The 138,456-nt window shown below is 41.7% G+C and overlaps 2 protein-coding genes across 2 annotated transcripts; both read right to left on the bottom strand.

Moving 5' to 3' along the window:
- Positions 1–4,895: 4,895 nt before the first annotated feature.
- creg2 (cellular repressor of E1A-stimulated genes 2) lies at positions 4,896–51,592 on the bottom strand. The gene is made up of 4 exons (XM_072577611.1): positions 51,049–51,592; positions 26,409–26,578; positions 11,514–11,627; positions 4,896–6,212 (listed from the first exon to the last, which is right to left on the bottom strand). The coding sequence occupies exons 1-4, from the start codon at positions 51,490–51,492 to the stop codon at positions 6,062–6,064; spliced, it is 879 nt and encodes a 292-aa protein (XP_072433712.1). The 5' UTR covers positions 51,493–51,592; the 3' UTR covers positions 4,896–6,061.
- A 19,509-nt stretch (positions 51,593–71,101) lies between these two features.
- On the bottom strand, positions 71,102–137,116 carry LOC140481695 (DNA-binding protein RFX8-like). Its single transcript, XM_072578270.1, has 10 exons — positions 137,003–137,116; positions 130,589–130,666; positions 122,955–123,065; positions 119,563–119,713; positions 107,762–107,820; positions 98,969–99,125; positions 88,260–88,354; positions 84,783–84,900; positions 79,515–79,792; positions 71,102–71,260 (listed from the first exon to the last, which is right to left on the bottom strand). The coding sequence occupies exons 1-10, from the start codon at positions 137,114–137,116 to the stop codon at positions 71,102–71,104; spliced, it is 1,320 nt and encodes a 439-aa protein (XP_072434371.1).
- Positions 137,117–138,456: the final 1,340 nt, after the last annotated feature.

Genomic DNA, 138,456 nt, shown 5'->3' with positions numbered 1-138,456 from the left:
CAGAAGCAATGGGTAAGAGTACCTACACTTATTTTACATCTGGGGCACATTGGAGATGCCCCTTTTTTAAACTTTGTCAGATGGTCTGGTGCCAAATGAGCCCTGTTCAGAACTATTAACTGCATAGCGCATGTCATAGAGTCATAGAGATGTACAGCATGGAAACAGACCCTTCAGTCCAACTTGTCCATGCCGACCAGATATCCCAACCCAATCTAGTCCCACCTGCCAGTACCTGGCCCATATCCCTCTAAACCTTTCACACATTCTCCCATATGTCCCCCCACGTTTCAGAAGGTACCTCCACTCCTCGCTCTTGCTCCCAAACCTCACATAACCAGTTAATATCCTGCCAGGCCCTACCACCCAGCAGGCGGTAGAGGGCACTAACTGAAAGGATGCTTGTGGAATGTAGCAACAACCTCTCTGTATCGGGCTTATAGGGCTTAGTGAGAAGCGTAGTCTTCTTCTGGATGAAATCCCTAAAAAACAGAAAAGATCTCTGCTGGGCAGCCCGTATTTGCAGCTCAAAAACATCAAAAACCTCTCCCTCAAACAAGTCTTCCAAACTGGAAACTCCTCTTGCTGCCCATAGTTTGAACCTTGAGTCCATCATCGCTGGTCGGAACCCTGGCATGCCAACTATAGGTGTAAGTGGTGAAGTCTTAGATAAACAACCCTCACTCTGACGCATCGCCCTCCATGCCTTGACTGTACTAATGACAATGGGGTTCCGGCAGTGGTCCAGAACTGTCCTCATCTTATCCATGAACAACAGGTTAATAAGAGGGCACTTTGCCTGGGAGGCCTCGATATCCAGCCATATTGAGCCTGGATAGTTACATCAATCACACACAAATGACAGCAGGGAACTCAACAGATACCTCCTGATGTCTTGGAAATCAACTCCTCTCCATCCTTGAGGCAACTGCGATTTAGTAAGTTTGATGAGAGGCCTCCCGCCACGCTAGACGAAGGAACTAAACCAACCCATAAGTTTCTACAACGTTGACCTGGGAAACATTATAGGGAGCATACGCAAGGGATAAAGCAAACAAGGAAGAACATTCATCTTAATAAAGGTTGTTCGGCCCAACCATGAAATTGGAAGAGCCTCCATATCTGGCGATTCCGCTGAATATTGTCAAGCAGGTGAGCAAAATTAGTCCGAAATAACCGATCAAACATGGGCGTAATAAAGATACCTAGATATCGGAAACCCGCCCATGACCACTTAAAGGGGAACCTAGGGCCACCTTCAACCTCTGGCACTTACTTGAGGTCCACCAAAGGCATAGCCTCCGACTTTGCAAAGTTAATCTTATATTTTGAAATAGCCCCAAATGAATTAATACATTGTATCAGATAAAGACATCATCCACATATAGTGTAATCTTGTGTACCATTGATCTCACTTCTGGAGGAGTTATACGGACATTCTCACAAATGACCTCTGCCAGTGGTTCTATCACCAATGTAAATAACGATCGTGAGAGGGGGCAGTCTTGACGACTACCTCGCCAATCCTAAAATTCCCAACCTTCACCCCATTGGTGATGACCATGGCCAGAGGGTGGTGATGTAAAACCTCCACCCACCTAGCAAAGACCCCACCCAATCCAATCTGTTCTAAGATATAAAAGAGATGTGGCCATTCCACCTCGTCAAATGCTTTCTCTGCATCTAAGGAAATCACCAACCCCTGGATCGATCATTGCGGACATGCTTAGATCGGATTCAGCAACCTTCTAATATTATTAGAAGACCTGCGGCCCTTATAAAACCTGTCTGGTTCTCTTTGACAATAAAGGGCAACACCTTCTCCAATCTCAATGCCAAAATCTTAAGACAGAATCTTAAAATCTGAATTTAATAGAGAGATGGACCTGTATGAGGCACAATCCTCAGGAACCTTCCCCTTCTTAAGAATAAGGAAAATATTAGCTTTTCTCAAACGTGGTAGTAGGTATTCATGCATATAGGAGTGATTGAACATTTCCAGCATCGGCCCTGACAGGATCCCTATAAACCCCTTGTAAAAGTCACCTGGGGGTCTATCAAGGCCAGATGCTTTCCCACTCTGAAGTTGCCTAGCCACCTCCTGTTTTCCTGAACTGTCACAGGGGCATTAAGGAGAGAGACCAGGCTTCCATTTTGGCCCACCTTTCCTCGCAATCTTCAGACCGATACAATTCAGAGTAAGAACCCCGAAAAACCTCATTAATCCTTTTGGCATCATATGTAAGGATCCTGGCGCTGTCTCTAACTGCAGTAATGGATTGGGGAGCACACTTTTTCCTAGTCAGATGCGCAAAATACTTCCTTGGCCTATCCTCAAACTCAAACAGCCTTTGTCTAGCAAAAGCAAGTTCTTTCTTTGCAGTTTGTGTAAGTATTGAATTCAAGGCAGCCCAAAGGGCTGTGATCTGCTTAATCTTGATCACCGATGGCCTCACAAAATGTACCACCTCGGCGGCTTTCAGCTGCATCTCAAGTAGATGCGGCTGTCCCCCCTTCTGTCGTTTCTGGCTGGCCGAATAGGAAATAACTAATCCCCTAGCAAAGGCCTTAGCAGTCTCCCATAGCATAGGCAGACTACTAGCCGTGCCTGAGTTGATAGTCAAGAACTCCTACTTTTAGTAGTAAAGGATGAAAAGAATACTCGATCATAACCCCCCGTTGTAACTTTAGGTGTTTCCCATTGTCAAGATGGGTTTCCTGCAACAGGGCAATATCCACCCTTTCCCTCTTAAGGATAGAAAGCACTTTTTTCCTTTTAACAGGTGAATGATTTCCCTTGATGTTCCAGGTGCACCAAAAGAACAAAAAAGGGGAAAATAACAATGGGCACCCACAAAATTTCCCATAATGGATCTAGTTATAAAAATATAATAGGAACGACACATTCCAAGATTTTTGTTTTTTTTTAAAATTATTCAGAAAAGAGAACAGAAAAGGGAAAAGGGAAAGAAGGAAAAGAAGATGAACATTACCCATATTCTTCAGACCAATCAAGCTATTTTAAATTGTCTACAAAGTTCTTGGCTTTATCCACCGAGTCAAATGTATAAACTGAGTCGTCATGGCTGAAATGTTCACTGAAACTTTTCAGTGTTCCAAATGCAGGGAAGTTGTTATTTGGAGCTTTTGATTCCAGGGCAATTTCCTTTCAGTCAGCTACATCTGAATCGATGCATGGTTCCAATGCACAACTCCAGTTCCACACTGCTGCAATATCCATCTGGGCATTGGAATATCTTAGCCAGCTTCAGACCTCCAAGTATTTAATTGGATACTGCATGTCAGATAAAGAATGTGGCAATTTAAAAGGTGGATTTAGTGAAGGAGCTGAGTGTTGTGAATATACATGTGAAAACTACTCACAGAAACAGAAATTGCTGGAGAACCTCAGCAGGTCTGGCAGCAGCTATGGAGAGAGTTAACACTTTGGGCCCAGCAACTCTCCTTCAGAACTTTGAAATCAAAATCTTGCAACACCAGAGCTAACAATCCAGGTTCACAAAAGAGAAGCTATTACAAATGATATTCTGGTTTTGAATTGAAAATGGAATGAGAATTATGAGAATGGAACCAGTTAAGAAAAGCTCCAGCCAAATAAACAAGTGAAACTGAGGAGGACTTTATGACCAACCATTCCGTTACTTTCCCAGTTGAATAGCCAACATTGACATACAACCTGTAAATGCCACCGACATCTTACAGTCAGCGCCCACAGTCATTCCATTCCCTCCACACAATTCATTTCTCACTCTCTGCTTTCACAAGAACACACAACTCCAGGGAGAGATGGAAAATTCATATAGTCCTTATTGTCAGCTGCAAAGAGGTCATGGAAATTGTCAGGGTGTTTGGTTTTTGATGATGGAGAGACAGTAATTTCCCAGACACCTGACCTGGGATCTTATTGACTCTCAATGTGGACTGGCGTTGGGTGGGCAGCGGGGGCAATTTGACAAGAAACAGCCAATGGACAGAAGTGGCTGCAGCATGAAACTTAAAGAGTAATGAATAGGCATCTTCAAATGGCAGGGGAGGGGGAGAGTTCTTCCTCCTTAGGCCACAGAGTACACCAAGGGAGATAACTAGGCTGTCACTTGGTGAAGGGTATATCACAACTAACTAGAATCAGGCACTGGAGATGGGACAGCAGTGAAGGCATCTTTCAACTACATGGCATCTTGACTAAGATTGCGTGAATTGTATACTCTTACGCAAAGCTGAATTAAACTGATTTTGATACGTAAGGAAGTCAAGGATTATGGTGGCTCAGACGAGAAAATGGAGTTCATGTCACAATCGGATCAGCCGTGATCTTGTGGACTGGTGGTGAAGGTTCAAGGGGCCAAATGGCCTACCCAGCTACCATTATGTTCTTACATGAGAGGTCTGACAATTAGATTAGAATAGATTCCCTACATTATAGAAACAGGCCCTTCTGTCCAACAAGTCCACACCAACCCTCCAAAGAGTAACCCACCCAGACCCATTCCCCTACTCTATATTTACCCCTGATTAATGCACCTTATACTATGTGCAATTTAGCATGGCTAATTCACCTTACCTGCACATCTTTGGATTGTGGGAGGAAGCCAGAGCACCTAGAGGAAACCCACGCAGACACAGGGAGAATATGCAAACTCCATATGGATGGGGATTCCCCAGGCAGGGATCAAACCCAGGTCCCTAGTGCTGTGAGGCAACAGTGCTAACCACTGAGCCACTGTGACAATTGCATATGGGAACACGGGCACATACATTGCTCCTGGCAACATTCAGACTATCTTGTACACGCATGCATGAAACCTTCTGGTACTCACATACCAGGTAATAATTTATGGAAGTGGAATCCCTTTCAATTGACAAATACTCCAGGCAGATCTTAAAATGCCTTTATTTGTCTATCACATGTTCATGAAGTCAAACTGTGCACCTTTATCACTTGACAGTTTTAGCAAGTTCATCCACAACAATTTTAGTATATTTTAATATTAGCCAGCAAAAGTAAAACATGTTATTACAAATTTTATTACAATTAACACATTTCACAAACTCTCCAATACAATAGCTGAAGAACAGCTGAATACAGCTTTTGCATGACAGAGAACAGATATGCTTTGATCATGTAGCTCACTATTATATTACCAACACTTTAATGTCAACGTTACATTTGATCACACCAACATGAATAAATTGCTGCTAACAACAAATGGGGTAAAAACAATGACCGCAGATGCTGGAAACCAGATTCTAGATTAGTGGTGCTGGAAGAGCACAGCAGTTCAGACAGCATCCAAGGAGCAGCGAAATCAACGTTTCGGGCAAAAGCCCTTCATCAGGAACAACAAATGCCTTGCCATGGACCTTTTCATATTCTGGCAATTACAAAAGATGATTTAGAAACAGTACATCTATACTAACTCAGAATAATACAAGTTACAACGGTGTGTAATTTCTGAAAGTCACATTTTGCACTGGGTAAAGCTCATGGTGGAATAACAACACTTGGAACCTTGCAGGCAAAAAGAATTCTGAACAAAGTGAGCAGAATTTTACTAAAAAAGCCTAGTTTCAAAGCACAATCTCATATTGTATATGAAATATTACAATACTGAGGGCTATTAACTGTGCTGAATACTTCAGATTTCGTGCCTGGAGTATGAGCACACTAATGTGGTAATGTGTGGCATGTGTAGGCAAAAAGTATTGGCAAGGAGAAGAGGCAAATTTGCCCATGCTGCATCAAACAATGTATCTTCCAACATGACTGGGTCAAAATCCTTGAGGCACGATAGCAACACTTTTCATGTATGAACCGCAACTGTTCAAGAAGAAGGCTCACCACCACCTTCTTGAGAACAGAGATTATCAATAAATGTTTGTGATGCATACATCCCTAGAATCAACAATAAAAAAATGTTCCTGCTGTACTCAGTCAATATACCTTTATAAGAAACAAACTTTTCCAACCTGAACACAAGAAAATTAATTCACCAGAACTGCAAACAATGCTTCCTTTTTGAAAAATAAATTATTTTAGAACCTATTCAGTGTTCATTGGGCTTGCTTTGAAATAATCTTCCAGTGGGATGATGGCAACCCCTCCAAACCAGTCCTGAAGCCACACATGTTGAATATTCATTTTCATAAAGAACCAGTTATGGTCTGGAGGCCATTTCTTCATTACAGGATGCCTGTTTGCACAAATTGTTAAATGAATTAGCAAATACTATATTCGTAACAGAGAACATCTCTTTTACATCTGCACTGTAAGCACAACTGTGCATTTATTCCTGATTATATTTATGTTTAAAGCACATTATAACTGTCATAGCAGTTTTGATAGCAAAGCTTTCCTCTGAGAATTCAATTGCAGATTATGAGATGAACCATTGAATTGAATGCAAGTTATAAACTAATATTTTTAATCTACCAAAAAACTGTCCACGCGTGTAAAATGGACAAAATGTAGAAAAACTATAACTCAAAACTTAAGAATAATACAATGCAAATGCTTGTACTTCTGCAGCACTCATTATGCACAAAGACTTAATTTTGGGTAGTGCTGAAAGAGCCAAAGACTTCAACAACTATTTTGTGCCAGCCTTCACAGTGGAGGATGCGTCTCACATGCCAAAACATGATGTTGGGTGGTGAGGACCTCCCATTCAATTGTAATCACTAAAAGAGTAGAGTTGAGCAAACTTGAGGGTCTAAAGGTAGATAGGTCCCCTGGTTCTGATGGAATGCATCTCAGAGTGCTGTAAGAAATGGCCGAAGTCATAGTAGATACTTAAATGGTAATTTGCCATAATTCAGTGGACTCTAGACAGGTCCCCGCCAACTGGAAGACACTAAATGTCATGCTGCTGTTTAAAAAGGGTGTAGGCAAAAGGCAGGTAATATAGGCCAGTTAGCTTAACATCTGTAGTTGGGAAAATGCTGGAGGCTACCATTGAAGAGGAAATAGTGAGACATCTGGGTGGAAAGGGTTCCACCAGGCAGACACAGCATGGATTCAGGAAGGGAAGGTCGCATTTGACAAACTTACTGGAATTCTTTGAAGATGTAATAAGCATGGTGGATGGAGGGGAGCAGGTGGATGTTGTACACTTGGATTTCCAGAAGATGTTCAATAAGGTGCCACATAAAAGACTCATCCATAAGGTAAGAATGCATGGAGTTGCGGGGAATGTACTAGCATGGATAGAGGACTGGTTAACCAATAGAAAGCAGAGAGTTGGGATAAATGTGTGTTTCTCTGGTTGGAGATCAGTGGTGAGCGGGGTACCACAGAGGTCAGTGTTGGGTCCGCAACTGTTCGTGAAAAAGGAGACCAAGTGTAAAGTAGTTTGCTGATGACACTAAATTGAGTGCAAAGGCAAACTACAGAAGATATGGTGGGTCTGCAGAGAGATTTAGATAGGTTAAGTGAGTGGGCAAGGGTCTGGCAGATGGAGTACAATGTTGGTAAATGTGAGGTTTTCCATTTTGGAAGTGAAAATAGTAGGTCAGAGCATTATTTAAATGGTGAAATATTGCAGCATGCTGTTGTGCAGAGGGACTTAGGAGTGCTCGTATATGAATCGCTGAAAGTTAATTAGCAGGTACAACAAGTAATCAGGAAGGCAAACGGAATATTGGCTTTCACTGCTAGAGGGATTGAAGTTAAGTGCAGGGAGGTTCTGCTGCAATTGTACAGGGTGAGGCTGCATCTGGGGTATTGTGCACAGATCTAGTCTCCTCACTTGAGGAAGGATATACTGATTTAAGAGGCAGTGCAGAGGAGGTTCACCAGATTGATTCTGGAGATGAGGGGGTTACACCAGGAGGAGAGTTTGAGCCGCCTGGACTGAACTTGCTAGAATTTAGAAGATTGAAAGAGGATCTTACAGAAACATATAAAATTACAAAAAGGTTAGATAAGGTAGAGGTAGGCAAGTTGTTTCCTAGACTAGGATTAGGGGACATGGCCTTATGTTTAGGGGGAGTAGATTTAGGACAGAGATGAGGAGGAACTGCTTTTCCCAAAGAATAACGATCTATGGAATTCTCTGCCCAAGGAAGCAGTTGAGGCAGCTTCATTAAATACATTCAAGACACAGTTGGATGGGTTTTTACATGGTAGGGGAATTAAGGATTATGGGGATATGGGTAGGAGGAGCTGAGACGATTGATGGATCAGCCATGATCTTAATGAATGACGGAGCAGACTCTACAGGCCAAATGGCCTACTCCTGGCTTCTATTACTATGAAACTATGAATAGTTCAGTGACAAAGTAGATATTAAGTTGTCATGTCGGACGAAGCAGAATCAGATAGAGCCAAAAGATTAGAAATCTCTGTTTTGCATGTTCTCAATCTTAGGAACCACAGAATACAAAAATCTATTCCTGCAATAATGACCAGACAATTCTTGATGAGGTGTTTTGAAAAACATAGGGTTGAATTTTTTTTTTGGTAAGTGTCAGGTTTGTCATTGGGATATTCTTACTGAATCTTACCCAACTAGATTCATTAACAACCCATCCACCCCAGTTTTAGTGCTTCTCTTGTCCGATTCTACCTCCATTCAACCACTCACCTTTCCCAGAAAAACTCGCCATTGGCAGGATATTCCGGAATGAAACAGTGCCATCATTAAAGGCTGCTGTCAGCCCAGAGGTATCCTAGACAGTTCCTGATATTTGCTCTAGACAAGGCAGAGAAGGGAAACATGGTGCCCTCCTTTTTGAGTGGGAACCTGGAGTCCTGCTGGATGGACTGGTACAGAAATGGAATCTCCTCTTTCCCCAGGACCAGCAGTGGAGGCTATGATACCCAGACCATGCCAGCCTGGTTCAAGGCTGCCACCTACTTCAGCACAGCCTGAACCATCTGGAGGAAGAGAGGAAGAAGGTCAATGATCTTCTCCACTCTGCCAGTGCAAGTGCCACCATCTTCCATCTGATTACTCATATTCAATCTATCTCTGCAACTATTCCCACCAAGGCTTATGTCCTACACTCTCACTATCGCCTTGCATCTTACCTTACTCACACTCATCCACCCCAACCTCTGACACCACTAACTCAGCATCATTCCCTCGGGACACCTCCCCACCTGCACCAATAAGTAGCATCTGTGCCCCACTTTTATCTCTCTTATAACCAACCTCTCTTTCATTCCAGGAGGAAAAGAGCCTACAGTAAGACACTAGACACTAGATTTGGCTCCTCATCCCTTAGAAAGAGAGGAACCTGACTGACCGCTCCAAGCAGAAAACCAACTGCACCAAGTCCCCAGACTGGTATCAGAAGCTGCTCTTGTGACACTGTACCAAGCCTTTGACTTGACTGGGTACTGACAACCATGACAAATCTCCTGGCTGTGTGTCTGAGCTAAAGATCACAGCAAATTAGTGGCGCAGTGAGTCTGGCTTCTATGCCTGAGGGGCAAGGTGCAAAAGGTCAGGCATTGGGTGCTGTGAGCATCCATGTAGGGTCAGAATGAATGAACACTAAAATAGAATGAACTGGATACACATTCATGAGTGCAAAGTGTCCTTCCAAATCACAATGATAGTTATAAGTACGCCTCAAGGTGCAGCACTGAAGTGTAGAAGTGTTCTATAAGCAAGTTAGAGACTTGCCATAAGGGTTCCTACAGGCTAGCATGCATCGCAAGCCAATGTCCATGGACGTAGTGTATGCGTGACTGGTGCTAATAGAGCATGCCTCAAGATATTGTCTCCAACATGGAGGCACTTTGAAGCAAGTGGCAAGCTAAAGTTGCCAGGTACTCCACCATGACTTGCATATTGCAAATTGCTGGCAGTCCGTTTGCATATGGCAGGTCTTATGATAGAAAGCTACATAACAGTAAGGCAGGATCTGCTAGTTAATAAGTTTGTTAGCAAATAAAAATTCCCCTAAATAGGCAACTTGCCACTGCCTACTCGAATCTTGTTTTGATGTAATGAACCTAGTTAAAAAATCCAACGAATGGTTCCTGACATTGAGATTGGCTTGACGGTAGGAGACAGGATGGTGGGGGAAGGTTGCTTTTCAGACTGGAGGCCTGTGACCACCAGTGTTCCGCAAGGATCGGTGCTGGTTCCACTGTTGCTTGTCATTAATATAAACAATTTGGATGAGAATTTAGGAGGCATGGTTAGTAAGTTTGCAAATGATACCAAAAGTGCTGGTATAGTGGACGGTGAAGATGGTTATCTAAGAGTACAATGGCATCTTGATTAGCTGGGCCAATGGGCCAAGAAGTGGCAGATAGAATTTAATTCAGATAAATGCAAGGTGTTACATTTTGGTCAGACAAAACAGAGCAGGACTTATACGGTTATTGACATGGCCCTGGGGAGTGTTTTCAAACAGAGAGAACTGGGGGTTCAGGTACATAGTTCCTTGAAAGTGGTGTCACAGGTAGACAGGGTGGCGAAGAAGGTATTTGGCAAGCTTGCCTTCATTGGTCACACCACTGAATACAGGAGTTGGGATGTCATATTGTGGCTGTACAGACTATTGGTGAGGCCACTTTTGGAGTACTGTATCCAGTTCTGGTATGGGAAGGATGTTATTAAAGTGGAAAGGGTGCAGAAAATATTTCCAAAGATGTTACCAGGACTGGAAGGTTTGAGTTAAAAGGAGAGGCTGGAGAGGCTGGGACTTTCTTTGCCCAGAGCATGAGAGGTTGTGGGGTGACTTTGTAGAGGTTTATAAAATCATGATAGGCATCGTTAAGGTGAATAGCCAGTGCCTTTTCTCTAGGATGGGGAGTCCAAAACTAGATGGCATAGGTTTAAGGTGCGAGGAGAAAGTTTTAAAAGAGACCTGAGGGGCAACGTTTTCATACAGAGGTGGTGCCAGAGCAAGTGGTAGGAGTGGGTACAATTACAACATTTAAAAGACATTTGGACAGGTACATGAACAGGAAAAGGTTTAGAGGGATATGAGCCAATGCAGGCAACTGGGACGAGTTTAGTTTGGGAAACTTGGTTGGCATGGACAAGTTGGTTTCCATGCTGTATAACTCTATAACTCTATGGTTTTCTAACACAATTCTGCCACATTCCTCATTATAGCCCTGTCATTCAGGTTCCTATAAAATTCCACCCATAGCTTTAAAACTCAACAAAGTCTTGCTGAATAATCAGTCTAATTGTTAATTATCCATTCCTTCACTTACAGAAATTCTACAAATGGGGAGAAACAATCAGATTGATTTATTTTTGTTCTTCTGAACCATGATAGTAGGTCCATTACTTACAGGCCACAAATTAGCTTAAGCAAAATCAATTATGTAAGCACTGCATCCCAGTAGTTTAAAAGCACATCACATTTCATTCCTCAATTATTGTGGAAGTGGTACATAATGCTACTACAGCATTCAGAACAAAAATAATGGTATTACCTAAACTCTGTACAGTCTTGGCATTTTCTTCCTGCACAAAGTGCTAACAAGCAAGATAACTGTATTCGGTAGGCTTAAAAAGACAAACCTTGAAAACATAGCTTGTCTTGCAAATTCAATTTCATCAGCAGGCACAGTCACCACTTGACCAGTAAGAGTCAGCCTGGCACACCTTGGGTCTTCAAGGTCAATGACATTTTGTCTGTACACAAATAAAACAGAACATAAATACTTAACAAATGAAACACGGTTTGAAATTGATTGCATTATAGAATATTGAGCCTTCAACTTGACTTTTTCTCCTCCCATCAATTCATCCATTGCCCAAATCTCCCTAAAGGCATACCCAGTTTGCTATTAACTGTTATTTTAGCATTACTTCCTTCAAAATTATCAGAATCAACCCAAAACTATAACCATAGTCTATTCCTGATCATTTAGTCATTCATTTTTACAAAACAAAACTGTTCAATAAGTAGAAATAAACAAGATAAATAACACAGCAAACTGTGATCCCTTTTCACTACTTTGAACTCGTTTTGATCAGTTAGCTGCTTCTCATGCTCCTTTAAATTCTACTCCCTCTTGCCCAATGATCTCTGCTGATTTCTGTTTGTTTCCTACATGTATTGACTCTACACGTCTTTCAGAATTCCCGTTTTGCTCTTAACTGAAATGCCTTAGGCACTCTCCTCAAACTCTGATTGCTGCTCATAATAATCCTCATCTTCCTTGAGCTGCGTCTTAGATGACTGAGACAAATTTACACTGGCCTTACTGTGCTCCAGCACAGAATCTATTCTCTCATTTCCATGTCACTCCAATAATATTTCATCTATGTGATGTATCTCCTCCTTCCTTGACCCCATTTTCACTTAATCTTTGCTCAGTCAGACTTTCTGGTTTTGTGAATTATTCCCTCTCCTTAGGCATTGTGCTCATTCCCTCCAAAACATTCCTCAAAAACTCCATCCTGAAACCTAATGTTAGCATTAACTGATGTCTCGTTTCCAACTTCCCTTGACTCCAAGCACTTTGAACGTGTTCCCAATGATCTCTCCTACCATCTCTGGTTCAAGTTTCTGCAATTCGACTTCTGCCCTCCTAAAGCAACAGACTGACCCAAGACAAAGTCACAGATGGTATTTTCTGTTGCTGGGCCCTGAGGTATGGTTCAAACACTATCATCCATCTATGTGCGCACTTCAACTTGGTTGAATATAATGCCTATCCCCAAAGTCTCCCATGTTCAGCTCATGTGGGATTTCATATTTACACAAACAATTATAGCCACAGCATTTCCATCAATGTCCTTTCTTCCCATTCTTGTGTCCCCTCCAAAATTAATTCCTACCTCACTTATTTACATAATTGTTGAAACTCAGCAGAAAAACATCTGAAGACATGCCATTAGCTTACACATGTATACCAATGACATTAATTTTTTTACATATGCAATGCCTTTCTGTTCTGTTAAACTGTTTATCAACATTTTATCTTGGACAAATCTCAAGGTCCTCCAGCTAAACACTAAGGCCACTACCTTTGGTCTCAAACACAAAGCTTCCTCACAAATGACTCCAAACCCCTCTAAGACTGTTCCTGGTTATCAACAACCTTGCTATTCTCTGTATCATACAGACCATATACCTGCAACTTCAGAACACTGTTAGCCTCCAACCCTACCTCAATCTAATTTCTATTGAAACATTTAGACTTGCCTTTGTCACATACAAATCAATAGATTTCTCATCCTCCACAAACTGTGTGCAAATCCTTTTAGTTTTTTGTTCCATATATCACCTACATATTACTTACTTTGATTTGTCCAACGTCTGAACCTTAAAAATTGTTCTTAATTCTCTACATGGCCCTGTCCCTCCCTGGACTAGGTTTCAAAGAGTTGCAGAAACAGTGTAGCTTCTCCAAAATGGTACTAGATCCAGAGGTTAGGTCTCCATTTCCAACAGATCCTCACTTGAATTCAGTGCTCAAATTCAATCATGTTCCATTCTGCTAGAGGGAGATCTATTTCCCACCATAGGTGATTTACAAGTTTGGAGAGTACATATGAATGTCTGCAGTGGGCAGATAAAATCTATAAAACTTGTCAAGTTGTCAATTAACTTTTTACAGCAGCTATTAAGGGATTGGCTGTCTTTGATGTGGAGCTATGAATACAAATGTCAGCTTGTGTGAGGGATGCAGTACTGAAAGGGATTTAAATGTACTGAAGGGGTTTTAAATTTTTTAGTGAGTCTGTAGTGGATAATCAGAACTTTATTTCATTTTCATATGATTTCTGAGGTCTGCAAATGCCAGATATTGGGTGAGGTGACATGATGAGTAAAATGGCACGGAGTACTGGGTGGGTGACGCATGTATTAGCCCTAAACCTCCTCTCCTCCAAGGAAAACAAACCCAATCTCTCCTCATATCTGAGAATTTTCATCTCAGGCAACATCCTGTGTCTTCTTAAAACCCAAGTGGTTTTGTTACTTTCTCATTTCTCTGTTGAGTGGCTTTGGGTAATTTTGTGTGCCAAAGATGCTAAATGCAGACTGTTGTTGATGATGCACTAACAACAAAGTGCATTTCTATAGTGCCTTTAAAGGAGTAGAACATCCCAAGTCACTTCCTATGTGTGTTAGCAAACAAAATTTGACAGAGACTGTAATGGCAAGTGACCAAAAGCTTAGATTAAGTGGTAGGCATTCACTACTCCTCCCTAATTGCTCTTAAGGAGGTGGTGGCAAGTTGCCTCTTGAACTGCTGCAGTCCATTTAGTGTAGGTACACCTACTATGCTGTTAGGATGGTATGTGGCTTGAAGGGCAACCTGCAGGTGTTTGTATTCCTATGTATCTGCTGCCCTTGTCCTTATAGTTGATAAAGGTCATGGGTTTGGAATGTGCTGTCAAAGGAGCCTTGGTGAATTGTTGCAACGCATCTTATAGATGGAACACATTGCTGCCACTGGTGGCAGAGGTAGTGAAAGTTGAAGGTATTAGATGTGGTGCCAATCAAGCAGGCTGCTCTATCCTGTGAGGTATCAAGTGTTGTTGGAGCTGTACTCATCCAGGCAGGTGGGGAGTATTTCCATCACAGTCCTGTCTCATGCCTTTGAGAAGGTGAACAGACTCTGGGGAGAAAGAAGATGATTTACTAACCACAGAATTCTAAGTCTCTAACTTGCTGTTGTAAAACATTATTTATATGGTTGGTGCAGATTAGTTTCTGGTCAATGGTAATCTCCAAGATGTTTATAGTGGGGAATTCAGTGTTGGTAATGCCATTGAACACTAAGAGGTGAGAGTTGAATTTTCTCTTGTTGGAGATAGTTGTTGCCTGGCACTTGTTGGTGGGAATGCTGCTTCTCATCCAAAGCCTGGATTTTGTCCAGATCTTTCTGTATTTGGACAAGGACTGCTTCATAATCTGAGGAGTCCTGAATGGTGCTGAACATTGTGCAATAGTTAGTGAACATCCCCACTTCTGACCTTATGATGGAAGGAAAGTCATTGATGAAGCAGCTAAAGTTGGTTGGACCTAGGACATTATCCTGAGGAACTCCTGCAGAGACGTCCTGGAGTTGAGTTAACAGCTTCCAACAACCACAGTCAAAATCCATTGTGCTAGGTTTAATTCCAACCAGATTCTGGATTAGTGGTGCTGGAAGAGCACAGCAGTTCAGGCAGCATCCAAGGAGCTTCGAAATCTACGTTTCGGGCAAAAGCCTTTCATCAGGAATAAAATTCCAACCAGAAGAGAGTTTTTTCCTGATTCCCACTTATTCCAGTTTTGCCAGGGTTCAGTGATTCTACACTCAGTCAAATGTAGTCCTGATGTCAAGTGCAATCACCCTCACATTCCCTCTTGAGTTTGTCCACGTTTGAACAATGTTGTTAAGAAGTCAAGAGCTGAGTGGGCCTAGTGGTACTAAAACTGGGTATCAGTTATTTGGTTACTGATGCTCATGTGACACTTGATAGCACTGTCAACAAAAATCTGCCACATTACTGATGACTGAGAGAAGACCAATGGAACAGTATTTAGCTGTCTGATACTTACCTTGCTTTTTGTAGACAAGACATAGCTGAACAATTTTCCACATTATCAAGTGGATGTCAGTGTTGTAGCTGGACTGGAACAGTTTGGCAAAGAGTTTTGCAAGTTTTGGAACACTGGAGTTCAATACTATTGCTGGAATGTCGTCAGGGCACACAGTTTTTGCTGTTTCCAGTGCCTTCAGTCATTTTTGATATTATCTGGAGTGAACTGAATAGGCTAAAAGCTAGCATCTGTGATGCTGGGGACTTCAGGTGGAGAATAACACCGATCACCCCAAGCGTTTCTAACTGAAGATGTGAAGGATTGTAGAGCTTAGGTCTGATCAGTAGTTGTGGGACCACTTAGCTCAGTCTGAGGAACGTTGCTTATGTTGGTTGGCATGGAAGCAATCCTATGTTGTAGCTTCACCAAGTCGACATATCGTTTCTAGGTATACCTGGTACTGCTCCTGGCATGACCTCCTGCATGTTTGATTGAACCAGGCTTAATCTGGCTTTCAGCACCTCATGGGTACATGGTTTTGAGTAGCTAGATCTGTTCAAAATCTATCCCATTCAGCACAGTGATAATGTCACACAACACAATGGAGGGTAACTACAGTGTGAAGGCGGGCTTTTGTCTCCAGGATGACTGTGCAGTGGTCACTCTTACCAGTATTATCAAGGATAGCTACCTCTTCTATAAATAAATTGGTGAGGACTAGGTCAATTATTTTTTACCTTGGCTAGTTACCTCACATCTGCCACAGCAGCTATGCCCTTTAGGATTTAGCCAGCTTACTAAGGAATGGCATTATGAGTCACTCAATATTGTACATAAAATTCACACCTACAGTGCATACTGCGCCCTTGCCACCCTCAGTGCTTCCCTGAAGTGGTATTCAATATGGAGAAGAACTGAGACATCAGCATGCTTTTTTTTGGGGGGGGGGGGCACGTTGAGGAGATAATAGGTGATGGTGATAATCAGCAGAAATCTTCCTTGTGCCCATGTTTGACTTGATAACATTAGGCTTCATGGATTTTGGAGGTATTGTTCATCCCTCCCAGAGCAACCCCCTCTTAATTGTATAGCACTGTGCTGTCATCTCTGGTGGGATAGGACAAACTCAGGGATGGTGAAAGTGCAGTATGGAACACTGACTACCAGGTATGATTTTGGGAGTATGACCAAGTCATGGGAGCGACAATTCTCTCAATTTCAGCAGATGTTACAAAGTAAAACTTTGTTAGGTCAACAGAGCTGTGTATGCTGTTGTCATTTCCAGGTGGTCTGTCTGATTTCATTATTTTATTCAGATACTGTAGTGGTTAGATACAACTAAGTAGCTCATTCGGCCATTTCAGGGGGTATTTTAGGATCGACCACACCACTGAAGTCTGAAGTCATATATAGGCCAGATTTCACTACCCTCCAGGGCTTGATCAGTTTTCACAGCAATTGACAATGATTTCATGGTCATGATCAGAGTAAGGGTTTTTCTGGTCACATCTCTATACCTGAGCCAGGCAGCCTAGGTTCAAGTCCCACTTGTTCCAGAGGTGGTGTGATAACTGGTTAGAAAATATCTCAGTAGCTTTTGTTCTAATTCCAGGTTTTTATTAATGAATTAATCTGTTGAGTCTCTGGATTACTGGGTCAGTGACAATAACACTGTGGCATCACCTCCACTGTGAAAATAAGGCTGAGAATTTTAATCAGGGGACAATGTAGGTCACTGAGCACTTCAGTGATGGATGAGCATGACTTGCTGTGAGTTAAAACACATTCACCAGAGTTTTGGTTGACCTACAGAGCGTTAAAGTGGAGGCCAGCCAGATATAGGCAAGAAAAGTCAAGTCCAGAGGCAACGGGACAAGCATGGCACTTCAGTACTTCCAATGTTTATGAATATTACCTCTGTTTTATTTTGTTGAGGAGATAATGTATGACCTAGTACCTGCCAGTTTGGTATATACTACTTTCATTCAAATGTAATTGGAGGCAATTAGACTTTCCTGAACTTTCTGTTCCCCATTCAGAGTTGATGAATGTCATTACATCAATAGTCACAAGGTAACATTCTGTATTGTTCTACTGTTGAAAACAGACTCAATTTGCTTAGTTACAGCTCTGAACTGGAATTTTAGATTTTCACACAAAACAGGCACACAGCCTGGTGGAATCCAGCAGCACCATCTCCAAGTGCTCCTTAAGGCCACTCACCATCCTGACATGTAAACATACCCAGTGTTGCTGGGTCAAAATCCCCAAACTCTCTCTGTGCCCACACCAAATGGACTGCAGTGGTTCAAGAAGACAGCACACCAATACATTCTCAAAGGAAACCAGGGAAGGGCATTAAATACTGGCCCAACTACTGACACCCACATCCCACAAATGAATAGCAAAAAACACTTTGCACTGCCAGTCCATAGTTGGCATGAGGTAGCCCAAAACGTCTGTGTGTTCAGGTCACATTTGAATGGTGTCAGTGAATTCTCACACCGAACAGGAATGACATCTGTTCCTAGGGGTCAAGCATGGGCTAATAGCTTTTCTGACAAAACTTCTGTCTCCCAAATATTTCTGACATTTAAAGACTCTGCACAGGCAACTGACTGCCTGGTACAAATTAGCAAATGCATATGGCACATATCACTTGCTTGCCTCTGCCATGAACACCCTCAGCATAATATAAACAAAGAGCTGCAGATGCTGGAAATTGGAAGCAAAAACAGAAATTGCTGGAAAATCTCAGCAAGCCTGTGTGGCCAAATGTCATCCGAACTCTGTTTCCACACTGTAGGGAATCTAATCTAAACTTCAAATACAAGTTCGCTGGCGACACCACCATTGTAGGCTGGATATCAAATAATGACAAGGCAGAATACAGGAAGGAGGCAGAATGCTTAGCGATATGGTGCAAAGATAACAATCTCTCCCTCAGTGTCAGCAAAACAAAAGAGCTGGTCACCAACTCCAAGAAGCGAGAAGGAAGGCACACCCCTATCTACATCAATAGAGCTGAGGTAGAGATGGTCGAGAGCATCAGGTTTCTCGGCATAACGATTACCAACAATCTGTCCTGGACCACCCACATTGATGCGATAATCAAGAAAGCACAACAGTACTTCTTCTTCCTCAGGAGGCTAACGGAATTCAGTATATCCATAAGGACCCTCACCAACTTCTTTGGATGCACTGTGGAAAGCATTCTATTTGGATGCTTGGTACGGCAACTACTCTGTTCAGGACCGTAAGAAACTACAGAAGGTTGTGAATACAGCTCAGACCATCACGCAAGCCATCCTTCCATCCATTGACTCCATTTACACTCTCATTGCCGCAGAAAGACAGCCAACATGATCAAAGGATCCTCCCACCCTGGTTATAATTTGTTCCAACCTCTTGCATCAGGTAGAAGATACAAAAGCTTAAACACATATTTCCAACAGGTTCAAAAACAGCTTTTTCCCTTCTGTCATTAGACTTCTGAATTTCAAATCTAACGTTGATCTTGCTTTTTGTACACCTTCTGTGCCGCCTTAACTTTGTATGCCTCACTCTGTTCAACCATCCTATAATCTATATGTCCTTGTGTTATGATCTGCCTGTACTGCACACAAAACAAAACTTTTCACTGTACTTAGGTACATGTGACAATAATAAATCAAACCAAATCTGTGAGAAGAAAGGAAAGGTCATGTTTTGAGTTCAATGCTACTACGACCCCCAGCCTATCTGGCCTGTCCATGTGTAAAAGCCCCCATGGACTGCCCACCAAAGCTCCAGATCAATAGACTCAACAACCAAGATCCATTCACCCCAGCTGCACAGCCAGGGATTACTGCACTCAGACATCGTGAGAGGGAAAGAAAGAAGAAAATCTATTGAGGGTACTTTGGTAGCACATGTGAAAAAGGACTGGATATGACTATTAGTTTCTGCATAAAGGTTCCTGGTGTTAATTGTCATGTGTTTATGATTCTCTCTGTGTAAATGTTGAATGCATCTTTACACCATCCAACAGCATTTCTTTCCTTGTTCAGCCTCCCAAATGTTTAGCTCCCTTGTGTAAACAAAGGTGTTGCTGTCAACGAGTTGTCCAGCAGTAGCTGTGCCAGGGAGGTGCAACATGTTGGAGAGGGTCACGGCTGGCAGTTGACCAGGGAGTGTGCAGCCTGTGTACCTGCACGCCATACTTGATATGGGCCTGCGACCAATATTCTTTTCCTTTCAAAACTCGGAGATTGGTGTTTGCTGCAGCCTCCCCCACCCTGCGCCTCGCTGATCGAATCATTTCCCCACCAACTCCGAGTGTATTCAATGCCATTTCCTTCCCTGTTGCACACTGTCAGTTTCCAGCATAATGGAAGGTGGCAGTGACTGCTCCTGTGCCATTGGCATCTAGCCTCAGCCTGACCATACAAGTGTGCACCCAAACCTCCACATTTCCCTCCTAGTAACCCATCATGTAAACCCCACAGGCCTTACACTTATCCAAGTCTCCACCCAATCTACCTACATGTGCCTACGCCAGCCTACCTTTCCCACTCAGCCCCTGGCATATGATGTGACTGTGCTTCCTGTATCCATTCACTCCCTACCACCCCTTTGAAACCAGGGTACTCCTGACCATTGATGACTACCCCCTGTTGCATTATCCTCTTCCCAGTCACATGCTTTACCATATCTTCCCCCACCTTCCAAATCCTGATATCTCCATTTCCAAATTGCTCCAAACCCTGGCCAGAGTGTTCAGTCCCACGTTCCAGACTGATCTCCTGACTCTGAATCCGCCCTCCCCCCTTCACGCTTTAGTTTCTGTGGATTGACCCTATGGACTGACTATGGTCCACACCCTTGAACAACATTAAAGATGAACAGGTTTACTTGGAAGTACTAGCTTTCAGAGTGCTGCTCCTTCATCAGGTTACTAGTGGGGCAGGATCATAAGACACAGAATGTATAGCAAAAGATCACAGCGTCATGCAATTAAAATGATATGTTGAACAAACCTAGACTGCTGTTAATCTTTCATCACTTGGAATGGGTTGCAGGTTTCGGTTCATTAATATGTAAATTCCAGAACTTCTTTTAAGTTACATTCTCGAGATAACTTAAGGCTTTATTAAAAAATGGTGACATCTCAGCTCAGACAATGTATTAAAGGTGTGAGGTTAGAGTCTGCCTGCATCTGGATTGAGTCAGACTGGTTCTATTTTCAAAGTAGGAATTTATAAAATGTTATACGGATTGACTGCCTGCATTGACTGCTTACAGGTTGTGTGCATTTTGAGCAAAAATAGAATGTATCTGCAAATACAATTCTGCAAATGCAAATTCACTCCATAGACTTATATGTCTGAGTGGGTGCATGTGAGGGGGAGACAGAGAGAGAGAGAGACAGAGTGTGTGTGTGCTTGGGAGTGTATGTTTGTGAGTGTGTGTGAGAGTGTGTGTGTTTGCATGTGTGCGTTTGCATGTGTCCGTGCTTAGTACAGTGCGTGCGATAGTGTGATGGAGTGTGTATGCATGGGTGTGAGTATGGGGAATGTGTGTGTCTGAGAGAGAACATGTGTATGACACTGTGATCTTTTGCTATAAATTCTGTGTCTTATGATACTGCCCCAATAGTTATCTGATGAAGGTGCAGTTCTCTGAAAGCTAGTGCTTCCAAATAAACCTGTTGGACTATAACCTGGTGTTGTGTGATTTTTAACTTTGTTCCATCCTAGTCCTGCACCGGCACCTCCACAACATGAAAGGCAGTTCTGGTACAACATGGAGGTTATTTGGAGTAAGTAGCAAGTTGATTCTGCCAGATGCTTGCTCTGGTTTCCTTGTTGAGTTTTTCCAACAGCGAGTTTGGTAAGCTGGGAGTTTGAATATGCATGAGGTGAATTGTGGCACGAAAAAGCCACTTTCAAGCATTAATCCCCATCAACTGGCATCTCACCACTGCCTGGCAAAACTTTGCCTCGCTGCTTGTGAAAAGCATAAAAGATGGAGTGCAATGATCTCAATGTCGACACACGCCTTGTCACATTTCTCATCTGATTCTAGCACATGTTTTGTCACAGCCCATGCCACTCCGACCCTGTAAGATTTATGGAATCTATATCAGTTTTGTCACTACTTACAAGTATAGGAAAGTTCAACACAGAAAGAGGCCATTCAGCCCAACGTGTCTCAGCTGAGCTGAATAAACTAGCTACCTCCCTATTCTAACCCTATTTATCAGTATCTGGTCCACAGCCTTACAGGTTACGAGATGTAGATCCAGGTTCACTGTAAATGATTGTTTCCGCCTTAACCACCAAATTGGGCAGCGAATTCCACACAATCATCTCTCTTTGGGTGCAAATGTTTTTCTCATATGCCCTATAATCCTGTATGCCAATCATTTTAACTTTGTTCCATCCTAGTCCTGCACCGGCACCTCCACAACATGAAAGGCAGTTCTGGTACAACATGGAGGTTATTTGGAGTAAGTAGCAAGTTGATTCTGCCAGATGCTTGCTCTGGTTTCCTTGTTGAGTTTTTCCAACAGCGAGTTTGGTAAGCTGGGAGTTTGAATATGCATGAGGTGAATTGTGGCACGAAAAAGCCACTTTCAAGCATTAATCCCCATCAACTGGCATCTCACCACTGCCTGGCAAAACTTTGCCTCGCTGCTTGTGAAAAGCATAAAAGATGGAGTGCAATGATCTCAATGTCGACACACGCCTTGTCACATTTCTCATCTGATTCTAGCACATGTTTTGTCACAGCCCATGCCACTCCGACCCTGTAAGATTTATGGAATCTATATCAGTTTTGTCACTACTTACAAGTATAGGAAAGTTCAACACAGAAAGAGGCCATTCAGCCCAACGTGTCTCAGCTGAGCTGAATAAACTAGCTACCTCCCTATTCTAACCCTATTTATCAGTATCTGGTCCACAGCCTTACAGGTTACGAGATGTAGATCCAGGTTCACTGTAAATGATTGTTTCCGCCTTAACCACCAAATTGGGCAGCGAATTCCACACAATCATCTCTCTTTGGGTGCAAATGTTTTTCTCATATGCCCTATAATCCTGTATGCCAATCATTTTAAAACTGGGCTCACTGTTGATTAATGTCTCGACTAAGGGAATTGGGTCTCCCCTGTGCACTCCAATGGACTGCAGCGGTTCAAGAAGGCAACATTAGCATCATCTTCTCAAGGGCAACCAAGGATGGATAACTAATGCTGAGCCAGTCATTGATACATATATTCCATGAATGTTTAAATATAACTATCCAAGACCGTCATTACTTGTACGCTTCAATTAAGTCTCCCCTCTTCCTCTGTTCTATGGAAAACAGCACTAGCCTGTCATATCTTTTCTCATAGCTGCGATTTTCAAGTCTTGGCAACATTCTTGCTAATCTCCTCTGTAATCTCTCTCCTTTTTATAGTGTGGTGACCAAAACTGTAGACATGATGCCAGCTGCAGCCTAACCAGTCTTTTATATAGTTACAGCATTATATCCTTGCTCTTATATTCATTACCTTGCTCAATGAAGGAAAGCATCCTACATCCCTTCTTTATCTACCTTTGCTGTCACGGTAAGCACCTTTGGACATGCATGTCAAGGTCTCTCACTTCCTTTACTCTTCTCAATACCATGCTGCTTATTGTGTATCCTGTTGTATTATCTATTTCTTTTGTGAAGATAGAGCTGAAGTAGTTATGCTCTCATGTTAATCCTAGGCCTGCTCAGTGCTCCAGCGAAGCCAAATGCAAACACCCAATTTTTCTGGAGAGTCTCTTTCTAGCCTTCGGGAGTCAACATTGAGTTTGGCTACTTTAGACAGTGATTTTGATTACATCCCACCCTCCCATGAGGGTTGGGTCGCAGTAGAACTGGCCTATTTCTTATTATTTAGACCTATCATTAACACCCGTTTTGCAACTGCATGTCTACTTTACTATCAATAGCACTTCCTTTGTCTTTTCCTCTGGGTATCCTCACCATCTCTTCCACTCACCACCTCCTTCTTTGTCAACAATATAAAAACCATCTTTTTCAAGCCTCCTTCAATTCAAATGAAGAGACATGTAAGGTTTGAAGAGTTAACTCATTCTATCTCCACGTATGTTGTCAGACCTGCTGAGTTCTTCCAGCATTTCAGATCTACAGCATCTGCATTGCTTTGGTTTTATCATTAACCATTAAGAATCATGTCTACGTCTGCCTCCTCACACAAGTTACTATGTGCATGGTTGTGGGCCCAACCCTTTCCTAGTCATCCTTTTGCTCTTAATGTACCAATATAATATCTCTGGATTTTCCACAGGTTTAGCTGCCCACCATTTAGTTGTTACCCTTTCCTTGCTTTTCTAATGTCCTTTTTCACTTCATCCCTATAATTTCTATTCTCCTGTAAACTTCCTCAAGTGTTTTTTGAGATTGTCACACGCCTTATTTTTTCTGCTTTATCTCACCCTCGGGAGCTCTAGATTTGGCAGTATCCCCTTTTTTTTAAACTGAGACATGTCTACACAGAGTCGAAAGAATCTTGCTTTTGAATATTCCCACTGCTTAGCTACCGACTTTCCTTAAAGTACCTGAAACCAGTCAACTTTTGCTAGACCATCTCTCAGCTCTATAAAGTTTGCCCTCCCTCAATTTAATACTTCCATTCCTTTTCATTGTCCCTTTCCACTATAATGTGAAATCTAACTGTTTTATGATCACCATCTCCAAAATAGTCATCCACTGCTACTTCATCCACTTGTGTAGCTTTATTGCCTTAGACTAACTCTAGAACTATGTCCTCTCTAGAACAGTAATACTTTGCCATCTTAGAGTGACCAGTAACAGAAAGAGGGGTAGACCATATAGTCCATTGGAAGAGTTCATTACAATCATGGCTGAACTTGGGCTTTATTTCACATTTCTGCTTGCTCCCTTTAACCCTCGATTTCCTGACAGACCAACAATCTGGCTATCCCAGTCTTAAATACAGTAACAATGGTGCATTCACAACCCTTTGGGAGCACAGAATTTCGAAGATTCATACTCTTTGAATGAAAAAGTTCTAATCATCTCTCTCCTAAATGATTAACAGTATGAAGTACTCCAGATAGGTCCAAATACCAAAACATGGAAACAGGCTATTCCTGATCTTCGTTATACTCCCTTTCTTTGTTTCCAGTTTCCATACTCATCAATTCTCCAAACTGAGCCGGATTTGCCTGCTGCGAGGCGACTTTCCAAAATATACAAATGTTTCTAAACATAATTATATTATTCTTTACAATTTGCTGCCCTTTTCCTCTTTTTTTCACTTCATTCTCAGGGTGTCAATGAGTCTGGCAGTTATTTTCCATCCTTCCTGTATTGTAGACAACACAAAGCTGAGTGGGATGGTCAGCTGTGAGGAGGATGCAAAGAGGCTTCAATGTAATTTGGACAAGTTGAGTGAGTGGGCAAATGCATGGTAGATGAAGTGTAATGTAGATAAATGCGAGGTTATCAACTTTGGTAGCCACAACAAGAAGGCATATTCTTATCTCAACGGTGACAGACTGGGAAAAGGAGACCTGGGTGACCATAAAAAACAGTCATTGCAAGTAAACATTCAGGTGCAGCAAAGAGTGAAGAAGGCAAATAGCAAATTGGCCTTCAAGTCGGGAAGTTTCAAAGGTAGAAGCAGGGACTTTTGTAGCAATTGTACAGAGCCTTGGTGAGATCACATGTGGAGTATTGTGTTGGTTTTGGGCTCCTTATTTGAGGAAGGATGTTCTGGCTATGGAAGAAGTGTGGTGAAGATTTATCAAACTGATTCCTGGGATTGCAAGACTAACATATGAAGAGACCAGTTAGGACTGTAATCAATATAGTCGACCATGTGGAACCTTGTCAAAAGCTTTACTAACGTCCATGTAGACAACGTCTACCTCAATCGTTTTGGTCACATCTAGTCAGAGGAAAGGACATTTGGAATTTTCTGAAGGGCACAGGTCATTGCAACAGACAAAAGTCTGACAGTTATGTTAATTAAGGAGGGTGGAGTCTCAAATAAAAACCGAAAATATTGGAAATTCTCAGCAGATCAGTTACGTGCACAGAAAGAGTTATCATTTCAGGTCAATTACTTTACATCAATGTTTCAAAGGTGGAAACTAAATGCTCAATCCATGAGATATTAACTTGCATGTATCAGAAGGTGTGGGGAGAAAATGTGAATGGGGTACTGAGTTGGATGATCAGCCATGGTGGAGCAGGCTTCAAGGCTGGGTGTCTATTTCTGCTCCTATTTTCCATAAGTGGTCTATGCAACTGAGGACAGTCAAGAGTCAACCACTGGTTTAGAAATTAGAAATGGACTGATTAGACAGGTTATGGATGTGAAATCTTCTTCCCCCGGAAAGACTCTGAAAATTAAACAATGAGATATGCATTGATTCTTGGTTGTTCACCTTGGCATTAGTCTTCAAGGAAGTTCAAGCGAGTTAGCTGACTCTGCTTTAGCTTCCCTGAATAAACATGACTGTCTAAACCTTGTAATTTATCATCTTCAAAGTACAGGAGTGTTTATCCCATTAGTTGAAAATGAGGGCTAATCTATTATAGACAGAAGGCGACAGAGTTTAATTCGCTTCCACGTATAATCAATCTTTCACAACTTCTACCTTATAATATGATTTCTTTCAGGAGGTTGAAAATTTTTGCATATAGTTTACTTTGAAACATAATCGATTAGCTTATGAAATGCAGCCATTCCTGCAATGACCTTGTCATTAATGCTCAAAATTTGATAGACTATTTTTCTACTATAATGTACACTGTAACTTTATAAATATTACAGGAGGAAAACAGATTAGTATCAAAGCAGAGAACTAGCTTAGGGGGTCAGTGTATGACACAGTGTACTGGCATTAAGAGAAGCATACCTGCAGTAATCGGTGTCAGCCTTTGACAATGTTAGAGAAGCACTAGGGTTGGTCATCAGATCTGCAACTGTGCTGAACATTGCAGAGACGTAGAAAAATGGAACACCAGTACTATTGTCCAGGAGGCCATCGCTGATTGAAAAGATGTTTCCAAATGGCATACCTTTGATCTAGAGACAAGTTTACATCCATGTTAAATTCATAGGTTAAAAAAGAACACTTTTATATGAAAAGTAGTGTTACCACATTTTTGGCACAAGAAGTGCCCCTTAACTAAAATAACAACAGAAATTGCTGGAGAAACTCAGCAAGTCTGGCAGCACCTGTCGAGAGAAAACAGAGTTTCTTTCCACAAATGCTGTCAGATCTACTTAGATTCTCCATCAATTTCTGTTTTGTTTCAGATTTCCAGCATCTGCAGTTCTTTGTTATGTGTTTCTTAACTGTTCATAACCATTATCAGCACCAATGACCAAAAACAACTTAGATTTCTGTAGAGGCTTTAATGCAGAAATAACTCCCAACACATTTCACAGAACAAGAAGGAAAGAAATGGAAGTCAATCGAGGATATATTAGGTAGCTTGATCAAAACATTATGCTTTGAAGCAGATCTTAATATAGGAGAGTGAAGCACAGAGCTAAAGGTGCTTCAGGAGAAAGTTCTAGGTCATGGGTATGGAACAACTGGCAATGATGGGATGAAAGGCAGAAATGCAAGGAGCCTGAAAAGGATAGTTGGAGAGGTATGTTTGAAAGTGAATTTCTGGTATCATTGGGAGTTATGTGAAAGGGCCTTTATATAGGATAGGACAAAGGTAGCAGAGTTTTAAAACAAATTAGAGTAGATGATAGATAATTCAGAAGCGAACTTCATTTAGTTAATCAAGTCTGAAGGGGGAGAAAGCTACTCAATGGGACAACAGACTTCACCATTGTGGAAGGAACTATACACAGCATTTTGTAACGTACCAATTACCATGATTTCCTACCTGAATATTCAATTCCAATGATCTATATCAGGCTTATCCAGATTAATTTAGTTTCTCATTTATGCAACAAAAATACATGACTATTGTGAGGCTAATTCTTCCTCGAGGATCCTCATCCATGAGTTGGTGTAAGCCACATCATTTCGTTCCTGGAGCATTTATATCTGATCTGTCAACTTTACTGAAACATTGTGTATGTTCACAGAATGTTTATTGTCTTAATTAAATGGCATTGCCACCAAATCAGCCAGAAGCCTAGCTAATGCAGGAGTGTGCTTGCTATAGCAAGGTTGCATTTTCTGCTGGCTTCTTCAGTTGCAGATGTGTTGGAAAATAAACCTTCGACAAAGGAAGACTGCAGAGTTGAGAAGCATGCTTGGGGTGTGTATGGAGTTGAGGGTGAAGAGTGGGGCCCATTCCCCTGCAGCGTTAGAAGCCTGAGCAAGTAGTTTTTTTCCACCAGTGATGAAGAGAACATTCAGATGCTGTTTGGTGTCACCCCCAGGGCCTTGACAGTAATTCAATGACGTCTTCATTTATCATTTTCTCTCTCTACACTCCAAAACAGGAGTACTTTGCCCACTTGCCTACCATTCTCAATAACTCCTTTACCTCTATCACATCTTTCAACACCCAACGCTCTAATTTTCACTACAAATGCACACACACCTCATCCTTACTCCTTTACCACCAGCCAGCAGCACCTTGTGGACTGTAATTTATGGGACAAAATGCCACAAAATAATGAGAAGAGCAAGACCAGGGGAAGAAGTCACAATTACACAATTTTCAGCAAACTGGAACAGCAGGTCATAGACATGAATGGATTAGTGGTGCTGGAAGAACACAGCAGTTCAGGCAGCATCCAACGAGCAGTGAAATCGACATTTCGGGCAAAAGCCCTTCATCAGGAATAAAGGGCTTTTGCCCGAAACGTCGATTTTGCTGCTCGTTGGATGCTGCCTGAACTGCTGTGCTCTTCCAGCACCACTAATCCAGTATTTGCTTTCCAGCATCTGCAGTCATTGTTTTTACCTCATAGACATGAATGGACCTGGAAGAGTGATGGGCATTGCCACTCTCAGGCCAAGGATGCACTTGAACAGATTCTCTGACAATATTTGTAACTCCTTCATTAAATACTGGAAAAGGCACATTCAGCTGAATAGAACATTATATCACTTTGTGATATACATCTTCCACAATTATAACTTTGCAAAACTATTCTCACTCTTCTCTGTTTCTCCTTCATCTCAGAATGCTCAACTGTCAAAGGCTTATGAAAAGGACATCACTCTCTAAAACCATTACCAATTAATGTTGTGCTGGAAGTGAGGTTAATGTGTTGCTTGGGGTAATGTATCAGGTGTTAGTGTGCAGGAGCAGTTACTGGTGACAGAGAAAAGCAAGGAGATGTCATAGAGTCATAGAGATATACAGCATGGAAACAGACCCTTTGGTCCAACCCATCCATGCCGACCAGATATCCCAACCTAATCTAGTCCCACCTGCCAGCACACATCTCATATCCCACTAAACCCTTCCTATTCATATTCCCATCCAGATGCCTTTTAAATGTTGCAATTGTAGCAGCCTCCACCACTTCCTCTGGCAAACCATTCCACACATGTACCACCATCTGCATCAAAAAGTTCCCTCTTAGGTCTCTTTTATGTATTTCCCCCTCACTCTAAACCTATGCCCTCTAGTTCTGGACTCGCCCACCCCAGGGAAAAGACTTTGTCTATTTATCCTATCCATGCCCCTCATGATTTTATAAACCTCTATAAGGTCACCCCTCAGCCTCTGACGATCCAGGGAAAACAGTTCCAGCCTATTCAGCCTCTCCCTATAGCTCAAATCCTCCAACCCTGGCAACATCCTTGTAAATCTTTTCTGTACCCTTTTGAGTTTCACAACATTCTTTCAACAGGAAGCAGAACAGTGTTGCACACAATATTCCAAAATTGGCCTAACCAATGTCCTGTACAATAGCAACATGACCTCCCAACTCCTGTACTCAATACTCTAACCAATGAAGGAAAGCGTACCAAATGCTTTCTTCACTTGATCCCATTGTAATCTGAAGTAACCTTCTTCGCTGTCCACTACACTTCTAATTTTGGTGTACTGCTGGAGGTCAAGGTTCCCATTCAATGCTGCTAAAGAGATGAGGACTTCACAGGCCTAGCAACAAGTAAAATATTGATTGCTCCATACAAGTGATTGAGTTAGTGCTTGGAAAGCTGAAGCAGACATCAGCGCCAAGGCTAAAAATATACAAGAATCCAATACTAACTTCAAGAGTGCCAGTAGCACAGCATCGTCATTCTGCAATGTACTTTGGAGAAGCATTCACTTCCAAGATATGTCAGCCAGCCCCTTTCAACAGGGACCCACATTTACACACCTTGCAACTGTGGAAGAAGCTCAAACAGCTGGCATGCAGATTCTGCAGTTACATATTGCTCCATCTTGGGCAGATTGGTACAGCAACTGGATAGAGGCTTTCAAGGAATTGCTAAACATCTGCATTCCATCCTCTCATACGCTGATAGAGGTGATTTGTTCCAGGCCCTTGGGAGTGGCAGTAGCACATGGAGTGGCATATATTGATCTCTCTCAGAATGCTAGCATACACGTTCCTTTCTCACCTCTCTGTCAATACCCATTATGGTGCCAGAATGCCAGCTGAACCAGACCGCGCCAATCAAATCCAATGTGTAGACTGAACCTCTCATGCTCAAGCTCCCAGGAGTCATAATATACAGTCACCACAAACACCTCCGTACAGCAATGTCAGCATTCCGTCCATTCTTTTGAGAGTGAGAGAGCGCCTTGTAGAGGCTGTAGTTACAGAAAGCTTCTGTTTCGAGAGACACCACAGTTTTAATACTTAGATGGCAAGAGAGCATAGGACAATACTCTTTTCGTATGTATTCCCTTTTCATTGCACCTATTTAGTCTGCACTGTTAAAATGTCTATGATACAGAAATTACTTAGATATTTTTACTTATTTATTCCAGAATATAGTAAAAAGTGAAAGAGTAACAAGAATTCTTAATATTGATGGGTGAATGTCATTTTTTCAAGCAAGCTTATTGATCAGGACAAAAAAGTACTAAGAAATCAATGGCTCTGTGATTTCCCTGGCTCCAAAATACAGATTGTTCCCTCTTCTTCTTCCAGTTCTCTCCAGTAAAAGCCTATGGCTTGTGACCCATACAGAACCGGTACAATAGCGGATGATAAAATCAAAGAGTTGCATACTACTATCAAAGGTGGGTGGGCCCCACCTGATGTATCGAAAGATGAAGTTCTCCAAAAGCTAAAAGACTACATAGAGCATCAATTTGACTTATCAAAAGCCTGCACCGAGGTCAGACAGAAGTACTGTACCTCCACGGGACAGTGGTCCCTGGACGACATTAAAAGGGTCTGGGGAGAAACAATTCAGATGAAGGAAAAAGAACGGACGAGGCAGTCTCTCAGGGACAGATCTGACAAGAAACAAAATCATGGTGCGTTCCCAATATGAGCCAGATTTGACCAGTACCAAAGAGCCAACTGGAAGCAGTTGGTGAGCAATTAAAAAGAGCAAAACTTGAGGTAGAAAGATTGGAAATTAAAAATGAAAAATTTTGAGTCTGAAATTAAGGAATACAAAATAAGAACGTGTAAAGAATCAGTAACACAACTAGCAGACAAAGGGAAATGCACTGGATCCTGGCCAGGGTATCCCTGCTTATATCAACTAGAAAGTGAACAGTGGAAAGCACAGAGATGTGAGGTGGGTTTAGAAACAGATTTGGAATCCTCCAGTGATTTTCATGAAGAAGATGATGTAAGGCACGAGTACACCCAACAGTTTTCTCAAAAAACCAGTCAACCCAGAGAACACTGAAAAATGATCTAAAGAGTTACCACTCCCCAAGAAAGAGGAATTAAGACATGGGAACAACTAGAACATTTTAGAGGCATTTACAGTCTTCACTCGCTAAGTGGAGTCCAAATTTGAACTGTAATGGTGCCTGGCAGTGCAGCGGGAAGATTGGCCAAGAAGGTGTGAGAAGCCCTCGAGAAAAGCGAACAACAGATTAGAAATTGGTTATGGGAATTCAGTCCTGTAAGAATGGACTGGGGAAGAATCGCAAGTTGTCAACAGAAAGGAATGGAAGACATATTGGAATATGACAAGTGGTTCAGAACAGTTTAGTTAGAACACTTTTAATTAGCAATGAGGGACCCGAGAAAATGGAGTAACCTTGGTTCCATGAAAGTCGCTTTTGTAGGGGTCCTGAAGCCAGAGTTATCAAAGATGCTGAAGATAAACCTACCGGATTGGGAAGGCAGAGAAATAATTTAAGCATATCTAGTAGACCGGTGCAATTATTTGGACAGGGATATGGGAGCTAAAGTTCGGACCATGCAGGTCACCGATGGGAAATTTGGAGAACCAAACAAACAACTATCAGGAAGACCTCCAGGGCAGTGCCACTATTGTGGAAAAGAGGGACATGTCTGTCTAAGCAAAGAGGCTGAGGATGTTGGAAGGACAAGCCGCAGAGAACAAGCCCCTCATCAGAAGACAGCTCTTTGGAGGAATTTAAACAGCTCTCCTCTGGATAACAAAAACAGTTGCTTAAGTTGACAATAAACTGGCTGAGTCCACCCTCACCGCACCACTCCTTGCACTGATACATCAATGAGGAGATGGAATATATATATTTATGAGGGTGGGCAATCAAGATGTAGAGTGTCTCCTGGATACAGGGATAGAATTGACTTGGCTGCCCGTGTTACAGATGTTCCTTGTCTTTGGATGGTAAATACAAAACGACTATGACGTTGGGGGGTTGGGGAATTGACCCAGAGGAGAACATGCCCAATGTCCATCAAGCTGGGTCCACGTGAGTCAACTACATCAGTCTGGGTGGGATCTCTTGGGAATGGACATCCTGACCCAGGTAAATTCCTTGTTGAATTTTGAGAACTCTTAGGTGACATGCCTTTTGAAAAAAGGAATTGAAAGAAAACCCAATCTGGGCAAAAGATAAAAATGATTGCAACCAGCATCATTTACCCCCATGCCCCCCCTGCATCAAACAATACCCCATTAGCCCAGCCCCACTGCAGGAATCTTGCCTGTTGTCCAATAACTAGAAGAACAAGGTGTACTAGTGAAAACACACTGCTCCTCCGACAGCCTTGTGTGACCAGTATGAAAACCTGATGCAACTTGGCATCAGACCATCGACTATAGAGAGGCCAACTAACGCATTGATCTGAAGGTCTCTTTGATTGCAGATCCTGCCACCATTTTTAATGTCCTCACACTGTAACACAAATACTTCCTGGTGATAGATATGGCCAACGGGTTTTGGTCAGTACCTTTGTGAAGTCCAACAGTGGTTCACCTTCATTGTCCAGCAACAACAGCACATCTGGACCTGGCGACAACACGGTTTCCATAGCAGCCTTACTATGTTCCACATGGCCCTGCAAAATCACTTGCAAGAATTACCCGCTATGGTCCTCTACAGTCATTCAGTACATGGATGATATTCTAGGAACTGCAGCTACGAAGCCTGCTGGACCACTTACACTCCTGAGGAAATAAAACCAACTTGAACAAGGCTCATGTGTTGCAGGAAGAGTTTGTGTATCTGGGACAAAGGATTCCAAAGGGAAAAGGAGAACTTGCCCAGGATAGAACCGCAACCATTCAGACAGCTAAGCAGCCCATGACTATCTAGGAGCTCAGGTCCTTTCGGGGATTTTTTTAATAGGAGCTGGATCGACTCCTACACAAAATTAGCACAGCCACTGAACAACAGAAGGAAACACTGGAAGCCAAGTGGGAAGGACCCTACCAAGTGTTGCTGACCACCCAAGTCGCAATGAAAATCCAAGCGAAGAAAGCTTGGATACACGTGTCACACGTTAAACGTACAACCAATGACTGAAGCTGAAATTTTATAAGAACTATAATGTTTGATCCAAAATGTCGAAGTTTATTGTATTACTGACAGTTTGTATTTTGTGTGTTTGCTTACTAGAGACAAAGGAAAATGGAATTACATGTAAACACCTCTTTATATACGTCTGACACTTATGCCAAACGAGCTAGTGTTTCCAGTTGTTGGGTGTGCTCCCACATACCCATCCACTTGAAAGGGGACATCCTCTTAAGTCCCATCCCTTTTAATATATCCGAAATGGCAGAACGGGGAATTCGCCAGAACATCTCCATGGAGGATCTGGCCAACTGACACAGCAGTCCTCAGCAGGACAGGAGTGCATTAAAAACACATGACTGACCCCCGAGAGCAGTGGGAGTCAGCAGGTTACACCCTGACTGCCCCTTTCAGAAATGGTATCAGCCTAATTACAACACCTCGCAATGACCTCCTTTCTTGACTCTTACTAACACCACTGAAATGGGGAGACCACCAGGAGGGATATGTTCATGTAAAATCTAGATGGGAGGGCAGGAGATGGGATACAGCAAATGTTCCCACTATTGGAATGTAACCCAGGGTGTTGGCTCCACCCTTCTGACATTCCAAACCCTCACCAGCAAAGGTACCTTCCAGCAAAGGTGGTATCCTAAGATAACAACTAGGTTTACCCCGTATAGCAGTACTTACGCCTGGTTACCCCCATCATGGATCGGTTGGTGTTATAAGAGTTAAGTTGTCTCCTCTGTCCATCACTCATTCTCCCTACCTGAGATACTTCATTGGCAAAGATTCAAAAGGGCCATTACAGAATCAGAGAAATTCTTTTCCATCCTGGTCTACTTGTATGGGACTGCTAAATTGGCAAGAGACTATATGAACATGGCAGCCACCTTGGAACAGGTGGCCAATGATACTGTAGAGGCCTTGGATGAAATAAGCCCTGAAATGGTAGCCATCCATAAAACAACGTTGCAGAGCAGAATGGCCCTCAGTTGGATACTAGCCAAAAAGGTAAACACTTGTGCTCTAATCAAGGCCAAATACTGCACGTATATCCCAGACGACTCCGAAGCAATCACCAATTTAGCAGCTCATACCCAAAAAGAGATGGACAAACTAAAACAATCCCCATCTCCTATCTTACTGAGCTGGCCAACTGGCTGGCTGGGTTCACTGAGAACATCACTGGTACAGGGTATAGCATTATTCGTTGTAATAATTATCATTTTATATTTTTTTTGTCAGTTAAATGTTGCTGTCAACAGGCAGCCACAACTGCTTCTCTGCAGGTGAGAATCTTTGGCATGTCTGGCAGCCCTTTTATGCATCACGCAGAATACGTCTAAGCCAACTTTCACTTGTGTGCTTTGTGATTCACTGAAGGGAAAATCCAACAGGGGCTCGTTAGGGCTGCCAGTGACCGAGCAGAACAAAATGGCCAACAGCTGGCGATGGCTAATGCAGCAGAATATGGCTGACAGTATTAGAGAGCTTGGGAAAATACTTGCTTAGTGTAGTTACATTTTTGCTATGAAAACCTGAAGCTGTAAATGATGTGTGTATTGCAATAAAAGTTGACTGAACCTACCATTGGACTCGGACTCTCATAGAAAACTATGAGCTCTTACATTGTCGAATTATGTTTCTTGCAGTCACTGTGTGGGCAACTTTAATCAATGTTGCACAGACTTGTTATTCTGAATAGAATACGTCACTGTGATAACTTATGTCAACAGCATTTTGCAAAAAGCTCCCAGGCCAATCAAGGCATTGGAATGCAACCCTCAAGGAGCCATTAGTATGTTCCTGATGATCCTGTAACTATTATCATACTTGTGTTGCTCAGGTATGATGATGTTATCAACCAGGTTAAGGTAGGGTTATCGCTCCCTTTTGGCAACCATCCTCTGATATTCCTGCTACCCTAGGATGGTGGAAGGCAATGATAAGTATATCAGGATGGCAGCTGTCAGTGAAACTAGTTCTTAGTTCATCTTCCTCAGGATTAGTGATAACTATACATATGCAGTTAATATTTTCCTGCATATAGGAAAACCCATCACTCTTGCAAATCTCAGATTTCTGTCATTCTGGTGTCAATTGAGGGAGTAAGGTACTGTTAAGAGTTGGCTGCTGACCTGTCTCATTCAGCTATATAATGCAGACGGGAGAGTCAGTCCCAAAGCAGCCGGGAGGAGCCTGAGGCAAGTGTGATGATGGTCTCCTGTGACTTTGCTAATGACTATATTTATTCTAGTTGTCTAAGGGCCTTCATGCCTACCAGGCACAAGTCAAGAGTATGACGATTTGCTCTGCATTTGCTGGAATTAATGCAATTCCAATAACAGTCAGGAAGTTCAAGGATAAAACAATTCACTTGATTGACGCACTGTATTGGGCTGCAACTTTCAATAAAGTCATTCCTTCTATCACATGTTCACCATGACTACAATTTGTACTGTCTACAAAACGAATTGCAGCAACTAGGCTTCTTTGACAGCATCTACCAAACGCACAGTTTCTCCCACCTAGAACAACACGGGATCCAAATGCCTAGGAAAACCACCACCTGGAGGTTTTCTTCTAAGTTACACTTCTCCCTTCAAAATATATTGCCATACATTTACTGTAGCGCCATCAAAATCCTAATGCTGTCAGTAACAGCACCACTGTTAAAGAGCATGGGTTACAGCAGTGCAGCAAGATGGCTCACCAATACTTCTCCAGGGACATTAAGAAATGGAAAACAAGTACTGACCTTGTAAACAATGCTCAGATCCTGAGAACAAGTGAAAAATAAACATGCAAGTGTTACAGAATGTCCATGAAGTTGCATCCTTGGAGATTTAATTTGTTCTGAGGGTGCACTGTTACAGCACATGCAGCCACCTCCAGGACAACTACTTGCACTCAGTGGATCCACTTATGTAGTTAGTAAGGTTTTCATCCAGTGGTTCATACTTCACAACTGACTACGAGCAGACGCTGGTGGCAGAGATGGCAGTGGTGCAACTGCATCAAAGGGGTGCAATCCTTTCCAAGCACTACTCAACTGAAAACAAATGCTTACCCCCTCGGGTTGTCACTGAGGAGAATGCTAAATGTGCATCTGCAACTTGGCTAAATACTCACCGAATGCTCTGTAGTCTTTCCACAGTAACACAAAGGATAAGGAATCCACCTCATTCACTTGTGATTGATGGGTGCAGGGAATTGTATGACATACCCTTGAGGAGCTTCAAATTTGGTTCTCTCAAGAACAGTTCTTCTCCATTGTTGTGTAGATACTGACTGATAATTAAAGAGGATGACATAGATACATACTGATAAATTATCACTATTGTCCACCAAGCGAAGAGGGATAACGGCAAGAGAAGGACATGAAGATGGGGACTCCACTCAAAGCACTCTCACACTTTTCACTAGTTGCCTGCAACTTCAGCCCTAGCTCCAGCTCCAACTAGTAGACAACATGTTGCTTCATCTCCGAAAATCATCATCTTCCCCTGGACAAGGACAAGTAGAGCTGCATTTGTTGGATCTTCAGGGACTCCCCAAAGGTCACAAGCCAAAGGTTTCTCAACAGTCAGGATAAAGACCTAAACAGGCTGCTTTCAATTCTGCTGAAGCTATATGAGATGTGACATGTAGAAGCAATTAAAGTGCAAGTTCAAGTGATTGTAATTAATAAGGAGATGAATACGCACAGTTGACAAAATATTGTCTTGTTTGATTTCATACGCAATGCACTAGAAGACCCTTCAAATGTCCCTAACAACAACTTTCGAGGGTAATGGTGACAATCATAGCCATTATCAATGCATATCCACCAGGTACAGTAGACAGGTCCTCTTCTTGGCAGCTGCAGCTGTCTGATCTACCTAATATGACAGTCAGCTTCCAGACACACTATTAGAACATAGAACATAGAAAAGTACAGCACAGAACAGGCCCTTGGCCCACGATGTTGTGCCGAGGTTTAATCCTAATGTAAAATACAGTGACTTAACCTACGCACCCCTCAACTCACTGCTTTCCAGGTGCATGTCCAGCAGTCGCTTAAATGACTCTGCTTCCACCACCACAGCTGGCAACGCATTCCATGCATTCACAACTCTCTGCATAAAGAACCTACCTCTGACTTCTCCTTTATACCTTCCTCTTAATATCTTCAAACTATGATTCCTCAAACCAGTCAATCCTGCCCTGGGGAAAAGTCTCTGGCTATTGACTCTATCTATCCCTCTCATTATTTTGTACACCTCGATCAGGTCTCCTCTATTCCTCCTTCTCTCCAGAAAGAAAAGTCCGAGTTTATTCAACCTTTCTTCATAAGGCAAGCCCTCCAGTCCAGGCAGCATCCTGGTAAACCTTCTTTGCACCCTCTCCAAAGCCTCTGTATCTTTCCTAAAGTAGGGCGACCAGAACTGGACACAATATTCCAACTGTGGTCTCACCAGGAACTTGTAGAGCTGTAGCAAATCTCGCGTCTCTTAACCTCGATTCCCTTGTTATTAAAAGCCAAAACACCATATTATCTCTTAACAACCCTATCCACTTGGCTGGCAACTTTGAGGGATCTATGTACTTGCACACCCAGATCCCTCTGTTCCTCCACACTGCCAAAAATCCTGTCTTTAATCCTATATTCAGCATTCAAGTTCGACCTTCCAAAATGCATCACTTTGCATTTACCCAGGTTGAACTCCATCTGCCATTTCTCAGCCCAGCTCCGCATCCTGTCTATGTCACGATGCAACCTGCAGTAGCCCTCTATACTATCGACGACAACTCCAACCTTTGTGTCATCTGCAAATTTACAAATCCACCCCTCAATCTCCTCATCCAAGTCATTTATAAAAACTACAAAGAGCAGAGGCCCAAGAACAAAGCCCTGCGGGACCCCACTCAACACTGACCTCCAGGCAGAATACTTTCCATCCACAAACACTCTTTGCCTTCTGTTAACCAGCCAATTCTGAGTCCAGATAGCCAAATCTCCCTGTATCCCATACTTCCTGACTTTATGAATGAGCCTACCATGGGGAACCCTACCAAAAGCCTCGCTGAAGTCCATATGTACCACATCCACTGCTCGACCGTCGTCGACCTGTCTCGACACCTCCTCAAAGAACTCAATAAGATTTGTGAGGCATGACTTGCCCCTCACAAAGCCATGCTGACTGCCTTTAATCACGCTATGCTTTGCCAAATAGTCATAAATCCTATCCCTCAGAATTCTTTCCAAAACTTTGCTGACCACAGACATAAGACTGACTGGTCTGTAATTGCCAGGGATTTCCCTATTGCCCTTCTTAAAAAGAGGAACAACATTCGCCACCTTCCAATCCTCCGGTACAAATCTTGTGGAGTGTGAGGAGGCAAAGATCCTCACCAGGGGCTTAGCAACCTCCTTTCTCGCTTCCCGGAGCAGCCTGGTCTGGCCCAGTGAACTTATCAATCTTAATGTTTTCCAAGATTTCCAGCACATCAACTTCATCAATCTTGATCTGGTCAAGACTGTATCCCAGCTCCTCTACGTTTTCATTCACAACAAGTTCCCTTTCCTTGGTGAAAACCGAAGCAAAAAACTCAGGGCTTCCCCTATCTGCTCAGACTCCACACACAAGTTCCCTCCACTATCCCTGATCGGCCCCACTTTCTCCCTGATCATTCCCTTACTCCTCACGTATGAGTAAAATGCCTTTGTATTCTTCCGAGAGACCAAACAAACTGAGTCTCGGTTTGTAAATGTGATTACTACCTCTTGTAACCTGTGTCCCTTCATCTTATGTAACTCTCTTGCATGTTGTGTAGGTAAGGGAAAATAAATGGGAGAACTTAAGAACCTGAATACAAGGAAAATTAAAGAAAAAATCTGCCTTTCTGAGACCAATTTGAAGACTAGGGAAATACACTCAAGTACAGTAAATTAAGTACAGGATCAGGCTCAGATGTAATGTCCCCAGAGTGGAAAATCTTGCCAATATGTCTAAGATCACAAGTGAACTGTTGAACCATAATTCGCCTCAGGAGAGAAGTGAAGGTGTAGAAATTGAGAGAAAAACATTGTGCCGGGTTTATTACAAGCGCTTAAAAGCAAGTCTAGTGTTACTCTACCAACTTTGACAGACAACATGGGTCATAAAATCAGTCACTAAAATAAACTGCAATTGTGCAGATTAATATAAATAACCCTGAAATATTTTGGTAACTGGACAGTTCCACTGAAATTGGGATCGACAGTAGGAATATAAGAAATACATTCACAGCTGATAACTGTTAAACATGATTTATGATGATAATCAGGGGAAAAACACTGGATTATGTACAGTCAACAACAGTCTATGAAAGAGCACAAGGATTTTTGAGTGGAAAATTATTTTAGTTGCATTCGTCAGGAGCCAATTCTTTTTTCTAACAATGATCAAACTCGTTACATGTGATATTCAGCAATTCTAAGTTAGTCACCATACAGTTCTGCATAACAATGACCTTTTAAGCCATTTTATCTTATGTTTTTGTGATAACTAGTTGTGCATCATGCTTTTGTATAATCAAATGTAATTGGATGTCTAATAATTGACTGCGATGATTATCTACATGGGTGATTAATTATTGTGTTCCTTCAAGTATGTACCCTTGGTTAGTATCCAAGTTTTGACAAAATGTTCAAGCTTACAGTGGTCATGGTGCTGTAAAGTATGTTTAATAAATTACTTGCAGAACATAAAAATGTGCACAAATAAGATACCACCAATCCATTAATCTTCAGTACAATAAATTGCATGATGCAAAGAGGAAATCATTTTTTATTCTAGAATATTCAATTAACTCATGTCACCAACCATTGAAAGCTATGAAATAGTAGGGTCAAGCTATTACTGGGACCTGGTTTTCAAACGGATATTAGTATGTGGGATTGAAGTTGGATGTAGTAATTTGCATAACTAATTACAATATTCCACAAAGCACTGTTCAACTGAAAAATAATCCAAAAAGTGATTGTTGGACTCTCCACAGAGTGCAAATTATTGAAGTAAATGTTCCCTCAGCACTGCATCCCACTGATACTTGAATCATGCTCCACAGAAGTGAGCTGTCCAAGGTTATAATTAACAGCATCAAGAGCTGAATAAACACTACAGCAAGAATTGAAATGTAACTGGATATACCAATGTTCTTATCCTTGCATAACACTATGACATAGTGTTAGTGTTGGTCAGCTCATAATCCAGAGGTTTAGGCTAATGGTCTGGGGATGTATGGTCAAATCCCACTAATGATGCAACTTGCATTTCATCAGTAAAGTTGGAACATAAAGCTAACCTCAGCTATAGTGACAATGACAATTATCATAAATTATCATAAAAACCAATCCAGTTCACTGATGTCTTGTAGAGGAGGAAATTTTCCATCCTTAGCTGGTCTGGCCTACATGTGATTCTCGATCCACAATAATGTGGTTGACTTCTCACTGCACTTGAAATGGCCAGCAAGCCACTCAGTTAATAGGCAAATAGGGATTGACAACAAATGCTGATTTTACCACTAATGCCCACATCTTGTGAAAGGATAAAGTAGGCAAATCTCACAAAGAATTCTGTTAAAATTATTGGAGCTGAAATCCATGGGGAGAAAGCACAGATAGCTAAGTATTACTGTTAATCAAAAAGTCATAATCAAAAATTCTTTCCACATGAAATATATTTAGAAAATGTTGATACTTGTTTGAAGTTACTCACTACATGACTATGGATTAACACCTGGTGTGTAAAAAAGTTGGAATCTGCACAGATCAGATCCATGATCTCTATTTTTACTAATTATCCGCTCTAATACTCCATGTTGTGAGCTCAAAGTTTGGAGTCAACACAAACTGAAAGAACTGTGGATGCTGTAAATCAGAAACAAAACTAGAAATTGCTGTGAAAGCTCAGCGTGTTTGGCAGCATCTGTGGAAAGAAATCAGAGTTAACGTTTCGGATCCAGTGACCCTTCCTCAGAACTGATATAAAACTCAGAAAATGTCAGTTTATATGCAGAAGGTAGGGTGGGGGCAGGGGGCAAGGAGTGAACGATAGGTGGAGATAGAGCCCAAAGACAGAGAACATTTGTACAAACAAAGGAGTGGACAATGATCTGGCTAGGAGCCTGAATAACTGTTAATGGGAATGTTAGTGGCTAATAATTGCTCCTCGGATGCTGCCTGACCTGCTGTGCTTTTCCAGCACCACACTCTCGACTCTGATTTCCAGCATCTGCAGTCCTCATTTTCTCCTAATAATGGGCTGTGAGCAACAACAGTCCATGTGATAACAAGGCCTGCTGTGTAGGGGTAGGTGTAAGGACATGGGAGTGCTCAAGGCCTAAAGTTATTGAACTCGATATTGAGTCCAAGAGGCCGCAGGGTCCCCAAGCAGAAAATGAGGTTGTGTTCTGCCAATTTGTGCTGAGCTTCGCTGGAGCACTGCAGCAAGCCTGAGACAGAGACGTTGGTCAGGAACAGGGTGACGTGTTGAAATGGCAGGCAACTGGAAGCTCAGGGTCTTTTTTTGTGGACAGAAAGCAGATGTTCTGCGAAACCCAATGTAGAAGAGACCACTTTGAGAGCAGCAAATGTGGTAGACGAGACTGCATGAATTGCATGTCCAACTGTGCTTCCCCCTCTTTGGGCTCTATCTCCAACTATCATTTACTCCTTATCCCCTCTCCCCACCCTCTATGCTGCTTATAAACTGACATTTTCTTCACTATCATCAGTTCTGAGAAAGAGTCACTCGATCTAAAAGTTTAATTCTGACTTCTCTTCACAGATGCTGTCAAACATGACAGTGAACTCTTCTTCTGTTGCCTTCGCCTCTGTACCAATTTCTTTGAACAAGAATCCTCTCCCCATCCCACAGACCCCTTTGCTCAGCTCCAACACTCTCCCTCTACCTGGACCTCTCCCTCTGGCCTTTAACCTGCACTTGACCTGTTCGCTGAGAACTGTTGACGTGAAATTGGTCACCTTAATTTCTCTGAACCCCGCCTTACCCATTCCAAACTGCCCTTCCACTTTGTGCCCTCAGATCCAACCCTGACTTTGTTATTAAGCCTACCTAAGGTTGGTGCTGTTATAGTCTGGCAGACCAACTTCAATATTGCTGAGTGCCAGCCCTCAGATACCTCCTCCTATCTCTCCCTGGATTATGACCCCCAATGGACCATTAGGCCATTGTGTCAAGTTCAGTCACCAATCTCACTTCATCTGGTAACCTCGCCACCACTACCTCCAAGCTGATAATCCCCCAACTCCGCACACTCGCTTCTACCTCCTTCCCAAAATCCGCAAACAGGACTCCCTGGGCAGACCCATTGTTTCTGTCTGCTCTTGCCCCACAGAACCTATCTCCTCCTATCTTGACTTGGTCTTTCTCCCCTGGTCCAGTCCCCCACCCCCACTTGCATTCATGATTCCTCTGACACTTGACGCCAGTTTCAGAATTTCCAGTTTGCGGGCTCCGGTTGCCTCCTCTTTACCATGGATGTGCAATCCCTTTACTACATATCTGTCCCTCACCTGGATGCACTCAGGGCTCTGGAACAAAGACCTGAACTGTCCCCACCCACCACCACCCTCCTGAACAACTTTTAACTTGCCTCATTTTCTTCATGAGGGAGGGTGGCCAGGGGTACCCACAAGGACCCTAGATACGGCCATCTCTTTGTGGGCTACATAGAACATTCCTTGTTCCAGTCCTATTCCAGCCCCTACCCACAACTCTTTCTCTGGTATATCAATGATATCATCAGTGTTGCTTCCCTTTCTTGTCCGGAATTGAAAAAAAATGATCAATTTTGATTTCCATTTCCAACCCGCTCTTACTTTCACCTGGTCCATCTCTGATTCCTCCCTTCCCTTCCTCGATATCTCTATTTCCATTTCTGGGGATAGGCTGGCCACCAATATCCATGACAAACCCACTCACTCTCAGTTGCCTTGATGACACATCCTCACACCCCGCTTCCAATAAAGACTCTACTCCATTCTCCCAGTTCCTCAGTTTCCATCGCCTCTGTTCTGATGATGCCTACTTCGACAAGGCAGCCTCCAAAATGCCCACCTTCTTCCTCAACCAAGTACCACTATTGACAGGGCCCTCAGTCAGGTCCAACCCATCTCCTGCACTTTGGCCCTCAACCCTTCACTTCCCTCCTGCAACAGCAATACGGACCCCCTTGTCTTCACCTAGCATCCCACCAGCATCCACACCCAGAGGATCATTAACCATCATTTTTGTCACCTCCAGCAAGATGCCACCACCAGACACATATTCCCCTCTCCTCCCTTGTCAGCCGTCCTCAGGGACTGTTCCGTCTGGGACACCCTGGTCCACTCTTCCTTCAATCCCAAACCCCTCCACAGCCCCATGGCACCTTCCCGTGCAACCACAGAAGACGTAATGCCTGTCTGTTTACTTTCGCCCTCCTCAGCATCCACGCGCCCAAACACAACTTCCAAGAGTTTTCCCAGTGATTTCTATTTTTATTCTGGACTAAGTACCCTTGCTTGCTCTTGTGCTCCTCCATGTGGCCAGATATGAAACATACTAAGAGGCCTGGCAGACCTTTATTTCAATCTAGCAGTTAGTAAAACATGGGGCGGCTCAAAGCAGGACAGTGTCTGAAAATAACATTTGAAACATTTGCCAGCTACAAATCGTATTAAAAGAAAAACAACTAGGATAAGTATCAATAAAAATTCAAATAAATACTCATTTCCAAAATATTATTAGATTTTCCTTTGCATTGGTTACAAACCTGTTATTCATTTTGATTTATTAAACATCAAATCTTCCATCAAACTGCAGCCAGTTATCTGGTTAACAATTCACTTCCTTTTAGAGAAATTACAATCAGAGTGCACTATCGTATATCCTACTCAATTTTTTTCTTGGACTTATAAGGAATGTTTGGTCAAATTCCGAACACAATGACCTAAATCCCCTGGTCTACAGGTAGTGAGACACCAGATGCATTTCCAGAGACATGAGATGGGATGCACAGCTGTCTCGACGGACCAATTTCACAGGAGTTGCCCAGGAAATGTAAATTCCAATTCGGGACCATGAGTTAGTGTGAGAGATTTGGGAGAGAACTGACCTACTTACCAGAATAGTTATCTGGGAAATGTTAGACACATTAAAAGCATGTCTAACACTTGAGGAACTATATAAGTGGAGAAAGTGAGGACTGCAGATGCTGGAGATCAGAGCTGAAAATGTGTTGCTGGAAAAGAGCAGCAGGTCAGGCAGCATCAAAGGAACAGGAGAATCGACGTTTCGGGGGCTGATACCCGAAACGTCGATTCTCCTGTTCCTTGGATGCTGCCTGACCTGCTGCTCTTTTTCAGCAACACATTTTCAGAACTATATAAGTGACCCACTAACCCTGAATCCCACTGATTATCCCACCAGCATTACTCCTGGCTATCCTGACTTTTCAAACATCCTATTGCTCCCTCACCTCCATCTTTCCTAAACCCTCTGGCCTCCTTCTAATCCATCTCTCCCTCTGCTTTCTGACTTCCACTGGCTTTCCCAGCTTTCTGTCAATCACCTGACTCTCCAACTACCCTTTCGGACCCTCATAACCCCACCTAATTCCCTACTAAATCCAGACCCCAAACTCCTGACTTCCCCCTCACCATCCTGAGGCTCTGGCCTTCTTCTGTTCTGACTCCCTGCAGTTCTCAGACCTCCCACTGCTTCTCCTGAGTCTCTGACATCCCTCCCATCCGGCCTACAACCTTCACTCTGCTCCAAAAAGAAATTCCCTAACCCAAGCTCCCCATCCTACCACTCCACTAGTTGGCACCCTAGTTCACTCACTTTTACTAGCCCATTGAAAAGCTGTTTGAGTGTCCCAAAGGGCTTCACTGTATTAATGAATGAATGAAGACTTCCCAATAAAGTCTCATTCCTCTTCCCCCGCTCCACATTTCTGAAGAGATCAAGTATTCAATCCTGGCCAGAAATGTGGAGCTCCATTCTTGGGGAAAATAATAGGAGCTCAATAGCAATTTGCCCTCGAATGCTACTCCTCAGAGGATCCCAAACCCCAGGCCCAAATACAGGAGAGGCCTCTTACTCAACTAAAGCTGATGTGCATCATGGTGCTGAGGAGGTGCCAATGGGGCTTAACCCAGAATTTACAAGGACGTTTAAACATCTGATCGGTGGCGTTTGCCAGATGCCCAGATTGCTCCATGATTCTGTTGGGATCAGAGAGCCAGAGTCATGGAGACTTAGATTATTTGCTTTGTGCTTACTTTGGCCTTTTCAAAGGTTTACTTCAGAGGGTTTCAGAAATGAAAAAAACTAACCTGATTCTAAATCAGTTGGAGTGTCAAGGCAGTACAGCATCTACAGCAATGTTAACTCTGTACCCGGTCTCCATATTCCCATCCTCCCTGGGGATAATGTTAACCCTGCACCCAGTCCCTGCAATCCCTCCCATCCTGGGATAATGTTGACCCTGTACCCAGTCCCTGCATTCTCACCCTTCTCCCAGGACATTGTTGACCCTGTACCCAGTCCCTGCATTCTCACCCCTCTCCCAGGATATTGTTGACCCTGTACCCAGTCCCTGCATTCTCACCCCTCTCCCAGGATATTGTTGATACTGTACCCAGTCCCTGCATTCTCACCCCTCTCCCAGGATATTGTTGACCCTGTACCCAGTCCCTGCATTCTCATCCCTCTCCCAGGATATTGTTGATACTGTACCCAGTCCCTGCATTCTCACCCCTCTCCCAGGATATTGTTGATACTGTACCCAGTCCCTGCATTCTCACCCCTCTCCCAGGATATTGTTGATACTGTACCCAGTCCCTGCATTCTCACCCCTCTCCCAGGATATTGTTGATACTGTACCCAGTCCCTGCATTCTCACCCCTCTCCCAGGATATTGTTGATACTGTACCCAGTCCCTGCATTCTCACCCCTCTCCCAGGATATTGTTGACCCTGTACCCAGTCCCTGCATTCTCACCCCTCTCCCAGGATATTGTTGACCCTGTACCCAGGCCCTGCATTCTCACCCCTCTCCCAGGATATTGTTGACCCTGTACCCAGTCCCTGCATTCTCACCCCTCTCCCAGGATATTGTTGACCCTGTACCCAGTCCCTGCATTCTCACCCCTCTCCCAGGATATTGTTGATACTGTACCCAGTCCCTGCATTCTCACCCCTCTCACAGGATATTGTTGATACTGTACCCAGTCCCTGCATTCTCATTCCTCTCCCAGGATATTGTTGACCCTGTACCATAAGAACAAAGGAACATGAGTTGGCCATTCCATCCCTCCAGCCTGTCCTGCCATCCAATGAGATCATGATTGGTTTGTGGCCTAACTCCATATACCTGCCTTCAGCCCATACCCCTTAATACCTCTGCTTCCTGACTTCTCTTCTGAACAGTTTGGCGCTAATTCTCAGACTGTGCCCCATGGTTTTAGAATCCCTAGTTAATGGAAATAGTTTATCTTTGTCTACGCTGTCTTTTCCTGTTAATACCTTGAAGATTTCAATCAAATAATCCCTAATGTTCTAACTTAATCTTCACTGGTTTACATTGTCACTGGGTGAGGTTGTGGAGTTTCAGAGGTGATATTTCACATTTGAAAGAGTGTACATCAGCGACCAGAAGACAGACTTTCAGTATCATGACACGAAAAGGGCATGTGGCATCACTGAAGAGCTCAAGAACTGTATCATTTCAGGAATCCCTTGTTAGCTGGCTGCAGCAGAGGCAAACACTCCAGCATAAAATGAAAAGTGGACAGTTTAAATAGCATTTAGCCTTGGTTGCGCTCTCTTTGACACTGACAACAGATCTGGACCAATGTATGGGTGGCACGGTGGCTAGGTGGTTAGTATGCTGCCTCGCAGCGCCAGAGTCCCAGGTTCGATTCCAGCCTTGGGCAACTGTCTATGTGGAGTTTGCACATTCTCCCTGTGTCTGTGTGGGTTTCCTCCGGGTGCTCTGGTTTCCTCCCACAGTCCAAAGATGTGCAGGTCAGGTGAATTGGCCATGCTATTGCCCAAAGTGTTAGGTACATTAGTCAGAAGGAAATGGGTCTGGGTGGGTTACTCTTTGGAGGGTCAGTAAGGACTTGTTAGGCCGAAGGGCCTGTTTCCACACTGTAGGGAATTGATTCATAATCAGTACTCAGGCCTCTGCTGGCACTCCACTACACTCAGGTACTGGGTTCCAACAGAGGTATACAATACCTAGCAGTGAGACACCACGTCTTGAAGGACTTTTAACAGGAATGGTCATTGTAACCACTCTTTTATTGGCTAACAATTTAGGGATGTGATCCAAGGTAGGCAGGAATCGTACCAATCAGAGTGACATTTTGAGCAAAATCTTTGGAAGGAAAGAGTTGAGCTCCTTAACACTGCCTCAGATGGGTGGGAACACGGCAAAATTAGCATTTGTACCCGATGGAAAAGGACATGCACTCAGTGATAGCTGGGACCTGCAATTTTCCTGGGCCAACCTGTTTTTAGTATGAATGCCGGAAAGCTGAATGAGCCAGTGATGAGTGTACAACAGTTACTTTAGGGAGTGAGGAGTGCACTGCATTCATGTGCCCAGTAAGAAAAGGAGAGAATGGTGTGGCCTGTCCTAAACCTGATCTTTCTGCAGCACATTTCCCTGCAGTTTGGGGAGAGAGACGGACAGAGAAAGAGAGAGAGAGAAAGAGAAAGAACTGGCATCAGTGACGGTTGCGACTGTGTCCAGGTGGCACGAGAAATATTTCTGGCAGATTTGTTGCCATAGACACCAACAACCTGTGACTACAGATCTCAGTTTCACGAGTGAGTGTTTGTGGAACAGGTCTGTGAAATTCTAGCAGCATCTGCAGTGATAGAAACATGGTTTGCAGCTGGAGTTTGGCAGAGCAGCAAAAGATTGACAGAGGACAGGCGCAGGACGACCCTGAGTCAGTGGGCAAGGGGAACCCAGCATGATGTTTGCCAGCAGCAGCCATTTTTTAAAAAATTGTTCATAGGGTATTGGTATTATGGGTGACTTCAATCTACATATAGAATCATAGAATCCCTATAGCTTGGAAGCAGGCCATTCAGCCCATCAAGTCCACACTGACCCTCCGAACAGCATCTCACTCGGAACCATTCCCACAACCCCCACACCTTCTCCCTGCATTTCCCATGGTCAATCCGCCCAGCTTGCACACCCCTGGGATACTATGAGAAATTCAGCATGGCTGATCCACTGAACCGATGCATCTTTGGACTGTGGGAGGAAACTGGAGCACACCCACATAGACACAGGGAGAATGTGCAAACTCCACATAGTCAGCCAAGGGCAGAATCAAACCCAGGTCCCTGGCACTGTGAGGCAGCAGCACTAACCACTGAGACACTGTGCCTCCCCAAGAAGGGAAGGAGTGCCATGTACTGGCTAGGACTCGAACCCAGGCCTCCCACATGGTGGGAGAGAATTCCACCACTGAACCACCAACACAAGCAACTGCTGTTGCTGCCTGGATTCCAACTGGGGAACCTTTCACGTGTGTAGCAAATGTGATAACCATGACACTACAGAAAGACAATGCATATAGACTGGGTGAATAAAGCCAACGGAACATGATATAAAAAAATATGAGGTAAGATGGTTGACAGTGTAAATATACAAAAGGACCTAGATGTCACTTCTGAATTAGGATCAATGTGGAAACAGGCCCTTCGGCCCAACAAGTCTATACCCACCCGCCGAAGAGAATCCCACCTAAACCCATTCCCCATTACTCTACATTTACCCCTGACTAATGTACCTAACCTACACATCTATGAACGGTATGGGCAATTTAGCATGGCCACTTCACCTAACCTGCATATCTTTGGATTGTGGCAGGTAATCGGAACACCTGGAGGAAACCCACACAGACACAAAGAGAATATGCAAACTCCATGTAGTCAGCTGCCCAAGGTAGGAATCGAACCCAGGTCCCTGGGGCTATGAGGCAGCAGTGCTAACCGCTGAGCCACTGTGCTGCCCCAGTTTCAAGTATATTTTACATTGGGCCAATTGGCACTGGCAGTAAAGGGACTAGAGCATGGCACACATCATAATCAGAGATTCCTGAATTTCACACAGTCTGACTACGTGGAGCATGGGGGTCATTAATGTACAGAATTTTAGAAATTTGTAGGATGGAAGGAGGCCATTCAGCCCCTTGAGTCCACAACTGAAAATAAGCCATCCAGCCTTATCCCAATTTCCAGTTCTTGGTCCATAATCTTATAAATTACAGGTATTTCTAGTGTATTTCCAAATACTTTGAGGGCTTCTCCACCAGCCTTTCAAGCAGTGCCGCCTTCATCACCATCCTCAATATTCCCCTCAACCAAAACCTCCTGCTTCTGAATATAATTACATGCCTCCTGGTTATGGACCCACTGTCCAAGGGATTGAGCCTTCCAATACACTCCATTTAGACCTCTCTTAATTTTAGACTCTTCAGTTAGTTCTACCCACAGCCTCCTCTGTTCTAAAGAAAAATGTCTTATCCAATTTAGCCTATCCAATTTTTCCTTCCTTATAATGAAAACACAGACAACATGCTTATAAATCTCTTCTTATACTTTCTCCAGTGCAATCATCACATCTTTCCTGAAAGAGAGAGAGGAGGACCAAGAGACAGTCACCAGCATCTAAAACAGCGTGAGGCTGATAATCCCAAAGAACGCAGGAGAGTGGTGAGACCAGTTTCCTAAGTAGCACGAGAGAGAGCAAGGACAGCAGATTCGTAAACAGAACGAGAGAGAGCAGGCACACAGATTTTTGAACAATGTGTGAAAGCAAGGACAGCAACTTCACAAAGAGGGGACTTGTGTAAGAAGGGCAGCAGCAGCAGGAGATATAAACCAATGGCACAGAATCCCTTCACCCTGTTTCTACCTCTCAGAATTGAAGTGTGGAGTCACAGGAAAACAATCTGGTGATTTTGGATATTTCTCCCGTGACTCGTTTGAGTGGTTTAAAGCAGGAGGCATTATTGCAGCTAAAGTGTAAAGAAATTCACTTTAAAAATATTTTATATCCACATTAATTTACTAGATAGAAAGGAAATGGCTGGGCAGGTGGTGTGTTGCCACTGGAGTATAATAGAGCTGTCTAGGTATCTGTTAACTTCATCCTTAGCTCTCTTAAATTATTCAAGGAATACAAATGTTGTCTTTTTTTTGTTACTACATGTAGCACTTTATATAGCTTGCATTAAATTTAATTTGCTGCTGTTCTGTCCACTTAACACACATTAAATCCCTTTCTTGAAATTTCTCCAATCCCTTCCAATTGCTCTTCCTAAATTTGGTATTGTGCAAATTTAATAGTGTTGCATTGTGTCTCTGGCTCCAGATATATTGTGTGAGTTTTGAAACACTAGCAGTCGTAGCATTTGGCCCTGGGACATACTATCCAGTATAGCAACCCTCTGCTCTAGCACTAACACAATTCCTCTAATGAGTGCTTCCCGAGAGGGAACATTACTGCAAAGTTATTACACTAATTCCTGGTACAGGTAGTCACTGCTCTGCCTAGCACATGTCACTCTGGAACCTATGCATTCAGGGTAAAAGCTGCCCCAAAGATGTAGCTGCTGTACCTTATCCAGGGTGGAGAGGGTAGCCAGAAAACCCCAGTTGCTGGAGTGGACCATGTAGCGGGCGGTGCGCGCTTTTTCCCGCTGGGGCTGCTCGGTGGCAACCTGCTCCGGCCCCTTCGCACTCAGCCCTTCCCTGCGGTAAGAAAACATCCTGGAGGGGAAGCTGAGGACCTCTTTAGGACTGGGGAGCTCGGCCCTGGAGTTCCCATCCTGCTCCTGGTAGACAGCGGCGGGGTAGGAGGCTTTCCAGATGCTGCTGCTGCTCTCGAACAGGCGGTTGGGCATCACGTCCACCTCGACCTCCTCGTCCACCTCGGCGGACACTGCTTCCTCCTGGTTGGTGACCGCCCAGGACACAGAGTTGACGATCACATACCCGCGGCTGCAATGCACTAGGTAACCCAGCAGGAAGGCAAGGGAGGGGAGCGACAGCAGCATTGCCATGGCTCACCCCCCTCAGCAAAGCAGATCAGCTCACTCACCAAGGCGCCTGGATGTTTGCATGTAAACAGTCTTTCAACAAAACAGTGTGAAGAACACAGCCTGCACTGACATTCAAAGCAGCACCATCTGCTGGGCAAGGCCAAATCTTCTTCCACTCTGGGTATCTTTCAATCCATGAACAGTATCCTAGCTTCCAAATCGGCCAGTTTCGAATAAAAGGGGAAAGCATTGTTTGGGAAAAGTACCTAGTAAACCTGTACCCCTGTTATATTTTCGATTTCCGATCTTGACATAAAACAATTCATTTGCATCAAGATTACTCACCGTCTTGTAAAATTGCAGGTTTCTGCAAAGGAAATGGAGGCAAGGACACTTCTTCCACAAACAGGGATAAATTCCCCCTAATATTTAATATTTGCAAATATATTGGAGGACAGGAAAAAAATTCTGGCTGTAACAGTCTGCTCCTTTTTTGAAGTGTTGGAGGTGATTTCCTCAAATTCCAGGTGCAGCAATTACTATTATATATGCTGTTGCATTGTTTGGGAACTTTGGTGAAAAAAAAGTCAAAACAACAGCACTTTCAACAGGGAGAGGCACAGACAAAAGCAGCACATGGTTACATCAGTGCAGGAGAGAGAAAGAAACCCATATTGCTAACTGACACAGAGTGAACCTGCCTTTGCTGTTTGAATTCATGTATCACTAGACATCAGAGTGCATCTGGGAAAATTAACAAACAGTGAAATTCAAAATTAACCTTGAAGGAACCTGTTTGGGAGAGGTCACAGCACAGAAACAGATAAGTTAATATTTTTAAGTGTGGCCTGACAGAAAGTCTGCAGTAGTGTATAAAGTGGGTTCTTTCTTGATTATATGTTTTGTTGAGACATGTCTCTTGATTAAGCTTAAAAATATAAGCCATAAGTATTAAGTTTGCCTGGAGCAGTGTTTTGTAGAGGAACAAGATGGTGCTATTTTCTGGGTCTGTAGATTGGAAGAAGCAAAAATAGCCTTTAATAGAGTGATATGCTCTTTTTGTTAGATGTGGGAGTCGAGGGAGGGTTTATGGGTAACTGATGATTATATCTGCAATAAATGCCGTTGGTTGCAAATCCTATCAGATCGAATGGATCAATTGGAGAGAGAGTTAGAGGCAATGAGGAACTTACAAGATCAAGGGGATGTGATGGATGGCAATTATAGGAAGGGAGAAAAGTTGCAGATACAATCACGTAGATGGGTTAACTGCAGGAAAGGTAAGAGAGGTAGGCAGGTAATGCATGGAATCTTCTGTAGCAATCCCCATTTCAAACAGGTATGCTGTTTTGGAAAATGTAAGTGGTGATGGACTCTCAGGGGAACATAGCACGAACAGCCAAGTTTCTGGTATCAAGAGTGGCTCTAATGCAATAAGGAGTACATTGAGTTCCAAGAGATCATTTGTGTTAGGGGACTCTCTAGCCCGAGGCACAGACTGACGTTTCTGTGGCCAGCAGAGAAAAATCAGAATGGTATGTTGTCTTCCTTGCACCAGGATCAAGGATGTCTCAATGAGGGTGCAGAATGTTCTCAAGGGAGAAAGGGACCAGCAGGAGGTCATTGTACACATTGGACCCAATGACATAGGAAGGGAAAAGGATAAGATTTTGAAGGGAAATTATAGAGAGTTAGGCAGGAATTTAAAAAGGAGGTCCTCGAGAGTAGTAATATCTGGATTACTCCTGGTGCTACGAGCTAGTGGGGGCAAGAATTGAAGGATAGAGCAGATGAATGCATGGCTGAGGAACTGGTGTATGGGAGAAGGTTTCACATTTTTGGATCATTGGAATCTCTTTTGGGGTAGAAGTGACCTGTACAAGAAGGACGGATTGCACCTGAATTAGAAGAGGATGAATATACTGGCAGGGAGATTTGCCAGAGCTGCTTGGGAGGATTTAAACTAGTAAGGTGAGGGGTGGGTGGGTGGCTGGTTAGTAAGGTTAGATTTCATGGAATACAGGGTGAACCAGCCATTTGGATACAGAACTGGCTCAAAGGTAGAGACAGAGGGTGGTGGTGGAGGGTTGTTTTTCACACTGGAGGCCTATGACCAGTGGAGTGCTACAAGGATTGGTGCTGGGTCCACTACTTTTTGTCATTTATATAAATGATTGGATGTGAGCATAAGAGGCATAGTTAGTAAGTTTGCAGATAACACCAAAATTGGAAGTGTAGTGGATAGCGAAGAAGGTTACACAGAATGCAACAGGATCTTGATCAGCTGGGCCAATGGGCTGAGAAGTGGCAGGTGGAGTTTAATTTAGATAAATGCAAGGTGTTGCATTTTGGGAAAGCAAATCTTAGCAGGACTTATACACTTAAATGGTAAGGTCCTAGGGAGTGTTGCTGAACAAAGAGAACTTGGAGTGCAGGTTCATAGCTTCTTGAAAGTGGAGTTGCAGGGAGCTAGGATAGTGAAGAAGGCATATGGGATGCTTTCCTTTACCGGTCAGAGCATTGAGTACAGGAGTTGGGAGGTCATGTTGCAGCTGTACAGGACATTAGTTAAGCCACTTTTGGAATGTTGTGTGCAATTCTGGTCTCCTTCTATCAGAAGGATGTTGTGAAACATAAAGAGTACAGAAAAGATTTACAAGGATGTTGTCAGGGTTGGAGGATTTGAGCTATAAGAGAGTTTGAATAGGCTGGAGCTGTTTTCCCTGGAGCATCAGAGGCTGAGGGGTGACCTTATAGAAGTTTATAAAATCATGAGGGGCATGGATGGGATAGATAGGCAAAGTGTCTTCCCTGGAGTGGGGAGTGCAGAACTAGAGAGCATAGGTTTATGGTGAGAGGGGAAAGATATAAAAGAGACTTAAGGGGCAACCTTTTCACACAGAGAGTGGTAAGTGTTTGTAATGAGCTGCCAGAGGAAGCAGTAGAGGCTAGTACAATTGCAACATTTAAAAGGCATCTGGATGGGTATATGAATAGGAAGGGTTTGGAGAGATATGGGCCAGGTGCTGGCAGGTGGGAGAAGATTGGGTTGGGATATCTGGTCGGTATGGACGAGTTTCCATGCTATACATCTCTACGACACTCTGACTCTATGTAATTAAAACTAAAAAGCAGCTCATAGCAGTATTTGGAAGTTGATATGTTGTTTTCTTTCAATGCTTCCAAAGTTCAGCTTGATTCTCTGTGCCACCAGAAGGAAGGCCTGGATGTTCATAGAATCACTACAGCGTGGAAAGAGGCCATTTGACCTATTGAGTTTACACCAGCCTACTCAGACCCAGCTCCCCTACCCTATCTCCATGGACACTACATGGTAATGTAGCATGGACAATCCATCTAACCTTTAAGACAAGAGATATTTTTACCTAAAGATTAATTTACTTCACTTTCGCTGTCTCAAATATCTGGAACTCCCATTCTAACAGCAATGAGGGTTTACTGACCCACCATTTTCTGCAGTAGTTATAATCATAGAGTGATACAGCACAGAAACAGAACCCTCAGTCCAACCAGTCCCTGACGAACATAATCCCAAACTAAACTAGTCCCACCTGCCTGCTCCTGGCCCATATTCCTCCAAACCTTTTCTATTCATGTACTTGTCTGAGTGTCTTTTAAACATTGTTACTGTGCCCACATCCACCACTTCCTCAAGAAGTTCATTCTAAGAAGACGGATCACTATTACTTTTGCAAGGGCAGTCAGGGATGGGCTTGAAATAAAGGTTAGCCCAGTCAGTAACACCTACCTCCTGTGAAATAGTTTAAAAATGTGACATGTATGGATCTTTGTGCTGCTGTCAGTGCTCCAGTATATACATTCCCCTGAACCAGCCAAATCGTTGAGCATTGCCCATGTTGTATTGCAGTCTGCTCCTTACTTCTTGGTTTGGATCACTGAGACAGCTACCTGTAAGGTGAGCTGTACTCCGTAAGGTACTTCCACACTATTGTGTGGAACTTCAGAAGTCTGAGACTTCAGTTTGAAAACCATTGTTATTATATGCCTCTCAGAAAATAAGGGCAAATTCTCACACATTCCACCATACTAAATGCATATACACTAAATCTTTCTCACAGATTCTGGCAGCTTGTTGTGGAATAGTCAGTCTATAAATTATAATGTCCAATTAATTGTCGGGCCTCTCAACTGCTCCAAAAATCAAGAGCTATTAAAGAAGCTTTCTTTTCATTACACACAGCCATTTGTCATCTAGCAAATAACCCAAGGGGCTGATTAGTACCAAATTTCCTGAAAAAAATTTAAATTATTGGATTAACTTTTTCACCATTTGATGTTATTTGCATCATATTAGGAGATAAGGAGAGAAAAGGCTTCCAGCCATGCTTCTGTTCTGGTATATGTATCTTACATGACTTAGTGGCAGTAGAATTTCATCGTCGGCTTAAATTAAATGAGGAAATGGTGTCTGAAGCTTCACTATTGATGTTTGCAAACTTCATATCTCTGGTATGGCAAAGCAAGCAACACCACATTTATTGTCTTTCCTTAGTGTAACAGGCAATTTAAGCACATCCACTGCACAAGGATTACAAAAGACGAATTCTTTATTGTACTGGCAACAAACCTTTAAAAATATGAATGGAAAGCATTAGTTAGAAGAATTAACCATTTACAGTGGATATTTGTCCGATGTTACAGATACTTCAGAATATCATTGTGGAGCTTAACTCTTGACCTCTAATCAGTCAGCTACCAGGATCGGTTGGAGGAACTTCTACTACTAACTTTCTGTGACCATGCAAAACCATTAATCTCACTACCCAGACATAATGGGGATTTTTCCTCTCCTTGTCATTCCCAAACTCAGGGGTTTTGCCCAAATGTTCACCTAGGTCTCCTACTCCTCGAAGACCAGAAGTAGGAACAGAAAATTGCCCATTCAGCCCATCAAATCTGCATCACTATTCAATGAGATCATGGCTAATCTAATAATTCTCAACTCCACTTTCTTGCTATTTCCCCACAACCCTTGATTCCATTGATTAAATATCTGTCTATCTCAGGCTTGATTATACTTAACAAATCAACCTCTGTGATTTCACAAATTCTACAGATTTACTGTCCTCTGAGAAAAGGAATCCTCCTCATTTCTGTCCTATCTGGGTGCAATTATGCCCTCTGGTCCTAGATTCTCGTGAGAGAGGATGCAAACTTTCTGCATTTACTCTGGTTAAGCGCCCAAAGAATTATGCATGTTTCAAAATAAAGTCTCTTCATAATTTTTGAACTCTAATAAATACAGGCCCAATCCGCTCAACTCTCCTCATAAAACTGCCTCACATGCCAATATAGCACCTTTTAAATAAGGGAACCAAAACTGTTCATGGCATATTAGATGTTATCTGACTGGTGCCTTGTACAGTTATAGCAAGACATCTCTATTCTTATACTCCATTCTCTTTGAAATAAAGGCCAGCATTCAAATTGTTTTTCATACTATTTGCTGTATGCTAGCTCATTATGATTCATGCAGAAGAACTCCCAAATCTCTTTGAAATACAGTGTTTTGCAATCTTTCTCCATTTAAATCATACTCCGCTCGACTATTCTTCCTGTTAAAGTGCACAACCTCACACTTTCCTACATTATATTCCGTCTGCCAAGTTTTTTTATCACTCACTTTCCCTGCGTATACCCTTCTGTAGACTCTTTGTGTATCTTCCTCTCCTCTTGTCTTCCTATCTTTTTGTGTCATTCAGAAACTTGGCTAGAGTATTTTCGCTTCCCTTGTCCAAGTCATTAACATACATTATAAATAATAATTATAAATAATGGTCCCAACACTGGTCCCTGTGGAATCCCCTATTACAGATTGCCATCCTCCTCCATGACAGTCCTTAACACCAGTGCTCCATAAGGATGTGTACTCAGCCCCCTCTTGTACTTCCTGTACTCTCATGACTGTGTGACCAAATTTCATCTGAACTCCATCTACAAATTCGCTGAAGATACCACCATTTTAGGCCAGTTATCATACAATGATGAGAGAGAATATAAGAGAAATATAGTGCTTAGCGATGTGGTGCAAAGATAATCTCTCCCTCAACGTCAGCAAAACAAAACAGCTAATCATCGACCTCAGGAAGTGAGGAGGAGGGAACACCCCAATCTACATCAATGGAGCTGAGGTGGAGATAGTTGAGACCGTCAAGTTCTAGGCATGATGATCACCAACAATCTGTCATGGACTACCCACGTTGATGCGACGGTCAATAAAGCACAACAATGTCTCTTCTTCCTCAGGAGGCTAATGAAATTCTGCATGTCCATGAGGATCCTCACCAACTATTACAGTTGCACCAAAGAAAGCATTCTATCTAGATGCATCTTGGCTTGGTATAGCAACTGCTCTGTCCAAGACTGTAAGAAACTATAGAAGGTTGTGAACGCAGCTCAGCCCATCGCGCAAGCCAATGTTCCATCCATTGATTCCACCTACACTCTCATTGCTGCGGAAAGACAGCCAATATCAAAGACCCCTCCCACCCTGTTTATAATCTCTTTCAAGCTCTTCTGTCAGGCAGAAGTTACAAAAGCTTAAACACATTTACTAACAGGTTCAAGAACAACTTCTTCACTATTATTAAACTTTTGAATGGAACCCTCAAATTTCAAATCTAATGTTGATCTTTATTTTTGTGCACTTTCTTTGCAGCCGCAACGTTGTTTTCCTCGCTCTGTCCAATCACCCTATGTCTTTGTATGGTATGATCTGCCTGTACTACATGCAAAACAAAACTTTTCACTGCAGCTAGGTATGTGTGACAATAATAAATTAAATCAAATTAAATTATCCAGAGAATGCATTCCTTATCTTACTCTCTGCCTTCTATCAGTTCGCCAATCCTCTAGGCATGCTAATATACAACCCCCTAACACCATGGGCACTTATCTAATATCCTTATGAAACACCTTCTGGAAATCTAAATATGTTACTTCCACTGATTTCCCCTTTATCTATGTTGACTGTTACCTCCTCAAAGAATTGAATAAATTTGTCAGGAATGATAGCTCTTTCATGAAGCCATACTGAATTTGCATGATTATGTTATGTATATTTTTAAGTGTTGTGCTAATACATCCTTAATAATAAACTGTCATTTTCCCAGTAATATATGTTAAGCTAACTGATCTTTAGTTATGTGTTCCTTATCTCTTTTCTTTTTTAAATAAGTGTGTTACAATGACAGATTTCCAATCCTCTGCCACTTTTCCAGAATCTAAGGAATCTTGGAGGTTTATTATAAGTGCATGCTCTATCTCAGTAAACTCTTTCCTTTAATATGGATGCATCCCTTAGGTCCAGGGAATTCATTTGCTTTTAGTCCCATTAGTTTACCTAGAATTAGTTATTGAATCCCCACAATATGGAAAGTTGCCATTCACCCGATCAAGTCAGCGCCTACTCTCTGAAGAGAATCCCACCTAAATCCAGCCTTTATCCTATTCCCATAACCCTTCATTTACCATGGCCAATCCTCCTAATCTGCACATCTTTGGACTGTGGTGTGAGGCGGCAGTGCTAACCACTGAGCCACCATGCCACTGTTGTATTTATTTCTGCTCCCCCTTTTGCCCTTTAATTGTTTAGTATTTTTGGAATGCTATTATTGTCTTCTATTGTGAAGACCGATGCAACGTATTTATTCAATTCCTCTGTTATTTGCTACTTTCATATTATTATTTTTCCAGCCTCATTCTTCAAGGGGCCTATGTTCACTTTGACTTCTCTCTTCCTTTCTATAAATGTAGAGATTCTCTTGCTGTCTATCTTGATATTACTTGGAAGTTTCACTCAAAGTTTATTTTCACCCTCTTTATTTTCTTTTGGTCTTCTTCTAGTTTTTAAAACTTTCCCAACCCTCTGTCTTGTCACTAATCTTTTGCACATGATATTTTTTTTTCTTTCAAATTGGTGTTATTCTTAAGTTTCCTGGTTAACCATGGCTAGCTTATCCCCTTCCTAGAATCCTTCTTTCTCACTGGGGTGAGTTATAAACTATTTTCTTAAATGTCTGCCATTGTTCTTCAGCCATCCTTGCTAAACTCTTTTCCCAGTTCAATTCCAGCAATCTTTGTCATTCCTTTGAAATTACCCGAATTTAAATTCAGCACAGCTGTTTCTGACCCAAGCTTCTCACTCCTAAATGGTCACTGTTTCTAAGGGATCTTTTACTCTGATTTGTGGTTGGATTCACAATATGTTGCTCTAGAAACAATTTGACTTTTCAATCTACATGAAGATTAATTTCACTCATGGTTGATGTACTGCCTTTTTGCATACCTTCATTATCACCTTATATATTCTTTATCCTCTAGTATAGCTACTGTTAGGCCTACTTATAGGTTACTTCCATCAATATGTTCTTCCTGTGTTATTTCTAACCTACACCCAAATGTGTTCCACACATTCTGATCCAAGATCATTTCTAGGTATTATATTTATTCCATCTCATACTAACAAAACTACCACACCATCCTTTACTTCCTTTCTTTCCTTTTGAAAACTCATGTACCTCAGAATATTTTGTTCCCTGTTTTTATCTCTTTTTAACAAGTCTCTTTAATAGCTGTAGGATCATATCCGTTAACCTCTACTTGTATAATTATTTCATTTATTTTGTTCAGAATACTACAGGTATTCAAGTAAAGAGCCACTTATTTTCCGTTTTTAGCATCTTTTTGCCCTTTTGAACCTATTTGCTGCTGTTTATCAATATTTGTATATCTTGTCCCTCTCTTAATGTCCCTCTGGTTATTGTTATCCAAATGGATGGGTTGTAATGCAGTCATACCCTTTTGCTATGTGAGCCTCTCCTAAACCCTCCCCCCCATTTCATTTGTTTGGCTCACTTCAGTATCATTTCCAGTTTTTCACCCATCAACAATGGCTATGGCCTGCTTTATTCATGACCTTGGTTCTTCAATACTGTCCCAACATCTGGAAACTCTGCTCCAACTCTTGGCTTCTGTCCCTTTGTCTCTCACTTTCTCTGTCTCTCCATGAAACTTCTCTAGGTCAGAGGTGCTGCACTCAGTCTGGCTAGATGCCCAGCAGTTATATGCCTACTCCAATCCCCCATGATCCTCTCACCATCATCACAGCTTTCTAATCACAAATCCTAGTGTTCTGTTCCTTTTCTTTGCCCCTTGCTAATGGCCTCTGTCCCCATTTTCCCCTGCTCACTAACAATACCATTTCCTGTAGGGAGGAACTGATCATCCACCATCATCTGCTGAACTCATTATACTGAGACAGTGGTGGTGAACTGTCCTCTTGAATTGCTCTGACCTTTAACTTGTTTATTTTTTATATTAAATCACCATAATAATTTAAAGTCTAATATGACTCTTCTTCGGATATGAAATATTTCTTGCTCCACAAATGCTGCCAGATTTGCAGAGGGTCTCCACCATTTTCTGTTGTTGCTTCAGATTTCCAGAATCTGCAGTGTTTTGGTTTCCTTCATGGTGATGGCTCTCACATGATGGTATTAGGTAGAAGATTCTATAATTTTGACTGTGACAATGAAGGGATAGTGACATATATGCAAGTTAGTATGTGGTCTTGGGAAGGAACTCTGCAGGTGATTATCTTTGCTCTTGTACTTTCTCAGATATTGGAGTGGGTGAAGTAATTTAGGTAAACTTGGGTTCCCATCTACATAGAAGGGGAAATAAAAATCAACTTGGTTGAGTGTACAAAGATAAAGGAATGAGAAGAGGAATTCATTTTTTTTTTGTCACACTTCATAACTCATTTCACTGGAAATGTAGGTTAAGTCTGGATACTTATCTGCCTAGTGTATGATAGACTCATACATAGGGAAACACAAGTTACATAGAAACAGTCCAGTCATTGTTTGTTTGCAGTAGTGCTACATAAATGCAAGTGAGTTTTGTCATCTTCATATGAATAAATAGACCTAGTCTCATTAACCTCTAGTTACAGTTCTTAGAGGCGACGTGTAAGATGTGGTATTTTTCCCCATCCCACTGAAAGAGATTCTATATTTTTTACCATCCCTTTTCATTTGTCTACTTATCAAATATATTATTAATTATTTGCATATTTTCAGCTTCTGCTGTTATTTGTCAGCTCCCTTACATTCATTTTGCTTGCGTTCTGTCCTAAATCCCTGACATTTGAACCTGTATTTGTGGCCCCTCATTCCAGACATCTCAATTGCTAATGCAAGTCTGCCTCCATCTACCATGTACAATCTTTCAGAACATTAAATATTTTTATTACATCAGACTACCATCTGCTACTCCGATGAAAAATGCTTCATTTTTAAAAAAGTAATTTCTTTTTGCTTTCCTCATATCAAGGAAATCTGCATTGTAATTTCTCTGAAAGCTCAATAGTATTTCTTTTGTGTACTTATCTCTTTCAGGATTTAAATAAGCTCATCACTGGATAGGACTGGTTGTTGCCTGATTCAAGTTCAGTCTTCTTGGTTAGCAGAATGGGTCCCACCTGTAATCGGAATGGAAGAGTGACAATACACAGGGATTTATGGAAACGGGCAGGTGGAAGAATGTGATGGTGAAATCATGTGGCAACTAAATGATCAAATTGAAAATAGATAATAACTAAATGATTTGTTCCAACTGGAATACATTTTAGAACAGAGAATTTATTTTTCTCTTCTCCTGTACTGAACACCTTATCTTTTGCTGGATATGATTCTATGGGTGTCACTAATTTAACACAACTGTTAAATCCTTATTAACATAAATAAATGAAAAACATAAATTAATTAAAACTCATAAGCACACACTGAAGTAAACAAATATGATCTGATAGCCATTACGGAGACCTGGTTGTAGGATGACAAGGACTGGGTTCTGAATATTGAGAGACATAAAATGAAGAATAGAAGGTTAGGTAAAGGGAGATGGGTAGTGCTGTTAATCAAGGATAGCATTTGTGTAATAGTTAGAGATTACTTTGATTTTCGCAAGAACAGGGTATACCATTGGTCTTGGTAGTGGTAAGAAATAAATAAAGTAACTCACTAGTAGTTGTGTCTACAGGCCTCCTAACTTTAATTATAATGTTAGAAAAAGTATAGAAGAAGAAATATTAAGTGTGATAAAAGGATGGCAATAATTATGTGTGACTTCAAGCTATGTATAAAGTGGACGAATCCGAGCAATAACTTGGATGAAGAGTTCATCGAATGCTTTCAAGATAATTTTTCAGAGTAGCATGTTTTGGAGCTGACCAGAGATCAGGTTATACTCGAATGTGACAAGATTAATTAATATCCTCAGAGTTAAGGCATCCTCAGGTAGCAATGATCACACTACAATTGAATTTTACAACCAGTTTGAAAGGGAGAAAATTGTGGCTTAGATTAGTATTTTCAACCTAAATGATGGCAGTCAGTGGGTATGGAAGCTGATCAATCTGAAGTGAACTGACATACTATGCTAGGGGATAGATCAATACAGATGCAATGAAAGACATGAAGGGCAATTTAAATGTGCAAACATGAGTGGCAAATCAGATAATTGATCAGAAAATAAAGTGCAGAGAATGACTCAGTTTAAGCAGGGGACGAAATTAGAGTATGAGACTTCAAGAGGAAGGGGGATGGCAAGAATTTCTATCGATATTTAAAAAGGTGAAAAATAAGTAAAGTGAATGTTAGTCCTTCAGTAAGTGAGAACATGGAATTAAAGAGGAAATGGTGAATGAAGTTAAGTATTTTCCTGATTTCATTCTATAGCTATAAATCAGGAGGTGGGAGAAAGAGAGGAATTTGGTGAAACTACAATCATAAAGTAAGTGGAATAAAGAAAACCGATGGAGTTGTGGGATGGCAAGTCACCAGCTCCAGATAGACTTTATCTCCTATTCTTAGTATATTAATAGAGATGGATAATGAGCTAACTAGATGAATTAGTGTCAATTTTCCAAAACTCCCTCAATTTCAAAAAAGATTTCATTGGACAGGAAATAAGCAAATATTCTATTTGAGAAAGCAGGGATGCAGAAATCAGGCAGAAACTATTAAATTGATACTTGTCATGGTGAAACTGTTAGAATTGATCATTGTAAAAGATTAGAGCTGTGAACCCGGAAAATTCATGGTAATCATGAATAGTCACCATGATGTTTAATTAATTTATTGAAGTTCTTTGATAGAGTGTGTGGTGGATAAAGGGGAGTCTGTTGATATATGATACTTGGATTTCTAGGAGGCATTGGATAAGTTGCAATCAACAGAGGTTATCATGGAAATTAGAAGCTCATAGTACAGTATAGAGTAACATATTAGTGTGGATAGAAGATTGGATGGCTGGCATTAAACAGAGATTATGCACAAGTAGGTCTTTGTCTTATTGGTGGGATCAATGAGTGGAGCCCTACAAGGGTCAGTGCTGGGCCTCAACTTTTTAAAATTTACATCAAAGACTTAATAAGAGGATCAAAAGCATGGTAGCTAAATTCACAGATGACACAGGTAGGAAAATATGTTGTGAAGAAGGTACAAGGAAGTTTGAGATGGATATAAATAGTTTGAGTGTGAGGGCAAAAATCTGGCTGATGGAGTATGATGTGGAATATGAAGTTCTTCACTTTGGCAGGAAGCATGTAAAAGAATATTCCTGAAATGGACAACAACTGAGGAATTCCAAGATCCAGAGGGATTTAAATGGTTAAATAATTGAGACACAAAATGTTAATATGCAGATACAGCATAAAATCAGGAAGGACAATGGAATGCTATCCCTTATTATGAGAGGAACTGAACAAAAAAGTGATGATATTTTACTTAAGTTACACAGCATTGGTGAGATGACATCTCAAATACTAACTACAGATTTGGTGTTCTTATTTAAGAAATTATGTCAATACAGTAGAAATGTTTCATTGGAGATTTACTAGGTTAATACATGAAATTAGTGTGATTTCTTATATGAGTAGGTGAAGCAGTAGGTGGAGTTCAGAGGATTGACTCAATCGAACTGAATGGTCTTACAAGGTGGATGTTTCCTTTCATGGGGCACACCAGAACCAAGGGCACTGCTCTTAATTTAGGGATTTCCCTTTTCAGACAACGACGGAGAAAAATGTTTTTCTCTCAAATGACTGAGCAACTTTGGAACTCACTGCCTCAGTGGGTGGTGGAAGCAAGGCCATTGAATACTTTTGAAGACACAGGTAAATAGATGAGGCAAGGGAATCAAATGTCATTGTGGGGTAGATGAGAGACAGGATTTATTCACATTGGAAGTGAATAGACTTGTTAGCGAAAGGCAGCATGGTTTTATGCTGGTTGAATTGTTTAAGGAGGTGACAAGAATGATTGAGAAAGGAGCAGGGATGTTGTCTACATGGACTTTAGTAAGGCATTTGATAAAGTACCTCAGGGCAGGCTGGTACAAAAGGTAGAATCTCATGGCATCTGGGGTGTGCTGGCTAGATAGAAACAGAACTGGCTTGGTAATAGAAAATAATGAATAATGGTGGAAGGGTGCTTTTTGGAATGGAGATCAATGACTAGTGCTGTTCCACAAGGATCAGTGCTGGGACCTTTGTTGTTTGTAATATATATAAATAATCTGGAGGAAAATGTAGGTGGCCTGATTAGCAAGTTTGCAGATGACACGAAAAGCAGCGGACTGCAGGTAGTGAGGAGGATTGTCAAAAGGACACAGTGGGACACAGCGAGATTACAGAGTTGGGCAGAGAAATGGCAGATGGAGTTTAATCCAGATAAATGCGAGGTAATGCATTTTAGAATATCAAATTCAGGTGTGAATTATACAATAAATGGCAGAATCCTAAGGAACATTCACATACTGAGGGATCTGGACGTGCAATCCACAGATCCATCAACATGGATGGATATGGCGGTCAAGAAGGCATATAGCAGCCTTGCCTTCATCGGTCAGGGCATCAAATATACACGTTGACAAGTTGTACTACAGCTGTATAAAATTTGTTTTCGACCACGTTTGTAATATTGTGGACAATTCTAGTCGCCACACTATCAGAACAATGTGGATGCTTTGGAGAGGGTGCACAGAAGGTTTACAAGGATGTTACCTGGTCTGGAGAATTTTAATTATGAAGAGAGGTTGGATAGACTCGGATTGTTTTCACTGGAAAGACAAAGGCTGAGGAGTGACCTGATAGAGGTCTAAAAAATTATGAGAGACGTGGATAAGGTGGATAGTCAGAGAGACATTTTCCCACATAGAAAAGTCAACTACAAGAAGACACAGTTTCAAGATGAGAGAGGGAAAATTTAAGGGAGAATCGTGGGGAAAGTTTTTCACAAAGAAGGTGGTGGATGCCTGGAAAGCAAAGATGGTGTCAGTAAAGATGGGTGGAAGCAGGCACATTAGCAACAAGTAAGGCCTATCTTGATAGACACATGAATGGAGGGCAATAAGTAATGGGTCCAAATAAGAATTAGGAGTTGGCCCAGGCTTGGTAGGCCAAAGGGACTGTTCCTGAGCTATATTTTTCTTTGTTCTTATTGAATGATAGACTAGGCTTTTGGGGCCAAATGGTTTCTTCTATTTCATTTCTTATTTCATTTGTCCATATGCTTATTGTGAGTGTGAGCAAACCTTGAAGAACACTGGTCAAGTTTAGTCATGTTTTTACCTGATTTAATAGAACATAGAACACAGAAAAATACAGCACAGTACAGGCCCTTCGGCCCTCGATGTTGCGCCGACCGAAGCCTACCTAACCCACACTAGCCCAATAACCTCCATATGCTTATCCAATGCCCGCTTGAATGACCATAAAGAGGGAGAGTCCACCACTGATACTGGCAGGGCATTCCATGAACTCACAACCCGCTGAGTAAAGAATCTACCCCAAACATCTGTCCTATACCAAACTCCCCTTAATTTAAAGCTGTGTCCCCTAGTAACAGCTGACTCCATATGCTGAAAAAAGTTCTCACTGTCAACCCTATCTAAACCCCTAATCATCTTGTACACCTCTATCAAATCTCCCCTAAACCTTCTTTTCTCCAATGAGAACAGCCCCAAATGCCTCAGGCTTTCCTCATACGATCTTCCTACCATGCCAGGCAACATCCTGGTAAACCTCCTCTGCACCCGTTCCATTGCCTCCACATCCTTCCTATAGTATGGCGACCAAAACTGTATACAAAACTCCAGATAAGGCTGCACCAGAGTCTTATACAACTGCAACATGACCTCAGGACTCCGGAACTCAATTCCTCTACCAATAAAGCCCAGTACACCATATGCCTTCTTCACAGCACTATTTACCTGGGTGGCAACCTTCAGAGATCTGTGTACATGGACACCAAGATCCCTCTGCTCATCCACACTACCAAGTAGCCTACCATTAGCCCAGTAATCCATCTTCTTGTTACTCCTACCAAAGTGAATGACTTCACACTTAGCTACATTGAACTCCATTTGCCACCTTTCTGCCCAGCTCTGCAACTTATCTATATCCCGCTGTAACCTGCCACATCCTTCTTCGCTGTCCACCACTCCACCGACTTTCGTATCATCCACAAACCTCCTCACCCAGCATTCAAGCCCCTCCTCCAGGTCATTTATAAAAATGACAAACAGCAATGGTCCCAAAACAGATCCTTGTGGAACACCACTAGTAACTGCACTCCAAGATGAACCTTTACCATCAACTACTACCCTCTGTCTCCTTCCAACCAGCCAATTCTTAATCCAAACCTCTAATGCACCCTCAATGCCATACCTCCGTAATTTTTGCAGTAGCCTACCATGGGGTACCTTATCGAACGACTTGCTAAAATCCATATACACCACATCTACTGCTTTACCCTCGTCCACTTCCTTGGTCACCTTCTCAAAGAACTCAATAAGGTTTGTGAGGCACGACCTGCCCTTCACAAAACCATGCTGACTATCCTTGATCACATTATTCCTATCCAGATGTTCATAAATCCTATCCCTTACCATTCTCTCCAAGACTTTTCCCACAACAGAAGTGAGACTCACTGGCCTATAGTTACTAGGGCTGTCCCTACTCCCCTTCTTGAACAAGGGGACCACATTCACTATCCTCCAATCTTCTGGCACTATTCCTGTAGACAACGATGACATAAAAATCAAGGCCAATGGCTCCGCTATCTCCTCCGTAGCTTCCCAGAGGATCCTAGGATAAATGCCATCAGGCCCAGGGGACTTATCTATTTTCACCCTTTCCAGTATTCCCCGGACCTCTTCCCTACATACCTCAAAGCCATCCGTTCTAATCACTTGTGACTCAATATTCACATAAGCAACAATGTCCTGTTCCTGAGTGAATACTGACGAAAAGTATTGATTTAGTGTCTCTCCAATCTCCTCTGCCTCCACACACAACTTCCCACTACTATCCTTGACTGGACCAATACCTACCCTAGTCATCCTTTTATTCCTGACATATCTATAGAAAGCCTTAGTGTTTTCCCTTATCCTACCAACCAAGGACTTTTCATGTCCCCTTCTCGCTGCTCTTAGCTCTCTCTTTAGATCCTTCCTGGCTACCTTATAACTCTCAATCGCCCCAACTGAACGCCTCATCTTTACATAGGCCGCTGTCTTCCCTTTTACAAGGGATTCCAATTCCTTATTAAACCACGGCTCCCTCACAAGACCCTTTCCTCCCTGCCTGACTGGTACATACTTATCAAGGACACCCAATAGCTGCTCCTTGAACAAGATCCACATATCATTTGTGTCCTTCCCTTGAAGCCTATTTTGTGTGTATCCACACATCCTAAGTCATGCCTCACCGCATCATAATTTCCCTGCCCCCAGCTATAACTCTTGCCCTGCAGTGCACACTTACCCCTCTCCATCACTAGAGTAAAAGTCACCGAGTTGTGGTCACTGTCCGCGAAGTGCTCACCTACCTCCAAGTCTAACACCTGGCCTGGTTCATTACCTAGAACCAAATCCAGTATGGCCTCATCTCTTATTGGCCTGTCTACATATTGTGTCAGGAAACCCTCCTACACACATTGGACAAACACCGACCCATCTAACGAACTCGAGCTATAGCTTTCCCAGTCAATATCTGGGAAGTTAAAGTCCCCCATAACAACCACCCTACTACTTTCACTCTTCTCCTGAATCATCCTTGCAATACTTTCCTCTACGTCTCTCGGACTATTAGGAGGCCTGTAGAAAACTTCTAACAGGGTGACCTCACCTTTCCTATTTCTAACCTCAGCCCAAACTACCTCAGATGGCAAGTCTTCCTCCATCATCTTTTCCACCACTGTAATACTATCCTTGACAAGCACTGCCACACCTCCCCCTCTTATACCCCCACCTCTGACCCTACTAAAACATTTAAACCCTGGAACTTGCAATAGCCATTCCTGTCCCTGTTCTACCCACGTCTCTGTAATGGCCACAACATCAAAGTCCCAGGTACCAACCCACGCTGCAAGTTCACCTACCTTATTTCTTATACTTCTGGCATTGAAGTATACACACTTCAAGCCACCTTCCTGTTTACCAGCACCCTCCTTCAAGATCGATGCCTTGTTCCTAACCTCCCTACACTCAAGGTCCTGTACCCTAAAGCTACAGTCCAGGTTCCCAGGTTAGTTTAAACCCTCCCAAAGAGCACTAGCAAACCTCCCCCCAAGGATACTGGTGCCCCTCAGGTTCAGGTGTAGATCATCCTGTTTTAGAGGTCCCACCTTCCCCAGAAAGAACCCCAGTTGTCCAGAAACCGGAATCCCTCCCTCCTGCACCATCCCTGTAGCCACGCATTTAACTGTTCTCTCTCCCTATTCCTCGACTCTCTATCACGTGGCACGGGTAACAGACCAGAGACAACAACTCTGTTTGTTCTAGCTCTGAGCTTCCAACCTAGCTCCCTGAAAGCCTGCCTAACATCCTCACCCCTCTTCTTACCTATGTCGTTGGTGCCAACGTGGACCACGACATGGGGCTGCTCCCCCTCCCCCTTAAGGACCCGGAAACACGATCAGAGACATCACGTACCCTTGCACCTGGGAGGCAACATACAAACGTGAGTCTCTGTTGCCCCCGCAAAACCGCCTATCTGTGCCCCTCACTATTGAGTCCCCAATAACAATCGCTCTACCTTTCTCCACCCTTCCCTTCTGAGCAACGGGGACAGGCTCCGTGCCAGAGGCCTGAACCTCGTTGCTTACCCCTGGTAAGTCGTCCCCCCCACAAGTATCCAAAACGGTATACTTGTTATTGAGGGGAACGACCGCAGGGGGTCCCTGCACTGGCTGCTTCCTCCCAGTCCCCCTCACTGTCACCCATCTGTCTATAACTTTCGGAGAAACTACTTCCCTAAAGCTCTGATCTATGACCACCTCTGCCTCCCGAATGATCCATAGTTCATCCAACTCCAGCTCCAGTTCCCTTACACGGTCTTGGAGGAGCTGGAGATGGGTGCACTTCCCACAAGTGTAATCAGCAGGGACGCTAATGGCTTCCCTCACCTCAAACATCTTGCAAGAGGAACATTGCACTGCCTTCGCTGCCATCCCTCTAAAAGGTAAACTTTAAAAAGAAAACTGGATCTAAAGAAACAAACAAGCAAAATGCAGCACTTATCTGCTTACCACAACGGGTCCTATTTTTAGGTTAGAGGAGGAGGGCGGGTGAGAGGCTCTACCCCTGTAGTGCCTCGGGTTCCTCGCCTGCGCGCTTTTATAGAGAAAAAAAACCTTCCCAGGTCAGCTAGCGCGACACCAGCTTCTGGGTCCACTAGGCACTTAAAAAAAACTTTAAATTTTAACTGTTAAAAAAAACCAACTGGACCATACCGCGACTTAAAATAAACACCATCAGACAGCCGTTACCTGCTCCGCCGAGTGAGTTTAATGTTTTCTTGAATTAACATTTGTAGAAGCACACATTTTCCTGAGCTCGAATGATAGCTGGTTTTCATCCTAGCTTGGGCTACTGGGCCAATTATTGTTCCCATTACTACCCTGGATATGATCAGCTAATTCAGCACAGGCTAGTAATCATACTTGAGACTTCTCTGATCTGTTTGTCTCAGCAGATCACAAACTGGGTTCAATTCTATAACATTGATAATTAGTTATTTTTAAAGATAATTAAAAATAAGAAAGAACATTTAATGACTGTTATTATTGTTTAATGTTTTCTTGAATTAACATGCTATATATGTGAATTTGTTTGCCTTTGATGGTTACATCAGCTATTAAGAAAAGAAACAAAAGCTAAAACTCCAGTTCCAATAGTATATTTTGTGATAGGTGGATGGAAGGATTGCAGAATCTCTGCCATGGACAATGGATTTTCCATTCACAGTTGTAGAAATCAGATATAATGAATCATGTTGCAACATATTCCACTCCCCATCACAAATTTTATTCCCCAATCCTTGGCTCCATTTCTGTTTAATTTACCAAATATTTGTAAATTATGCTCAATAAAGTCAACATTTTTAAAAAATCTTAAATCTCTAAAGATGGATAAATTTACACATTGGTAATAACAGAATCATTCCACTCCCAGGCATACTCATCTACCAACAGTACTATTTTGGTGCTTTGAAAATCTTCTTTTACACATCATGAATCACTTATGTTTGCACATCACCAGCTACATGTTGCTGCATCTTGGAAGTGTGGATTTCAAATGTTTGGCCATTCTTTAAAGTGACAACTGCTTTCTTCCCTAATGACAGATTCAGTTTAAGAGTACTCTTACTTGGCTCCTCTTCAACCAACACCTGAATTAACTGAAATAAACAATTACAAGGTTTAAATCAAATTAGCTTCTCAAACATTATGGAGATAATTATTAACAATGACAAAAGCACCAAATTCATCAAGGATATTGTGGAACTAGAGAAACAGGGACGGTTAAGACAATAGAAGACTTCAAAAGCCAGGAGAAGAATTTTAAATGTGTGGCACTCGTGGTCAGGGAGCACTAGTAGATAGAACACAGCAGACAATCAAGCAAAAGGCATGCTGGTGAGTTGGGAGAGGAGGGGGCTGGTATGGGACTTGGCTCGATCATGTCAAGTGCCTTGTTAACCATTGGTCATGTGTGGCCACCTACTCCACATGTTTCAGGAGGCTGCAAGTGTTAGCAGCAAAGAGTGTGGGAGCCTGAGCTGCCTGAGGCACGACAGTTCACCCAAGTTCAGAGAGTTCATCTGCTACCTCTACAACCTGTGTTGTGACTCTCCCCTCCTTATATCTAAATCATGGTGTCCACTATTTCTGCTCTGTGCAGGGGGGCAAGCATTTTCAAAGAAGGTATTTGCTGCTGCTGGTGTTGTTTCAGTTGTCTCCTGAATCCCCAAAGCCAAGAATGTGTTGAAATACTCTCTGCTTACTTGAATGAGTGCAACTTGGACAGCACTCAAGAAGTGTACACCATCCAAGATAAAGCAGCTTTCTTCATTGGCACCACATCCAAAAAAAGTCTCTCCTTCCACCACTGTCGCTCAGCAGCTGTAGTATATACCATCTACAAGATGCTCTACAGAAATTCACCAGAGTTCACTCAACAGCACCTTCCAAACCCCTGATCACTACCATCTAGAATGACATGGGCAGCAGATACATTGGAAAACCAACACCTTCAATTTCCACTCCAAGCCACCCACCATCCTGATTCAGAAATATATCACCATTCCTTCAGTGTTGCTGGGTCAAAATCCTGGAATTCCCTCCTTAATGGCATTGTGAGTTTATCTGTTATAGGCAGGATATTATCAAAATGGAGAGGGTTCTGGAAAGATTTACTAGGATGTTGCCAGGAATGAAGGGTTTAAGTTATTTAAAAAAATGCTGGGGCTTTTTACACTGCAAGCATAGGAGGTTGAGGGGTGGCCTTATTGAGGTTTATAAAATCATGAGGGGCATAGATAAGGTGAATAGCAAAAGTCTTTTCTATAAGGTGGGGGAGTTCAAAACTAAGGGGCATCTTTTTAAGGTGAGAGGAGAAGATTTAAAAGCGACATGTGGGGCAACGTTTTTTACACAGGGAGTGGTTAGTGTGTGAAATGAACTGCTAGAGGAAGTGGTGAATGCAGGTACAGTTACAATGTTTAAAAGACATTTGGATAAGTACACAAATAGGAAATGTTTGGAGGGAATTGGGCCAAATGCAGGTTGATTAGTTTAATTGACTAGTTGGACCAAAGGATCTGTTTCCATGTGACATGACTCAATGACTGCAGTGGTTTAAGAAGGTAGCTCATCACCATCTTCTTAACAACAACTAGGGATGGGCTATAAATGCAGGCCCAGCTAGCGATGCCCACACCCTATAAATAGATTTGAAAAAATGCTGCTGTTCTTGCCACGTATCATATGCACCAGCTGGACCTACATATGCTTCCCCTGTGTATAGTAAACATTTGCATTCAGGAATTGGAACTGAAGGTGTGTGATGTGCTAGAGAGTACTTTTGAACAAGTTGGAAATCACACATTAAGCAGTGATACCACTTTCTGAGAGATAAGTGTTAAAAACAGCAGCCTCAATAATGATGGCTCTTCATTGTAACTAATCAAAGCCTTCCCAACTTGTCAGTTTGACTGTAGAAACCTGCTGCTAGGCAAAATACAAGGGTGCCAAAACATGTGAACTGGGTTTCAAGTTCAATTTAGTTCCAAAGGACTAAATTTGTGTGAAATAATGTGGTATTGTCAAAATAGTGAATTCTACACATTTGTTTAGTTATAGCTAAAGTATAGTTTTTGATTCCATTCTAATGTAGACCCTATAACAATCCTGAATACACAGAACTTGGGTTGAAATAGAGTCGTAGAGATGTACAGTACAGAAACAGACCCTTCAGTCCAACTTGTTCATGCCAACCAGATATCCCAAAGTAATCTAGTCTCATTTGCCAGCACTTGGTCCATATCCCTCTAAACCCTTCTTATTCATATACCCATCCAGATGCCTTTTGTATTTATACTAGCCTCCACCACTTCCTCTGGCAGCTCATTCCATACATACACCACCCTCTGGAAAAAGTTGCCCCTTAGGTCCCTTTTAAATCTTTCCCCTCTCACCCTAAAACTGTGTCCTCTAGTTCTGGACTCCCCCACCCCAGGGAAAAGACTTTGCCTATTCACCCTATCCATGCCCCTCATGATTTTATAAACCTCTATAAGGTCACCCCTCAGCCTCCGACACTCCAGAGAAAACAGCCCCAGCTTATTAGTCTCTCCCTATAGCTCAATCCCTCTAATTCGGGCAACATCCTTGTAAATCTTTTCTCAAACTTTTCAAGTTTCACAACATCCTTCTGAGAGCAGGGAGACCAGAATTGCACACGATATTGCAAAAGTGGTTTAACCAGTGTCTTGCACAGCCCAACATGATGACCTCCCAACTCTTATAGTCAATATTCTGCTCAATAAAGGAAAGCACACCAAACACCACTTTCACTATCCCATCTGAGAGAGTAATTGATAACTGTGCTGATTGATTTAATTATTTAAAATGTGGATAGTAAATAATTGGACCTTACTTGGTGGGTGATGAGGATGAACAGTGCTAGCCATTTGATTGACTTGACCATGGGTAAACTTTTCCATAGCAAGCTATTTTCAATTAAACATCTGAACAATGTAACACCTTGTTTAAACTATCTTGATAAAACAAGCAATCAAAATCTGAATCAGGAAGTGTAAGTTAGAATAATTAATTCAACTTTAAATTAGGTGCACAAAGTGAAATAAGGAGAGGGAAATGTTGGATTAAAGAGAGAAAGACATGAAAGAGACACAAATAAGAAGTTGAAAATAAATTTTTGAACTTTTTTCATTTACAGGTAGGTAAGTAAAGTGTCAAGTGAATTAACTGAATAGGTAATAATTTGAGTGATAGAGTACAGTGTGGGAAAGTGTGAACTCATTCACTTTGGTAAAAAGAAAACAAAAGCAGCATATTATTTAAATTGTAATAGATTGCAAAATTCAATATGATATAGATGGATCTGATTGTTCTGGTAAATGAAATCACAAAGTGACAGTCTGCAGGCACAGCAAGTAATTAGGAAGGCAAATGGAATGTTGGCATCCATTGAATTGGGTATAAAAGTTGGGAGGTGGTGCTACAGCTTTACATGGCCTAAGGGAAATCATGGCTGAAGAGCTTCTGGGCAGAGGAGATGACCTGGGATGTGCAGTGAGAGAGGGACTCACCGAAATCCTTGTAGAGGGAGGAAGAGAGCTTCTTCGAGGAAGGCATCCTTGCAAGAGGATTCACAGTAGGTTAACATCTTCTAGGAGAAAGTGAGGACTGCAGATGCTGGAGATCAGAGCTGAAAATGTGTTGCTGGAAAAGCGCAGCAGGTCAGGCAGCATCCAAGGAGCATGAGAATCGACGTTTCGGGCATAAGCCCTTCAGGAATGTGAAGAAGGGCTCATGCCCGAAACGTTGATGCTCCTAATCCTTGGATGCTGCCTGACGTGCTGCGCTTTTCCAGCAACACATTTTCAGCTCTGATCTCCAGCATCTGCAGTCCTCACTTTCTCCTAGAAGATGTTAACCTACTGTGAATCCTCTTGCAAGGATGCCTTCCTCGAAGAAGCTCTCTTCCTTCTAAGGGAAAGCTCTCCTAAGGGAAATCACAACTGGAATACTACGCGTTTGTATCTCTTTAATTAAGAAAGGATAAATTTATATTAGAAGAAGTTTTGAGAAGGTTCTGTGGAATGATTTATGGGATGAAAGAGGTCATTTTTTTAGGCAAAGTTAATTGAGTTGGGCCTCCATTTTCGCCTTTATAAGAATGAGAAATTATTGAAACATGCAGGATTGAATCTTACAGGAACGTGGATGATGGTGAGAAATTTGGAAGAATCATGCAAGAAGTCCAGTGAGGCCTGTCTTGAAATGGGGAAAAGCACGTTTAATCTTTTGCAACTTCCAGGCCTCAAGGTCAGCTTCCTTTTAATGGGGAATATTGCTTGTTAATGACCTAATTAACTGCACATCTCACGTGATTAATATATAGTTTCTAAGCATACTACCCATTGTGTGCAAACTATACGTCAAGAATTCTCAGTATGCAAGTCACAGTGAGCACCACTGCTGCAAAAAGTAGATTTGAGCACCTATTGAAAGGAATGTGGAACTGCAGACTGGAGGGAAGTGGGGATAACAATTGTGAAGGGTGGTATTTATTTGTCGGGGGTGGGGGGTGGATATGGTAAAGGATGAATGGGAATAGGGTAATGCAGAAGGGGTGTTTTTCCACAATCAGGAGCACCTGAACTTCAATGGGGAGGGGGTACAGTGTATGACCACACCAGTTAGTCACCTGATAAGTAGAGTCTGGTGGTGGAGGGGGCTTTAGGGGTTGAGGCTGTGGCTGGTGAAAGTTGGCAGATGTAGGCTCATGTAGATAGGTTGGTTGGGTCCTGTGAAGCCAATGGGGTTATGGGAAAGGCTGTCAAGAAGGGAATCTGGATGTCCAAGGCTTCAGTGACACATAGATGTGGAGGCTGGATCGATTGGCTGATGAGCATTCACTGGCACCTTCCATTGTGCTGGAAATCAGAACTGTACAACAAGACAGAAAATGGCTACGCCACTCAGCGAGAGTGAGTAAGTGTCTGAAATCTGTGTGGATGTGAGGTTAGACTTCATGCTGGGAGAGTTACATTCAGGGCTAGGCAGAGAACCACACACAGCAGACATACCGCGAAACCATTTAGGAAAACATGGTCAGTGCAATGTCACCTGTCCTACCAATGTGCCCTCAAAAATATTTTCCTCCCATTGTCTCAGTATGGTCCCATATTCCACAGCTGAGATGGAGGAAGCTTGCTCAGTAGTGGAGTCTGTTGGCGGTGGAGGTTAGGCCAGATGACATGGGAGTTCCTCGGCCAGAACTTCCAAGGATCCGAGGGGGACAGGTGGTGTGGATGTGAAGGGCTCGACCACTTCTGGAGTATCATGAAAGGAGAATTCTGAGGGGCCTGAGTGGGCTTCCCTCCTCAGATTGGTGCCTCTTGGCACCTCCCTGTCTCTTTATGAGGAAGGGTATCTGGAATGTTATCAAAGTTCTCTGCCTCCCTGTCACCATGCCATTGATCATGAGGACCTGTGCTGGGCTGATGCAAGGCTGTGCTTATCCTGAGGGTGCTGAACCTGCCTCTCCATGGCAATGTATTCACGGAGGCAAATGGCTACTTGAGGCACTTGTGTCAGCATAGTATAGCTGCACCCCCGCAGTCTTTGGGCTATGAGGGCCATTGCATTCCTCTTACTTGTCTGCTGTACCTATTCCTCCCAAAGCATGCAGACAAAGTCCCTGATTACTGCCACTACACAGTCATCTCCAGCCTGGAGATGAGTAGGTGCTTGGTCTCTGGTAGGTGTCTGAGTACCAGCAGCCTGTGGGATATCTTCTTTGGCCAGCTGTAGAGATGTTGCAGTGAGGTGTTCACTAAGTTGTACTTACAAGCATTCTAAACCTGACTTTCCTACTGAACATTCAGTATCTGAGCTGTAAAGGCAATGGGGGGAAGGGGTTTGAGCAAAGGATGTTTCCTCTGAGCCCTATGGATTCTCTTCCTCAGAGATTAAGGTGGCGCATTAAGGCAGAGCAGCCCATTTCTTCACAGGGGCCAGGCACAAATGGCCCTGACGGTGGGGTTAGGGTGAGACAAAAATAACTGCAGATGCTGGAACTCAAAGTCAACAAGGAGGAGGCTGGAAGAGCACAGCAAGCATCAGGAGGTGGAGAAGTCAACATTTTGGGTACAACCCTTCTTCAGGAAATGGGGGTATAACTCAGTGGTGGAGCATTTAACTGCAGATCAAGAAGTTCCCCAGTTCAAATCCAGGTGCTCCCTGCTTTTGAAATTCTATGTGAAATACTATATTGTTTTGTGGCTAATATTGTCTCTAACTTTGTTTCCTAAGTGGGGTTAGGGTGGCAGCTGTTGTAGAACTTACTCGGTTCGCGGAACAGGAATGTCTTGGTATCCCAACAGCAGTCCAATCATCTTCTCTGATGGACAGGATTCTCTCCCTATAGTGGGTTACAGCTTCCCTCCATGTGTCCTGACTTCTGAGCACATATCTGTGCCATTACCAAGACTGCCTATTTTCACACCCATACAATCATTCGGCTCTGCTTCTGCCTCAGCACCCAGCGCCTCTGTTGCTGAAGCCCTCACGCATGCCCCTTACTCATTCTTTTTTTCAAATCCTCCAGTCCCGTAACCACCTGAGGTATGCATACTTCTCTTATTCAGGCCTTTTGAGCAGTTTCTAACTTGGTCTACTTTAGATCCCTAAACCTTGAGCTGCCTGGGTTACAAGCTCTGGAATTGCTTCCCTAAACCATTTCTCCTCTCTATCCCTTCTTATCCTTTAAGACAGCCCTTAAAGTCTATCTCATTGACGTTGGCCATTTGACTTAACATCAAATTATATGACTGAGTAGCAAATTTTGCTTTTATAAGCAATAAAAACAGAAATTGCTGGAAAAGCTCAGCAGGTCTGGCAGCACCTATGGCGAGAAATCCGAGTTAATGTTTCAGGTCCAGTAATCCTTCTCAGAACTGATGGTAGTTAGGAAGAAGTTGGTTTTTAAACAGGAGATGGGGTGGGTGGAGGGACGCAGACTAAATGATACGTGGGGATAGACCCAAAGAGAGAGAAGAACAGTTGGACAGACAAAGGAGTGGGGAACAAATAAGTATTAATCAGGATTATTTGTGGCTAATGATGGATTGTATGAATTGGCAGACCATGTGATAACAAGGCCTGGTGTAGGGGATTGGAATAATTTCATGGAAGAAGGTTCCGCCAGCCCTAAAATTGTTGAGTCCAGAAGGCTGTAGAGTTCCCAAGCAGAAAATGAGGTGATATTCTTCCAACTTGCACTGAGCTTCACTGGAGCATTGCAGCAAGCCTGAGAAAGAGATATTGGTCGGTGGTGTTTTAAAGTGACAGGCGACTGGAAGCTCCGGGTCATTTGTGCGGACAGAATGTAGGTGTTCTGTGAAAGCGGTCACCCAGTCTATGCTTCATTTCCCCAGTGTAGAGGAGACCACATGGTGAGCAGCGAATGCAGTGACTGGATTGAGTGAGTGAAAGTAAAGCTCTGCTTCACCTGTAAGGTGTGTTTGGATCCTGGGATACTGAAGAGGGAGGAAGTGAATGAGCAGGTGCTACATCTTCTGTGGTTGCAGGGGAAGGTGCTGTGAGGCTGTGGGAGGGGAGTATTGGGAGTAAAGGAGAGGTAGACCATAGTGTCCCAGAGCGAATGGTCCTTGCAGAAGGCTGACAAGGGAGGGGAGGGGAATACATGTCTGGTTGTGGAATCCCGCTGAAGGTGGCAGAAATAGCAGCTAATGATCCTTTAAATGTGGATACTAGTGGGATGGTAAGTGAGGACAAGGGGACCCCTATCATAGTTGCGGAAGGGAAGAGAGGGGATGAGGGCTGAAGTGCAGGAGATGAGTCAGACCCCGAGGGCCCTATCGAGTTCGGTGTTGGGGAATCGGTTGAGGAAGAAAGTGGACATTTCGGTGACTTCCATGTCGAAATTGGCTTGGTCAGAACAGGTGGGACAGAGGAACTCGGAGAATGGAATCTTTACAGGAAGCAGGATGTGTGGATTTATGGTGAAGGTAACCATGGGAGTCAGTGGGTTTGCTTCTTTAAAGCTCCCGTGAAGTGCTTTGGATTAAAAGTGCTAGATAAATACATACTGTAGTTCTGCTTGTTGAAAGGATACTTCAATTTGGAGTTCTGTGGCAAGTTTAGTCTTATTAATGACATAATTACAGGAATATCAATGGAGAGCTGGTAGTGAAAGTGTTTTTACAAGCAGATAAATGAAAGAGGCAGCTACTGTCAGATTTCCAAGTTCAATTGTACGTTGTGCTTGTTGGAAGCTACTGGCTGATTACTCTGTGAAAATATTACTGAGAGCTAGTAGTCTCAATTACTTTTACAACAAATTCAAATCTTATTAATTAGACAGCAGGATCAGCTTACCTTGTTGCCAGTCAATGTATCAACTTTAAAGCCCAAAGGTTTGATGGTGATATTTTGCAGATTAAGGTCTTTGTCACCTGTTTGTTCAGACTTTACATTAAGAGACTCTGGTACTGAATACTTTTTGAGTACGGATTCTAAGTCTGGTTCCTGAATTGAATCATGTGAGAGTTGACCCACGTTTTCTGATACTGATTTTTCCATTTCCTCTTCCATGTAGGACTGAAGTACATGAGTTAGATACTCAGAAATTAGAAGGTTCACCAAGTGCCAAGATCCTAGTGTACAACAAACGAAAGACTAATCATTGGTAACACAGAACTTGAATATTGTTGAAGAAAGAGACGGTTTTTCGACTTACACTCATCAGGTCAATTCACAAAAATACCAATATTGAAAACTAACATTGTCCAGCAAATGTTGCAAGAAGTAAGGTACTAACTGTACTCAACCAGCCTGCACTTGCAAATCTCGCAATTTAACTGTCCAACATAAGGTGTAGTCCTGCAATCGGATAACAGATGCTGGATAATTCTGAGTTTGAAAAGAATTATGCTGACAACCAATTTGAGGTTGTCACTTCCATTCACAGTGTAGTGTTCCTGCATGAACTAGAAGCTACACATACGAAGTCACGGAGCCTTTTTCATTGCAGACAGAAAAGCAGGTAAGCACACTAAGCTGGTTTCATCTCAACAAAATAGGTGATGGCCATTCATCAACTCATTTCCAAGGCAATTTTCTGGCCAATCAAAGTTAACCTGCCTAATTTAAAAATCTAAATAAATCCTGGCAATTACTATTCACTGTTACATTCTCCAAGGCAACACCTCTACTAATCAGAGTCAATTTGCTGACCATCAGCACTCTCATCTCATAAAATGTAATCGTTAATTTTCCATTTTATTGATATGCTTGTGAATGGTCATTTAAAAATATGAGATGAAAATCTTTGACTAAATAAGATATTTTCAGCGATATTAAATTAAAGGACTAATAAAGTATTACAATCTTTACAAATTGCTCATATTCCATCATAACCTGAATTATAAATCAATCCCTAATGTCTAAATAGAGTAGATTAAGCTCTTTCAAACAACAAATATTCAAATTTCAAAGCAGGTCGTAGAGTCATACAGTCATCGAGATGTACAGCATGGAAATAGACCCTTTGATCCAACCCGTCCATGCCAACCACATATCCCAACCCAATCTAGTCCCACCTGCCAGCACCCGGCTCATATCCCTCCAAACCCTTCCTATTCATATACCCATCCAAATGCCTTTTAAATGTTGCAATTGTACCAGCCTCCACAACTTTCTCTGGCAGCTTATTCCAAAAACGTACCACCCTCTTCGTGACAACATTGCCCCTTAGGTCCCTTTTATATCTTTCCCCTCTCACCCTAAACCTATGCCCTCTAGTTCTGAACTCCCCCACACCAGGGAAAAGACTTTGTCGATTTATCCTATCCATGCCCCTCATAATTTTGTAAACCTCTATAAGGTCACCCCTCAGCCTCTGACACTCCAGGGAAAACAGCCCCAGACTGTTCAGCCTCTCCCCATAGTTCAAATCCTCCAACCCTGGCAACATTCTTGTAAATCTTTTCTGAATCCTTTCAAGTTTCACAACATCCTTTCAATAGGAAGGAGACCAGAATCACATGCAATATTCCAACAGTGGCCTAACCAATGTCCTGTGTAGCCGCAACATGACCTCCCAACTCCTGTACTCAATACTCTGACCAATAAAGGAAAGCATACCAAACACCTTCTTCACTATCCTATCTACCTGTAATTCCACTTTCAAGGAGCTATGAACCTGCACTCCAAGGTCTCTTTGTTCAGCAACACTCCCTAGAACCTTACCATTAAGTATATAAGTCCTGCTAAGATTTGCTTTCCCAAAATGCAGCACCTCTCATTTATCTGAATTAAACTCCAACTGCCACTTCTCAGCCCATTGGCCCATCTGGTCAATATCCTGTTGTAATCTGAGGTAACCCTCTTCACTGTCCACTGCAACTCCAATTTTAGTGTCATCTGCAAACTTACTAACTATACCTCTTATGCTCACATCCAAATTATTTATATAAATGACAAAAAGTAGATGACCCAGCACCAATCCTTGTGGCACTCCACTGGTCACAGGCCTCCAGTCTGAAAAACAACCCTCCACAACCACCCTCTGACTTTTACCTTTGAGCCAGTTCTGTATCCAAATGACTAGTTCTCCCTTTATTCCGTGAGATCTAAGCTTGTTAATCAGTCTCCCACGGGGAACCTTGTCGAACGCTTTACTGAAGTCCATATAGATCACATCTACTGCTCTGCCCTCCTCAATCATCCTTGTTACTACTTCAAAAAACTCAATCAAGTTTGTGAGACATGATTTTCCGTGCACAAAGCCATATTGACTATCCCTAATCAGTCCTTGCCTTTCCAAATACATGTACATCCTGTCCATCAGGATTCCCTCCAACAACTTGCCCACCACCAATGTCAGGCTCACTGGTCTATAGTTCCCTGGCTTGTCCTTACCACCCTTCTTAAACAATGGCACCACGTTAGTCAACCTCCAGTCTTCTGGCCCCTCACCTGTGACTATAGATGATACAAATATCTCAGTAAGAGGCCCAGCAATCACTTCCCTATCTTCCCACAGAGTTCTAGGGTACACCTGATCAGGTCCTGGGGATTTATCCACCTTTATGCGTTTCAAGACATCCAGCACTTCCTCCTCTCTAATAAGGATATTTTGCAAGGTGTCACCATCTATTTCGCTACTTTCTATATCTTCCATATCCTTTTCCACAGTAAATACTGATGCAAAATACTCGTTTAGTATTTCCCCCATTTTTTGTGGCTCCACACAAAGGCTGCCTTGCTGAAGTCCTTCATCTGTTGCTCGGAGATTTTGTAACTTTACATTTAATTTTAAAATTGCATTTATGTATTATTTGTCTTTGTTAATGTGCAGTCAATAGATAAGTTATTTATGATCATTTACTTTTTCCTTTTAAGAGTACCATACCACTTCATAAATCTATACATCTGAATTGGTAGTGTTCTTTATTTATCTTAACTGGCACCACAGTTTAAGACTTAATGGGACACATATTTTCATTTCAAGGACCTTTTCCAACAACATAGGTTAGTTATATGTTTATACATACAAACTGAGATGATGATATGTCTCATTTTTACACTGCATTTGTTAAAGAAAGTTTAGTTTTGACAAAAACCTGTTCCTCCCACAAAGTTGTTCATAGAAGTCAAACGATGCAATTCAAAAAGCATGACACTGAAATTCAAAACAAAAACAGGAAATTCTGGAAATATTCAACAGGTAATGGATGCATGTGCGGACTGAGGCAGTTCATGCTTTGGGCCTGTGAACTTTCATTGGAACTCAAGAGTTGGGTGTAATAGGCTTTCAGCAAAAAGTGGTTGGAACATGGGTAAAAGGAAGGATGGTAATTGAGTGAAAGGCAGGAGAGAGTGAATGACAGAAGAGTTGGTCTTGGAGAAAGTGAGCACTGCAGATGCTGGAGATCAGAGTCAAGAGTGGGATGCTGGAAGAGCACAACAAGTCAGGCAGCATCCAAGGATCAGGAGAATCGATGTTTCGGGCAGAAGCCCATCATCAGGTCTCGCAGACCCAAAGGAAATAGTGTTGGAGTAAGAACATAAATAATAGATGTGTCTAGAAAGGGTGTGCTGCTGGCTGAAAGTGCAAAAATTAATTAAAATGAATAGAGACAAGGAAACAAATGCTGAACCTGTTGAATGTTTCCAGCATTTTCTGTTTTAATTAAATAGCATTAATCTGTTTTCTTAGCTGACCAGATTGGATGTGTATGACACCAACCTGAGATACAGTTGCAAATATTATACACATGCTATGTCATTTTGCACTCTCAAACTGGCAAAATAATATGTAGGAAAATTATATTGAACTTTGAAACTATTTTTAACCTTCATTAAACATACGAATCAGGGTGGCACAATGGCTTAGTGGTTAGTACTGCTGCCTCAGAGCGCCTGGGACCTGGGTTTGAATCCAGCTTTGTTTGACTGTCTGTGTGGAGTTTGCACATTCTCCCCATGTATGCTGGGTTTCCTCTAGGTGCTCTGGTTTCCGCCCACCATCAAAAGATGCACAGGTTAGATGAATTGGCCATGCTAAATTACCCATAGTGTTCAGGGATGCGTAGGTCAGGTGCATTAGTCAGGGGAAATGTAGAGCAATTGGGTAGGAGTAATGGGTTTGGGTGGGATACTCTTCAGAGGGTCAGTGTGGACTTGTTGGGCCAAATGGCTGTTTCCACACTGTAGGGATTCTAAAATAATCTACCAGGATAATCAACCAAAAGATAAAGCAGACTTTAGCAGCGTTATCCATACTGTCTGCAATCTGACGTGGTATTGAGTAATACACAGTGTGATCACAGAAGTACCATTTCCTGATAGGTGCTTACCCCCAATTTATGTCATTTTGAGATGGACAATAACCATGAAGAGGACTGATTTTTACTACTTACCTGGAAAGCCTGCCAGCAGGGCCATAGCCTACTGTACTTCATCAGCCATGGAATCCAGGGTGACATTGCCGGTGACACATAGTTAAGAAACGTGAGACTGGGGGGAGTTGAAACCAGCAGGCAGACCATTGTCAACAAGTGGAATGGGGATGCAGTGTAGTTGTAGTAGTATCAGTACAGGGTAGGGGGTGGCAATCATTGCAGCTGAGTGCCTCTCCAGGAGCCTGAAAGTACGCATCATGGAGCGAACCCACCCACAACTCACTAGGAGACTGCCAGGGTAACCAAGCTAATTCTCCATGATGTGTTAGACCCTCCCAACATGGACAAAATGCCTGCAGGGATACTAAAGTCAATGGCTGACCACTGAACGTCCAATATTTTCCCCAATTATGTTGCCAGGCGTGACACCCTTCAGCAATGGGATTTTTAAAAATCAGTCCCAAATAATCAAAGTTAAAAATCACACAACACCAGGTTATAGTCCAACAGGTTTATTTGGAAGCACTAGCTTTCGGAGCACTGCTCCTTCATTAGGTGGTTATGGGGTACTCTGGTGTTGTGTGATTTTTTAACTTTGTACACCCCAGTCCAACACCGGCACTTTCAAATCATTCCAAATAATTAAGAAATCTATGCTCTTTTAAATCCATTCTCTAGTCTCAGTATTTGTGAAAAAAATGAATATGTTGCAATTATTTATTTAAGATTCACGTCTTACCAAATGATTCTGCATTTGACAGTGTTAAAGCACGACTTATTGCAGACAGGAAGTAGTTCCATCTCAACTGGAAATTTGCAGCTAGTTGTGTGAACTCTTCTCCCCTGAAGTTGCTGGGCTGAAAAAATCAAATGTTTGTGTCTTTGTTATGCACATTCTTGATGAAGAGATACTTTTCATTTTAAAATTAAATTTGATGATGATATGCATGGAGAAAGCAATTCTACATGTACTGCATCCTCTGCGCGTTAGAAATAACATGGAAGGTCCATCAGTGTGTGCTGCTTGATAAGATTTCCTTATGTTGTTTGGTGAATGTTTTCCAAACATCTTAACAGTGGAATTCAAGTTTAAACTTTGTGCAGTCTTTAAGAGCTAAAGTTATTTTGTAACAAAGATTTTTGGCGGGAATATTACCTGTTTTAAAAAGCACATAGTGACAGAGGTGGCTGGAACAGGGCCAAGAAATCACAGGCGATGGCATGTGGGCCGATCCCCTTCACCGTCATCATTATTTGGAGAAATGCATTTGTGTGCCATATACTTGGACTTGCAATAGTCATGAAATTTCTGTTGTTGTTGTTGTTGTTTTAATCTCATGCAGTAGCCATTAAACTTATCACATGAAACATGGCATTAGGGCTGTGCAGCTGAATTTTGGAACTTTAAGATATCCAGTTACTGCAAGAAAGAATTCAAATAGCAGTCTGTAACTTTGAACTACTAGGTGAGTCAGAATGTCTGTGAGTTCTCCAGTCCTTTGTACAAAACACAATGTGAGACACAACTGAAATTTCTTCTAGTTTCCATGACAAGATTATGAGCTAACTACAGAATTAAACAAACCCTGAATGAATAATGGTAGCAACGCTATTATCAGTGGTAGGGAAAGGGTCCCACAAGCTGTATAGCATCTTAGATCATACCAAGGAGCAGGAAAGACAAAATGGAGAAATCTTGAAGGCTTTGAAGACACATTTTTGTTTCTCTACTAATGTTACATATGACTGGTGTGTGTTGAACATCAGAGCTCTGGGGCAAGGGAGAATATTGATCAGTATGAGACAGCACTGAAATATATAGCTAAATTCCAGCCTTGGGCAACTGTCTGTGTGGAGTTTGCACATTCTCCCCGTGTCTGCGTGGGTTTCCTCCAAGTGCTCCGGTTTCCTCCCACAGTCCAACGATGTGTAGGTCAGGTGAATTGGCCATGCTAAATTGCCCATAGTGTTATGTACGTTAATCAGAGGGAAATGGGACTGGGTGGGTTACTCTTCGGCGGGTTGGTGTGGACTTGTTGGGCCGAAGGGCCTGTTTACACACTGTAGAGAATCTAATCTAATCTAAACTAATCCTGTGAAATAGGACAACGGAAAGTTGATCTGATCAGAAATAGTATTCCTTCAGGAGTAAAAGATCCAATTGTGAGAGCATACCTCCTAAGACAGTAGTACTGAAGTTCTGAGGTTGTCTATCATCAGCTGCAAAGTATTAACGGAAGAATGCACGAAGCTTTGCATTATGCTGAGATACAGTCCAGGACTAACCAGAACAACAAGTTGGAAAAAAGAAAAATATATTTGCATGAAGGTCAGCAGAATGATAAAGATCAGCATAAGTAGTAAAACCAAATATAAATACAATATTGTGAAGGACACCACATCAAATAAAAGGAAGTATAACCAGCTGCAAGAAAATGAATTACTTTGCACACAGATGTTCGTCTGGAAAGAAACAAAGAAAGGCCATAAAATGGCGGCTGGAGTGATGTTAGACAATTTTTCTAACGAATCACTGTACACCATATCAGATCTAAAGGTATTAAATGGTTTGTGGCTATTAGATGACAACAGAAGGAGAATACCAAGAGAATCTGAAGTGACAGATAGACATCAGTATTCCATGCAACATTGTGATCTTTGCAGACTGTACAGAGTGGCTCAAGACAGTGACCAGAAAATTAAACGCTTGTAGGTAAAATTAATATTTTATGATGATCAATATCTGTTCCAAGAGAGCAAATAAAGCTGAGAGCCCAATCCAAGAATTAAGAACAACAGTTCAAAACAATAAACCAAAATCCACTCATCTCAACTGAATTAATTGTTAGGTTTAGACTGCTTACCCTAACAAAGAGATTTGCAGTGTGTATGGAGGTGTGGTGGAAGCGGCCATCTTGAATGATGATCATCATTCATCAGATGATCCTGAAGCTGAACTAGAGAAAGGAGTTTCCTGAATTCAAGTACATAGGTTGTTTACTAACAGCAAGGGGACTCCACCCAGATCCTGACATGGTGGAGAGCAAAGGTGTAGCAAACAACAAATATGAAAGCAACTCAACAATTTGATAGATCTATAAACTAGCTAAGAATATTCTTGTCTAATTTGTCAAATGAGTGTAAACCTTTAGACAAGCTCATTGCTATGGAATACCAGTGTTATTATAGCAGAGAACCAGAAGCATTTTTCACCAGAATCAAACAACTGGTGACAACAATGCCAATGCTGCAGTACAGTGATGTCAATTATGAAGTCACTTTGCAGTGTGGTGCCACCTCGGCAGGATTTGGAGCAACCCTTATACAACAAAGAAAACCAGTTGTTAACATAAAATGAATGTCATACGAAACAGATTGAGAAAGGATGTCTGACTACTGCCTTTTCTTGTGAGCATTTTAATCAATACCTGTTTTATTGAGGTAAAATTATAGTGGAATCTGACCAAAAACCAGTCCAAAGCATCATTTTCAAATGGCTTCCATATGCTCCAAAACTACTGGCTTACGATGTTACATCATTTACAGAGATGTCGTTTGGAAGTGACTTACAAGCAAGAGAAGCTGATGTGAATTGCTAACATACTGTCAAGAACAGAATACCTGATGAAGAAAATTGACAAAGCTATATAGAGTGTGAAATTTTTCAGATCTCAACAAGAAGCAATAGCTTGACATGCTTTAAAAGCCATCAACCCAGCCGAGACATTGAATCTGAAAGATAAGTGTCTTGCTCAAGTCAACCTTAAAGGGTCTGATATTTTAACCATGAGAGAGAAACACAGATGATTAATGCTTCTGTAGCTTAAATCTGCATCTGCAGCTCAACTGTCAGACTCAAAATGTGGAGTTTAAAATCTACTCCATTGTCTGAATGTATTGTTAGGGTTAGACCTTGTTTATATTGTTTTTAAATAGAGATTAAAAGTATAGATTTGAGAGGAAAGTGTCATTTAAAAAAGTCAAAGAAAAATACAAGTGTTTAGATATGCAGCACTGAATATTTGGATGAAATTGTATGAGCATACAACTTAAAAATATTTATTAACAGCACTAGCCATAATTCACAATATATTAAGCTTGATAATCTGTGGATGACTAAGTGATCAGATTTAAAGGACACAATAAATTTGAACCTTCAACATGCACTGTAACATAAGCATTGTAATTACAGTATTATTTTCAGTAAATATCTTACCTGAAATACAAAGAGATGCACAAGGGTTGACACACACTGAAAGTAAGCTCTAATATCTGCTGCTGTATCTAGCAAAGCTAGTAAACTATCAAAACCTGCAATAAAAATAAATCATACTAGGGCATTAATATCTACATTCTGTTTTCGGTTGTTCTGCAATTATTATCTCCATATCGCAAGTTGGTAACCATAATAAAGGCAATGTTTTAAACATTCTTCAATTACTGGCAGACAGAATAAAAATATCCATTTTACAAAATATATAAAGATGTTACATCCATTCAACATTTTTCATACTTTGTAGAGATTATGTTAAATCACATCCAACTATTGCTCCCTTGTTTCTTTGAACAATTTGGAGAAGACTCTCACACTTATAGAGTTGTACAGGCATAGTGATGTACAGCATAGAAACAGACCCTTTGGTCCAAATTGTCCATGTCGACCAGATTTCCTGAATAAATCTAGTCCCATTTGCCAAAATTTGACTCATATCTCTCTCAACCCTTCCTTTTCATATACCCATCCAGATGCCTTTTACATGTTATAAATATACCAGCCTCCATCACTTCCTCTGGCAGCTCATTCGATACATGGACCACCCTCTGTGTGAAGAAGATCCCCCTTAGATCCCTTTTAAATCTTTCTCCTCTCACCTTAAACCTATGCCCTCTAATTTTGGACTCCTCTACCCCAGGGAAAAGACTGTCCATTTACCCTGTCCATGCCCCTCATGATTTTATAAACCTCTATAAGGTCACTGCTCAGCCTCCGATGCTCCAGGGAAAATAGCTCCAGTCTATTAAGCCTCTCCCTACAGTTTAACCCCTTCAGTCCTGGCAACATCTATGTAAATCTTTTCTGAACCCGTTCAAGTTTCATGACATTCTTCCTATAGCAGGGAGACCAGAACTACACATGTCTACCAAATGTGGCCTAACCAATAACCTGTACAGCCACAACATGATCTCCCAACCTCTATACTCAATGCATGACCAATACAGGCAAGTATTCTTACTATTCCTCACTATTCTATCTATCTGCAACTCCACTTTTAAGGAACTATGAACCTGCACTCTAAGGTCTTTTTGTTCAGCAACACTCCCAGGACCTTACCATTAAGTGTCTTATTCCTGCCCTGATTTGTCTTTCCAAAATGCAGCACTTCACATTTATCTAAATAACACTTTATCTGTCACTCCTCTGCCCTTTTGCCCATCTGATCACAAATCTCTCTAATATTCTTAGTTACACTCATAAAAGTATTAATTCCATTGAACTAATCTCATTTAATGTTTACCCAATCAATTTTAGGTATTTTCTAATCATGTCTTTGGAGCAGGCAAGACTTGAATCCAGGCCTTCTGGCTTGGAGAGACATTACCACTATGCAACAAGAGCCCTCCTAATCAATTTTATGCTGACTATAATTAATGAGATCTACATTGTAGCTGAAGGAATGTCGGAGCTAGTTTATGAATGTCGGAGTTAGTTTATGAATGATGTTTGAGAACTTACTAGAAACTCCAAAGTCTAAAACTAACTTTTATGAGTCATTTAAATTGTTTGGTGAAAATATAATGCACATAACCAATATTTATAAAGTAATATTACATCCTTACATCCATAAAATTTGATAGAGCTGCCCTGGTAGGTAGTTGCACATCCTGTACGATGCTAAATGATTCTGATCAGAAAGATTCTAGTTTCAGTTCTCATTTTGTACTGAGTTAACAATGCAACTATGGATAAAAAACTAGTATTATATCAGAATTTTAAAAATGTAAAAAAAAAAGAAAAGATAAAGAAGTGCTATGAACTGTAATGTGACAAATGTAAAAAACTTAAATGTCAGATTATTGGAGATGATGATATTCTTAATTACAGCTAAATAAGAAAGATGGTTTGTAGACAAAAAGTACCTTTTCTGCTCATTTTGTCTAAACTGGCTCATGTCACCTTTAGTTCTTTCACTAATCACTTTAATCAGAGTCCTCCAAGAACAGTTTGTCCTTATTAATTAGAGATAATGCCTTATGACTGAAGGGATAAAAGGGTAGGGGGAGAAAATGGGAACAGGATTCAGAGTTAAATGATATCCCGTGATCATATTGAATGGCAAAACAATTTCAAAGGACTGAATGGCCTATTCCTGCTCCTATTTTCTGTTTCTCTATCATCTACTCTCTACCCCTCATCATTTTGCACTCAGGACTCTGAATACTCATGTTCTGTAGCATTGCTACAATGCAGATGACATTCACCCTTATCAGGAATGGCAAATCCCATTATACCCCTGGTTCATCTGATTGCATTGAATAATTATTTCGAAAATAGCATCAGTAAAACTTATTGCTAGTCACTGTTGCAACAACTACCAGCCAGACTGAAGTGCAGGGGCTGGTAGGACAGCTATGTTACAGAGAGGGTAGAGGTGGCCCTCTCTCCCATCCTCTCACCCTCCAAATGCAAACAGTGGGTTGTTCCTGGCCCACTGCAGACTAAAGTCCACCAATGCCTTGTGACAGTTGGAACCATCCATGATGTAAACACAAACAACCCTCACACCCCAACAAAAAACATCTCTCTGCCACAAATTGGAGCCTGGGAATGTATAAAATACAATTAGCCTTGTAGTGTTTGGGTCTGTACCAAGGGGTAGTGTGCTAAGGAGAATAGTCCTAGCTTCATCAATCTACCCTTGTAATTCAAGTTTACCATCTCCAGAACCATCCTTATAGTTTTTTTTTCCCCCTACATTCTCTCCAATGCTGAATGCTTCAAGAATATTAAGGAGTACCTTGTAAATGCATAAAGTGCATGGATTTAGAACTCCTTAGGGTCTCAGGCCTCATGGCATTGGGAATTAAAATTAGTGGAAGAGAATTGACAGGAGCAATATAAAGCAAGGCCCAGAATAGTGAGGTTTCCCTCTAGAGGAGAAGCAACAAGTCTTTCGTCCAGAGCCTGGGGCAGATTAAAATTGACTGCCCCACACAAGATATATGATGTGACAAGTACACTGGACTAATGTTTGTGACTTCCACTCAGCACCTTGGACTCTAGGTTCATACTGATGTTGTACAATAGGGGCCCACCTGCGTAACCAAGCACAAATTCTGACATGAATGCCTTTGAAAAATACCAGGCTGATTTGCAGCAATAAAGCTGTCTGAGTAATTTAACACCATTTCAGCTCCTGAGCAACTTGGCAGCATTGCTTTTATTTCTCAAACTCTAAGATACGGCCCTAACTGAATTGATGCCAAATGAAAATATCTAAATTAAGTGATCCTGCCTTGACCCTGAATACTTTAGCATTGTCAGAGATGAGAAGAGAGTGGGATCTACCTGATCTGGCAGACATAGAAGACTCCATGGCATTATTTATAAAAAAATCAGGGGAGTTATCCCTAATTTCCTGGTCAATACATATCCCTCAATTAACATCACATAAATGATTATGTTGTCATTATCAATTGCTGTTTGCAAGTTTACAGATTGCAAGTTGACTATGCTTACTGCATTACAACTTTAGCTGCACTTCAGAAGTGTTTAATTGGCTAGAAAGCAATTTGAGATGTCCGGTGTTAAGACAACTACTTTATAAGTGTAAGCCTTTCCACTTTTTCAGGCTCTCCTGCAGTTGACAAAATTCTCTAGGAATGGGAAGGTTTCGAATTGCTGAGCTGCTTTATTACATATCAAGTTGGGCATTCAGAGTCATGCTTCTGAATCGTGATAGATTGAGAAAAGGGAAGATGCAACAAGACATTAGTGTCCTTGAATACCAGTCGCTGAAAGTAAGCATTCAGGTGCAGCAGGTAGTGAAGAAGGCAAATGGGGAGAGGATTCAGGTACAGGAGCAGGAAGGTCTTACTACAATTGTGCAGGACCTTAGTGAGAGTACAGCTGGAGTATTGTGTGCAGTTTTGGTCTCCTTATCTGAGGAAGGAAGTTCTGGCTATGGAGGTAGTGCGTCGAAGGTATACCAGATTGATTGAGATGGCAGAACGAGCATAGAGAGAGACAACCCCACCCGAGGCCAAGCACTTCAACTCCCCCTCCCACTCCCTAAGGTCATGCAGGTCCTTGGCCTCCTCCATCGCCACTCCCCAATCACCTGACGCCTGGAGGAAGAATGCCTCATCTTCCACCTCGGGACCCTCCAACCCCATGGCATCAATGTGGATTTCACCAGTTTCCTCAATTCCCCTCCCCCCCATCTTATCCCAGACCTAACCTTCTAACTCTGCATCACCCTCATGACCTGTCCTACCTGTCCATCTTCCTTCCCATCTATCCACTCCACCCTCCCCTCTGACCTATCACCATTACCCCCACCTCCATCTACCTATCACATTCTCAGGTACCTTCCCCCCAGCCCCATCCCCCTCCCATTTATCTCACCCCCTCAGCTCACAGCATCAATCCTGAAGAAGGGCCTTTGCTCAAAAGGTAAATTCTCTTGCTCCTCGGATGCTGCCTGATCTGCTGTGCTTTTCCAGCACCTCGCTCGTGACCCTAATCTCCAGCATCTTCTGTCCTCACGTTCGCCTAAGGATACAGGGTAGGTCATTTAGATAAGACCATAAGGTCATACAGAATAGGAGCAGGAGTAGGATGTTCGACCCCTCAAGCCTGTTCCACCATTCAATACTGGCTGATCTGACATTCCTCAGGTCCATTTTCCTGCCTTTTCCCCATAACTGTTCATTCCCCTAATGATCAAGAATCTACCTCAGTCTTAAGTATACACAAGGACTCTGAGCCCACAGCTCTCTGTGGCAAGGAGTCACAATCCTCTGACAGAAGAAATTCCAATTTATCTCAATCTTAAATTGCTTCTCCTTTATTTTGAGACTATGTCCTCTGCTTTGAGACTCCCATGAGGGGGAACATCCTCTCAGGATTTACCCTGTCAAGCCCCTTCAGAATCCTATAAATTTCATTGAAACCACCTAAACTACAGTGAGTCCAATCCCAATCTGTTAAGCCTTTGCTCATAAGACAATCCCCGCAACCAGGGATCATCCCAGTGAATAATCCCTGATCTGCCTACAATGAAATGATATCTTTCCTTAAATAAGGGGACCAAAATTGTTACAGTACCCCAGATATGATCTCACCAGGATTTTGTACAGTTACAGTTAGACTGCACCTGAATGCTAACTTTGTGTTTCATATACAAGTACCACTAAGTGCCTTTGTGTTACAGCTTTCTGCAGTTTTTCTCCATTTAAAAACTACTCTGTTCTTATTCTCCCCCTTGCAAAATCAACGACTTCACATTTTCCCACATTATAGTCCACTTGCCCACTTAATTAACATAGAACATAGAACATAGAAAAATACAGCGCAGTACAGGCCCTTCGGACCTCGATGTTGCACCGACCGAAGCCTACCTAATCTACACTAGCCCAATAACCTCTATATGCTTGTCCAATGCCCGCTTGAATGACCATAAAGAGGGAGAGTCCACCACTGATACTGGCAGGGCATTCCATGAACTCACAACCTGCTGAGTAAAGAATCTACCCCTAACATCTGTCCTATACCAACCTCCCCTTAATTTAAAGCTGTGTCCCCTAGTAACAGCTGACTCCATATGCTGAAAAAAGTTCTCACTGTCAACCCTATCTAAACCCCTAATCATCTTGTACACCTCTATCAAATCTCCCCTAAACCTTCTTTTCTCCAATGAGAACAGCCCCAAGTGCCTCAGCCTTTCCTCATACGATCTTCCTACCATGCCAGGCAACATCCTGGTAAACCTCCTCTGCACCCATTCCAGTGCCTCCACATCTTTCATATAGTATGGCGACCAAACCTGTACACAATACCCCAGATAAGGCCGCACCAGAGTCTTATACAACTGCAACATGACCTCAGGACTCCGGAACTCAATTCCTCTACCAATAAAGCCCAGTACGCCATATGCCTTCTTCACAGCACTATTTACCTGGGTGGCAACTTTCAGAGATCTGTGTACATGGACACCAAGATCCCTCTGCTCATCCACACTACCAAGTAGCCTACCATTAGCCCAGTAATCCATCTTCTTGTTACTCCTACCAAAGTGAATGACTTCACACTTAGCTACATTGAACTCCATTTGCCACCTTTCTGCCCAGCTCTGCAACTTATCTATATCCCGCTGTAACCTGCCACATCCTTCATTGTTGTCCACCACTCCACCGACTTTCGTATCATCTGCAAACTTGCTCACCCAGCCTTCAAGCCCCTCCTCCAGATCATTTATAAAAATGACAAACAGCAATGGTCCCAAAACAGATCCTTGTGGAACACCGCTAGTAACTGCACTCCAAGATGAACCTTTACCATCAACTACTACCCTCTGTCTCCTTCCAACCAGCCAATTCCTAATCCAAACCTCTAATGCACCCTCAATGCCATACCTCCGTAATTTTTGCAGTAGCCTACCATGGGGTACCTTATCGAATGCCTTGCTAAAATCCATATACACCACATCTACTGCTTTACCCTCGTCCACTTCCTTAGTCACCTTCTCAAAGAACTCAATAAGGTTTGTGAGGCACAACCTGCCCTTCACAAAACCATGCTGACTATCCTTGATCACATTATTCCTATCCAGATGTTCATAAATCCTATCCCTTACAATTGTCTCGAAGACTTTGCCCACAACAGAAGTGAGACTCACTGGCCTATAGTTACTAGGGCTGTCCCTACTCCCCTTCTTGAACAAGGGGACCACATTCGCTATCCTCCAGTCTTCTGGCACTATTCCTGTAGACAACGACGACATAAAAATCAAGGCCAATGGCTCCGCTATCTCCTCCCTAGCTTCCCAGAGGATCCTAGGATAAATGCCATCAGGCCCAGGGGACTTATCTATTTTCACCCTTTCCAGTATTCCCCAGACCTCTTCCCTACATACCTCAAAGCTATCCGTTCTAATCCCTTGTGACTCAATATTCACATCAGCAACAACGTCCTGTTCCTGAGTGAATACTGACGAAAAGTTTTGATTTAGTGTCTCTCCAATCTCCTCTGCCTCCACGCACAACTTCCCACTACTATCCTTCTGGACCGATACCTACCCTAGTCATCCTTTTATTCCTGACATACCTATAGAAACCTATCAATATCTCTCCATAAATTATTTGTACCTGTTTGCAACTTGTCCTTCTACCTATTTTTGTATCCTCTGCATATGTGGCTTCCTTCCTCCAAGTCATTAATATGTATTGTAAACAATTACAGCCCCAACATCGATCCCTGTGGAACTCCCCTGATGGCAGATTGCCAATCTGAAAAAAATCCCTTTTGTCCCCACTTCCTGTTTCCGGCTCAGTACCCAGTTTTATATCCACACCAATATTCTACCTCCAACATCATCGGGTCTTATCTTATGACGTAACCTTTTATGAGATACCTTGTTGAACACCTTCTAGAAGTCTAAATAAACACATTGACTGGTTCTGCTGTGGTTGAGACTTCCTCTAAAAAGACCAGTAAATTTGTGGACATGATTTGCCTTTCATGAAGCCATGTTGATTCTGGTAGATTAGATTATAATTTTTTAAAATGTTCTGTTAATAGTTCTACAATAATTGATTCCAACATTTTTCCAACAGTAGACATTAAACTAATTAGCCTACCACTTTTGCCTCTCTTTTTGAATAAGGTGTCACATTGACAGTTTTCAAATCCTCCAGTACTTTTCCAGAATCCATGGACTTTTGGAAAATTACAACCTATGCATGCCCTATCTCTGTAGTTTCTCTCTTTGGATGTAAGCCACTAGGGTCAGGGGTCCTATCTGCCTGTAGCCCCATTAGTTTATTTAATACTACTTCTCTAATGATGGTGATGATGATGATGAGGCAGGTTCGATCTTTGGTATTAGTGGAAAGTATCTGTTTAGCTTCTCTGCTATTTCTTTGTTCCTGATAACTATTTCCCCAGGCTAATTTTCTAAGGGTCCTATGTTTATTTTGACCCCTCTTCCTTTAAATATTTAAATAAGCTCTTGTTCTCAGTTTTTATATTGTTAAATTTGTTCACCCACAGAGTAGTGAGCTTGTGGATTTTCTGTCACAAAAAGCAGTTGAAACCCAAACATTGAGTGTTTTCACAAATGAGTTAGGTATAGGGCTAAAGGGATCAAAGGGTATGAGGGGAATACAGAAACAGGGTATTGATTTGGAAGACCAACCATGATCATGTTGATGGTGGAACAGGCTTGAAAGGCTAAATGGCCTAATTCCAGCTCCTATTTTCTGTTTCTCTGATCAAATTCACTTATTTAATTTGGCAAAATGTATTTAATGGAACAGATCAAATACAGAGCATGACACAATACTATACACTAATGATTTTGTAAGAGGTATTCAAATTGTTCCAGCTAGATTTCTGACTTCTGAACCTGCCTCATCATCATCATCACCATTGGTGGTCCCTCGCAGACAGGGATAACTCCAACTCTCAGGGTGAGTCCATAGGTGTCTGTCCAGACTGATGCAGCTTCCACAGGCTCCAGTACACTTGAGGCAGAAGGTGGTTGTGGGAAAGTGTGGGTGGGGCATTGGTGTGGCAGCAGGCTCCTTACGCTATTTTCCCCTGGCTTCTGCTTTTTCCCAATGGCAACTCTTGAATTACTAGATGTCTTCCCGGATGCTGCTCCTCCACTTTGGCCAGTCTTGGGCGAGTGATTCCCAGGTATCTGTGGGAATGCCACACTCTACCAGTGAGGCTTTGAGGGTATCACTGAAACACTTCCTCTGTCCACCTGGAGCTCACCTGTTGTTTCGAAACTGGGAGTAGAGCACCTGCTTGGGGAGTCTTATGTTGGTCATGTCGATGACATACCCAGCCCATCACAGCCAATCAAGGGTGGCCAGTGCTCGATCCTGAGGATGTTGGCCTGATGAAGGACAAGGATGTTGGTGGATCTTTCTTCCCAACAGTTTCACAGGATCTTGCACAGGCAGTGTTGTTGAAATTGCTTTAGTGCCTTGAAGTGTCTGCTGTCGACTGTCCGTGCCTCACAGCCATACTGGAGGGTGGGAATCACTACAACTCTGTAGATCATGAGTTTGGTGTTGGGTCTGATCTTGTGGCCAAAGACTGTACTAGCTCACTTTCAAGATGGTAGAGAAAACCTGGCCTATAACCATCTGAGCACACAACTGCCTGCCTGACCTCCCTTCCTTGCCTGCACCCTCTCAACTGACCTTTGCTCATATTCTGCTCGGCCTCTCCCACACACAGCTCCCAGGACCAAGGCCTGAGTATTGCTCCTCCCATCTCCTGGCTGCTGCCGAACAGGGTCTTTGGGCACTCAGAAAGGGCCCTAGTGTTGGCTGCACAGATCGGCCGTCGAAGCTCCTATTGCTTTTGCGGCTGCACTGACACTCCCCTACCCCAGTGTTTATATAACCCCTAGTAATTTTATAACAACCCTTCCAGCCTTGTGTTTATATAATCCCCAGTAATTTTATAACAGCCCCTCCAGCCCAGTGTTCATATAATCCCCAGTAATTTTATAACAACCCCTTAAACCCAGTGATTATATAATCCCCAGTAATTTTATAACAGCCCCTCCAGTCCAGTGTTGATATAATCCCCTGTAATTTTATAACAACCCCTCCAGCCTAATGTTTATATAATACCAGTAATTTTATAACAACAACTCCAGCCCAATGTTTAAATACCCCCGGTAAATTTATAACAACCCCTCCAGTCCAGTGATTGTATAATCTCCAGTAATCTTATAACAACAACTCCAGCCCAGTGTTTATATACCCACAGTAATTTTACAACAACCCCTCCAGCACAGTGATTATGGAATCCCCAGTAATTTTATAACAAACGCCCCAGCTCAGTGTTTTTATAGCTCCCAATAATTTTATAACACCCTCCCATGCCATGTTTATATAAATGCCTAGTAATTTTATAATAAACCTCTCAACCCAGTGTTCTTATCTCCCCCCAAGCTCAGTAATTTTGAACCTGCCTCAGCAAAAGCACTCTCAACCTTTAACAGAAGCTAACAATGCACATGGGTGTTGACCAGACCAACTGTTAACCAAACACCTATCTTGTACTTTATATGAGCTTAATATCATTCAACAGGATTCCATCTATGGTAAGAAAGGTTTGTTTGAGAAGTTTGAGATGAGCTAATGCCCCCCTTATTATTTCTGGTCAATCTGGGTAATATTATCCATGTCTGGTTCTAACACCTTTTTGCAATTGCCTGCAATTTATGACCTTCTTTATTAAACTTGTGCAAATTCACTGTGCGTTTTAGAACATGTCAACTAAAAATACACTTTTATTTTCCATGGAAAGCCAATAAAATAGTGAAATGTGATAAATGTGTTACAAAATTTGATCCAAGCCAATTTATTGGATGCAAGCCCATTTAAAATAACACTGAAGGGAATTTTAACTTATTAATTTTAAAATAAAGATGGAATTCATCAATTCTATTTATTTTCTTAAAAATCGTCAACATAGACTTAATTCTTCTCTATTTATGGAATTTATTATCATACAGTCATTTATATTCACAATAATGATCTTACGTATATAACTACAATGATCTACGTGAAATTTCACTTGTACATTTTATAACTGCCTTTCTGTTATAAGCAAATTTATATAAATTATATATTGAAACCTCTTTGAGGAGTCAAGCAAAAACAATGGACAGTACTTACATTTCCATTCAAAACTGCAGCCTATTTCTTGCAGTGAACACTTGAATGTTTTTGTGGATTTACTGGGGATATTCAACAGCCCCTGACTAATAATAGAACGGAGGTCAGTTCTTAAGGTGCTGACCATTCTATGATTATTCAAAACTATGTGCATGCTCTAAAATAGAAAACAAAACATGAATATGTTTCAAATGAAAACAAAGAGAATCACTATACATTATGTGTGTAGTTTCATTTGCTGTTGTACTTTTGATCAATAATATTGCTTTCTTCAAAGTTTTAGGTGAAGATTAAGTCAACAAGGTATGCACAATCAGCCAGCTTGGTATTTGAAAGGAATTCTTCTTGAAGATCTTGTCCAAAATTGGGTGGGATGGAAATAGAGAATGTCTTGAAAGATAAGCATTAAGGCTGGCTGACTGAAATGTTCATTGGCTGACTGAAATTTCACTCTCCCTGTTAGGATTGCCAGTTCACATTCTGTCCACTGTTCCAACATGTGACTTGCTCATTGCCTATAATTTTTGGTAGATTCACATACTCCCACTTCCCAAAATCACAGTGCAGGTGGTAGTAGATCCTACAAAGCAGCAGGGAATACTCTGAGCAGAAGACTGTTGTAGTAATCTAGCCAAAAAGTGTGGTGCTGGAAAAGCACAGCCAGTCAGGCAACATCCGAGGAGCAGGAGAGTCAACGTTTTGAGCATAAGCTCTTCATGAGTTGTAGTAATCTCCCTGATGGTTCAGACTTATTTGATAAGGCCTTGGTGACAGGTCTTGTTTCGACTTTTAAGGAATTTCTTCTCTTTTGAGTCTCTCATTGGTGTATGTTGTAATACATTGGCATAGAACAAGGAATGGCTAGCTCCAAGGAAACAGTGAATTTGGATAAGTTGATCATTTTGGGTTGGCAAGCTGTAGCCAGTGAACTGCCACAGGCAACAATGCTGGGGCTTCAGTCCTATTTTTAATCTGTACAACATAATTTTTTTATTCATTTGTGGGATGTGGCCATCGTTGCCTGGCCAGCATTTATTGCCCATCCCTATCTGCGCGTGAGAAAGTGGTGTTGAGCTGCCTTTTTGAACTGTTGCAATCTACGTGCTATAGGTTGACCCACAATTCCATTAGGGAGGGAATTCCAGAATTTTAACCTGATAACAGTGAAGGAACAGTGCTATATTTCCAAGTCTGGATGGTGAATAGCTTGAAGTAGAACTTGCAGGTGGTGGTACTAGATATCATCTCTCTAATTGACTTGGATGAAAGTCATATATGAACGAAGATGAATATATGGTTGCTAAATTTTTTTACATATCAATAATAGGTAGGAAAGTAAATTGTGAGGATGGCATATGCGTTTACAAAGGGACTTAGGTTAAATAAGTGGGCAATAAATTCGTACATGATGTATAATGTGGGAAAATATGAACTGGTCTACTTTGGGCAGGAAGAAGAGAAAGCAGTAAATTATTCAAGTGGAAACATATTGCATAATTCAGTGGTATAGGAAATATGAGTATCCTGCTACATGAATCACAAAAATGTAATATGTAGGCATAGCAAGTAATTAGGAAGTCAAATCAAATATTTTCATTTGTTGCAAAGGGAGTGGATTATAAAAGGAAGGAAATTTTCTACAATTGTATATGGTGTTGGTGAGACCACATCTACAATATCAATTACAGATATGGCCTCCTCACATGAGGAAGGACATAATAACGTAACAAGCAGTTCAGAAAAGATTGTCTCAGTTGGGTCCTGAGATGGAGGAGTTATCTCATGAGGAAAGAGTGGACAAGTTGGGCCTGCATACTTTGATGTTAAGTAATGTGAGTGGTGATCTTATTGAAAAATGTGAGATCCTCAGGGGAATTGACAGAGTGGATATTGAATGAATGTTCCCTTCTGGGAAAGACTAGAACTAGGGTTTAAACGTAAGAGGTCTCCTATTTACAATTAAGATGTGAAAATTTATTTTCTGTCTTGATCTGGGGAATTATCTTACTCATAGAGAGCAGTGACAGCAAGACCATTGAAAGCCTTAAAGGCTGAGATAGGTAAATTGCTGATTGACAAGGGAGCCAAAGGATATAGGGAGTAGTTAGGAAAGTGGAGTTGAGGCCACAATCAGATCACCATGACCTTATTGAATAGTGGAGCAGCTTGAGGGACCAAATAGCTTACTCCTGTTCCTATTCTGTTTGTATGGATAGTCCTGCCAAAATAGCTCTCAAAACAGAAAAATCCATGACTCAGTGTCATCATGGTTTCACATAAAATTAATCACAGAGGATTTTGATCAGTTGTGAACTTAAACCTCAGTAACGATTTAGACTAAACTTACAGCAAAGTAAGATATATCATAGTTTGTGTTCTTAAAATCTGGAGCTTTACAATTGTCATATATTCAATCACCAGTAACTTCTGGAGACAAATACTGGTAGAAAGTAAAAGTAAATATTCCATACTGGGGAGACTTGCAGGAGCAATAGGGTTGCCATTGAAGGGGATTTCAATTTTCCTAACATAGACTGGCACTGCCAGAGCATTCAGTTAGAATCCCTACAATGTGGAAACAGGCTCTTTGGCCCAACAAGTTTACACCAACCCTCTGAAGAATCACCCACCCAGACCTATTCCCCTACATTTACCCCTGACTAATGCACCTAACCGACACAAACATGAACACCATGGGCAATTCATCTAACCTATGCACGTAAGGAGAATGAGAGGAAACCCACGCAGATACAGGGAGAATGTGCAAACTCCACACATACAGTCACCCGAGGCTGGAATCGAACCTGGGTCCCTGGTGCTGTGAGGCAGCAGTGCTAACCACTGAGCCAACGTGCCACCCAAAGGACTTAGATGGGGTGGAAATTGTTAAGTGCATTCAGAAAAGTTTCTCAAGCAGTGTACAGAGGGTGTTACTCGGGAAGGGGCAAAACTCGACCTACTCTTGGGAAATAGGGCAGGACAGGTGACGTAGGTGACAGTGGAGGGAGCACTTTGGGACCGGTGACCATAGATCTATTAATTTTAACATAGTTATAGAAAGGGACAAAACTGGTCCACAGGTTCACGGTCTAAATTGGGTGAAGGCTAATTTTGATGGAATTAGACAGGTGTGTGCAGGGGTTGATTGGACGAGTTTGATGGCAAAGGGACCTCTGGCAAGTGGGAGGCCTTTAAAAGTGAGATAACTAGAATTCAAGGTCCATATGTTCCTGTGAGGGTGAAAGGCAAGGTTGACAGGAATAGGGAGCCCTGGATGACAAGAGATATTGAGGCTGTGACTAGAAAAAAGGAGGCATGGCGTAGGCACAGGCAGCTGGGATCAAGGGAATCCCTGAAGGTATATAGGGTATACAGGACTTTACTGAAGAAGGAGATCAGGAGGGTAAAAAGGGGGGACAAGATATCCTTGGCTGAGGAGATTAGGATGAATCCAAAGAGGTTCTTTAAATATATGAAAGGAAAAAAGAAAAACCAAAGAGAGAATAGGACACCTCAAGGACCAAAGTGGACATGTATGTGTAGAACTGCAGGAGATGGGCGAGGTCCTCAATGAAAATTTCTCCTGTGTTTACCATAGAGAAAGACATGAAGACTTGGGGAAGTTAGTGGTCATATCTCGGGGACAGCCCATATCACAGTAGAGGAGGTATTGGATGTGTTAGAATGTATGAAGGTGGAGAAATTTCCTGGGACTGACCAGATATAAGAGGCTAGAGAAGAAATTGCGGGGGCCTATGCTGATATTTTAACATCATTGTTAGTAACGGATGAGGTCCCGGAAGACTGGACAGTTGTGAATGTTGTGCCCTTATTGAAGAAGGGCTGTAAAGAAAAGTCTAGGAACTATAGACCATTAAGCCTAGCATCTGTGGTAGGTAAGTTACTTGAGAAGATTCTAAGAAATAAGATATACATGCAATTGGAAGGACAGAGTCTGATTAGGAATAGTCTTAGGAATGGCTTTGTGCATGGGAGACCATGCCTCACAAATTTGTTAGAATTCTTTGATGAAGTGACCAGGAATGTTGACGAGGGCAGGGCGGTTGACATGGTCTATATGGATTTCAGTAAGGCCTTTGATAAGTTTTGATTTGGTAGGCTGCTCTGGAAGGTTAGATCGCATGGAATCCAGGGTGACATGACAAATTGAAATCACAGTTGGTTTGAAGGTAGGAAGCAGAGGGCAATAGTGGAAGGATGCTTGTTGGACTGGAGGCCTGTGACTAGTGAAATGCTTCAGGGGTTGGCACTGGGCCCATTACTGTTTTTTTTATCTGTATCAATGATTTGTATGAGAATATACAAGGCATGATTAGTAAGTTTGCAGATGACACTAAAATAGGAGATATTGTGGACAGTGAGGAAGGTGATCAGAAAGTGCAGCAGGAACTTGATCAGCTGGGGAATTGGGTCGAGAAATGGCAAATGGAATCTAATACAGATATGGTGTTTTATGGTGAATAGTAGGGCCTTAAGTAGTATAGTAGAACAGAGAGATCTGGGAGTTCAGGTGCATGGTTCTCTGAAAATGGAATCACAGTTAGACAGGGCAGTGAAGAAGGCTTTTGGCACACTGGCCTTCATCATTCAGGGCACTGAGTATAGAAATTGGGAAGTTGTGTTGCAGTTATACCAGGTGTTGGTGAGGCTGCACTTGGAGTATTGTGTTCAGTTTTAGTCACGTTGCGACAGGAAGGATGTTATTAAACTGGAAAGAGTGCAGAAAGAATATTACAAGGATATTGCCAGGACTCAGGGTTTGAGTTATTGAGAGAGGTTGGACAAACTAGGACTTTTTTCTTTAGAGCATAGGAGACTGAGGGGAGATCTTATAGAAGTGTATAAAATCATGAGAGGCATGGATAGCGTGAATGCAATCAGTCTTTTTCCCAAAATTGGACAATTAAGGACTAGAGGGCATCAGTTTAAGGTTAGAGGGCAAAGAATAAAAAGGAACCCGAGGGGCAACTTTTTTTTATACAGAGGGTGGTATGCATGTGGAATGAGCTGCCAGTGGAACAATAACAACACTTAAAATACATAGATAGGAAAGATTTAGAAGGATATGGGCCAAGTGCAGGGAAATGGGTTTAGCATTGATGGACATTTTGGTCGGTTTGGACGGTTTGGGCCAAAGGGCCTGGCTCTGTGCTGGAGGACTCTATGACTCTATTGATAAATACATTCAAATTAAACATACTGGAGCTTAGTTGATATTTTCTGACAATAGGCACAGGAATCATGATGCATGATTAACACATACGGTTGATTGCAATGCAGGCAGTATGTCAATTCTGAATGACTTCTCTATCCAGACACTGTTCTAACAATGCTGTTGGTTGGCTGGAAGTGCAAAGTGTGTGACGACCACCACTTAAGATTAACCTGCATTGCTTAAAGAGGAGTTATATTCTGGCTGGAACAGAACAGATACTGGCACTTGTAGGCAACAAGAATCTAGTCTGAGAATGAGTAAGGACTAGCAAAACAGGTATAGTGGGCTTCAGTGTTTAAAAAACTTACACTGAAGTGAAGAAGACTCAAGATGGCTCCTATCTGGAAAGGAAGCACACAGTCCAAAGTTGGTGCAGATAACCATGGAGTCAATGTCAGGAATCAAGCTGTGAAAACATTGAGATAGTACTGCAGGAGTTTAAAAACCTCTGATGGTCATCATGTTGAGACGTAGAATCATTGAGATGTACGGCACGGAAACAGATCCTTCGTTCCAACTTGTCCATGCCGACCAGATATCCTAAATTAGTCTAGTACCTTTTGCCAGCACATGGTCCATATCCCTCTAAAACCTTGCTATTCGTATACCAATCCAGATGCCTTTTAAATGTTGTAATTGTACCAGCCTCCACCAATTCCTCTGACAGTTCATCCCCGACACACACTACACTTTGCACGAAAAGGTTGCCCCTTAGGTCCCTTTTAAATCTTTCCATTCTCACCCTAAACCTATGTCCTCTAGTTCTGGACTCCCCCACCTGGGGAAAAGACCTTGTCTATTTACCTTATCCATGCCCCTGATGATCTTCAAATGCCATTTCCTTCAAAATAGTTGCTCAAAACGTTTGTCCTGACACTTCTATGTTGGTTTTCCATTGGCAACAACTTACCTGTGCCACTTCACCTTCTCCCCATAGCCATGAACACAAACTAATTCCTTATTGAAAGCCTTGATCAAACCTACCACAATCATTTTGTCAGTAGACAGGCAGGAGGCTGGAAGAACACAACAAGTTAGGCAGCATCAGGATGTGCAGAAGTCGACGTTTCGACTTCTCTAGGACTGGGTGTGGGGTATGGGGGGAGCTGCAGATAAAAGGGGAGGTGGGGCCAGGTGGTGAAGAAGGGATAAATGAAGGCAGGTAGAGGGTACGATCTGGTTGGTCAATAGGAGGAATAAATCCGGTTGATGGCAGAGAGCAGTGGCAGGGAGGGTGAGGGCCTGGGAAGGGAGTCGGGGGTTGAGGAGAGAGGTTATTTGAAATCAGAGAACTCAATATTGACTCCTCCGAGCTGTAGGCTGTCTAGGCGGAAGATAAAGTGTTGTTCATCCAATAGGCACTGTGGTTTCATTTGGCAATGGAGGAGGCCAAGGATGGTCATGTCAGAAAGGGAGTGGTTGGGAAATTGAAATGGGCGGTGAACCATTCCCTAAATTTATGTTTGGTCTCCCCGATGTAGAGAAGACCATATCGGGAGCACCCGATACAGTAAACTAGGTTGGAAGAGAGGCAGATGAACCTCTGTCTCACCTGGAAGGACTGTGTGGGGCCTGGATGGAGGTGAGTTTTGCATCTCTGATTTTGTATCTTTTCTAGTTGCAGGGGAAGATACCTAGGGGTTCAGTGGTGGGCTGGCATGAATCAAGGACTGTCAGTGGAATGGTCCTTGCAGAAGGCAGATAAGGGTGGGGAGGGGAAGATGTTCTTGGTGGTGGGGTCTATTTGGAGTTGGCAGATGTGTTGTGAGGATGATTTGTTAGATGTGGAGACTGGTGGGGTGGTAGGTGAGGACAAGGGGGACTCTGTCTTTATTGCATTGGCAGGAGGGGTTTTAGAGTGGTGGAACAGGGAATGGAGGTGGTGCGGTGGAGGCTGTCTGGATGACGGAGGGAGGAAAAGCACGTTGTTCAAAATAGATGGACATCTGGGATGCTTGGGAGTAGAATGTCTCCTTGTCAGAGTAGATGCAGTGGAGGTGGGGGAATTGGGAGAATGGGATGGAGTTCTTGCTAGATAGTGGGTGGGAGGAGGTGTAGTCCAGGTAGTAATGGGAGTCTGTATGTTTGTAGTAGATGTCTGTCTGGAGGCTGTCGCTGAAGATGGAAATGGTGAGGTCAAGAAAAAAGAGGGAGGTGTCCGAGATAGACCAAGTGAATTTGAGAGTAGGGTAGAAATTGTGGGCAAAGTCGATGAACTGCTTCAGTTCAGCCTGGGTGCAGGATGCTGCACTCTATGCCTGTCCAGACGAACTACTCTACAATCATTCTGTAAGCAGTGCATCTAGATCCTAATCACTGTCTGTGTGCAAAAAGAGATTTCTTTCATGTTGCCATTAAACCTTTTGCCAACCACCAACCACCTTAAATTCATGCCGTTCTTGTTCTTGAGCCTTCCACAATTAGGAATAGATTCACGAAATTAATATTTTGCTCTGGAGGACACTTGTACCATTCCTAGGAGTAACAGGTATGTAAAGTATGTTAAAGAAAGGGAGGAACTCAGAACAACTATGATCACTGGAGAAAAAGTATTGAGCAAACTATTGAGATTGAAGGCAGACAAGACCTCTGGGCTTGATGGTCTACATTCTATGTTCAGAAAGGAAGTGTCAGCAGAGATAATGGATCCATTGGTTAGAACATTCTAAAATGCCTCAGATGTGGGAAAGGTTCCAGTGGATTGGAAAGATGCTAATATAGTGCCTTTATTTAAAAAGGAGGGATGTAAAAGGTAGGACACTACAAAACAATGAGTTTAAAATGTGTCATTGGGAAATTGTTGGAATCCATTCATAAGGAAGTCATAACAGTATATTTGTAAAGTCAAAACACAATCCATCAGAATCATGATTTTATGGAGAGTAAATCAGGTTTCACTAATTTCCAAAGTTCGTCAAAAATGTAACAAACAATATGGATAATGGGGATCCTGTCGATACAGGATGTCTAAACTTCCAGAAGGCTTTTGATAATGTGTCATCCAAAAGATGTCATGTAAAGCATTAACAGTAAAGATGGAAATGACATCTTCAGTGATGTCAGATCATGTACCACCAGAGGCTTAGAGGAAGATTCTAGATGATGCTTTGAGTAAGCTATTCCTTAGTTTACTTGTATTTACTTGTATATAGTTAAGAAATGTTGCCAAATTCCAACAACCTGTTAAATACATCCCAGGAGTCCTTGTCAGCTTATTTCAACCTAGACAGGCCTCTTTTGTTTGGGCTGTACATGAAAAACCCTTCTCAATGCAATACTAGGAAACACAACCCAATTCCCCACTCACTAACAAGCAGTAAAAATCTATAGTGCACTTTGTTGGGATGCTTTAATAAGGCTACCACTATTAGAAATTGGATGGTTATTTATTTATTTGCTAGGAGTTAGCAATACAATATGTAAATAAAAAGGAAGAAGAAAATGTGACAAAAAAGCAAGAGATTAAATAATATTAAATGATTATCATGACATGAAACTAATTTTATATTTAATGCATCTATACTGACAAAGTATTCCCTGTATTATGTGAAGCTTACCTTTGCTAGGTTGCAAATACAAGTTCTTCTTCTCAGTCGATTGACAAACATATTTGCTGCTGAGAAATTTAAGAGTCATGTTAGATAAATGTTTGCATACAAAATAAAAAATAAATACATTATTCATCTAAAATGTATAAATCCATGTACCTCATCAGATTTTAAAAACAAGATAATGCTTTGACATGACATAATATAGCATTGTTTCTCAATATCTACTAATTTCAAGTGTTGGACTTTGTAATCTCTTTCTAGGCCACTTTTTTGTAGCTATGAATATTTTAAGATTTTCTAATAGTTATAGTACAGAAATGTAGATCAAATGAAGGTGACAACTTTAAAGAATTTGCCATGCACTTTTTCATAATAGGCTGTTTAAGACTTTTTCCTAATGGTAAATGGCTGCTGAATCACACATTGGTAGTTCTCCAGTGTACTACATAAATTGCAAAGGTGTGATTTAAGTTTAATGTTTTGTCAATAATAAAGCACAATTAAAAAAATGAGTAACATTATAAGTTAGATGCAGCATTTTATCAGTTTCTTTCATAATAATTTGACATTGCATATTAAAATAAAGTTTTATTATTAAAAGTGGAAAGGGATCATGGTATTTTGAAACAATAGTGATATTTCAAACAAGAATTGAGAGCTAATATAAGCAACTGAGAACTAAAAAAAATGGAACCTTTCTTTTGCTTAATAGAATGTGAACGACTGTATTTTGTGACAGATGGGCACAGGACAACACAACAATGTGGAAGTTTTAAAGGGGAAGAAAGATATTAAGGTTGGAACATTGGTTGGAGAAAAAGATAGGTTGAAAACTATTTTTTGAGAAGGAAGGTGGTGGAGAATTTGCAAGGAAGATGTCCAGTATTTGAGGAAGCAATCAACTTTAGACAGCTGACAATGCAGGAGAAATAATTGAATAGTCAGAAATTGAGAGATAAGGAAACCAGGGAAACGGAAGTGGGTATTATAAATTCCAGTCTTGCTATAGATATCCTGTAAGGAATAATGGAATGAATAACTCCCGTAAATAGTAGGACTGTCTAACATTTCTGGAAGTGACACTCATGTTAATAAACAGCGTATAAGATGAATTAAGGATTTGATAAACCTGATCTAGTAACCAGATTCCTAAATTAAATGGAGTTATTCCCAGAAGCCTATCTCTTAGTATGATCTTTCATAGACTGTTACAGTTTGACTATCCAGGTGAATCTGTATTAGACTTTCTAGCTGGATAATGAATTTTCCCTATGTATCAAGCAAATCCTTCCTTAATTTCTTTTAAATTATAGTGTTCACTTTGGACATTAGCTAATAATTCCTAAGAATGGTATGATTGACCTCATTTTTCCTCTATAATTCTTCCATTGGTTACAACAAATTTTTAATTTAACCAGGTCAGTGAAATGGCCAAATATGTCAATATTAGGCCATATCAGGCTCGGCATTTTGAACAAGGCAATCAGGTGTCTTTATTTAATGATACATAATTTATTGCCAAAACAAATGTATTCAAACAAATCTGTAGTGCAAAGATTATTGACAAAGAATAAAATAAAACCTAACTCACACACACGCGTGTGCGCAAGGATAAATCATGAGTTGTCATAAATGATGATCTCAAAGTTATTCTGCACACACATGAGGTCATGAACAGTATAACTCACTGTCTCCTTGTACCAATGGTGGACATGTGCTTCAAAGTGTACTTAACAGCCAGTAATAATCCCAGCATTTCCTTCTCCACAAGGAGGGTTCTCTTTTGGTATTGATTTAACTTTTCGGAGAAATATCACACTGGTTCTGTATACCTTTTATGTGGTATCTTATCAAATTCCTTCTGAAAATCCAGGTACAGTACATCAATAGTCTCCTCTTTGCCCACAGCATATGTTACTCCTTCAAAAAACTCCAATAAATTCTGTAAGCATGAACTTCCTTTCACAAAGTCATGCTACTCTTCCTGATCACCGTGAATGTTTCTAAGTGCCCAGCCATAAACTCTTTAATGATCAATTCTAACACCTTCCAGCTAACTGGATAGTAGGTTCCTGTTTTCTGCCTCCCTCTCTTTTTGAATAAAGGAGTTATATTTGCTATTTTGCAGTCAGATGGAAACTTTCCAGAATTTAGGGAATTTGGGAACATTAACACCACTACCTCATTAGTTAACTCATTTAAAAGCCTCAAGTGAAGTCCATCTAGATCTAGAGACTTGTGAGTCTGCAATTCCATCAGCTTGCTCAGTACTTCTTCCATTATGATTGTAATTTCACCAAGATCCTCTCTTTCATCCACCTTCTGATCTACAACTATAGCTGTAATGTTTTATAGTGAAGTTAGAATCAAAATATTTGTTCATTGAATCTACAATTTCTTATTATCCACTATTAACTTCATATTCTCACTCTGTGGCAGATCAACACTCACTTTGCATATACTTTTCCTTCTTAAGTATTTATAGAAACTTTTGGTATCTCTTTTTACATTTGCAGCTAGCTTCCTCTCATGCGCAAATTTACTTGTTCCAATTGACCTTTTAGTCATTCATACTTTGTATTCTGATTTGTACTGCTGGGTATTAAGAAGGTGTATAAGACAGGGAAATTCCAGCATCTTCAATATTCTGTTTGATATTGGATGGCACAGGCCCTGTGATGGACAGCCTCATGATGCTGGGCTCCATAAAACACAGGAATTGCAGGGTCTTTGTGCCCCACCAGCTCTGATTTGCTCTTTTCTGTTGTGGGTCAATTTATTCTCCATGATAGAGGGCAAAATGTCAGTAATCATGTTGCACTGAGTCTGGGTGATGTACCCGTGGCATAGTTGAATGGCTGAAGATATGCAGTAGGAAGTGAGAGGTCAGTATGAGGCTGACAGCATTAGTGGTGTGTGAGGGGGAGATGCAATTCCTGGTTTTTAGGTATAGGTTCTGACTGGAAGTATCATGCTACTGATTGAGTGAAAGAGGTATGGTGCATCAAGTAACTTAAAAGGCTAGTTCTGTGGTAGGTAAGGAGATAGAACATAGAACAGTACAGCACAGTACAGGACCATCGGCGCACGATTTGGTGTTGAGCACTTATTTTAATCTAAGATAAATCTAACCTACACACCCCTCAATTTACTGCTGTCCATGTACTTGTCCAGCAGTTGCTTAAATGTCCCGAATGTGGGGGGATCTAAGATGGCGGCAATCTGAGAAGATCACAGTGCAAAGCTTCGCATTGCAGCAGGAGCAGGATAGTCCTTTAACCCGCCCAACCCAGGTCACCAGGATTTGAACTTGGGGCGTTGGAAAGATTGTGGAGCCCCAAGAACATTTAAAAATTGACTTACCTGTATTTTCAGCTGTCCAGAAATGCCTAAAAAAGGAGGAGCATCTGAGGCTGGGCCTGCAGCTCAGCCTGCAGCAGCCTTGGAGCAGATTACTGTCCAGACCTGGTGAACCAGCTCTCGAAATCTCGCGAGATTTTGAGGAAACAGATTGAAGAGAAGCTGGCTCCAGTCTCTTTCATGCTGCAGAAGCATGAGCAGGAGCTGGGAGACCTGGAGAAGAGGACGGATGAAGTGGAGCACAGGGTCACAGTGGTGGAAGCTGATGCCAGTTCATTCAAGGAAGAGATCCAAGCCCTGAAGACGCAGGTTCGTAATTTGCGTGACCAAGTGGATGATCTTGAAAACAGGGGCAGGAGAAAAAACATTTAGATCATCGGTCTGCCTGAGGGTAAGGAAGGTGAGCGGCCTGCGGAATTTGTTGAAGATTGGCTTCCGAAATTCCTTGACTTTGAAACTGGCATGAGAGGATTGAAGATAGAGAGGGCTCACCGGGTCGCAGCATGGAGGTCGGGTCTGGGTCAACGCCCCTGTCCTTTCCTGGTGTGGTTCCAACATTACTGGGATAAGGAGAGAGTCATGGAGGCTTCCAGACTCCAGTGGAAGGATCCAAAGGCCCTAATTTATGAGGGGTCTAAGATCATGTTTTTTCAGGACATTTCAGCGGTGGTGATCCAGAAACGAAAATCGTATGATGGTGTCAAGAGAAGATTGAAGGAGCTTGGGATTCAGTACTCCCTGAGATATCCGGCAGTGCTTCGGATCACCTTAGATGGATCCATGCATCTCTTTGACACATCGGAGAAGGCAAGAGACTTTGTGGACAAACTAACCTAATTTAAACAATTGTAGTATGTATAAATATTGTTGCTTGGGTATGCATTTATCATTCTGTAAAAGGAATGGAGGAAATCTGGTTGGAGCTTTGTTTGTCCCCTTTTTTTTCCTCTATTGATAATAATTTGGTTCAAAATATGTCTGGTGGTGGTTAAGATGTACATTTCAAATTTCTAAGTTAGGACATACCAAAGGATGGGGGGTATTTATTCCCTTTTTTTAATAAAAGAATGTTTTTTTATTCATATTGATATTCTATGGGGTGTTTATTCTTTTTAGCTTGTGCTTGCGATGCGGCTCTAGTTGGGAGAAGTGAAGGTGGTTGAGATGGTTAGATGCCTATTTATGGGCAGTTCGGGATGGGTAGTTGCCCCCTCTGGGCAGGGGGTGAGGTCCCCTACTCAGCGCTACTGGCACTTTATATGTTTGTTTTCTGTTTTTTGTTGTTTTTTTATTTTTAATAATTTTGTATGTTTGTTAAATGTAGTGGTTTTAGTTTATGTAGTTTTTATATTTGGTGGACCATGCAACACTAGGGCTCAGCAATTTGTGGTTCGGGTTCCTCCTCTCTGGAATTTAAATGTAATTGCTGAAGTTTATGGCTAATGATTTGATTAAACGGTGTACCTGGAATATCAAGGGAGGTCACTCACCAATTAAGAGGAAGAAGGTACTCTTGAGTCTTAGAAAGGAGAAGGTGGATATTGCTTTGTTACAGGAGACACATTTAGATGACAAGGAGCATCTGAAATTACAGCAGAATGGTTTTGACCAAGTTTATTTTTCATAATTTAATACCAGAAGTAGGGGATTGGCTATATTGGTTAGGAAAAATCTCATTTAAATTGTTGGAATGTGTTAAAGACACATATGGGAGGTTTATAATTCTTAAAGCCTTGATAAATGGGGAAGAAAATGGCATTTTAAATGTTTATTGTCCCCCAGCTCATTCTCTTAAATTCTTGGTAGATGCTTTTTCTAAACTGATAAGTCTCAAGTTATAGGGGGAGATTTTAACTGCCTCATGGACCCCACAGTAGACAGGTTGCCTAAAGGTCCCTTTATACCCTCTTCACACACTAAACAGTTATTGGGTTTGTGTGGGGAATTAGGGTTGGTGGACGTTTGGAGGTGTCTCCACCCTACAGGTTGGGATTTCACGTTTTTCTCCAATCGACATAGATGTCACATGAGGATTGATTTTTTTCTGACCCCTGTGGTAACCCTGGATCTGGCGGCATCCTGTACGATTGGTAATATTGCCATCTCTGATCATGCTCCAGTGTAAAAATGGTTAAGATTAAGGATGTTACAGGGGATTCAAGGTACTGGCGAATGGACCCATTTATTCTCATGTACAGTAAGTTTGTGGAGTATTTCTCTAGGGAATTTCAGGTATTCCTAGACATCAACATAGGCTCGGTTGATAGCTCATCTGTTCTCTGGGAAACTGCCAAAGCTTATGCCAGGGGGTTGGTTATTTCATATTCCACCAGTAGGAAGCAGCAGAAGGGTGAGCAGCAACGTCTCCTTGAAGCATGGTTGAAGGCAGCGAAAAGGCCTATTTTGACAGACCCTCGTTGGTCAAACTACAGAGGATTACGGCACTACGGTCTACATTAAATTCCGTGCTCACACAGACAGCAAAGAAGGAGCTGGCTTTTGCAAAGCAAACGTTATACGAGCATGGTGACAAGCCAGGCAAATACTTAGCATACCTTGCTAGAAAGAGAAGTGACCCACAAACCATCATAGCGATTAGGGGAGGGTCTGGGAACCTAACATATGATTCTAAAAAGATTAATGTGGCATTCCAGAGATTCCACTCTAAGTTATATCAGTCTGAGAATTGTGAGGAGGGGCGGGCCAAAATGGAATCCTTTCTTAGAGGTCTGAAGCTCCTGTGTGTGACTCCCGAACAACAGTCCTTTCTCAATGCCCCATTATCAGAGCAAGAAGTGCAGGAAGCTGTGAGGCAGCTTCAGAATGGAAAGGCATCTGATCCTGAAGGACTTCCCAGTGAATTCTATAAGGAATTTATAAGTATACTGTCGGGCCTGATGCTGAATATGTTTAATGATTCATACAGTCATGATTGCCTCCCACCATCTCTGAGAGGGGCCAATATTTCACTTATCCTTAAAAAGGGGAAGGATCTGGAAGACTGTGCTTCATACAGGCCCATCTCGCTCTTAAATGTGGACTTTAAGAGCCTCTCTAAGGCTCTTGCGTTAAGGCAGGAGACTGTGTTACCCTCTATTATTAAAGAGGATCAGATGGGCTTCATAAAGGGTCGCATATCCTCCAAGAATGTTAGGAGGCTGCTTAACATAATTCAAGCATGCCAACAGCAGTCAATATAGGGATTGGTGATTTCTTTAGATGCAGAGAAGGCATTTGACCGAGTTGAGTGGCCGTACCTTTGAGGCTGTACCTTTTCTATACTCTAGACCGGTTTGGTCTGGGTGAAGTTTTCATAAGCTGGGTAAAGGTTCTCTACAGTGTTCCTCTCGAGGCGGTCATTACCAACGGGGTACGATCAAGCAATTTTAATATTTCTAGGGGCAGCCGGCAGGGCTGTCCCCTTTCACCATTACTTTTTACATTGGTGTTTGAACCGTTGGCAGAGGCCATTCGTGGGGATCTCAATATATCAGCTCCAGAAGTGGGGTCAAAATTACATAAGATCTCGCTGTATGCAGACGATGTTCTAATTTTCTTGACAAATCCAGCAGTCTCAGTGCCTTGCCTGATACAATGCATTCACGCATTTGGTGCTTTTTCAGGGTATAAGCTTAATTTTGCTAAATTAGAGGCAATGCCTTTGGATGGTCTTACGAAAGAGTTGGCTCTTGAGAGTGACTATAGATTCCCATTTAGGTGGTCACAAGGGGGTTTTGTGTATTTGGGCATATTCATTACTTCAGTTCTGGATTGGCTGTTCAAAGCCAATTTTACTCAATTATTTGAAAAAATTAAACAAGACCTCCAAAGATTGGATGCACTTCCAGTCTCATGGTTGGGTCGGATAGCGCTTATTAAGATGAATATTCTCCCTCGTTTGCTATACCCTATACGGATGCTCCCCCTGATTTTCAATAAACAAACACTCAGGAGACTGAACGTTGGTTCAGCTCCTTTATCTGGCACTGTAAACGGCCCCTCATTAAATTAGCCAAACTGCAGTTGCCTCATAGATTGGGGGGAGTAGACCTTCCGGACTGTGAATGTATGAGTGTTTTGTTTGGCCGGGCTGAGTTATTACTATTTATTTGTTTGTTGTTAGGTATTTATTTATTTAGTTAAATAGCTAGTTTAGGTTTTTTTAAAATTTTATACTCTATATATGTTTATACATTCATATAGGAGGGTGGGTTGGGGAATTTGTTTTTTATTATTTGTGTTTAGTTTTGTACTATTTTTGTACTGTTTTGAATTGCATTGTTTTGTATTTGTTGTAATATTTAAAAATCTATTTTTTCTTAATAAAAATATATTATAAAAAAATGAACCTAATGTGTCTGACTCTACTACCACTGTTGACAGTACATTCCATGCACCCACCACTCTCTGCGTAAAGAACCTACCTTTAATATCTCCCCTGTACCTTCCTCCAAACACCTTAAAATTATGACCCCTTGTGACAGCCATTTCTGCCTTGGGGAAAAGTCTCTGGCTATCTTCTCTCATTATCTTGTATGCTTCTATCAAGTCACCTCTCTTCCTTCTTCTCTCCAGTGTGGAAAGCCGGAGCTCACTCAACCTCACTTCATAAGACAAGCCCTCCAATCCAGGCAGCATCCTGGTAAATTCCTTTGCACCCTCTCTAAAACACCCACATCTTTCCTGGACACAGAACTCCAAGTGTAGTCTAACCAGGGTTTTATAGAGCTGCAGCAAAACCTCGCAGCTCTTAAACTCAATACCCCCGTTAATGAAAGCCAGAACGCCATACGCCTTCTTAACAACCCTATTAACTTGGGTGGCAACCTTGAGGGATCTATGTACATAGACCCCAAGACCCCGCTGTTCCTTCACACTGCCAAGAATCCTATCTTTAACCCTGTATTCAGCACTCAAATTTGATCTTTCAAAATGAATCCCTTCGCAATTGTCCAAGTTGAACTCCAACTACCACTTCTCAGCCCAGCTTTGCATCCTGTCAATGTCATGCTGTAGCCTACAATAGCCCTCGACACTAGCTACAGCACCACTGACCTTTGTGTCATTGGTAAATGTATTAATCCACCCTCCCACATTTTCATCCAAGTCATTTATAAAATCTACGAAGAGCAGAGGCCCAAGGACAGATCCCTGTGGGACACCACCTGTCACCAACCTTCAGGCAGAATACTTTCCATCCACTACCACTCGCTGTCTTCTTTCGGCCAGGCAATTGTTTATCTAGACAGCCAAATTTCCCTGTATCCCATACCTCCTAACTTTCTAAATGAGCCTACCTTGGGGAACCTTATCAAATGCCTTACTGAAATCCATATATACCACATCCATGGCTCAACCTTCATGAACCTGTCTCATCACGTCCCCAAAGAGCTCAATAAGGCTTGTGAGGCATGATCTGCTCCTCACAAAACCATGCTAACTATCTTTAATCAAACTATGTTTTTCTAAACAGTCATAAGTCCTATCTCTCAAAATCATTTCAAGTGCCTTGCTCACCACAGAAGTAAGACTGACTGGTCTTTAATTCTCAGGAATTTCCCTATTCCCTTGAACAGAAGAACAATATTCGTCTCCCTTCAATTATTAGTCCTCCCGTGGAGAATGAGGATGCAAAGATCATCACCAGTGGCGCAGCAATCTCATTCCACGCTTCCCGTAGTAACCCTGAATATATCTGGTCCAGTCCTGGGGACTTCTCTATCTTGACGCTTTCCAGAATTGAGCACATCCACTTCCTTAATATCAATCTGTTCAAGCTATTAACCTGGTCCACGGTTTTCTCATGATCAGCAAGGTCTCTCTCTCTCTAGTGAAAACTGAAGCAACAAATCATTTAGGGCCTCACCTACCTCTTCAGACTACAGGCACAAGTTCCCTCTACTGTCCCTGATTGGCCTACCCTCTCTCTGATCATTCTCTTATTCGTCACGTATGTGTGGAACACATTATGGTTTTCCCTAATCCTTCCCACCAAAGCCTTTTCATGGCCCCGCCTAGCTCTCCTCAGTCCATTTAGAGTTCTTTCCTAGCTACCTTGTAAACATCTAAAGCTGTGCCAGATGCTTGCTTCCTCAACCTTAAGTAAACTTCCTTCTACTTTCTGACAAGGAACTCCTCTGCTCTTGTCATCCAAAGCTCCTTCACCTTACCATTCCTTGCTTGTCTCAGTGGGATAAAGTTATCCAACACTCGCAACAAGTGCTCCTTAATCAGCCTCCACATTTCTGTTTTGCCTTTCCCGTAGAACAATTATTCCCAATTTATACTCCACAGCTCCTGTCAAATAGCAAGATAATTTCCCCTTCCCTAATTAAATATCTTCCATATTGTCTGCTCCTATCCCTCTCCATGGCTATGGTAAAGATGAGGAACTTGTGGTCACTATTAGCAAAATGCTCTCCTACATGAGGCATTAAATGAGAAGCTTAGCATCCAGGATTGTTGGCTTGTTGGCTATATTACAAGGTGTTCGAGGTGATATTCAATGAGACGGCCTGACAAGCTAGTGATGAAAGGATATTTCTCCTAATGGGCAAGCGAATGAAGGGAGACAGTTTAAACTTAGGGTTGTTGAACTTAAGATAGTGAAGAGAATTCTGTCCTCTCATAAGGTTGAGAGTCATATTTTTAGGATAGAGTTCGATAGAATTTTGATCAACAAGGGAGTCCAAGGTTGGGGATAGTCAGAATTGTGGAGTTTAGGCTCAATCTGATCAGCCATGATCTCAATGAATGAAGGAGTATGCTCAAGAGCCCAAAGGGTGCCTTCCTGACCCTAATTTGTATCTTCACATATATATCATGTGAACGTCCAATCACTCCCTATGAATATCATGTGACACCATGAAACCTCTCGAGTTACTGCTGTCATGTTGCCAGTCCCAGGCTTGAACAGCTGATCTTTCTGATCATTTTTCCCATTCCTTTCCCAGGATGGAATATCAGGATTTCCTGGTCCTGCCTCAGGACCATGGAATATCACCTCCCATCCACCTGCAACAATTGTGATTTGGACCGACATCCAACACTCTGTCCTAGGATTTTATTTTTTAATTATTTCCATTGCAACAATGGGTTTGCACAGATTTCCTTCAAGAATACAGGGTGCTTGTACCACTTTCCTGATGAAGGATTTATGCTTGAAATGTCAACTCTCCTGTTCCTCGGATGCTGCCTAACCGGCTGTGCTTTTCCATGACCACATTCTTTGACTCTGGTTGTACCACATGAATGGTACAGAGCACTGCACAGGCCATAGACAGCTTAGATAGCTGGGAAGCACTGCAGAGCCAGTCAGGCCCACATTACAATCATGCAGATGTAATGCTTACACAAACATTATACAGGGATAGTCACCATACCTTGGCCTATACAGGGCAGGTCTAAATTACAATTGCTGTGCCCAAAAACCATGTTTTAGTTGAATTACTTTTAAAAAGTCAACAGAACAATCTAATTCCTTTCCCAATTCTTTTGGTAGAAAAACAGTTTTTAAAAATCCTTGAAACACGACTATGGATCTTTTTGAAGAAATGAGTCTAGAGATGACAAACCATGGATTGGTACGGTGGCTCACTGGTTAGCACTACTGCCTCACAGCACCAGGGACCCAGATTCAATTCTACCCTCGGATGATTGTCTGTGTGGAGTTCGCACATTCTTCCTGTGTCTGCGTGAGTTTCCTCCGGGTGCCCCGATTTCTTCCCACAATCCAAAGATGTGTTGGTTAGGCGGATTGGCCAAACTAAATTGCTCATAGTGTCCAGGGATGTGCAGTCTAGGTGGGTTAGCCATGGGAAAGGCAGGGTTAGAGTAGGGAGATGTATCTGGGTGGGATGCTCTTCAGAGAGTTGGTGTGGGCCATATACCTGCTTCCACACTGTAGAAATGCTACACTGGACCTGCCATGCACTTGCACATTCAGAGGTGGGAGGGAAATGATAAAATGTCAGGGGACCAGGACCTGCTGTGGATGGGATACCATAGTGGGGCAAACGTAGGGATGTTATTGGCAGAAATAGCTACATTGAAGGCAACGGGGAAAAGGAGATGGAGGAAACAGCTTGTTTAGAAACAGGATGATCCTGCAAGAGTTGAGTTGGTTCAGGAATATAAGACCTGATAAAACCTAACATGATCACAGTAGAGATAATGCTGAACAATTATTGTACAATTAGATTTATGGTCTCTGATACATGGTAGAGTGACAGTCAATATTAAGCTAACATTAGCTTTAACAGCAATGGAGAAAACATAATGGAGGCAGAGGCAATGGACATAGCTGTGATAATGGATGGTTTTCCAAAAAAATGACAATATCATGAAAGTCTGAATACTAGATTCAGCTACTATGCTACCTCTTGGATAAGTAGTCTTAGGGTCATAAAACTGTAATTTTTAAAGCTTTATTAATTATAAAAAGATACCTCTCATTTTCATTGATTGTAGCAGCAATGGTATGCCCTCCAGTGCTTCAATTAGCCAACTTTTAAACTTTTTGGCAAAGTATCTGGCACTCTGAAGATGTTGCACAGAAAAGTCACCAAGAAAATCACGAAGAAGAATTTCTTCTATCATCTGTTATGACAGTACACATGCATGGTAAATAATGGCATGCCAAAGAACAATGACGAAACGTATAGTTTATTTCAGTTAATTTGACATTAACCAATATGGTGCAAAAGTATTGAAAGAAATACATCAGAAGACCAGAATAAACATGCACTTTCTTGTTGCTCTTCATTGGGAGGATACTGTCATTAAGAGCAATCAAATAAAATGAACCCATATTTAAAGTGAGTTCACCTATTAATAAAAATAAACAGGAGGAACAGCATATGAGGCAATAACATACTTGGGAGGATTATAGGATGTGATTTTAAAATTCACAACCAATTTCTGATCCTGAGCTGGCATTAATGGAGATGCTGGTGAAACGCAAGTTGTAAAGGAGGAAAAATACAGTGAATATTGTGTATTTTCTTTATCTCTCAGTGATCAGGAGAAAAACAGAGGACAGTGAGTCTCCCAGAGACTTCACTGGGCTATGGCATGTGCAATGCGCAAGGTTGGTTGAAGGAAAAAGAATAATTTTAAAAGGAGGAAAAGTAATATTATTATTATGGGATCAAACAGGTGCTGTATTGCCAATAGGTTGTAGGGAAGTTTGGGACACACAGACACAGAGCAGATTGCACATAGCATATACCAAACAGAAAGGAGTCCTCCAGTGAATTATACGAAGCAGACTTCAAGCTAAAGTTGAAAATTTGATAATTAGCACATCAAATAATGGTGTTACAGTGAGAAATTTGAGTGTTTTTTTTAAAAACTGGTGAAGAAGTTTCCCTGAAGACCAGATGCACTGTGAAAAAAAGGAGCCAGTCATTAAGAAACATGTAACAAAATGGGACATTGAAAATTGTCAGAATGGTTATATCAGAAATATAACATGCATTTAAATCATCCAAATCCTGAGTGCAGCAATAAGTTTAGAGCAACAGTTATCTGGTGTGAAAATGCTGGAGAAAATACAGATAATTTGGCAGCATTTGTATAGACAGAGAAACAGTTAACATTTCAGGTTTGTGACTTTTTTTACACTCCATCAGAACAGTAAAATGTTAGAGATGTTAATAGGTTTTGAGCAAGAGGTGGGTGGGACAAAGACAAAAAGTAGGTCAGTAATAGGTGAAAAGCAGGAGAGATTGAATGACGGAAGAGTTAGTCCAGCAGAGTTGAAGGGAATGGTGATGGGGCAAGAAAAGAAACAAAGAAACAAAAGATGTACTGAGCAGATGTGCTGCTGGCTGAAAGAGATTTTTAAAAACTGAAACAAGCCAAGGAAAGGAATATGGGAATAATATGGGTAACAGCTTGTACACTGAAATTGTTGTGTTCAGTGTAAAGTGCCTAATGGAAAGATGAGGCGCTGTTCATGAAACTTACATTGCGTTTCCCTGGAACAATCCAGCAGGAAAAGCTCAGAGGAATCAGTGTAAAAAGCAAAGTGGAACATAAAATAACAGCTCTGTGTCAGATTCATGTACAGGATAGAGGGATTTCACAAAATGGCTATCCAGCTTTTAGTTAGCCACTCCGGTGTAGGGAAAACCATACTATGCACAGTGAATACCGTATTATAGATTGGAAAAACATCTACATCACTGCTTCACCTGGAAGGAGTGTTTGGAGTCTAGGTCAGTGAAGGGAGAGGAGGATAAAGGGCAGCTATTACAACTCTTTTGTTTGTATGGAATGGTGCTGTGGGAAGGAGACAGGTTTTGGTATCACCTAGGAGTGGACCAATGAGTCATAAACGTATCAGATTTCCAGGAGATGTAGGATTCTACTTTTTGTTTACTTAGCTGGTGAGGCCACATTATGAAACAAAACAAGATCACACAGAGGCTATCAAAAAAACTTGACCAATTTTTAGTGATTCACCATAGGCATTGGCAAAAATCCAAATCCCCATTTATCACATTGGTGACAACTACAAAGTTTGGTATGAATGGACTACGGAGTGAAAAATTTGAAAACAGTTCGGTTGAAAATTACTGGATACATAGAGAAAAGATTCACATTGGTAAGAGCCTGCATGGCTGACAGAACTAAATTAAAGCCTGTGTAAAGCTAATATGTAATTTAAAAACCTGAAACTATGCTGAAAATCAAATTCCCTGCAAAAGCTTTTGTGTATATCCATGAGAAAGGTTGGATAGGTGAAGAAGGAGTGAAGCTGTATTTCTAAGGTGTGGATTAGGCATCCTGGTGACCGAAACAAGGAACACTGCTGATCAGTGTTTAGAATCCACATAACGGATGAGAACATGGGGTACGTATGAAGAAAATAACACCAAAATTGTGGATTAAACTGGGAAAGGGGAGCATTCAATCCCTGGAGTTCAACCTTTGGACAAAGGAGTTGCATTAGCTGTTCTTTATCCTACGCTCTTCACTGACCTATGCTCCAAACAATCCTTCCAAGCGAAGCAGTGATGTATGTGTACTTCTTCCGATCTAGAACACTGTATTTGCTGCCCATGGTGTGGTTTTCCCTGCACTGAGGTGTGGAAACAAAGACTGGGTGGTCACTTTGCGAAACCCCTCTATTCTGCCCACAAACATGACATTGAGTTTATATTCCGCTTTGTTTTGCACACTGACCCTTTTGAACTTTGCCTGCTGCATTGTTCCACAGAAACTCAGTGTAAGTTTCAAGAATAGGTGGATGTTGATGGAGAAAAAGAGTGAAAATATGCAATACTGCCCTTGATCTTTTGTGTGGTTTCACCATAAAATTATGGGATGCTATTAAGGTGTAAACATTTCATTCGATTGTTAAAAAAACTGCAGAATGTCCAATTCAATGAATGGAGCGAAAAATAAAATTGTTGTTGGGGTAATGATGGGTTGATTCTGAAACTGAAAGCACCAAATCTAGACCAGATTTCAATCCTTATGTTGATGCCAAAATCAAACAAACTCAGAATTAATTCAATGAATTCTTTGCATTTATTTCCAAAGGCAATTAATTTTATGGTTCTTAAAATCTTTTGATTATGGTTAAATATATCCTTGTAGAATTCATTCATTCAATAAAACATTTCACATTGATTTGCTTTGAATTGTCAGTGTTTTCTTTGATATTTCAAAATGGGCCACTAGTGGTTTACATTCTACACTCTGTATAAGTCAATTGCTGCTTTTGTCAGGAATTTTCAAGGCTTCAAATATTGACTTATATGCTGCGATCTATGGTATGTTTCATATATTGTCATCAGGAACCTTTCTGCCAGTATGAAGTTTTAATTACCTTGTACATTTGTGCATCATAAGAGCAGAAAAGCTGGCATATATCTGGGAAAGATGTAGCGATAGCATCGTATGTAAACGACTCCCAGAACATGAAAAGGAGACTTCTGACCTACAATAATATACAATTATATATTATATTGACAGCTTTCCATTTTGATAACATTTTTGATCAGATAAACTGCTAATATTTGCAAACTTCATGCAATTTGAGTTGGCATCATTCTATGCTATATACTATTTAGACATCTGCTGAAATAGCACGACAAAAAATTGACTTCTTACTCATTCCACAATCAAGCTAAAACATTGCTACTTGTTCTCAAAAATAACAAAAATGTTTTTACCATAGGTTGCCCTTCACTATAACCTACCTGACAACACTGCTGAATATGCTCGACTGAGACAAGTTACCATTCTTTTCTGTCAAATAAGCAATAGTTGGTGCAGTGATTGTGCACTGAGCTTGATTAGTGTACAGAAATAATAACAATTTACATTTATATTGTACTGGTCTTGCACAAGAAGACATCTGAAAACTGGACATGGAGTAGTAGAGAAAGGGAAGAACAGTGCTTAGATTAAGACAGGTATTTCAGACAAGGCAAAAGGTAAAGGCTTGTGGAGGGTTTTTTTGAAAGGAAGTAAGAAATTCATTGTGAATTATCTTTGTTACACACACTGTTTTCTACATTCAAACAGAGTATTAGTTAAAAGAATACTTGTCTCCAACATCTTAATCCAGCAAAGATTATCCAGTGTGTGAATATTTTTTAATTGTTCTCCAGATCCTGGTCTCAGTATCAGGGCCACATCTACTTGTCCATTCCTAATTACTCTGGGAAGGTGATGGTGGCCTTCCTCCAATTATACGCCTGAATGTGTTAGGATGATGTTTCTAGGGATGGTATTAGGTGGGAGATCCTAAGGTTATTAAGCCTATTAAAATGAAGGAATAAATGAACCATGGCAGAATTTCAATGATGTATGACTCAGAGGGGACTTGAAAATAATAGCGTTGTTACAACAATTCTACTTTCCCTTTCTTACAGTTGGAGTCATGGGAAGGGGGTGTCACAATCTACTTGAGAGGGCAGATGGGGCATCAGTTTAACATCTGATTCAAAAGATGAGACCTCCTCTAGTGTAGCATTCCCCAGATATTACATTTTACTTTTATCGAATTGGCCTTGAGGTAAGAGGGCTAGCTCTTCAACCAAGACTGATTAACAAAAAAGGGTTATCAATATTTTATTACACGATTTTAAAAAAATAACCTTGTTATTTTCATAGTCAGTTATGCCTGAATTTTTACTCATGCCTGAGGTGCCACACATTCATTGGCTAGAATTTACCAGACATCAAGTGATGCCTTGGGGATCAGGAAGGCTGAAATGAATGACGGGAAGATATCGGTAGGCAGGTCTGTTGTCTCTTTGCTGCCATACCATTTGCCAACAACAGGAAAGGAGGCTGGTAGACTATCCATTGGGAGTACAATTGAATCACTTCCCTGTCTCCACCCATTGTAATCCTGCTAACTCCCAAAGGGCTCAGGGCATGGGCGCCCTCCTTTATAGGCCCTCGGAGGGATCGTACTGACCACAATGGCCTGTCTGGCCCCAACATCTCCCTAACTTCATCTACCCTTCCTCAAGGGTGCCTCAGCTTTTGAGATGCCACCTCCTGGCTGCTGCAATCCATAACAATGGCCACTGTTAGTTGGCACTGCAGCTGCAGGCTTCTGATTGAATACTGGCAATATGTCTCATCAGGTCTGACAGCTGGAAGCAACATGAATACATCCTGCTGCCAACCCTAGCAGCTGGGCTTCAGCCATTGTGGAAAAATTTAGCCCCTTGATTGATTATAACACAGAAGGAGGTCATTTGGTTCAAGTCCAAGCTGATTGTTTGCAGGCCAATCCAGTAAGTCCCATCCCCTGCTCTATCCCTATATCCCTGCAAATGTCCCTTGCTTCAGCACCCCTTCAATTTCCTTTTGAAATCACTAGTAGTCGCCACTTGTGCCACCTGTGAAAGCAGTGAGGTAAAGGTCATGATCTCGAATCATTGTGCCATCAGATAATGAAATCAGCTTCAATAAAATCTCTTTTCAAATCACCTTCACTGCGAGGACAGCAATGCCAGCTTCTCCAACTTATCCTTGTAGCTAAACTCCCCTATGCCTGAGACCATTTGGATATGTCCTCTGCATTTCATAAGAATGTGCACATTTTTCTTGAAGCATGGTGAGCAGAATTGGAGCCAATATCCTCAAAGTGGCCTAAGCAGCGCTTTGTACAGTTTCAGAATAACTTCTTTGTTTTTGTACTCAACATGTCTATGACATCCACCATCCCATATATTTTACTAACTGCAATATCAATATATCCTGCCACCTTCAAAGATTTAGGCATATGACCTCACATCGTTGCCAACTATGTAGGACTATGCCATTGAGACTGTACGACTTCTCCCTATCCTTTTGATTAAAGTGGATCATTTCACACTTCCCTGTTCTAAATTCCACCTGCCACTTGTCTGCCCAATCTATGTCCTTTTCGAGTTATAGAGTCATAGAAATGCACAGCACGGAAACAGACTCTTCGGTCCAACTTGTCCATGCCAACCAGATATCCCAAACTCCAATCTAGTTCCACCTGCCAGCACCCAGCCCATATCCCTCCAAACCCCTCCTATTCATATACCCATCCAAATGCCTTTTAAATGTTGGAATTGTACCAGCCTCCACCACTTCCTCTGGCAGCTCATTCCATAAACAAACCAACCTCTGCGTGAAAAAGTTGCCCCTTAGGTCTCTTTTATAATCTTTCCCCTCTCACCCTAAACCTATGCCCTCTAGTTCCGGACTCCCCCACCCCAGGGAAAAGATTTTGTCTATTTATCCTCATGATTTTGTAAACTTCTATAAGGTCACCCCTCAGCCTCCGATGTTCCAGGGAAAACAGCCCCAGCCTGTTCAGCCTCTCCCTATAGCTCAAATCCTCCAACCCTGGCAACATCCTTGTAAATCTTTTCTGAACCCTTTCAACTTTTACAACATCTTTCCGTTGGAGGGAGACCAGAATTGCATGCAATATTCCAACAGTGGCCTAACCAATATCCTGTACAGCTGCAACATGACCTGCCAACTCCTGGTCTCAATACTCTGACCAATAAAGGAAAGCAGACCAAACACCTTCTTCACTATCCTATCTACCTGCGACTCCACTTTCAAGGAGCTATGAACCTGCACTCCAAGGTCTCTTTGTTCAGCAACACTCCCAAGGACCTTACCATTAAGTGTATAAGTCCTGCTAAGATTTGCTTTCCCAAAATGCAACACCTTGCACTGATCTAAATTAAACTCCATCTGCCATTTCTCAGCCCATTGGCCCATCTGATCAAGATCCCATTGTAATCTGAGGTAACCTTCTTCATTGTCCACTACACCTCCAATTTTGATGTCATCTGTAAACTTACTAATTATACCTCTTATGCTCACATCCAAATCATTTATGTAAATGATGAAAATAAGTGGACCCAGCACAATCCTTGTGGCACTCCACTGGTCACAGGCCTCCAGTCTGAAAAACAACCCTCCACCCCACCCTCTGACCTTTGAGCCAGTTCTGTATTCAAATGGCTAGTTCTCCCTGTATTCCGTGAGATCTAACCTTGCTAACCAGTCTTCCATGGGGAACCTTGTCGAACGCCTTACTGAAGTCCATATAGATCACATCTACTGATCTGCCCTCATCAATCCTCTTTGCTAATTCTTCAAAAAACTCAATCAAGTTTGTGAGACACGATTTCCCACGCACAAAGCCATGTTGACCATCCCTAATCAGTCTTTGTCTTTCCAAATAAATGTACACCCTGTCCCTCAGGATTCTCTCCAACAACTTGCCCACCACCGACGTCAGGCTCACTGGTCTATAGTTCTTACCACCTTGTTCTTACCACCTTTGTTAAACAATACACCACGTTAGCCAACCTCCAGTTTTCCGCCATCTCACCTGTGACTATCGATGATACAAGTATTTCAGTAAGAGGCCCAGCAATCACTTCCCTAGCCTCCCACAGAGTTCTAGGGTACACCTGATCAGGCCCTGGGGATTTATCCACTTTATGCGTTTCAAGACTTCCAGCACTTCCTTCTCTGTAATATGGACATTTTTCAAGATGTCACTCTCTATTTCCCTACATTCTATATCTTCCATGTCCTTTTCCACTGTAAATACTGATGCAAAATACAGATTTAATATCTCCCCGATTTTCTGCGGCTTCACACAAAGGCTGTCTTGCTGATCTTTGAGGGGCCCTATTCTCTCCCTAGTTACCATTTTGTCCTTAATGTATATGTAAAAGCCTTTTGGATTTTCCTTAACTCTATTTGCCAAAGCAATCTCCTGTCCTGTTTGTGCCCTCCTGATTTCCCTCTTAAATGTACTCCTACTGCCTTTATACTCTTCTAAGCATTCACTCAATCTATTCTGTCTATACCCGACATCTGCTTCCTTCTTTTTCTTAACCAAACCCTCAATTTCTTAGTCATCCAGCATTCCCTATGCATACGAGCCTTCCCTTTTACCCTGACAGGAATATACTTTCTCTGGATTCTCGTTATCTTATTTCTGAAGGCTTCACATTCTCCAGCCCTCCCTTTACATGCAAACATTTGCCCCCTTTTGAAAGTTCTTGCCTAATACCATCAAAATTGGCCTTCTCCAACTTAGAACTTCAACTTTTAGATCTGGTCTATCCTTTTCCATTACTATTTTAAAACTAATAGAACAATGGTCGCTGGCCCCAAAGTGCTCCCCAACTCTGAGGGAACACCTCAGTCACCTGCCCTGCCTTATCTCCCAAGAGTAGGTCAAGTTTTGCACCTTCTCTAATAGATATTAATTGATATTATCCTCACTGTTCACAGGCTTGCAACCTAGCACTGACCTTTTGGCAACAACCCCCACTCTGAAAAGTAACAATTTATAGGGTGTCCCCATTTACAACATCTGACTTATGAACATTTGTACTTATGAATGTTATCCCATACAATGCTGTATCAATATTAATTTTAAAACTCCGACATAGGAACGTCGCTTTGTACTTGTGACCGGCAATTTTATATTGTTCTGCATTATGTATTGACTCAAGAACAGAACCTGTTCACAATTTGGCATCTGTCTGTACCACTGCTTTTGTCATTAAACCAACTTTTTTATCCAAACTTGTTTGACCCGCTTGTTCCATGGGCTTCAGTTTTGCTAATCAGTCTGTTATGTGGAACTTTGTCAAACATTTTCTTAAAATCTAAACAGCTAACATTTTCACCTCATTCCCATCATTAGCCTTCTCTGTTACTTCATCAGAAAAGAACACAATTTGCCTTTTAACAAATCTTGCTGGTTGTGATTAATTACTCAAACTAATGCCAAATAGCTGTTTTTTTCCTTAGTTATTATTACTAAACCCTTACCCACCACTAATATTAAACAAAATAAAAGCAAAATAATGCAGATGCTGGAAATCTAAAATAAAAACAGAAAATGCTGAAGAAATCCAACAGGTCTGGCAGCATCTGTGGAGAGAGTAATAGAGCTAACATTTCAAGTCAATTAGGCTTTTCTTCAGAACCAATATTAAACTGATGAATGATGGTTACTTGAAATATTCTCATACTCTTTCTTGAACAAATACAGGTCATTCTGCTATAATGCGTGTTTTCTCAAAGCGAATTTGATGTAATGCGATAGACAAATTGGGGACACAGTTTCTAAAGTGCAAACTTTTAAAGCATGTGCTGGATGTAACGCGATAAGTGCTGTTTCCAAAGCGCAGTTTTTATATACCGTGGGGTTGCACAAGAAAGCAACAATCGCGTTATAGAACTGACTGTATATAACTTTTACCACTTTCCAACTTTCTGGCATCTTTCCTTGTATCTAGGAAAGATTAAAAGTTTAAGGCAAGCTCCTCTATTATCCTTGCCCCTATTTAAGAGTCATAAAGATGTTTAGCACTATAACTGACCCTTCAGTCCAACTCGTCCATGCCAACCAGATCCCCTAAATTAATCTTGTCACAGTTGTCTGGAAACTGTTCCTATTCATGTGTCCATCCTGATGCCTTTCAAATGTTGCAATTGTATCAGCCTCCACCACTTCCTTAGGCAGCTCACTCCATGCACGCATCACCCTCTGAGTGAATAAGTTGCCTCTTAGATCCCTTTTAAATCTTTCCCCTCTCATCCTAAACCTGTGCCCTCTAGCTTTTGGACTCCCCTACCTTGAGGAGAAGATGTTGACTATTCACCCGATCCATGCCCCTCATGATTTTATAAAAACAGCCACAGCCTAGTCAGCCTCTCCCTACAGCTCAAAGTCTTCAACTAGCAACATACTTGTAAATCCTTTCTGAATCCTTTCAAGTTTCACAACATCCTTCCCAGAGCAGGGGGACCAGAACTGAATGCAGTATTCCAAAATAGCCAAACCAATATCTTGTACAGCCACAAAATGACCTCCCAACTCCTATACTCAATGCACTGACCAATAAAAGCAAATGCGCCGCAGGCCTCCTTCACTAATCTGTCTACCTGAGACTCCATTTTCAAGGAACTATGAACCAGTACTTCAAGGTCTTTATTCAGCAACACTCCCCAGGACATTACCATTAAGTGTATAAGTCCTGCCCTGATTTTCCTATCAAAATGTAGCACTTCACATTTATCTAGATTAAACTCCGTCTGCCACTCCTTGGTCCATCTGATAAGGTTCCCATTGTACTCTAACCTTCTTCGCTGTCCACAACATTGCCAATTTTGGTGCCATCTGCAAACTTACTAACTATACCTCTTATGCTCACATCCAAATCATTTATATAAATGACGAAAAGCAGTAGACCCAGCACCGATCCTTGCAGCACACAGCTGGTCACAGGCCTCCAGTCCAAAAAGCAATCCTCCATCACCACCCCCTGTGTCCTACCTTCAAGCCAATTTTATACCCAAATTGCTAGCTCTCCCTGTATTCCATGTGATCCAACCTTGCTAATCAGTCTACAATACAGAACATTGTCAAACGCCTTACAAAAGTCCATATAGACAAAGTCCACCACTCTGCCTTCACTTCTTCACTTCTTCAACAAAGTCAATCAAGTTTGTGAGACATGATTTCCCATGCACAAAGCCAGGTTGACTATCCCTAATCAGTCCTTGCCTTTCCATATACATGTAAGTGCTGTACTTCCTCTGATGACCTGGGTTCAAGACACTCAACTTGATGGCTTCTCTACTTTAAACATGGCCAATCTTCCAGTCGCAACTGTTCCTCCATTTTCACTCCATCTATTATTTCTGTGATCTCAACTTCTACCGATATTTTGTCAACAAAACTGTTGGATTGATGTAAACGTTGCCCTCTTCTCACCTTTACCTCTTTTCTGTGTTTCACTGTGCCACTCTAAGACTTGTGAAGAGGATACGCATAAATTCTTATGGGAGAAAAAAAATCACATTGTAAAAGTAGGTTTTTCCTGAGCCTTTATGAACTGGGCTCCCTATTATGTCTGTTGACAAAAGTAATTTCCCATGCTATGTCTGGTTGAGATTTTTACAAGAATTACATACCTTGTCAAGTTGATTACTTCTAATGTGCTGCAGGATTTCTTGGCAGTGGTTATAATATGAATCTGCAACTTCAGTAAACTAAGAAGACAACCGAAAATAAGTCACGATCCTTTTGTTGGCACAGACATAAGGAACATAATTTAAGGGGAATATTGGGTGGATAAGGATAAAAGAGATAAATACTTGCCACTTGAGTAGAATATTTTTTTTCTAATTCTTGTTCCCAGGAGGTAAATCGAGTTAATTCACATGTAGAGCCGGAGTTTTTTTCTGTCTTTATTATTAATAATAATGACATTAGTAACATTTAGTAACATTTAGTAGTTTACATGTATTAACAAGTATTTCTTAGCATCAAGTAAAACGAATGAGGAGTACATTTTCTAATTTCCTCAGTATTTACTTGGTTATACAACTTAATGCATAGTATAGATAATTAATTAAGCAAAACAGTAACCTAACAAATGTCAGTCATAATTTGTAAAATAGAATGGCATTACTCCCATTCTACAGTTTACTTGGTCATGCTCTGAAAATACTGTTAAGTGTTATTGTTATAATTTTGATTTTGAAATGGAAGCAAAGATAATTATGAATTAAATGCATATTATTTTACTGTTGAATTATCACTGTTCAGCAAACTCAAGTGGGAAGAAGGAAAGCTGTGGGATCTCAGGATTGCTATCTTCTCTGACTGCTGATAAGCAAAACAATTGAGTAAATAAAAAAGGGTGTGTTGGAGGCTGGAAGGAGAGCACACCAATGTGAAAAACTGAAGAAAATTCTCTGGTGTAAGCTTTCTAGGAGAGGATAAGGTTCACATGAACAGTTTGAGGGATGTGATTGACCTGGAATGTTGAATTAATTATTGAGAGATCTTTACATATATTGGGAGGATTGTATGATTGATTCCAAGTGGATGGTCAATGAGCACAAGAAATGAGAATACAACAATGACAATACAAATGTTAGTGCAATTTAACCATGTACATCGAAATAAAGATGGAGGAGACTGTAAATATTAAATACACTGTTTTGTGTGGTGCATATGGTGGTCTTGGCACTGTCTGTCACAAGGATGATTTGAATCTAGTTGCACCCCTCTCTCAGAGAAAGTGAACCACCAGGCTGGTGTGCCAGTCAAACTAAAAATGTGAATAAATTATTAAATAATGATCTCCATCTCAATATCGGCAAAGTGATGTCTCCTGGGGCCTATTGATTGTGGAAAGCTTTGTTTGAACCAGCAGACAGTGCATGGTTATGTCTCCTAGTCATGTAAGCAATAGATTAATACAACCCACCATGTCTATGCCGACCATGATAACATTCTAAACTATCCCATCTACCTGCACTTGATCCATATTCCCACTGTTCCCTGCCTGTTCATATGTTTGTTCAAATAAAGAAAGACTTAATAGATTAGCTATGAATTCAGAGCAACATTGTGTCCCTACTTCTAAGCCAGAAGGCCTGGGTTTAGGTACCTGTTCCAGAGGGTGTCATAACAAACAAAAATCTACAGTAAGTAATTGCAGTAAACTGATCATATAGGATAGAATTCGCAGAAGGACAAGAAAATGGCTAAGCTAATGGGAAAACCTTGGGAATAGATGAAACAGCCAATCAGTCAGCCAACTAACGAATGGCTTCCAGAAGAGGATGGAAACTAGGAGGAGGAATTCACCATGTGGCCATTCAAACCTGTTCCACCATTCAACATGATCATAGTTGATCTTCTATCTCAATACCATAGTCCTGCTTTCTCTTCATACCACTTGATGCCTTTAATATCTAAACATTTATCAATCCCTTTCTTGAATAGACTCAGTGATCTAGTCTTCACAGCCTTCTGTGGAAGCGAATTCCACAAGTTGACCACCAAGTGAGTGAAGAATTTATTTCCTCATCTCAATCCTGAATGGCCTACTCCATATTCTAAGACTGTGAGCACTGCTTCTAGACTCCCCAACCAGGGAAAACATCCTCCCTCATCTAGTCCATCCAGCCATGTTAGAACACTAAATGTTTCAATCAGATCAGCTCTCATCCTTCTAAGCTCTAGAGATTAGACAGTAGAGGATCAAACCAATCTCTCTCTCATTTGTTATTCCCAGTATTAGTCTAGTAAACATCCACTGCAGTCTGTTTATGGCAAGTATATCCTCTCTCTTAGGGAGGGAGACCAAAAGTGCACACAATATTCCAGGTGTGATCTTACCAAGGCCCTTTATAACCGCAGTGAGGCATCTCTACTTTGCAATGAGGGCCATATAAACTATTTGTCTCAGACCCATTTTATTATTGATTAAAATTATGCATGAACTTTTACAAAGGCTGGATTTGCTATGTAAATGCCTGAAATCCCGGATGTAAGAAAACTCAAAAAGGAAAAGCAAAATAAAACATGGAAAGACAACAGAATGTTGTGGTTCTGTTCGCCGAGCTGGGAAATTGTCTTGCAAACGTTTCGTCCCCTGTCTAGGTGACATCCTCAGTGCTTGGGAGCCTCCTGTGAAGCGCTTCTGTGCTGTTTCCTCCGGCATTTATAGTGGCCTGTCTCTGCCGCTTCCGGTTGTCAGTTCCAGCTGTCCACTGTAGTGGCCGGTATATTGGGTCCAGGTCGATGTTTTTGTTGATAGAGTCTGTGGATGAGTGCCATGCCTCTAGGAATTCCCTGGCTGTTCTCTGTTTGGCTTGCCCTATAATGGTAGTGTTGTCCCAGTCGAATTCATGTTGCTTGTCGTCTGTGTGTGTGGCTACTAAGGATAGCTGGTCGTGTCGTTTCGTGGCTAGTTGGTGTTCGTGTATACAGATCGTTAACTGTCTTCCTGTTTGTCCAATGTAGTGTTTTCTGCAGTCCTTGCATGGGATTTTGTACACTACATTAGTTTTGTTCATGTTGGGTATCGGGTCCTTTGTTCTGGTGAGTTGTTGTCTGAGCGTGGCTGTTGGTTTGAGTGCTGTTATGAGTCCTAGTGGTCGCAGTAGTCTGCCTGTCAGTTCAGAAATGCTCCTGATGTAGGGTAGTGTGGCTAGTCCTTTGGGTTGCGGCATGTCCTCGTTCCGTTGTCTCTCCCTTAGGCATCTGTTGATGAAATTGCGAGGGTATCCGTTTTTGGCGAATACTTTGTATAGGTATTCCTCTTCCTCTTTTTGTAGTTCTGGTGTGCTGCAGTGTGTTGTGGCCCTTTTAAATAGTGTCCTGATGCAACTTCGTTTGTGTGTGTTGGGGTGGTTACTTTCATAGTTGAGGACTTGGTCTGTGTGTGTGGCTTTCCTGTATACCTTTGTGGTGAATTCTCCGTTCGGTGTTCTCTGTCCCATCATGGCTAAGAATGGGAGTCGGTTGTCCTTTCCTTCCTCTCTAATGAATCGGATTCCTGTGAGTGTGGTGTTGATGATCTGGTGTGTGTTCTCTATTTCTGTGTTTTTAATTATTACAAAGGTGTCATCCACGTATCTGACCCAGAGTTTGGGTTGAAGTTGTGGTAAGACTGTTTGTTCTAACCTTTGCATTACTGCTTCTGCTATGAGTCCAGAGATCGGTGAGCCCATGGGTGTTCCGTTGATTTGTTCGTATATTTGGTTATTGAATGTGAAGTGTGTTGTGAGGCACAAGTCCAGTAGTTTAAGTATGCCGTCTTTGTTGATAGGTTCAACGTCCTGTTGTCTGTTATGTCTGTCCAGCAAGTTGGCTATTGTTTCTTTGGCTAGTGTTTTGTCGATGGAGGTGAACAGTGCCGTTACATCGAATGAGACCAAGGAAGAAACTATGGCACTCATCCACAGAATCTATCAACAAACACATCGACCTGGACCCAATATACCGGCCACTGCAGTGGACAGCTGGAACTGACAACCGGAAGCGGCAGAGACAGGCCACTATAAATGCCGGAGGAAACAGCACAGAAGCGCTTCACAGGAGGCTCCCAAGCACTGAGGATGTCACCTATACAGGGGACAAAACGTTTGCAAGACAAATTCCCAGCTCGGCGAACAGAACCACAACAACGAGCACCCGAGCTACAAATCTTCTACCAAACTTTGAAGACAACAGAATACATGCATGGATGGGAAGAGGCACAACAAATTAAGTAGGAAGATCTCAGTAAAAGGTCATTTCTAAATGACCAAAAGTCAACTCGGATTGACCACCTGATAGAAACTTGTTTGATGCAATTAAAACTATTTTGTTTAAATTTGTCAAAAAGGTACTGGATTTTGTGTGAGATATTATCAGTCCTGATTCTCAGCCTCCACATTTAAGAAAGAAGAAAAATCTCCTATAAAATCTTTGATGTAAATGCTCTCCATTTTAAGATGGAGATTTGGTAGGATGGGAACTGCCTGTCTTCTCTAATCTTCAAAATCCAATTCATTTCAAAAATTATGACTCACTTATTAAGCATAACAGAATTGTCGCTGCCTACAGGGAATTTGCTATGTGAAGGTGGAAAATCCCAATGGTGCTGCAGGGAGAGATTTTTAAAGAGGAACAGATCTTAAAGAGAGAAAAACTGCTCAAACATCAGAACAGCTGTTCACTGAAGGCCTCAGCATGTATTCAAGGTATGTGTACTATAGCACTCTCTTTCTATATTGGGGAATTTCAATGCCTTTACCACCACTTCCTGAAGTTTACAGCTATCTTTCACATTAGGTATAAACAGCACGTGGAAAGTTCTCTGGAGACCAGGTTCCTGTTCATATTTAAATACAGCAGTGATAAGCCTTGCCTCCAAAGGATCAATCTTTGTGACAATTCCACCCAATTTCAGGATAGATTGTGCAAAAGCAATCCTCCCAAATATTAGCATTAGTCACATGCAGCTATGAATAATTACAGTAATATTTGACACACGCAACATCCAGCACCTGAATGACTTGCACGATTGTACGAGTCAGTTGAAAAAATATCAGAAGATTAGAAAAATGAGATTCTTGACATGAGAAAAAAAACCAATTTTCTACTCAAGGTTTGAAAGGCATGATGGGAATGTCGCTGGTGAGTTGTGCAAGGTCAATTTGCATGCATTTATATCTCACTACTCCATCTTTTAAATTCACTTCTATGCACATGCTATTCTCCCGTGCATTGGAGAGAGCTACAATTCCTTATGGGAAAATCTGAATAGGTACTTAGTAGCTCCAGTTCACCCTATGCTCTTCTACACTCCATTCTTGTCAGCAGTCCCTAATATCTCAAGAATACTCCTCAGTAGCAACCATCTGCACTCCCATCCCACACTATCCCCATTCACAGAGGAAGGCATTGGATATGCATCAGCCCCACCACATTATCATGGCACACCGCTGACTCACTTCAGTGCTGAACTTTGGAATACACTGATTCCTTTCATTGTAATGCTGTTGCCAGGCCATTTTGTATGCAGAGAGAGATACCCACCTCATGATCACTGCTGGCACACCTCCAGGCTCCTGACTTGTTCTCTTGTGCTTACCCAATTTGTGCCTTGCCTTGCCTTGCATTTTTGTGCTTTGCCCTCTCATTCAAACCTCACAGGCTCAGACTATGCCTGCCTTGCCTTCCCTTTCATGCAGACACAAAGCTAGTAGCTTGTCATGGTTATCAGCAAAAATCAGTCAAGGGGGTGGTCATGTTGTTCTATGGCACTCCGCTACATTGATGTCACACCTACAGCATGTGCCAGTAGTATATTTGGAATACACATCGCATATCTCTGGAACAACTAGCTTCCTCTGAAGCTTGGGCTACATTTTAACTCATCTACTTGGCAAAAAGCAATTAAAATGTAGGGGGGCTACTTGTCCACTGTCCAGTGCCAATGTAACCAGGTTTAAATTCAGTGCAAGAACACCCACTTCCTGGCTGCCTGAGTACTCTTTAAATAAACAGATTGGGTTTTGATGACATCATTGGCTATTTGAACTAAAAACTTGAACAGGGAGCAGCAGGCTCCACATTGAGTCAAACCAATTGTGTGCTGGTACAGCTGACAGGAAAGTTTTCAAATTAATCTTTATGTTTCTTTGGACCAACATTTAGTTGTTCATCAGATCCATTGCAGCTAGGTTAACAGAAAACATTAAATATGAGAATTTTGTTTGGGGATAGTATTAAGGGATATGGAACCAAGGTAGTTGAATTAAATTAAAATACGGATCGATCATGAGCTAATTGAGTGGTAGAACAGACAATCCATGATGTTGTACAGCTGGGTGAAGCAGTCATGTGGTATTGCAGAGATTAAAATTATGGCCTACATAGACATCCCAATACTGTATACACTGCTTGGCAGTCCAACTATGAACACCTGAACTGCTGATGCTGGGGCTGAACAACTCAAGTTCAGTTGAGGGCAAGTCCTGAATCAGCAACTGGAAGAGACCTTTAGCCAAAAGGTTACAACTCTTTCAATTCCCAATTACCCTGTTTTCCTTCTTCTGTGCTTCACCAGGAGCTGCCTGTTTCAGCTCACCATTGGCTTCTGTCCCTTTGAGTGCAAGTATCTGAAATACTTCAATTTGTCTTGATTTTGACATTGTTCATCTCTGCAATATACGCCCATTAGCCTTTCTCAATTATATTTGCAAAGAAATTGTCTATTTATAAAAAGTTGATATAGGACTTCTCTAAATCAATAAATTTGTAAATATAACAACTGAAAGGTTAGCAAATGTGCAAGTGTTTCAGGAACATATTTTCCAACACAGAAGTAGTGTTTCTAGTGGAAATACTACCTTATATAACTGTAGCTAGATATATGAACACTTCAAAAAATGATTTTGTTTACAAACCTTTCTGCACTTGTTGTCGACAGTGAAGAAACTTTCTCTTTCCAAGCTAGAAAAATCTAAACTAGGTTTTGGGAAAGAAAAGAGAAACATCTTTACACTATTGGATTGAAGAAAGGTTTGTAGAATGCTCCAAGACACCACACATCTTGTAATTTTAAATTACTTTTGGATGTACTTTTGAATTATAATTATCAATATTGTTTATTCAAATTGACAGCCAGATTTCACACTAAGGAACAAAGCATTTTAATACACTTAATTAGGAGATCCACCAGGTTCTCGTATTTAAAATTCAATATCCAACTCTTTTTATAATAGCTAAATGTCAAAACTGTTAACTGTTTGGCAATGTGTTGTTTCAGCTATCTTGTCAGTCGCAATGGATGACTATTTCCTATTGAGCACAATGACTCATAGTCTGTAGATTTGTAACATTGTTATGTGCATTTATGTTGCACAGCCTGATTTGTGAAACAGCAGTTTCAAAAAATAATTCCATTGTGCATCCACTATTTGTGCCTCTCCATTATTGTCCAACACTTTTGTTCTCCTCCATCATTTCCCTTCGCAATACTGTTAAATAGATAAGTATAGCACCTCCATCCTCCAGTAAAGTCATTGACAAGATTGAATTTAATAAACAAGAAAAAGATGAATGTATTTAAAGCAATAACAGAAATCTTATATTTGTTTAAAATGTAAAGTCCTCTTTAAAATGTGTTTATGTTTTAATCTCAACTTTTTTCAGTGATTATGTAATCATTTTATGCAAATACAATTAGATTTTGCCAATTCTCAAATAATTATAGTGTTATGCAAAACATTCTTTGGCTGTTGTTATTTCAAAGAACAAGGTGCACAATTATTCTTCCAGTGGTGACAGGAATTTGTTGTGTTCCAATGTCAGCAAATACAGATTCACCTTTAATCCATACAAATATTTGGCAGCATGACAGATTAAAAATGGAGGATTCTGTCACATTTGCAGTTTATCTTCCTTTATTTTTTGTGGATTAATTTTTTTCATAGCTGACAATATTTTTAAAAGTAAATTCTAATGAAACCTGCTGGAGCATACAAGAACT

The sequence above is a fragment of the Chiloscyllium punctatum genome, chromosome 9 (assembly GCF_047496795.1).
Source record: "Chiloscyllium punctatum isolate Juve2018m chromosome 9, sChiPun1.3, whole genome shotgun sequence".
Lineage (NCBI taxonomy): Eukaryota > Metazoa > Chordata > Chondrichthyes > Orectolobiformes > Hemiscylliidae > Chiloscyllium > Chiloscyllium punctatum.
Note: the sequence above shows the minus strand (reverse complement) of the source record. Positions and strands in the feature narration are given on the sequence as shown.

Coding starts and splice junctions, on each gene's coding strand:
- creg2 (XM_072577611.1), bottom strand. CDS start 51,492: ATGGCAATGCTGCTGTCGCTCCCCTCCCTTGCCTTCCTGCTGGGTTAC. Junction 26,579..51,048: donor CCCTCTCCACCCTGGATAAG/GTACAGCAGCTA, acceptor ACTTGTCTCTAG/ATCAAAGGTATGCCATTTGG. Junction 11,628..26,408: donor GCTGACACCGATTACTGCAG/GTATGCTTCTCT, acceptor ATTTGTGTACAG/ACAAAATGTCATTGACCTTG.
- LOC140481695 (XM_072578270.1), bottom strand. CDS start 137,116: ATGTCAAAATCAAGACAAATTGAAGTATTTCAGATACTTGCACTCAAA. Junction 88,355..98,968: donor CTGCAGTTTTGAATGGAAAT/GTAAGTACTGTC, acceptor TTTTTATTGCAG/GTTTTGATAGTTTACTAGCT. Junction 71,261..79,514: donor ATACATTGACTGGCAACAAG/GTAAGCTGATCC, acceptor TGTTTATTTCAG/TTAATTCAGGTGTTGGTTGA.